The sequence below is a fragment of the Perna viridis genome, chromosome 11, assembly GCF_037379345.1.
Source record: "Perna viridis isolate PV_CMFRI_1.1 ecotype Kerala chromosome 11, ASM3737934v1, whole genome shotgun sequence".
In the NCBI taxonomy this organism is placed as follows: Eukaryota; Metazoa; Mollusca; class Bivalvia; order Mytilida; family Mytilidae; genus Perna; species Perna viridis.
This window is the reverse complement of record NC_142455.1, coordinates 28,562,114-28,706,292: the sequence shown is the minus strand read 5'-3', so window position 1 is coordinate 28,706,292 and position 144,179 is coordinate 28,562,114. Positions and strand designations below refer to the sequence as shown.

General features: G+C 32.3%; 1 protein-coding gene across 3 annotated transcripts; it reads right to left on the bottom strand.

Moving 5' to 3' along the window:
- Positions 1 to 61,441: 61,441 nt before the first annotated feature.
- Positions 61,442 to 137,861, bottom strand: LOC148603614 (5-hydroxytryptamine receptor-like). 3 transcript variants are annotated; one of them, XM_088551742.1, is made up of 4 exons: positions 137,789 to 137,861; positions 112,837 to 112,887; positions 72,338 to 74,147; positions 61,442 to 71,696 (listed from the first exon to the last, which is right to left on the bottom strand). In XM_088551742.1, the coding sequence occupies exons 3-4, from the start codon at positions 73,365 to 73,367 to the stop codon at positions 71,626 to 71,628; spliced, it is 1,101 nt and encodes a 366-aa protein (XP_088407868.1). In that variant the 5' UTR covers positions 73,368 to 74,147; positions 112,837 to 112,887; positions 137,789 to 137,861; the 3' UTR covers positions 61,442 to 71,625. The 3 variants fall into 3 exon arrangements, with proteins under 3 accessions (XP_088407868.1, XP_088407866.1, XP_088407867.1); XM_088551740.1 differs by having other exon boundaries at positions 61,442 to 74,147; XM_088551741.1 differs by lacking the exons at positions 112,837 to 112,887; positions 137,789 to 137,861 and adding an exon at positions 97,601 to 97,711 and having other exon boundaries at positions 61,442 to 74,147.
- Between the last annotated feature and the right edge of the window lie 6,318 nt (positions 137,862 to 144,179).

Below are 144,179 nucleotides of genomic sequence, written 5' to 3'. Positions count from 1 at the left end.
TTTTTGTTGTGTTTGTCTGTTTTCCATGTCTGGTCTTTGTTCTTGGATTACATTCTTTTGATTTTCGCTATAATCTTGATTAACTTAATAACTCTTAAGCACTCGTACCCGTCCTAATAGACCAATATTTGTCCTTATACACTATTTCACACCGCAATGCATTTAAACATTAGTCGACATTTTCACTATTTCTGACCCATCATCGTTATATGTATTGCACAGCCTCAAATGTAATAGAATTGAAGTTATCCATTCCAAATCAGTTTTATGATATTATATCGGACATAATACTCTCTTACGTGAAAGGAACAACATATTGGTCACAAGCCTGTGAAGTTTGTAATAACCAATCAAATCACAGCTTTGAAAATCAATGTAGGGAGTAGTCGTAGAAACAGAATCAATCGTCTTACATTCGGTTAGTGTACCCTTCATCATAAAGTTTGTTCTCACAAGACCGTTTGTTTGGAGACTCGTAAGTAAATAAGGATAACATCATAAGTATATAATCTCCTTGTTAGTATCAATGTTATTTATAGTGAACACTAAAACAGACAATACAAAATAAAGAAAAAAACAAACAAACGAACAAAAAGCCAATATGAAATATTAGTAAACAATAAAACACCAACAAACAAACAAAACGGGGGATTATACTTGACTTTACTATTAGCATTTGTGACTTAGAGTGTTGGATATATTCATTTTTTGTGTGATTTATGTACGTCACATCCGGTAAAATATGCTCATTTCCGGTCCATTACAGTCACGTCTGATTAGCAGACGATTCGCGACAGATTAGCCTCACATCGAAAGAAATAGATATACTTCATACAGACAAGGCTCCCTTAGGAACCTTACTTGCGATAGCTAAAGATTAATATAGACAGTTTAGGTTAGGTTCAGACATTTACATCCGTTTAAGACCGGCTTAATTCTTTATGGTATGACATTTTGTTATCATTGTAGTAAATAATGGTGCCCATTGAGAACGAATTATAGTTTTCTCCCACATTATACGAATTAGAAACGTATAATAGTTGGAGTAATTAGAAATTAAGCAATACTAGAGAAGAAGTATGGATTTTGTGGTCTTGGCTATAAAACTATTTTATTTTACTCAGAATATAATTGTCCAGAAGTCTACCTTGTAACTCTCCATTCTGTGAAAGTCCTAATAATTCTGCCAAAGACTGGAATCCTGGTTCTTTTTTTCCCTTTTCAACATTTCTCCACCTTGTGTCTCATGGTCTTCCTCTTTTCCTCTTTCCTTGAGAGTCCCAGCCGAGCACGATTCTGACATTCCTGGTGTTATCCGTTTTTTTTTTCACATATCGTATCCACCACCACCACATTTTCGTCACCATATAACTTTTTTTTTCTAGTCCTGCTCTTTGTCTTAGTTCAGTATTTGAGATCTTATCTGGCCAATGTATGTTTAAGATACACTTGAGGAGGAAGGTATCTATAAATCTTTTCATCTCCTTTTGTTATCTTTCGATTCCATATCCCAAAAACAGATACGACATTAAATCTGTATAGCTTCATATTTTTGTCCAACTTGGCTATTGTTACATATTGTTAATTTATGGTAGGTTGTTCCTGTATGTCCTAGTCGTCTTCGTATGTTTTAATTCCTACTTAAAACTAATTGCTGCGGTTCAACAGTTTCTACTGCCACACCGTCTATTTCTATATTTTGTGGTTTTTTTATCATTCGCCCCGTTGTTCTTGCATAGTTGTTCAAAGTGTCTCTTATTCTCTACATCTATTCTTTATGATAATCAGATTATAGAAAATCTTGCTTTAATCGAATGCCAGTTTCGTTACTAGAAATTGCTTTTCTCAAAATCCTATCAATTACTACCGTAATATTAACAGAAAGCCAGGCATACTATACCCTCACTTCACTTCAGACCAGACATATTATACCCTAACTTCACTCCAGACCAGACATATTATACCTTTGCTTCACTCCTGACCAGACATTTTATACCCTTGCTTCACTCCTGACTAGACATATTATACCCTTGCTTCACTCCTGACCAGACATGTTATACCCTTGCTTTACTCCAGACCAGACAAATTATACCCTCACTTTACTTCAGACCAGACATATACCCTCACTTCACTCCAGACCAGACATATTATACCCTAACTTCACTCCAGACCAGACATATTATACCTTTGCTTCACTCCTGACCAGACATATTATACCCTTGCTTCACTCCTGACCAGACATTTTATACCCTTGCTTCACTCCTGACTAGACATATTATACCCTTGCTTCACTCCTGACCAGACATGTTATACCCTTGCTTTACTCCAGACCAGACAAATTATACCCTCACTTTACTTCAGACCAGACATATACCCTCACTTCACTCCAGACCAGACATATTATACCCTAACTTCACTCCAGACCAGACATATTATACCTTTGCTTCACTCCTGACCAGACATATTATACCCTTGCTTCACTCCTGACTAGACATGCTATACCCTTGCTTTACTCCAGACCAGACATATTATACCCTCACTTTACTTCAGACCAGACATATACCCTCACTTCACTCCAGACCAGACATATTATACCCTAACTTCACTCCTGACCAGACATATTATACCCTTGCTTCACTCCTGACTAGACATGCTATACCCTTGCTTTACTCCAGACCAGACAAATTATACCCTCACTTTACTCCAGACCAGACATATACCCTCACTTCACTCCAGACCAGACAAACTATATCCTTGATTTACTTCAGATTTGATGGTGAACACAGAAATCTTTTGTTCATAGCTTTCCCTTCTTATCCTTAAAACTATCAGTCTGTTTGGTTTTTCCTTAAGAATGAGTTTTGTAATGTCGTAGCCTCCTTTCAAATTATCGTTATTTGCTGATGTTTCTCCCTCACCTGCCAAGCCATCTAGCCATCATCTCTTGTCTCTCTTCATATTTTTCTTGTGTAAATTTTTGTCAGTATTCCTTTATTCTTCTCTCAACTTTTCCTTCATTCTGTCTGACATTTGATTTCCACAGCTATTTCCACTATCCAATCCTGGGTCTTCTTTGCATGGTCTCAGTACAATTAATGCTGTCTCGTAGCTGTCGGTGAATCCTTCCCATTGTTTCCCCACCTCATTCGTTGTTTCATATTCCGATATTCTAAATCTGTTCCTTAATTCCAGTTTGAAGCGTGGTTACCTGATCTCTGGAATCTTGAGTTTGCATGGTTCATATCTTTTGATGCTAAGGGTTTCTTTCCCTTCTTTGAAGTTTAAGCCTCGTCTTGATTCCTGGTAATAACAAAATTGTTGTTACGTCCAACATCAGCACTTCTAGCGTCGATTAAAAAAACAATTGTGACGTCATAATTTACGATCAATTTCACACTTACGACTTTTTGTGAATTTGACCTGTGTTCTTTGACATTATTAATTGTTCAGATAACGAGGCAAACCTTTATATCATACTTAAGTATATTGTTTTCTCTAAACTATGAAATCAAAGTGAACTTGAGTTGGCCGGAACATTTAACAAATAATAGTACGATTTCCATCCATTTATTGAATTCGTTTATTAAATTCGGTTAAACTATGAACATCGCTCTCCTTATCTGATCAGAATTTGACCTTAAAGTTAAACTAATTTAATTTTAAAATTACCAGTAACGCATTATTAAAGGAGCATTTGATTCCTGAAGTTATAAAATTGACATATCCTATTACGTCGAACGTAAAATGTGTAATAATGCTATATTATCTCAATAATTTGATAAAATTCATATTTTATTGACAAAGAGTTTAATGCTTCGAAATCGCTCTTAATTACGTAATATGCAAGTATGCCCAATCTTTTCAGCTGATTTATATCTTATTAGGTTCAGATATTTGAGTCAAGGGAAGCCATAACGAATCCGCGAAAAGTTAAATTATCATAGATGAAACTTAAAAGAATTTTAACCATGATATTAAATTCCTCTCAAGTATTCTTATCGAAAATGCTTCCGTTCTAATGCAGCTTCTACTTAAAGTTTTTTTCATATGAATTTGATTTCAAATATTTTAATTTTACTTACTGGCTCTGTTAGTTTTGTTTCATATTTGAAGGTTTGTTTATTTTGTTTTGTTTTAAATTTAAATTTAAAATTTAAATATTGCTTTAGTCTAGTCTTGATTTACGTAAACTTTTTATTTGCACCACCTTTTTCAACTTGCCAAATAGTAAGTTAAGTTGTAGTGTTTCAGAATTGTTGAACTATTAATGAATACAAAAAAATGTAATAATTTTACGAATTAAATAAATATAATGACTGTAAGTGTTCGAAACTGAAATTCAACTGTGTGCGCTGTGTTAAAAGTGTTGAGACGTGAGCATTTATGTTTACAAATGTAAATATGTTGAAGTTTTGGGATATTACAGGATAATATCGTTACAACAAAATCTTCTGAGTTTATTTTAAAACCGAATGATAAAAACGCTCTTTTATTTTTTTTTTTTTTAAAGATATTTATACAAAGATAAAGGGAAAAAATAGGCGAAAAAGCGTTCAATTCAATATTGTATAACTACACCATCCAGTCATATATATATATGATATCTATCATATTAATGTAGCAAAAGTGAAAGTTTAAGACTCTCTTATTTCATACGTGGTAAGTTACTGTCAACAGAATCAATAACCACGCATTCTTGAACAATTAGGAAAAAATATGAAACAAGAAATTAAAGATACCATTCTATTCTGTTCATTAAAGATATCGTCAATTGGTCAGTTTTTTTTCTATAAGCTCAGAAAGCATGTGTTTTTATTTTGCATTTCATCATCACATTGTTCTGCCTGTGTGTCACTAAAAGTATAATTCTGTAGCCCTCCTGTAGCTGTATGTGTTTTAGAAATTGAATTGGCATCACTAGTATCATTCTTTAACTCGACTTGAAGATTTCCTTGAGTGATGTTTTTTCTCGATTGTGTCTATCTTTTCTCTTCTTGCATTCCTTCCGCTTTTTGTGTTTATATACTTTCGGAAATTGTCTCTTGTACACACTTTTTAACACAATTAGATCAATCACTTTCCCATTAATTTGGTAGCTTTTCATGTTTCTTTTTTCAAATTTCTGGCATGTGATTCTTGATGACAATGTTGTACTTTTCCCCATTTACTAGAATAGACGAGGTAAGAGCAAAAAGCACCCAAGCTTAGCATTTCTTTCTCTCGGATTTATTTTTTAATCGATTTTCGAAATTTGATTCTTCTTGACCATAAGTCTTTGTGTACGTAACATTTGATCTTGATCCTTATTCTATTGACCACCATTCTAACAACTTCACAACTTCCGGCGCTAAAACAAATTTTTAGCCGCACCGCCCATAAAGTTGTATCTAAAATGGTTATTTTGTGTTGATAAAAAGTTTTTTTTTTGTAGCGATTTTTGCTTATTTTTTGTTATTGTTTTATTGAATGTTGTTCATTTTGCGTTTGTATCGAGTCGCCATTATGTCGAATAATGGTTTTGATAAGCGTACTATGGCAAAATAATATGACGTTCCAAAATTTGGATACATTAGCAACGTACACAAATTGAGTCAACCGGTATCTTTATTTTTCTGTTCTGGTGATAAATTGTTTATTTTTACAGCGAAACCTATGTGAATCAACTCCTGCATTTTACAGTATCCTGTATAATTCGAAACATTGTAACATTACTTAACATTACTTACCATTGCATAATTACATATCCTGTGTATTACAATAATTACCTTATCCCACACACTTTCTACTGGTACACTGTATTTTTCTATCCTTGGAGGTTAGTACAGTAAAATTTTGAAATGCAGATAAAATATTATATAGTAAAAAACAACATATGCCCACAAGTAAAATCGCACTTCCTGCCAAAAAAAAGCTTGTTTTTATTTTTTATAAATATGTTTTAAATATTCAGTTGGAGTCTTTGGTGCGAAGATAAAAAATGAAACGGTCATCAGTCCCCTGTAAATTATATGTATAAGTAAGATATATAGTACTACAAAGGGTGTCTGCAGACGCAGGGTTCATAAGTATTCATGGCTATGTGTCATATTAAACAGGTTATGTTTAGATTTTAACTGCAACTGTTAGTTAAGCACATGTAAAACAATTGACAGAATATCGAAATTCCTTTTACATTTTTTGCACAGGTTATTATTGAAATTTGATCTATTCCGACATTTATTCTCGTTGACAAACTTCATCCCTGCCATGATCGAATAGTCCGAGAAAGAACAATCTGTCATTACGTGTTATGTTTCATGATCAATCGAGGCATACACGACATGCATAATTCAGTGTGTGTTTTATGCTTTTTGCGCTAATAAATCTTTCAAATTGCAATCAACTGCTTTCAGTGCATATTTGCTTTCCTGTTTTCCTATTTTCTTGTCACCAGAGGAAAAATAAATAACATTTTCCATGAAAAACCATTTTGCTTTAAGTACTCGATTATGCAGATCTTTCAATCGCAGCATAAAAAACGTAGAAAAGACCTTGATTTATGGTCGAACGGGCATAAAAATTAGACAATACACCATTTGTAGTATTTCATCCCTGGAAAAGCTAGAAAAATGTCTCCAGTGATACATCATATTCAATATTATGAATTAGTGACACAAATCCAAAGGGAGTTTTATTGAATAATTAAACAATCCTCTGAGTTTATTGTTCTCTGTTTTACGACTTGCTGCAAAATAGTGCCATAAATGTTAAGATTAGGTATATAATGTTCATTTTATCTCTGAGCGCGAATTGTCTAACGGTATTCAGAATGTATCATCATGAGAAAGGTTTTATCGTTAGTAAAAGTCATATAAAATTAGACTGCTATAGATATGTAACATGAGAAATCGTCGGTCAGAGCTATATTATATCACAAAGATAAAACAAAAAGTCACAGCCTTGGTTATCATCTGACGTTCGAAACTGACTCTTCACTCTCCCAAATGACCTTTAAGAAAGTACTTGAAAACTTGAAAAAATCGTGGACAAGCGAATGTCTTAACGCGATTTTCCGATTGCCAGCGACGTTTGGCTTGATTAAATGAAAAGCTGTGCTTGTTTTAAGTTTGACTATGAATTTCAACCAAATAATTAGAAGCCGAATGAATAAAGACACACACACACACACACACACAAAGAACGAACTGAATATTAAGTCCATTCAACGTGAACAAGGTTTCGTGAAATACCAAAAAAATAAAACGATGTGTAAAACAAAGATTTCTATTCTATAATACAAAATATCTGTGTAAATCGAATTAGAAATGTATTGAAACCATTTCAGACAAATCATTTTTTTTATATGAATAAAAAGAATAAAAAACATAGAAGCAGTTCCATCCAGTATGCATACAAGTTCAGATTTCGTCTCCTTCCAAGGCTGAACTTTCAGTAGATATTCAGTTGTTATAACTAACGATTGACAGTGTTAGCAACTGTTTATCATTTTTAATCTTACATGAATATGGAAAATGAAATATTACAGAACGGAGTATATCCGTGTGATGCTCTGAGGGAAAATAGATGTGTCATCATATTTAAACAACTGCAATAAACATTTTTTATTTAAATACATTTTTTTTTTCTCGAAATTGGAAAGTAGATACTGTAAATTATGAGTTTTTCTATGTATTGTTTTGTGTGAATATTCTGTCATCTTCGAGGAACATTACATAACTATTTGAGGAAGACTTGCAACCTTAAAATTGCGTGAAAATTAATTGATCACCGCCAAAAATACGACGGGAATTTTCCCGGTTTACAAAATGAACAATGTACGGTAGTACAAATTAAGTTTATCATGGAGAACAAATCCATAATAACAAATAATTCATATTATTTTAACCTGTAAAATTTGGATCTCAGTTTGATGGAAAATGAATAAAACTCTCCAGCGCATTTAATACAGAAAAATCGAGAATGACAGACCGAAATTCGAAAACCTACGAAATTACACTTGTTACCTGTGCAAATGACTGCGAAATGAAATATAAACTTTTGATAGCAAAATCAAGTGAACAAGGTTTGAAATCAGGTTCATGACGTTTTTTTTCTTCTTTTGCATTGTGATAAAGTAGAAAAGCTTACAACATTCTTCTGGATATTAAATCGCGCTAAAACAGGTTATAGTCTGTCTCATATTATTATCCTCTGAAGGTATCTTGTTTTAAGTTCTTCTGATAAAAATGTCCCTTTTAAGGAGGTAGACTAGGGTAATGGACATAACTTTTGAAATCAGCGATTTTTTTGTATCATTTTCAATTTCACCAAAGCCTATCCAGCTTTCATATGAAACAGAGTGAAATCAATCTAAATTACTTTAATGCTTACATGAAATTGATGTAAAACGCTATATTATACAAACATTCAAATGATTTGTAAGAGTTGTGTCCCTTTCTTTAGGTCTTCCTCCTTAAAAAGTAAAATATGTTTTTAATCATCGCCTGTACATAATGTTAAAAAAATTAAACAGACATTATAACACTGTAAAGATCAAACATTTTATATAACTTGTCTTTTTTTTCTAATTTTCGTTCTTTGCAAAAACAAAAGAAAAAATACAAATAAATGACATGTTTCAACAAGAATAATTTTATAAGTAAAAAAAGGGGAAATGAAGCTCTTTCCTAAAATCACATTATTCGTTGTGATTGAAATGTCAGATTTGATGTTAATCTGGTTTGATAATAAACACAATACATCATACTTTGATAATGCTTTCAAGAATCAGAGAAAAGTTAATGAAAAGGCATGATTACAAAACGTGTATATAAAACGTCGATTGGTTGACCAACACTAGAAATCTAATTTATTTATTTAAAAAAAGCTAACCTAATACATCATTATTTACAATCACACTTGGATATCACGCTATCCACAATAAACACATAAAAAGATTCTTTATAAACAAATTTTAACGAATTCAAAATAATAATGATCTGAATCTGTCAATACGAGCAGGTTTAAATCGTATTCATTCGTGTCTATAGAAAAAATCTCACCACAAACTTTGATGCACTATATTAGATGAGTTTTGCTTTGATTATTTCCCTTTGCAAACTCTAAAACAACTCGTCGATGACTGCGTGTTTTTTTTTTAAACTTAACATTCAAAACGCTAAAAAGGTAATTAATTCTTTCAGCAAGAGTCACTTCCTCAAAAAGAACAATTTGAAAACAAATAAAATGTAGAATGCACTTATGCAAAACTTTATTTTTTCTGGTTAACACTTGACTGCACTCGAAATTTTCATTTTAACAACCTTATAACCAACACTTAAACGTTTGGAACAATTTCAATTGTCAAGAATAATTGCAATTACAAATTTTAAATCGACATATAGCTCCAGGCTGATCTTTAATTAAGTTCTAAACAAGTTTATATCCGTGAAAATTAGATGTTTTCTTCTGGTTCAAATTCTTCTAGATACAGTTGTCTTGAATAATTAGTATTATATTACGAATATCCTGACAGTTTTATTAGGATTTGCAGAAAAGTCGTTTATGTCAAAAGTTACTACAACAGAACTTGGAAAATAGAATGCACGATTCAATATGTGTTTCTAGTCTGTCAATAGGATAATTATACGTATTGGATAATTTCTAAATTTGTAGAATAAATTTTATATCGTACCTCAAGAGAAATATATCACATGGTTTAGTCATAGGTTTAGACTAATCAGCATTAAACGTTTCTTGTATAGGACGATATACATTTAATTTCCACAACTGATAGCACTGATAAACCCTATTATTCTGCTCCCAGTTTTTAGTGAAGTCCGAGTTGCTCATTTGATTTTGTTACTTTGTATGTATGATTTCAGTTACTGTATGTTTTTTGTTGTTTATGTCTGTTTTCCATGTCGGGTCTTTGTCCCTGGATTACATTCTTTTGATTACCGCTAAAACCTTGGTTCCCTTGATTACTCTTTATTTTGATGCATCTGATCTCAACGACGGACATCGATCCAAACATTTGTTAGATACTTATTTCGATGTTATATAATAATAATTTTTAATCTAATTGTTTATTTCTCATCTGGGCAAGATACGTTTTTCATTAGGGCTGTAATATTAAAGGGGTTTCCAGTGAAAACATTTCATTTGTCATCGGTACATCTCTCATTGATCTGAAAATTGTGTAATTTAGATAAAAGTAAGATCAAAATTACCAAACTCGTGATAATAAATCGTGAAGTGAGTTTAACATCTATAATTTGCCGAAATCAATAATAAACTAAAAAAGGCACTACTCCCTTTCATGTTTGGAGTAAACTCCTCAATTGATTCGAGTTTGTGGTTATGGGGTGTGACACAATAGAAATAGGAGATGGAAAATCTGTACATTGTATTACTTAAGCACACATGGATAGTGTACACAATTTCCATCAATCATAAATGTAAACGGTTGTATGCATATATCAAAATATATATTAATTTCGTAACGTGCATTATCAATGTAAATGATGTATGGGACAATGGGCATGTTGAATGAAGCCATGGGGAATGTGACTTCCGGAATGGGACAATCGACATGGGGAACATGACATTGCGGATGAGGTAATAACCATTGGGAATGTGACATTAGGGATTGGGCAATGGGCATTAGCCTTAAGAATGTGACATTGGCCATTGGACAATGGGCATATGGAATGAAGCAAAGGGAATGTGATATTGGGGGTCGGGCAATGGGCATGGGGAATGAAGCAGTGAGAAATGTGACATTGGGGAAGGGGCTATGTGCACGAAGACTGACTGAGGCGATGGGGAACGTGATATTGTGGATGGGGCAACAGGCAGTGAGAATGTGACATTGGACATCAGGCAATGAGCATTGGGAACGTGATATTGGGCAATAGGCATGGGGAACGAAACAATTGTAGATATGACATTGGGCACGGGACAATAGGCACGGGGAATGTCACATTGGGCATTAGGAAAAGAGCATGGACAATGAAGCAATTGGGAATGTGACATTGGTGATGGGGCTATGGGCATGGGGCAAAGGGCAAATGGTTGAATGTGATATTGGGGATGGCAATGTAAATGGGAATGAAAGAATCATCAAGGGGCCAAGGTTATAGCGGTAATCAAAAGAATGTAATCCAGGGACAAAGACCAGACATGGAAAACAGACATACACAACAAAGAATATAAACTAAAATCATACATACAAAGTAACAAATGTAAATGAGCAACTCGGACTCCACTAGAAACTGGGAGCATTGACCAGGTGCACCTGTAGGGTAACAATAGGGATTGTGACATTCAGAATTGGGCTATGACCATGGGGAATGTCACATTGGGGATTGGTCTATAATGTTGATAATGATAATTTTTAAGGAATGACTGCAATATTCAGAAATAACCTCAAACACATGCACATGAAATAACTTTATAATCTAATTTTAATATTTAGCCAGTTGACAAACGAAAAGTTCATGATGTCACAGTCATACAACACAACACAACTTTGTCTACGAGATAATAGATGATTAATAATTAATTTAATCTCATTATGTAGATAGGATGGAATTTGGAATGCAGAGTCCTTAAAATTATTTTAAGTGTGATTTTGATGACAATGTCATAGTGTTCGCTTTTGTATCCTCGACGACATGAAAGAATGTGAGTATAAACAAAATTAATCAAATGAATACAATAGCTGTATTGTATCTATTATTGACAGTCAGCATTTTACACATTTGGTCACGACTTGGCAAGACTTTGTTTTGCACTGATTAAGTTGACAGTATAAGGGGAACCTGTATATTTTCGAAAGCAAATTACGTCAGCATCCTGTTCAATCTGACACTTGATTGCTCTATTTTCGAACACAGTATTTATTAAACACTGAGGACGTAATGAGCGGCATGATATGGCTAGTCAATGTATATTTTTTGTAAAAATTATATTTTCCCATGTTTCAAAAGATAAAGGAAGCAAAAAAAAAAAACAAAAACAAAAACAAAAAAACAAAAAAAAACAAACAAACAAACAAACAAACAAACAAACAAACGAAGAAACAAACAAACAAAGAAGAAAAAAACGATTAAAACTCAATTATACAAAATCGCGCCCGAAAAATCCAATTCAATTAATTCTATTTTTATAGTTTTGTATCATTGACGGGAATAAACATTACCAATTATATAGATTTTGCAGTATTGCAAAAATATGGAACATTTCTGTTTTTTTAACTGTGGTGGATCCATGGATAATGTTCCGGAACCTCTCTTTTGTCGACAAACGTGGTTGGCTCTACAACAAAAAACTGGAAAACTGATCAAATAATAGTCTGGACCCCTTTGTTTAACTTTATGGATCGGACCCCTTTAAAAAAACTGTAGATCAGACCCTAAAATGTGACATGGTTCTTGAAGATGGTGTGCCGGATTACTTGTTTTTACTCGTTTTTAAGAGTAAAAAAAAGTTCAAAACATGAGATAAATTCTCTCTCTCTCTCTCTCTCTCTCTCTCTGTGTGATATTATTATGCTTACTTTTATTTTGGTTGTTTATTTCACAAAGTTTTTATTGATCAGCTTGCAAGTTAGATGTTTTAAAAAATATCAAAGATAATAGTACATATTTTTATTTCACTGTTCTGATGTACTTTTTTTTTTACCTAGTTCCGAAATTCGTATGACTTTCGTTTTCTCTATTACTAACCATTACATACAAGCCTATGGAAATTCTCAAACAATAACGTCGCAGTCTTATTTTTCCCTCGATATTTCAAGTATTCTTTAATTTCTGTGATGTCTGTCTGCAGAATTTACATCGATTTTAGAACGTCAAATGATGTACGTTAAAACGTAGGGAAAAATAACTGTAAGAAACGGCAAGAAGTTTGCTGCCGTCATAAAGTGAGACACAGGTCAATTAGCCTACGTGTATACATAGATGAAAATGATATGTTCCTAGGTTTAACATTGTCGAACACCATAATTATCTTTGTATTAATAATCTCATTACGTGTTGATTAGAGTTTCAGTATGCAACCGGAATGCCTTATAATTCTATCAAAAGCGTTTCATTTGTAAACAAGAAACTTCATTGTGAGTTTAATTTACGCATGTTTACCTCTATTTTGCTGTCTAGAACAGCAAATTGAATTATATCCTTAGCAAACAGCATATTACCAACTTATTCAAAGGAATTATTCGTTATAGAAGTATAAACTTTTGGACTGACATTTGGGTTAACTCCATTATTCTGTTTTACGAAATATCGCAAATTTGAACGATTAATCCATATGTAATTGTGCACAAACTTGGAAATCAAACCTTTCTTCCCTCTTGAATCTTCATACATACATAAACGTCAGTGATTGAATGTAATCAAAAATCATAAATTAACTGTTCGTGTGAATGAGAAAAAAAAGATGTATCAAGGACATTGTTTGTAAACACTATGATATATGAGTAAAATTATCAACAGCATTATCTCTTATCGGCAAGACCCTTTGTCTGAATCAATAAAATGCCACAGAAATAGAAAATTTCATTGTGGAAAAAATTCGATGATTTCATAAATCTAGATAATTGTGATGGTATCTTTTTAAATATACCAAACTTTATATGAAATTATGGTTACCGACTTAATTTTTTCTTAGGAATCGATCAAATTTCGACATATTACGCTCAGTATATTTTGAATAACCAAATTAGTTTGAGAGATTAATCAAGGGAACCAAGGTTATAGCGGTAATCAAAAGAATGTAATCCAGGGACAAAGACCAGACATAGAAAACAGATATATACAAAAAAGAACACAAAGTAACTAAAATCATACACACAAAGCAACAACAGCAAATGAGCAACTCGGACTACACTAAAAACTGGAAGCATGGACCAGATACACCGGTAGGGTAAGCGTCCTCTACTTTTCTAGAAACACCCGTCGAGTTGCTCATAAAAAAAGTCCGGGGTAGACGAAAGAGGAAAGGAAAACCATGACACGTTGAACAAATCAGTTTTCATGGCGCAGATGGATACACTATAACGATCCACGAGTTTATGACTTTTGCAATGATGACTTCAATCTTGTAGCAACATAACCCTATCCCAGAAGCCTATTTGTTAGGATTCTAGCGTGACACAAAAAGTGTGCGTAGTTTCGGCAAGCTCTGGCATAACGTAGGAGTTGTGATATGAACACCCCATACGCAGGTGCTGAAGGAATGTTGCCACAGATGACAGGAAAGTTGACAATTCTGAATAAAAAAAATGATCACGTTTGTCGTTAAGTTTGGTCAATAGTTTTCCTTTACCATCTATTTCGAAGTGTAGGTCAAGATATGAGGCTGACCTAACAGTGTCTGTAGCATACTTTATATCAAGTTCTTTGGGATAGATGCGATGTATCAAATCCCCAAAATTAGGATTGTTTAAAGACAACACGTCATCTCTTTAGCGGAAACTGAGATTAAAGGATCTAACTAAAGGATATTCTTTCTTTCGGAACAGATCAGCTATAAAGTCAGCCTCATAAGAGTGAAGGAATAGGTCAGCAAGTAGAGGAACACAATTTGTTCCCATTGGAATGCCGACTGTTTGTTGAAAAAAGCGTCCACCACACTGGACAAATAGGTTGTCGATTAAAAATTCCAGCATTTTGAAAACATAATTCAAAGTATGAGGAATCTCTAAAAAAGAACTATATATTTGTATCTATGTGTACCATCTTTTTTTTGGAAAAACAACGATGTATAATGTTTTTAAGTCGGGATTTTAACTGTGTACGGGGAATAGATTATATAGTGTTGAACAATCAACGCTTTTTATGTATTCTGTTCTGATATTAGTCTTGAACTGATTGTCACCAAAATATCTTTCGAATTTTTCAGGATCCACATTGAATTAATACCACTACTGGAGTAACAAGTGTTGTGGTTGGACTGCAGACCCTTTTCGACAGCTGTGAGTATAGAAGTTAAAAGTTTTGAAAGAGGTTTGGTGGTGCATTTTACAGATCCAGCTATGTAAAGTTGTATGAATTCGTGTGGAGTTTAGGAATCTTTTAGTTAGACGGTATTCCATTGCTTAGACGGTAAATCGCAATCATCGTCCTTGGTAGAGAGACCAAAAGAGGATAGCACAGATTTATGGTTTTCCATAATCTCGTCTTTGGAGAGTGTGATAGCAGTATAGGTCTTATCACTGCTATTATTTTCTACGTCTACTGATAATAAACATTGGATGTAAAACGTCTTGCAGGCAAAAACCATGTTTATTTTGGGCTTTGTCTGCTGGTACGACAACATGTATAGTAGACAATGTTTTTGCTACATCGGGGTCTTTGAAAACTGATGTAGTATTGGCACTCATTGACCTACTTATAACTTCGCTTATAATTAAAGACCTCACGGCCTTCAACCACTCAGAGAATCAATTTCTTCTTGTTCTCGTTTTTTCCATTTTCTTGCGTAGTCCTCCACTGCATCCATAAGAACTTTAAAGTTATAATTCCAATTTATGGAGCGTGGTTCACGGTACTTGGGACCTTTAGAAAGGATATTACGCAGAGATTCGTTTTCGATGATGGATAAATCTCCCGTAACGACGTGACCAGAAGGACCATATTTGAATGGAGAGTTTTTGCAAGAACAGTCAGGTGGTTTAGCCTTGAAGTCCTCAATCTCGAGGTTCTGTAATAGCCTTTTATAATTGAAAATTCTGGATGCAATGGGTGAAGTATAGAAATATTAAATAATTGGTATGGATTTTTTTTTAAATTGGGGCGGGGGAGGATTGTGTTGCTAATATTTTGTGATGGAGGATGTTAGTTAGTTAAATTAATTGCATCTATACATTTGTTGACAAATGGTAGTGGAAGATATGATCGTTTTTCTTCATCTTGACTTTTCACACAAACTGGTTTACGGAGTCTGTGGAAACCAATATCCAAACCGATGGCAACAAGTCTATAATGATGAGGTAAGGTCAGAAACAGGAGTGTCAAGACTTGTTTTGTAAAGGGAGCGTAGAAGAGTGAGAGGTATAGAATAGAGTTTGGTTTTAATGTGATGAAAGAGGTATTTGTATGAAAGAAAGGAGACCATCTATGGAGATATCATGTAACTTAGATGACGTATAGTGGCGATGGCCATGACTTCTTTCCCGTCTTGGATTTTTGTCAAATTTCATCACATTTATGCTATTGCTATATTGGTTTGAACGGTTTCCTATACTTTTGATGTTGTCATTGCATCCGTAAGGTATTGCAGTACCTAGTCTGCGTATCCAGTACTCCTGTCATTCCCAAAGATAGTTTTTACTTAGAACTGGACTGTTCGTAGGATGGTAAATTTTTCTAAAATACGAACTTTCGTAGAGAATATTAAATGGTCTTGTTGATTAAAATGTTGATAAACTGTCGGAAATTTGGTGGTATTTATTCCTGAACGATGACCGCACATTATTTTGTTTAATCGTTCTTGTGTTTCACCCACATATACTAAACCGCATAAGTTGCATTCTAATCCATATAGTAAGTTTGTTGATTTGCAACTTAAGTCATCTTGACTTCTTGTATGGAAGATTTTGTTTGTAAGGGAACTAGAGAAGTAAGGGTCGGTTATAAGAATGTTGCATGTTTTGCAATTTTTAATACCACATTTTGATATGGTACAAACTGAACGTGTGATTGGGTATTTTTTATTGGAATGATCGGAGCACTATCCATACCAGATGTGAGCGTGCTAAGATTCTTATCTGGGGACACCACAGTCTTACAAGACAACAGTGTGTCCGATCTGCTCTCAGATTCGCACCTTTTTATACTGGGCGACGTCCGAGCTAGTTGTGCAAATACATGATGCAGATAATTTGGAAAATTTTAACAGTATTATCATATATGAATGTGTAGCAAACGACACGTTCAAAAGTAATTTAAACAAAACCCTTCATATACATATCCTCTATTACCAAAACTTTCATTTTCAGTGCAAAACTGATATATATTTAAAGAAAGCTCAGAAGATTTTACAATTTTCAAAAAAGACAAATGATTGCACTTTGAAAAATAAATAGAGCTAAAACTTTCCGATTTACTTTATCATTAATTTCCTATTTTAATGTAAAGTCAAGCAAGTCCTTACCGATATATATCATTTTCAGTGTATTTCATTCAAGGTATTTCTCGTTTGGACAGGAAGATACACTACTTTTAAACCTGTGTTACTTCATTATTTAGGCAAACACAGTAAAGTACAGATAAAGCCTTTTTCTTGTAGAACTATAATTGGAAATTTCCATCTCTTTAAAAAAGCATTCAACACATCTTACAAAACCCCAACAAAACGACGATGGTGAAGAATGATTCAATCGTTTGGCAAAAGATTGAAACGTACTTGAAAATTTACCCGTCTTTCTTATTTCTAATTTCACCAGTTAATAGTTACCTGCCTTCACTTCGCTTCTTAACACTATTGTGTCAAAAATATTACCTTCATATGTTGAACACATACCCAAATACTTACACCGATTGTCACTAGATTCTAAAAACTATATCATTATCAAAGAAAGTTATTCGTGTTCAATAAATCAATCTTTGAAGTCAGATGTTTGATTAATTTTGCACTGTTACATTCATGACTCATAATAATAAGATCTTTCTAAAGTAAGATGTTCAGTGATTAGTTTGATAGAATCTATTACAAAATAAAAATCATAAATGTAGTTATTAAAGGATTATTTGCTGGAAATGGAAATATGAACATTCATCTTCGATTGAGGTCATTCAGAACAGTACGAATTGTTTAACTATGATAAATCATTAGACATGTATACTAGACACCATTGTATCAGATCAAGTAAGATTGATTGATTAATTGAATGATTGTGAATAAACATCTATTGTCTCTATACAATGCATTCAGAGCAAAAATATCGAGTTGATTCTGATTTGTACCAATTAAATACTCTAATCCTGGTCAATTTGCGTGCACACAGAAGTAATAACACTCAGGGACGTTGCTTTTTTATGACGTTTTGTTTTTATATATTTAAGACTCGACTCAGATGCATGTCCGGTTCCACAATGATGTCCGATCTCATAAGCAGGTCTGTTCATATTGTGACGTCAATTTATATTTTGAATAGTAATCAAGGGAACCAATGTTATAGCGGTAATCCAAAGAATGTAATCTAGGGACAAAGACCAGACATGGAAAACAGATATACACAACAAAGGGAATTGTAAAACAACTTCCATTATTCTATGACACCGTCAATCTCCTAAACTTGTATCACAAATTTGTCACATTTACAAAACATCAAACAAAGCCGCTTTTGTTCGTATTATGAATTTGCCGAAGCTTAGAGAGAAGATGTTTTCTTGATAAAAAATGCATGATTCATATTCATGATTCATGTTTGTACGAGCGCAATATTTTCTGATGTTGTTGCCTACCCCAGTTGTAATTTAAGAGTTTAAAGGAGAAAATATGTTTTATCATTGGAGTAGATTCAAATTATGTGTTGTATATATATATATATATATATATATATATATATATATATATATATATATATATATATATATATATATATATATATATATATATATATGTTGTAGTGTGTCAAAAACTTAAATATTGTACTCACTTGCACGAGGTGAACTGAGGTCAACGTGCAGCGGTCGTACCATGCTGCGCTTCGTGAAATATAGTTTAAAGACAGACACCAACAAACATACGTACACAGAACTATTTTAAATCGTTAAAACATACAGAAAACATGAACGATAACAAGGAGATGATCATAAAATAAAAAAATATATATATAACATATATAGGTAAATTTTACACTAAACTTATTTGTTTGTTGGGGCATGTCCGGGGCAAAGGTTCTGTAAACGGCCAGACATCACAGTTTGTATCCTCACAAGTTTTTTCCCCACAAAACTTCCACAGTTAATGCACTTACATACTTGTGGATACTAGTGAATGATTTGAAATTACTTGATTTTTATGTTTGTTTGTTGGTTGGTTAACGCGTTTAGACAGCATCCAGGACGGGTTACTGCCTAAAATACTTTGCCCTCTCTCATTTTATTAAAAAAAATTCTCTATAATCCAGAGACAACCAATGAACCATAATTGATAAACAAACAAAAACAAGCAAAAAAAAAAAAAAAAAAAATAATAATAATAATAATGAACAAACATAAAATACAATCACACAATACTGCTCAGTCTGGCTTTTGTTGGTATAATCGCTTAACCCTTAATCCGAACTCATTAAGATGGTGGAATGTTAATCGCATCGCGGCATCGCTGAACTTTGTACCATCGTCATTGATTGTGGTAATGTAACATATTAACGGACACGTTTGTGAAATTGTACACGTTTATGCAATCGGGCATGTTTGGGGAACCGGACACGTTTGTGAGTTCTACATATATAGATGTATTCAGATATTACTCTTATTCTTGTATGTCATATAAGTAGGAACAAGCAGTAGCATTAAATCAACAATATTTTCGGTTGACTCGGTCATGGGTCTAATAAACAAAACTCACTGACCTATTCCTTCACTCTTATGAGGCCGACTTTACAGCTGAACTAATCCAAAAGGAATAAATATATATATATATATATATATGACGCATTATCGTTAAACAATCCAATTTTCAGGGATTGTATACATCACATATATCTAAAGAACTTGAAATAAAGGATACCACATACATTGTGAAGTCAGCCTCATATCTTGACCTAAACTCAGTGATCGACGGTAAAGGAAAATTATTGACTTTACTATACGACAAACGCGGTGACTAACGGAATGTATTGTCAACTTCCCTTTCTTCTGTGGCAATATCCCTTTAGCATTACAGAAGTTTATGGTCGTCATGTTCTCGTTATGGTGTATTCATCTGCAGCATAAGAACTGATTTGTTCAACAAGTCATAGTTTTCCTTACCTCTTTTGTCTACTCCGGACTTGAATTTATTTGAGCAACTCGGTGGGTGTTTCTAGAAAGGCAGAGAACGCGTGCCCTACAGGTGCACTTGGTCCATGCTCCAAGTTATTAGCGGAATTTGAGTTGCTCATTTATCTATGTTTTTCTGTATGTACCATTTTTTATTGTTTGTTATTTGTTGTGTGTGTCTGTCTGGTCTCTGTCCCAGGATTACATTCTATTGCTTTCCGATAGAAACTTGGTATTCGTGGTTTTGTTTTGTTTTGTGCTTTGTTTTTATTTTGGGGAGCATATTTCATTTGTCTGTGTTAAATATGATTCATAGCTTTTATTTGTGTGTTAAAAGTTAAAACAATGCATTTTTATGACATCTAGCAAAATGCAAACTATATAGACGAAGGGTAATATCAATATTATTGGACCGATAAATTCTTAAGGTCCTGACTTGGTACAGACATTTTAAAATGAAAAGTAAACTATTTTTTTAGCTTGCTTAATCTTCTGCTTCTATCACATTTCATTATTTCCAGTATACATGTCCAGAGTTTAGACAATCTTCACAATAACATCTTTGAGCATGAGTATGCCCCACCCCCTTCCTCCAAATCTACATTTCTGCAGAGAAGATCCCTATTTTTAGAACTTTTTGGAGCTTTGATATTTCTTTTATAATCTTGGTGATTATTTTTTTTAATGTTTGTTATTTGATTACACTTTATGTCGATAATGAATCACCATAATTTTCAAACAAAATATCAAAAATAAAAATATGTAGGCTTTTTACCTATGAATCCCACTTTGCATGATTCTTAGCTGGAGTTCTACTTAAAAAGTATAGTTGTTCAAAAGGCAAACAATTAATTCATAAGCAAAGTTTATTTACGATTTTTTGACGAGGACTTTGGTTTGTTTTTGCTGAAAAATGTAGTTAATACCTGCAATCTTATTTCAATGTGCAGTGAACGATTTACAGTTCCTATGAGTCACCCCTATGTTCCTGATACAAATCAACAGATCAAAGTTAACAATTATCAGACTTACTATTGTCGCATAAATATATTGTTTATATAGATTTGCAATAAAATAGAGATGGATAATTTCGTAATTGAAATGCCAAAATCTTTCCTAAATGTAAATGGAAATTAATTGGAAATTGATCGTTTATTTGAAATGGAGTTATTAAAACATATTTATGGAAAGTCATTAAGGACATATAAACTTACGTCATAACGGTATCACACTTGGATATGTTTAGTTCAAGAACTTGACGATCCCTGAAGTTTGCCTCTAATCTAAAAACATTATTATCACTAAGACTTTCAATAATAGCAACCACTGACATATAAGAGTCGTTAGGTTCCAAGAACCTTGAAAGGAAAACATTTTCACATTTTTTATACATTAATAAAATTAAGCAATAACATTATTCATGAATTATTATAAATAAATGATGAATGACCATGGTCAAAGAGACACCAATATCTCATATTAAACAAATGGAAATTGCATTGTAATTAAGAAACACCAAGCATTATTCCAGCACGCAGGGCCGGATCCAGACACTTTGAAAAGGAGGGAGGCCAGCCGAAGCTCCTCAGGAAAAGGGAGGGTGCTAGGACATAATTTGCCACTTTTTTTTTCAATTTTACACATGCAAATGACAAATTTTGCAATAAAAATAGCAAAACCTTCTGTACCTCATCTTGATCCGCCACCGCCATGTATCGAAGAGAAGTCTGATGCTTAAAATCCACTCTAGACATTAAAAAACCCTTTAACAATTCCAGCGTCTTAAAATGTCGGGAAACAATGGATGATTTTCAGCGACGTTACCGGATTAGCTTAAAACGACGTAGATTTTAATGACTTCCGTTGTGAGAAACCAAATTAAATGTTTTTTACATCCCCCCAAAATATATTTTGTATTTGATTATTTTCTACGTATATATATATAATGTAAAAATTTATATTCGGGTCAACCGACTTAATGATCAGGAAAATTACTGCCTACTCTAACCCTAGTGTACGTCTCATTTACAGATATATCATATAACTTATTATTCTTTTCTTTTGAAATGATTACTAAATGTTAATCACTTTTATTTATCTATAATAAAGTTACTGAAAGCTTCAACCACACACAGTCAAACACTTCGAAATATCATCTTTTCTCTTGGGTCCGTCTTTCATTTTGATATTACCAAGTATTAAGATGAAAATTTTGTAAAACTAAAGAAAAAGGGTAAATGAACGGTCATTCTACAAATATTTAAACAAAAAACAAAACGGACTAGAGTTTCACATTAATTCCAAATTTGAATCCTTTGAATTTTACTCTTGCGTGTTTTTAAGATAGTACATCAAACACTAGTGTGTATGATTCTTATTGGTTATTTTACCCCGGACTTGACTTTTTTATGAGCAACTCGGTGTATGTTTCTAGAAAAACAGCGGACGCTTACCCTACCGGTGCACCTGGTCCATGCTCCCCGTTTTTAGTGGAGTCCGAGTTGCTCATTTGTTTTTGTTACTTTGTATGTATGATTTTAGTTACTTAATCTTCTTTGTTGTGTATGTATATTTTCCATGGTTGGACTTTGCCCCTGGATTGCTTTCTTTTGATATCCGCTAAAACCTTTGTTCCGTTAATACTCTTTCTAATCTTAACATATTACAATTTTGTATATGTAAAATACAATATGAGAGAACATCATTGAACATCATTGAATTAATGCGTAAGCATTAATGGTAAACATGTGTTTAAATGCATTTATAAAGCCATATCATCCATTTCCATAGACCATACATATGTTTCTATGCACTAACACGAGCCACAGGTCAGGACCTATGTATCTATCTATTTAAACCTGAGTGAGAACATTATTCAATTACCAAAGAGAAAACAAAACTTAAAACTGAAATAGAAACAAAATAAAAATATCAATATCAATTGTTCATTGAATTTTTAATAGTTCACCTTGTCCCGAAGTTCATAAGTGAAATAACTTTTAATACCGTTTTAATATTTGATTTTCTTGACAGTCAAATACTTATATTTTATAATAAACTAAAAATAAAAAAAAAATCCAAAACAAACAAAAGCAAAATATGAGAAAAATCGGAGAAGAAACGCAGTATTTATTTGTATAATGACCTTTTAATGACCTTATACATATATATATATATATCTAAAAGTTCAAGGTTATGACGTATAGATCTTGCTTGAATTTTGATGTCTCGAATAGCTATGTAGGTTTTTCAATATTTCATTTAGTTTTAAATGAGGTTTTGATTAGTTGGTAAGGGTAAAGTTCGACATGATTCAAATATCCGACAAATACAACTTCCTATTAATAGTCTTTTTTGTTTGTTTGATTAATTTGGTCAATTTGGTTTTTCTATGTCTTAAATACATAAATAATAGCAATCTTTTGTAATATTCTTGCATATCCTTGATATTGCAACGTAATGTATTAAATTATGCACTTTATCCTAACTTTTGAAGAATAAATACATTTTCTTCAATAAGTGAAATCGAGTGTTTGACCACGAGATAAATAAATACAAGGTGGGAGGAGGTCAATAATACAATCTTATTGTAATTGTCCTTACTACGTGACTCTTTACTCTGTTTTAATAACGACAACGTACTACATGAAGCACTGGGCATAAGATTACAATAGTTTTCCCTATGTCCCCTTGAATTTTTCTACTGTGTGCCTTTGTCATTGATACATTTTCTATTATGTGAACTTATTGTATTCTTTATTCTAAGTTTTGAACATGTACGTTAATCAATATTAAGGAGGTAGACCTAGGATAAGGGACACAACTCTTCGAACGTTTGTATTCAGCATTTTACATCAATCTCATTTAAGTATCAAAGTAACTTGGATTGATTTCATTTTGTTTCAAATGAAACCTTGATATTGAATATGATACAAACAAATCACTGATTTCAAGAGTTATTTCCCTTACCCTAGGTCTACCTCCTTAAATAACATGTTTATAAATTTAAATAGTATTTCGATAAAAAGCAGCTCTTTCAGTCGGATGAAAGTTTTATCAAAGTGGTGACTATCAATCTCTACAACTACTTTGCACTATTTTTCTTCACGATCATAAGAATGCACCACCTGTTCCGGCGGTTGTTGTTTAAATGAAATAAAACATTTATACATAGTCAGATTCGAGTGAAATGTAAATGCATCAAAGCATCTGCAATGTTCTGTTTTTCATGTGTTTAGGACCACGATAAAAATCTATGAACAAAATATGTAAGGACAAATAAATTTGTACATAAAAAACAATTGAAAAACCTGTAGTAGATACATATCTTTCTTAGGTCCTAAAATATAAAAAAAACAGTATAATTTTCATATGAATTTGATTCAAAGTGTTTCATAAGCACAAAAATATATATTTCATTATTGGTCCTAAACATACGTCTCTACATGTTTTCAAAACATATGAAAGTAAATGTTGCATTTCCCCGTGTAATCATCTGTAGTATTGGCTTCTTTTCTGCATCTGGTGACAGGTTTTCAAAAGAACCTATGGTGCAAGTACTTTAAAAAATAGAATAACAATAAATAAATAAATAAAATAAATAAATAAAATACAGAAGAAAGGGCAATATTATTTTATTCCTTTTCACATTTCCATGCAGATTTACGTCCTATTTTAGTATACAGAAACGGTCTATATACAAATCAGGCAGATTTTATTATATTGGCAGCCAAATGTAAGTTTTATCCAACTATTTCGTTAGTGCAGTGTTTGGTCAGTATATACTCATTATGACGCCAAGAAAAATAAGGAATTTTCCATATCAAAGAGTAACCAAGGGAACCAAGGTTATAGCCGTAATCAAAACAATGCAATCCAGGGACAAAGACCACACATGGAAAACAAACATACACAACAAAAAAAAACATAAAGTAACTAAATCATACATACAAAGTAACAAAATCAAATGAGCAACTCAGATTCCACTAAAAACTGGGAGCATGGACTAGGTGCACTGGTAGGGTAAAAATGGAAAAAAATGGATTACTCAAAATATATGATCAACTAAATTATAAACAGATCAAACAATTATTTCCCTTTTTTCTTAAATTTTGTAGTGCTTTCTTTGCAATGCTTTTCGTTCTTGCCATTTCAGTATACTATAAAGAATCATTCTTTATACGATTTTCAATAATACGAATGACCTAGAATTATTGCACTATGAGGTCAATAATTAAGTCCCAGATTCAAGTTTGTTATACCAAAACCTTGCTCATAATTCTCTCAAATTGACAAATAAAAACCATATTTAAAGACAAAGTGATATTTTCAGAAGTTTTTCAGTATTTATATATCTGACCTGATTAGTGAAGATAATGACGAATACTGATTATGTAAACGGTATGGTTAGGCTTGACGTTTTTGTCTTTAATACATCAAATTTACTCCATTATTTGATATGTGAAATGACATATCAATATATATACAGCGTAAAATTGGATACAAAAGACATGATTGAATGAGAGTAAGCAACAGGAAGTTGAAAATGAGGCCCAGTTTATTTCCATTTGTATTGCTGATTTTATGCCTAACATTACGTCCGTCTAAGTTTGCTGTGACGAATATTTATATCTTCGACAATGCAATTTTTAAACTGAACAGTTGATCTATAACAAGAATGGATATGGTGAATTGGTCAAAGGGACAACAACCCAACCCTGATAACTAAACTACTAATGGGTATTCAATTAACGACAAGAAAGCCTTCACACCATAAGGCTTTCTGTAGCTGTCCCCAGAACAACATTGTACATTTGCACAACGAAATAGTTGCACCTAAAGATACCAGCAACATAAAAGATATCACTATCTGATAGTAAGGACGAAACAAGATATATAGAGGCAATAAATTCCTCACTTTGCACAGGCGTAAATGCGGGGGTGGGGCGGGGTTAGAGTAGTTTTGCGTGATCACAACAATCCTCCCTTTAAGTCTGGCAATTGTGGAAAAAACATACAACACAAATAAACACACCTAAAATCAGTGCAAATAGGTGTGAGTCCCCTTTTAGAGCAGAATTAGAAATCAGAAAAAATACTGATTATAAGTTACAGAATACCAAATAAAGGATTATTAGTAATAAACTGCCATGCCAGCTCCAGACCAGTTTAAACCTTCATAAAAGTTATGTTATCATCGTATGCAATATCAATCACAATTCGTCCAATGCGGAGCTGAGAGCAACGGTACATCATAAGTCATACAAAAAGGACATGCAGAAAACTGTTCTTTAATATAGTGTGTTAATTTCTATGTAAAGACGCTATGAGCAAATCAATGTTCATACAAAAAACTTTAACAATTTGATAACACAACCATTACTATATCTCTTACGTATGAGACCATTCAATGGTTTAGTTAATTATTGAGTGAGTATTGAGCTTTCCGTTATTTGTGAAGAATATACCATACGATATAGGGTGGGAGAAAATCGCACGTATTAAGTGCTTGCAAGTACATCTGTATTTGACAGTTACTTTCTTGTATTGGTTGAAATACATTTTGAATGTTTTAAGGGATTATGATATCGTAAACCTTTATGTAGGAAGTCCTCGGTTATATAAAATTTTTTTCGATAAAATCCGAAACATTGCGACAAAAAGGAAACAAGCAAATCAACCAAATTGTGATATATATAAACACCATATCATGGTGACAAAGGGAGGTCACCACGTATAAACGGATAGTTAATCATAAATTCACAATGTGATTTGTAACAATACACAGGTCTGCAATTGATGATGCACAATTGGCACCAATTGGAATTTCAATAACTTAATAACGATAAGTGGTATGACAAAACCAAACGACAAAGTTGTCTAGCACGTGTAGTGTATATTGTAGAAAATTCAAAACTTTGAACAGTTTGGAAGATCACATATGGGCATGTTATTTATCAAGCACTTCATGCGTGTTTCTAACACACCAAAAATAGTTAATTTCACTATATTCATCAGCTTTATTACAAAGAAAAATAATAAGTATTATATTGTTCATAGTATCGAGCGCAGTATTAGCTAGGAATAAAAATAGAAAGTCTTGATGTAGTGCAATGACTTAAAGAGGAAATACATTTATATTTACAAGGTGTTCTGTTGAACTTGGGAAGCTAGTGTATAGTAGAAAGTTCATGCGTCAAAGTTCACCTTGAATAAGAGGCGGCAACGTAGAATACTTCACATAGTAACAATATATGGCAAAACTATATGACGCCATATTTCCACGATTTATAACTTTACACTTAACTGAACGGACAAAAAAAATATGTGTACTATCAATAGTAAACACATTAATCTCGTTCGAATTCAGATTAAAACAGAAAAATGAAACTTATTCAGATAAATGAGATGATATACCTATGAGCTTTATATTCTTTGTTTCCGTGACATCAGCACTCATAGTCGTTGAATTTTATGACGTCACAAATAGTTCACAGACTTCTGTTTGTGGTGCAAGTGCAGTGTAGATTTCATTATCTTATTGTGACAAAATGATATTGACGTCGTCAGTTTAACATAAGGAGCTAAGTCTATAGATAATCAGACTCACCATAAACGCTATTGACCCCAATCTCAATCATAGTAGACAAATATATCTGCAGATTAGTTCAATCGTATCAATCATATTGACACAACTGTGATTATTTTAGAATATATGATGCACAATTGAGATCAAGATGTTAACCTCAGCTACATGATAGGTTGGTGCTAACCAGTACGCCCTGAAGTCGTTGTATCCATTATGTATATTCAAAATATAAACCATTTCATTCGAACCACAATCCTCTCTTCTCCACCGAAGATGTTTGACATTACTTTATTCCAAAATATTTTGCACATTGAAAAAATGGAAAACAAATATGATAATAAAAGCCTTGGTATGTAAATAATATTAAATATAAAAAAAATACTGACAACAACACAAAAAATGATATTAACAGCTTGTAATATTACATGTACACATTTTCATTTTATATTCATAATATACATGTATGATTGTAAACAAAATTATAGAATTATACCTGAATAAATATCCAAAATTGCATAATGATTAAAGACAACTAATAAAATTGTAAAAATTGTACTTTCCGAACTAAGCTATTCTTCTCCGTAAATTCTAATAGCCCTTCATATAAAAAGATGAAAGGTGTATCAGCTGATTCTCATATGATTAAATTTGGCATAGGACGAATTCTATAGACAATTATCTTTTAATGGTAGTCTTCCTTCCTTCTGGTCTACGTATAATGGTCCCATTGTTGATCAAAAGCCTTTGTTGTGCAGAACTCATCATTTGATAGCTACTTTTTCTAAAGAACAACCGGTGATGCATTCAAACATCAAAGAAAACAAATGCAGGCAATTTTGATTTTCATTCTTTGAACAAATCAACAAATTTGGATATTATGTCCAGAGCTGTAAACACTAAAATGCAATTTAATTAACATTGTAAAATATGCATTTTCCTGTGTTAACATTAAACATCACCAGAAATGACAAGAGGCATGTTTTTTACAATCCCATGTGGTGATACTTTGCAATATTGTTACCCTAGGCTAAATGTCATCTGTTTCTGTAGTTAACAGCATAAAATAGAGAGCGCCCATCCTCATTCTATGGACAATTATTTTGATATCATATGGTGAACCAATGGTGAATATACCGAATTGTATGTAAGCAATTTTACGGATACTACTAGACTTAATTTATCCTTTGGTGCATTTGGTTTATGCTACAGGTTTCAGTATATTGAAGTCCGGGTTACTCTTTTACTCTTAGTTTTCTCTGGGTACAATTTTATTTTGATTCCTTTGTTTTTTGGTATTTTTTATTATTATTATTTTTTTTGTTCGTTTATTTTCAATTTTATCAAGTCACGCACATTCTTTTTTATGCTTAAGTAAGCATTGACACAATTGACTAATGGAGACCACTTATTTAGTGCAGTAAGTTGTCAAAATAACCGACAGTTTGGTAATACGAACATTAATAAATACATATAGTGGCTTTGAGTAATTTGTATAACAAATTCATTTAAAAATTATAGAAGTTCTGTTTTATCACATATAAAAAGGAATATGTTCTAGTTGTTAGGTTTAAATTACCATCAGTGTCACTCATATTCATAGCATCGTACATGAATTTAAAGGTTAGGTCGATTTTCGTCTTTTTTGTATGGTTCCGCTGCATTTATTTTGGGACCTGTGCAGCTTGCTTTATGGTATGAGGTATGTCCATCATTAAAGACCGTGTGGTGACCCGACGAAGTTTAATAGTTTGTTGCAAGACTGTCTCCTATTTTTATACTATCTGAAAATGCTGATTTTGTAAGTTTGAAAGGTCTGGATAAATGTTACATTGCTGTCGACATAACATCAAGTATCATTTATATTGATTCTGGGTTATATTGCTACAAAATTGAAATCATCACTTCATAAGTTTTATGGTCGCCATCATGTTCTCGTGGATCGTTACGGTGTTTCCATTTGCACCATGAAAACTGAATTGTACAACGTGTCATAGTTATCCTGGCCTCTTTTGTCTACCCCGGACTTGACTTTTCATGAGCAACTCAGGTGTTTTTAGAAAGGCAGAGGACGCTTACCCTACCGGTGCACCTGTTCCATGCTCCCAGTCCGAGTTGCTCATTTACTTTTGTTACTTTGTATATATCATTTTGGTTATTTTATGTTCTTTGTTGTGTATGTCTGTATTTTTTTTTATACCTGGTCTTTATCCCTGGATTACATACTTTTCTTCTGGTCCATGCTCCCAGTTTTTAGTGGAGTCCGAGTTACTTTGTATGTATGAATTTAGTTACTTTATGTTCTTTTTTGTGTATGTCGGTTTTCCATGTCTGGTCTTTGTCCCTGATTACATTCTTTTGATTACCGCTATAACATTGGTTCCCTTGATACTCTTTTATTTCCGCTAGAATCTTAGTTCCCCTGATTACTGTTTTGAATTCTGATTGCTAGATATCAAAGGTGTAGTAGAATACCCAATTTGCTGAACTTGTATATCTATTGTGTCGGGAGGGGGTGTCAGAGAGAATTTCTAAGGACTGCTTGTATATGTCTAAAACAATCTTGCAGGTTTGTCTCTTTGACAGATATACCGTATCAACTTTCTGTTTTATATACAATTATCTGAATTTGCTATTATAATCCCTGAAAGCGATTTAAGTTTATGTTCATGGAGCTTGTACTTTATCGTTGTTCTATAAACAATTCTAATCCCGACTTTATAAAGTTAATGACATGTTTGAATCAGAAATTCTAGTAAATATCTCGTTTATAAAACATATTACCCTCTATTCATTTCAAGACTATTATTAGTGCTTATGTAATGACAACTTGCTTGCTTTTATCATATAAATTTGCACATTGATTAGTTGAATATCATATATCTCTGACGCATTATTACGATTATATTGTCAAAGATTGTGAATTGAATCAATGATTTAGTTTTTAACAAGTTCATTCAAAAAGAAGTAATACACTTTCTTCCTTCTTGATAAAACCAGTTCAATGCTTCGAAGATCAAACTCTGACGACTAGATTGTTAAAACTTAACTAAATTGGTCAGTAACTATTTATCAACAGAGGTGAATTTTCCAGTTCTGATATCTCAAAAACGATGACATAGTTTTATAATCTTAGATAAAATAGGTCCAATTGAAAAAAAGTAACATAGTATTAATTTTTCAAATTTAGCTGAAACTGATATACTTAACTGCCAGATAAGAGAACCTCATTAAACACAACAACACCTGGAGCGCCTTGTATTCACCATCTACCCAAACGTTAAACAATCCTTTTCAAATCAAAACAATATTCAAGATTTATTCGTAATGGAAGTAATAAAATAATATCTGATGTAACACAATTAACAATGTAGTATCGAGATGAATGTCAGTCGTTTGTTTCCTGCAATTTCAAACAGTTATACTTGAAATGACAATTTTTGATTTAGCATGTTTCCAATTTTGAGGTTATTGATCTCTTAATATGTTATGAAACTAATTTGTTTGTCTTAGGACAGTGTAAGACAGAAAATGTTTCATTTCTTTCTGAAAGCTATTTATGGTCATTATGAAATTAAAATGGTCAAAGTTGGTATGTTCTACAGGATATAACATGTTTGGAATGTTTGATATTAGTACCTTAACATTTAGTTTAGTTACACTTTTGCGCAAACAAGCATTTGACAGAAACATTTATTTAACCATTACTTAAACTTACCCCAAGTATACCTCCTTAAATTCAAGTAAATTATGCCTACTCAAACCAAACAATTACAAATTGAAGATTGTGTTAATTTATGTTTGGGTGTACAATGGCCCTAAATGAAGATTGTGTTAATTTATATTTGGGTGTACAATGGCTCAAAATGAAGATTGTGTTAATTTATATTTGGGTGTACAATGGCTCCAAATGAAGATTGTGTTCATTTTAGACAGACGTTTTGGTGTACCATGGTACAAAATGCAAAATGGATTAGAATTGTCTTAAAGTAACTTCAGAAGATGTTTTGTTATATCAACATCTCAAATCTAATTAGAAGTGTTCTTTGTATCTATATTTAGTCAGATTTATGATGTATTATTTATTTTACTTCTTTTCTGGTTTGTTGTGTTTCCGTCTTCTTTTGGTGTAAAATTGTTGTCCACGTTTGTTGTTTTATGAAATGATTTCCTCTTCTTTTGCACTTCCAGTATTGTTGAATTGTCTGTATAGTATTTATTAATCAGTAACATATATTCGAAGAATAACCATAACATTTCTTAGACGAATTTAAGATTACAATAAATACTTAAAACTATACCTCTCCAAATGGCGAATCTGTCTGGTCTACACAGTTTCAAATTAATGTGATGATAATAAAAAATGGTTAATTCATGTATTTAGTTTTTTATTTTTGATATTTTATATAACTATGTAAATCTGTTATTGAGATATTTTGTTTTGTCGGTTCAGTTCGGGCAACTGACGCATATTATCGTAACATTGTAGGCTTTCTTGTGTAATTGTTGTAGAACTTTACGAAAAAGGAAAGACGCATCAATCAAACGTGACATCTGATCACTGTACAAATCGTCGAGTTTCTTTTAAAATTATGATTACTAATAAATTGTGACCTTGTGTTAATCGGTTCAAGTCATACTTTTAATACTGGATCAAGGGAACCAAGATTTGAGCAGAAATCAAATTAATATATTTTAAGGATAAAGACCAGACAGAGAAAATAGACACACACAGAAAAAAATAAAAAAAAAATAATAATAATGCATGAAACAACCAAAACACGTACAAAGAAACAAAGGTATATGAGCAACCCGCAATCTGCTTAAAGCTTAGAGCATGGATCAGATTTACCGATGCTTTTCTAAAAGCAATTGCAGAGCAGCTTGTAAAATGTTACAGCAGAGGTGGACAAGAAGTCAAAGAAAAACACTATGCCACAAAGACATTATATAATTAAACATTTGTACGGTCATGTAGTATTCAGTACTGTGCGTTTACTTATCAAGAAGGCATTGCTAAATAGCAATGCTTTGACATTTCAAAGTAATGTTATAAATATACAATAGTTACTAATGCAGTTAAAGACAAATTGACTTTAGAAGTGGCAATGGCTTTAGCATTGATAGTGCCATCAGATAATGATAAACAACTATTGTATAAATATTCCAGTACACAGTGAAGGAGTAAATTATTCTTATATAGATATCAGTGTTTTATCGAAAGTTCCCAGTGAAATACATTTTTCCCGGTACACTGGTTCATGCTCTCAGTTTTTGTGGAGTCCGAGTTGTTCATTTGCTTTTGTTACCTTGTATGTATGATTTCAGTTACTGTATGTTCTTTGTTGTGTATGTCTGTTTTCCATGTTTGGTCTTTGTCCCTGGATTACATTCATTTGATTGCCGCTATAACCTTGGTTCCCTTGATTACTCTTTGATAATTCACACTTTGAAATAAATCCGGTAATTTCACTCTCGCAATTTCTCCCGTCAAAATGTCACAACTGTGATATAAATCCGCCAATCACAGAATTTAAAATTCATGTTGGAAATATCGAGGGATCATGAAGAAACTCTATATAATAAATAGGATAATCAATTGTCTAACGTTAATAACAAAAATAGGTTCACTCGTACCAAAAACGCATGCGGATTTAATTCGTAAGCGGAACAAGTTCCGCACACCTGTTAAATCTAGGCGTTCTTCGGCGCTCGTAATAATATTTAGGTTATTCACTCTTTCCAATTAATTGTCTTATTCTTTAATTTTGAAGACAGAAAAAACATTCTTATAAAATTTCAATAAAACATTGTTCACAACTACAACCTGACTAAGTGTTAGTGTAGTGTTTTTTTTTCGACGTAGTCGTTTCAGCACGGTTTTGACCAATTTAAGTAGAGAGACGCTTCTTCCATTACAACAGCACGCAGATAATACATTCAAGTCTTGTGATCGGATACCATTGAGGAAAATGAATCCTCCTTTTTCAACACGAATGTTATTATATCGGCTAACTGTTCTCGCGACTCATTGTAAAAAAAAAAATTATTTTGTCAATTCTATTGCAAGAGTAATCAAGGGAACAAAGCTTATAGCGGTAATCAAAAGAATGTAATCCAGGCACAAAGACCAGACATGAAAAACAGACATTCACAACAAAGAACACAAAGTAACTAAAATCATATATACAAAGTAACAAAAGTAAATGAGCAAACTTCTTTTAAAATACTATTTTAAACGATATATAGAAGTACAACAATTCTATCTAGATATAATAAATACTGCCGCTGTTTACTGAAAGAATTGGCTTTTTAAACACCTGTATATGTAGGTCAACACACAGTGTCTATGTCAATTAACTGAAACAATTCAAAACTGTGTGTAATTCTATTTATAGATCGTTCGTCATACAATTTAAAGAATTAATTTTGCGCTACACACTATTTCTAATATGAATGCATTAGCAGTAGCAGTACATGATCATTTATTAAAGTGAATAGTTTACTGGGCTTCTTAATTATTAAAGTTTATCATACATCATAAAAATATATAAATATTGATGTCGTCTCCATAAGCATATAAATTTAATCTATCAAATTTGAAATGTTTGTAACAGTTTGGGAATTTTGACTTGCGGATTAATATACACATTCTACCCGCTTTTATGTTTGACTAACACACACATTTCATATTTGCTTGATATTTGTAAAGTGAAAGTGGATCGGAATTGCTACAAATTCATTTCTATTCCGACATTGGTATCCAGCGATTGACCAATAAAAGGAAAATAGTAGTATTTATTTCCCTGCATTAGGTTGACCAATCGTGTACCCTATTCAGATAAAAGGATGTAGAACTTTGAAAGGACAGATTGGTGTACTGACAACGTTTGTAATGATGATTTTTCTCTCTCAGATTCTTAAAGGATTAAAGTTTAAAAAAAACTTTGTTGATTTATTTATCCTTCAAAATGCATAGTTCATGAAATTTTAAAAAGACTGCATATTACAGATGAGTGCGGAACCAAAAAATTGCAAAACTTCCGGTACCTTCAAATTTTGTATGGTGGTTAAAAAAATTGGTCAACCTCTATTCCCATGGTGCTTTTTCGATCTCTGAATGAAAGTTCTACAACAAAATATGGTTTTTGAGTCCTAGTTTTAATTAGAAATTACTGAAAAACTTGAAAAGGTTAGTATTGTCGGCTATGAGAAAATAATTACTTTCGTTTCATCTAAAATGTCATGTTAGAAATTGCAACTTTCGAGTCGCAGCTTTTGATTGCAAGTACGTAATTTAAGTTATTGAAGGTGGTGTGTATATCATATGAAACTAAATGCTTTGTTTGAAGAAGCAAAGCAAAAATTCATAATCGTTTATAGTTTTTTTTCAGTTTTTTTTAAAAATAATTTCCTACTGTATCTTTATTTTTCACACCAACATATATTTAGAAAGATATTTATTCTAAGCTTAAGTAAAATGATAAATTGATCCTAACGAAACAAAGTCACATGTAATTTAAGCAGCTTAATTGGATTTTGTTATTGTAGGTAATTTGATAGAGCACTTTAATTATATATATCAGTCCACGTATAACTCTGACATTACCAAAAGCACAACTTATACAAGGTCCAGAAAAAAAACCCTCTTTCGAGTTAAACATTTTCATTTGACTACTCTATGATAGTTTATGATAAGCGTCTGCTTGATCAAGAAAAAAAACTAGCATAATAAAATGTTTTAAATGTAAAGCATGTGAGTATTCTGAAAAAGTGAAGAAAAAGAAAACTCGTATAATTATTGTGCGACTCCTTAAATGTAACAATAAAAAAGTTAAACTAATACACTATTGATTATGAACATTTATTATTTCTGGGGCAAATGTAGCGTATTTTACTGTTAATAATTAACCGCTAACTCATGATGTTTCCTTCAATATGTTTTTTGAATAGATAGAACTAACGTTTGGGCAGTCGACTATAAATTTTAACTGTAGAATATATACACTAAAATGCATGAGAATTGATCATGCACAGTTTAATTAGCTCATACAACTAAATTGCATGTCGGTTTTATGCAGATGAATTTATCAATTTCTGAAAAAAATATGGTTAATTAAGCATGCATGAGTGTTGAATATAAGAATCAATATAATTCCTATTTCAAACCAATGTGAATCGAGTTTACAATCCATTCAGTCTGCACGTTAGATTATAATATAAATCTAAAACAATTAAAATTCTGCTTTCAACAAAGAATAGCTCACATTACATTTCATATTACAGTCTTTAAATGGAATTGAATTTCCCTTTGTGGTACTATGAACTATATTCGCAATTTTCGTGGTTTAATCAAACCTCGAATTAAAAAACTGAGAACGATAGCTAAAATTTCATTCAAAAACAAGCGAATGATAGCACAATTTAACCGCAAAAAGTACTTTCACATTATATTGCGTTGTAGGATGGGAGTGCGAAACGCAGCAAACGAGATTTGGATGGGAATATTGGCAAATGGGTTATAGGAATCTGGATTCTGAATGAGAAACTGGCATCTTATAAGACGGATGAGGTCTTTTAAAAATGGCGTTATCTTTCAATCATTTATTTTTTGTTTATTTTTCATGTAGGCAAAACATTTCTTTAAATCGTTTATTTTGTTATGTTTTATTGTTACTTAGTAGCCAAAATGGAATATGTTTTTGATTGAATATTGTGTCATGAAGGACAACATTGGGCGTTATTATTGATCCTTTCAATTTGGTTTTAAAATGACAAACAAATAAGTAAAGCCTTTTTTAAACTTTTACTCATTGCCATGTTCTTGATTAAAGCCACTATTGGTAAACATTAGATATATAAAGATTGTGCACATAAAACTACTAAGTACTTCTGTAAATGAAAAAAAAAACAAATGTTTGAACAATACATATTGATTAAATGCAAATATGTCATCAACAATTGTATATTTTGCACTGCTCTGTGCAAAATATGTTATTGTGATGCAATTAAATTTATTGCTTAATAATTATGAACTCACAAATAAAAAAAAAATACAATGATGCATGTATATTAAACTGCATTTTGATTGTGATTAATCAACACCTGTTGCGTCATTGTTCACCTAACTTAATGTATACCGAAAGATTTTTTATAAAACGTTATATAGCATATGTGTTGAACAAGCCTAAATTGGTGAACAAACTTTTTGATAACTTCAGGAAGACAACATACGACTAATAGTTGCTAAGGAAAACACAACAAAACAAAGTAACACGTACAAAAACAAGCAGCACACTCTAAATTAAAATTCACACCCACTGAAAAAAAATAAAGAGATCAGTATGTCTGTTAAAAAACATCAACTCTAAGCAGAAATAATGAAAAAAAATTTAATGAAATTTGGGGAAAAAACTTTCAACATAAACAAAATGACTGGAGAAAAAAGTGTAATAACAAAGTTATATCAACGAGAACTTGTTTATATCAAATAAGTATAATTTGTCGTCGTTCTACTTAAAATTTCGAAAACATTAGTTTTTATTTAAATATATTGGTCTTGATATTATATGAGTATATTTTTTTTAAAAGTAATGAATATCATATACAAACAGTAATCAAAAGAACCAAGGTTTATAGCTGTAATCAAAAGAATGTAATCCAGGGACAAAGACCAGAGATGGAAAACAGACATACAAAACAAAGAACATAGAGTAACTAAAATCATACATACAAAGTAACAAAAAACAAATGAGCAACTCGGACTCACCTAAAAACTGGGAGCATGGACCAGGTGCACCGGTAGGGTAAGCAAAAAAATCATCTTGTTTTTTGGAAAACGAAGAATTGTTTTGATGATTTCGAAATCAGTTGAAATGTAGATAAAAAAAAACATTATACGTCATTGTCACTACGAAAAAAACGGTAAAGTAGAGATACAAATATGTAGTACTTTGGAGGGATTTATCATACTTTGTAAAAAGAATTCCAAATTATCTCCTAAATATATCGTAGATGTTGTCATAATGCTGGCCTTGTTTTATTGACATCATAATTTTAATTTGTGTCCATTGTTGTGGACGCATTTTTCAACAGACTGTCAGCATTCCAATGGGAACTAATTGCTTTTGGACCTAGACGTATTTGAATGATCCCAAAGCTGGTTTTTGCCAAGATTTTCAATGTGTAGATGACTTATGATGATCTTTAAACATCCTTGTTGTTGGGATTTCATACATCGCATCTATTCAAAAGAACTTGACATAAAGGAAACCACTACAGATCTTATGAAGTCAGCCACATATCTTACCCTTCACTTAGAGATCCAAAGAAAAACTCGTGTTCTAATTATATGGTAAACACGATGACTTCTCATTCCATATTGTCAATTTTCATCTGTGGCAATATACTTTCATCACCTGCGTATAGAGTTTTTATATTAATATACCCTATGCCAAAGCTTGCCGTAATAACTTCAACTTTTTGTACAATGATGACTTCGTAGAAGTAGACTCTTGGAACAAGGTGGCAACAAGAATGAAGTCAACAATACAGACGTTCTTATGGTCGCCATAATAATCACTACGCTATATCCATCTCCATCATGAGAAACATTTTGCTTACCATTTCATAATTATCCTTTCTTATTTAATATTTATAAAATGTTGACAATACTTTGCATTTATGAGCAACTCGGTGACGTTTTAGAAAAGCAGAGGACACTTACTCTAACGGTGCACCTGATCCATGTTCCCAATATCAAGCGGAGTCCTGATTGCTCATTTACTTTTGTATCTTTGTATGTGTTATTTTGGCTATGCCGTGTTCTTTGTTGTGTGGTCTGTTTTGCTTGACTAGTGTCCCATCATTTGAATACATATTCATAATTTCAGCTTTCTTGGTTCTCTTCAGTATTTTTTAAATCATTCCGAAGTAAATATTTTCTCTGCATGCATTTTGTCATATACTTTCAAGGGAGTAGTTGTTTTTCATTTTTCACTAAGCAAATTATCTCTGAAATAAGTTGAGTCAAACACTAAGACAAATTCCAAAATAATAATAGAAAATGTATGAATAACATACTTATTTTCGATATTCTATACATAATAAAAATTTAAAGAGACGCTTGGATATGTTCTTATGAATGGTAATATCATCGCTAGATATCTTACTTTTCATGTTTATGCCAGAATGATTAGTCGTACAATATTGATACTGTAATCTGTATATGACAATACAAACTTTCCTGAAAGTAAACATCTACTGCTTTACCCCTAATAACTGCTTGTTTATCCACGTTTAGCTAAGAGAAAACTAATACATTATTCATAATGTATAATAAAAAGGAATTTGCGTGTCTGTAAAATGTGGCTTTTAATTAGTGACAACACAAACGACCTAACAATGACCATAAAAATGTTCTTAATATAGTGAAGGCATTTAACTCCACTTGTATTTAATACATGGATTTCAAAAGTAGGCTAATTAGTAGATATAAAACATGTTTATTTGCAATTACCTCAGAAATTGAAATATATCGGTATCAGGATAAATAATAAATGATAAGAGCTTACTTTGATTTAAAAACAAAAGTTAACTGCGCTCTTTCAAATCAAAACACATTTTACATTTTTCAATTAAAACCTTTTGTTAACATTTTATATATATATATAAACTAATTTTGGACCAGTACATGGACAGAAAAAAAGCACGTGGTCTTTAATACCTTTGTGCTATTTTCAACATACAAAAAAAACTGAAAATAAAATGTTACCTATAAATAACCGATAAACAGAAAATTAGGCAATTGGTTTTTGATTCTGGCTTTCTTACGGGAATATCATGCTCGCCATAACAAGCTCGACCTGAGATACCCGTGATAAAACCAGTATCCATACCGAATTGCCTTATTTTCTGTCTATCTTTTGTCAATGTGGTGCGCCTAATGATATGTTTTGCATTACATGTACCACATATAATCAAATAAAACTTGATATTATATATAATTTTATAATTTTGATTGTTTTGTCGGCAAATAAAGTGCAAATAAACTATACACTCAATACGCAGAAACTTAAGCAATGTTGTCTTGAGAAATGGGAAATTGATTATTATGCAAATCTTCACGAGATATTATGGTTTTGACCATAAAGATCAGTTATATGGTTCTTCCTCCATTGATCTCGAATTATGGGCCAAGATATTAGGCAGACCCCACAGTGTCTGACGTGACTTTTTCTCGGGTTTTCTAGGATTGATGCTTTATTAATGAATTTCCACATCTTGATGAATGACAATGACATAAAGGTTGTTTTCATTACAAGTCGAGTGGGCCTTATTTTTATTTTTATATATCGATATACTACGTATTATTATGTGTATTTTTATTTAAAAAAAAATACACAAGTGCGTTACATGTAAACTATCATTTAACTATCAAAAACCTAAAAAAATAGTATCCATCAGTTAAAATGTTAGGCGTTTATTCCCTGTTTTTTTAAGCAACACTATTTACAATTGAAACCCAACTTCTCCAAACATCGTGAAGCTGAACAAACTGTTTTGGTGGTATCAGTTTAAACCAGACCATTTTTCTACCAAGAAAAGAAAACCTGATATATGATATGACCAGTATTTAAACAATGGGTCGAGAGATGGATAAGTTTGCTTGAAATCAGAGAATAATTACCTACCGGACAATTTTCCGTATTTGGTCTAACAATCATCTGTTCATGTATCACTAAATGTTTCCGCAAGTTTTCATTTTTTTGACCTAACAAAGTATTTGCTGACAGATTATAAATTACAAATATTTTCAAGATGAAAAATTGATTGTTTATTGATCTAATTTTAAACGGTTCTAATTGTCATTTAGTCCACCGGAATATATATAAAGTTTGATCGCACACACAAATACAAATTTTCTAAGGATAATCGATGCTGTGTATCAACGTGTAACACATTATTCTCCGATGATTTATCACACACTACTTACAAACAGAGGGTCATACAACGTGTCCTATATTCATTGTAATTATCTGTTAAAAATAAGGTAATTCTTTTCCCATACTATACAAACGGGTATGATTATCAATGAGTTGCTACACATTGTGGTATTTGTCAAACATGCATGGGTTGGTGTTTGTTTAGTGCTGTAAGGCAGTATAACTATTGATAATCAGTAACTAGCCGATCTGATTATTTCAAACAAATACGTCTGTGTAGTCCAACATTTTGTGACATATTTGCGTTTGCTTTACAAGTGACTCCTTAGATTGTCATTTATATACTAGAATATAAATTAATAAAACCAAAATATAAATTACACTCACACAACTTGTACTGGGCCGTTTAGTATTAGCTAGAATTACACATCTTTATTATGTTTTGATACGCATTTTTAATTTAAGAGAATAATTTTCCCCTATCATGTGTTTGTTCTATTTGTGAATAGCTACTGTAACAATGAAAATACTTTGTCTGATCATGATGAAAATCGTCAATTTTATTTGGTAAAAGAGAAAGAAAATAACGTCGATGACCCAATCTGCTTCTTTACCACACGTGTTTAGTTGGTAAACTCATGATATACATACATCATTATTATTATTTTGTTTTGTTACGAATTTATTCCTAAACTTGTTCTATTAAAGTGTGTACGAGGGATGTAAACTCAGTTTATTGAAAGATTATCCATGGAATACAACGTTTAAAAAGTATTCGGCTATTTCAGTAATATAATTTAATATCAGTTTAATGTTATATAGTTTGTTATGGCCATTGCCACTATAAGTCACCTAATATGCATCATGTCTCCATAGATGGTCTTCTTCCTTTCATACAAAAACATCTTTGACTTTATCACATTCGAACTAAACTCTATTCTATACCCCCCACTCTACTACACTTCCTTTACAAAACAATTCTGGACACTCCTGTTTCTGAACCTATCTCATCATTATACAGACTTGTTGCCATCATTTTGGATTTGAACATTGGTATACAGAGACTCTTTAACCCAGTTTGTGTAAAAGGTCAAGATGATGAAAAACGATCATTTCTTCCACTACCGTTTGTCAACAAATGTATAGATGCAATTAATTTCGCTACCATCCTCCATCACAAAAACGTAATCAACAAAACTTCCCCATATTTCAAGGACAAATCAATACCAAGTATATCATATTCCTATACTTTACCTATTGCATCAAATATTTTCAGTTATAAAAGGCTATTGCAGAACCTCGAGATTAAGGCTAAACCACATGACAGTTCTTGCAAACACTCTCCATTCAAACATGGTCATTCCAGTCACGTCGTTACGGAAGATTTAAGCATCACCGAAAACGTATCTCAACGTGAGGTCCTTGTAAAGGTACCAAATACAGTGAACCACAATCCATGAATTGGAATTATAACTTTAAATTTCTTATGAATGCTGTGGAAGACTACGCAAGAATATGGTGAAACAAGAACAAGAAGTCATTGATTCTCTGTCAAAGTGGATAAAGACCGTGAGGTCTTGAATTTCGAATCAAATGAAAGTTTTAAGTAGATCAATGAGTGTCAATGCTACATAGGTTTTTTTTAAAGACCCTGATGTAACAAAAACATTGTCTACTATACATGACAAATATGTTGTCGTACCAGCAGACAAAACCCAAAACAACATTCTGTTTTGTCTGCAAAACGTATTACATCCAATTTGTATTATCAGTGGTAGACGTAGCAAATAATAGCAGTGATAAGACCTATACTGCCACAACACTCTCCAAGACGAGATAGTGGATAATCATCAATCTTTGCTATCCTCTGTTGGTCTCTTTACCAAAGACGAGGATTGTGATTTATCGTCTATGTACTGGATTCCTAAACTCCAGAAGAATCCATACAAACAATGTTATATAGCTGGATCTGCAAAATGTACCACCGAACCTCTTTAAAAGTTTTTAACTTCTATACTCACATCTGTCAAAGAGGGTCTCCAGTCTTACCACAACACTTGTTACTCCCGTAGTGGTATTAATTCAATGTGGATCTTGAAAAATTCGAATGTTCTTTTGGAGACTTCAATTGACGATTATTGTCAGAATATATAAAATGAATTTTAAAACCTATGATTTTTCAACAATGTATACTTCTATTCCCCTTACTCAGTTAAAATCTCGACTCAAAAACATTATACATCGTTGTTTCTAAAAAATGGTACAACTAGATACAAATATATAGTTCTAGGTAGAGATTTCTCATACTTTGTAAAATATAATCCCAAATCGTCTTCCAAATATAACGAAGAAGATGTTTACACAATGCTGGAATTTTTTATCGATAACATATTTGTCCAGTGTGGTGGACTCGTTTTTCAACAAACGGTCTGCATTCAAATGGGAACAAATTGTGTTCCGCTTCTTGCTGACCTATTTCGTCACACTTAAGAGGCTGACTTTATAGTTGATCTGATCCGTAAGAAAGCGAATCGTTTAGCTAGATTCTTTAAAATCAGTTTCCAATATATAGATGACGTGTTACAGTTAAGCAATCCTAGTTTCGGGGATTTGGTACAACGTATCTACCTTAAAGAACTTAAGACAAAGGATACTACAGATACTGTGAAGTCCGCCTTTCATCCTGACATACACTAAAAAATCGATGGTATAGGAAAACTATTGACCAAACTTTACAACAAACGTGCAGACTTTTCATTCAAAATTGTCAACTTTTCTTTCATCTGAGGCAACATCCCTTTAGCACCTGTGTATGGAGTTTCATATCACAACTCATAAGTTATGTCAGAGCTTGCCGTAACTACGCAAACTTTTTGTATCGCACTAGACTTCTTACAGTTAGGCTTTAGAAACAGGTTCTTCTTGCTACAAGATTGAAGTCATTACTACAGAAGTTTTATGGTTGTCATCATGAACTCGTGGATCGTAACGGTGTTTCCATGGAAACTGATTTGTTCAACGTGTCATAATTTCTCTTTCTTCTTTCGTCTACCCCGGACTTGACTTTTTATTAGCAACTCGGCGGGTTTTTTTAGGAAAGCAGAGGACTCTTGTTATACCGATGCACCTGGTCCATGCTACGAGTTTTTAGTGGAGTCCGAGTGGCGTATTTACTGGTGTGTGTGTGTGTGTGTGTGTGTGTGTGTGTGTGTGTGTATTATTTTAGTTACTTTATATTCTATGTTGTGTTTGTCTATTTTCCATGTTCGGTCTTTGTCCCTGGATTACTTCCTATTGATTTCTGCTAGGATTTTAGTTCCCTTGATAACTCTTTTATATTCCACTATGAACGATGCGATTTCATAAGAGATATAAATGATCGCCGTTTTGGTTGGTCGCTGTGTGATTGAGTAGCTTAGTGTTTTAAATATGTTTGGTTTTTTGTTGTTATGACTTAATTACTTCGTAACAGCTAGTAACATTAAAGACAGACAACTGCTACAACTTCTGTCATAAAACTTTGCGTATGCCGATATTTTTTTTTAATTTAGTTTCAACACCGTAGGATTGTTTGTACGATTTTGGAATCATAACATGATTAAATTTAAACAATAGTTGGCCCCCACCATAGCTGATTCAACACAATCTCAAAACAACCAAACACAACTGAAAATTACTGTATAAACCCTTTTCAATCATTTTTAAACAGGTATCTATAACCAAAGAAAGGTTTTCGTCATTTCTATTTTTCTGAGATAATTTGTAACATTGTTTGCCTGGATCTGATGCAATGACGAATACCTGCTATTGACAGTCAACCAATAGTCATTATTATTCATGCTTTGCAGATGACATTTAATAACAGACCAATGTACAAATTACGTGTCATGTCACGTGTTGCTGTACATTCAGTCGGTGAGGGAATAACAGTCTATTGAATATAAGTTACCCGTTAAATAATGTAAATAAACTAGCGCTTCAAAGACAAATCCAAGGATCCAAAATACGAGTGGTACTTAAAAGAATATATCTTAAGGATAAAGACTGTGCAGGGAAAATAGACATACATACACTAAAGAGTAATCAAGGAAACCAAGGTTATAGCGGTGATCAGAAGAATGCAATCCAGGGGCAAAGACCAGACATGGAAAACAGACATACACATCAAAGAACATAAAGTAACTAAAATCATACATACAAGGTAACAAAAATAGATGAGCAACTCGGACTCCACTAAAAACTGGGAGCAAAGACCAGGTGTACGGTAGGGTAAGCGACCTCTGCTTTTCTAGAAACACCCACCGAGTTGCTCATTAAAAGTCAAGTCCGGGGTAGACAAACAAGGAAAGGAAAACTATGAACCGCTGAATAAATCAGTTTTCATGGTGCAGATGGATACACCATAACGATCTACGAGTTCATGATGACGACCATAAAACTTCTGTAGTGATGACTTCAATCTAGCAACATAACCCTGTTCCAGAAGCCTATTTGTGAGAGTTCTAGGGCGATACAAAAAGTCTTCGGCAAGCTCTGGCATAACGTATGAATTGTGATATGAACACTCCATACGCAGGTGCTGAAGGAATGTTGCCACAGATGAAAGGAAAGTTGACAATTTTGAATGAAAAGTCATCACGTTTGTCGTAAAGTTTGGTCAATAGGTTTCCTTTACCATCGATTTCTAAGTGTAGGTCAAGATATGAGGCTGACTTCACAGTGTCTGTAGTATCCTTTATCTCAAGTTCTTTGGGGTAGATGCAATGAATCAAATTCCCGAAATTAGGATTGTTTAAAGATAATACGTCATCTATATAGCGGAAACTGAGACTAAAGAAAATGAAACGACAAAGATAACACATACAAAAAAAAAAGAAACAAAACAATACAAAACAAAACAAAAACAAAAAGACAAACAAAAAACAAAAACAAATAACAAAAGTAAAAGAGAAACCCAGGTTGCTAAAAAAATGTCATGTTACGATTAAACGAAAGCAAAATAAACTGTGACACGTAGAATGAATCATTTATCGTGATGCGGATTGAAGATCATTACAATCCATGAATGCAAGATGACAACCATAAAACTTTCGTAGTAATGACTTTTATCTTGTATCAACATACCTTTGTTCCAGAAGCCTCATTGTAAGAAGTCTATCACGATACAAAAGTTAGTTTCGGATGTTCTTGTATAATGTACGAGTTTTGGTATGAATACTCCATACGCAGTTGCTGAAAGGATGTTGAAACAGAGAAAAGGTAAATTGACAATACGAACCTTTTTTTTCGTTTGTGGTTCAGTTTTGTCTTGAGTTTTCCTTTTTCATTTATCTCTAAAAGTAGGTCAAGATATGAGGCAACCCTTTAATATCTCACGTTCCTTAGGGATAGATCCAATGTGTTAAGTCCAAAAAACTAGATTTTGTAAAGACAACACGTCATCTATATTGCGGAAACTCGGGGCAAAGAATCAGACTAAATGATTTCCTTCTTTTTGACATACGATATAAAAACTGATATTGAAATAAAAACAATTGATAAGTTTTTTTTTTTAATTTAGGAAATTTTATACATTTAATATCTGTACAATACACAGTCAATAAAGTTGCAACTTGTTAAAGTTCGTGAGCTTACGAAATGAATATGAGCCTCAGTTTATGGAGTATATCTAATAATTAATGAAGATATTAAAATCCTCATATGATGACGGCAGCAAAATTTAGATATCTACTTGTCATCTACACATGACTAGATGTGTGAACATTAAAATCCGATCAGGTGTGTGAACGTGGAAAGTAGTGAAAATAGTTGAAAAATATTTTATGAACAAAATCCAAGATAAAATCCACACAAAAAGGAAAAAAACGAGAAATAAAATATGAAAAACTAGAAGAAAAAAACAAATAAACAGCATAAATAACAACATTACAGCCGATTACAATATCAAGCGGTTTGCAAATATTAATAAAACAGCGTGCAAAGTCATTTAAAGACGTTAGGAATGCAATCATTTTTACAAAACCCAAACTGAAATTCCTTATTCAACCGATCAGGTAGTCTGCGATGTCTGTAACTGCACTTATACCGATTCATGCGCACCGTGCTTGCTCCTGCACAGAGGAATATCGCGTGATGAGGAGGAGGAGGGGTAATAATATAGAATTTTGAACTACAACTGTGTCTTGAAATTTGTTATTACGATGACGAAACAATATTCCAAATTCTTCTAGGTTGTGAGCATATATTCATTTTTAATAGCGAGAATTACGAATACTTTGTGCATCTTTGCCACTCGTATGTTGCACAATATATAGCAGAGTTTACCCAATCGACACAACTGATTCTCTAGCAATGCACGACTAGTCATCAGCATACCAATTGAGTGTACTTTTTATAATCTCCCTTGCATATAGGTCAACATGATACTGCATTTTATTTTATCTTATTTTATTTTTTTTAGTATGCGTGATATATATATTTCATATGTAGATGTCATCATTATGTTTTTTTCTTCTTCTTCTTTTCTTCACTATAGTGTAACTCTAATATAATTATTTCATTGCATAACCTCATTTATGAGGAAATAAATATATGAATGAATGTACATATGACTAGATGCACGGGCATTTCTTTATCTTATTAATTTACTCTGCAGAAGATGTTTAACGTGTCTGAGTTGTTCTTGGTATGCATAAAAGTGAGCGAAATTTTTAATCTACAACCGATCATGTATATGAATGTGAAAAGTAGTGAAAATAACTGAAAAATGTTTTATGTACTTAATCCAAGGCAAAATCCAAGCAAACAGGAAAAGAAGAAAAAGAAAAAATGAAAAACTAGAAAAAATAAATCAAACACCAAAAATAACAACGGAAAGGGGGGAATATGTAATACACAAGAAGTTTGAAGAAACCGACAGCGTTATGACCACTTTCTTGTGAATTCATTTTACTATTTTACGTTCATATTGTCGTCGGTTTCTTCAAACTTCTTGTCCGTGTTTCGGGTTCGGAGATTGTTGGAGTATGGGGGGAATTCTTGTTTTTCTCACGTTTTGATGCCTGTTAGCAAAACGTTAGAAATTCAAAAAAAGGTTGATTACTATATTTTACTATAATGCATTTATTTCCACCCGTCTTCAAAAACCGTCCTAGTTTGTGTTAAAATATTTAAAGAACAAGAAAATGTACGTATGACCACGTTAATATGCATACAAGATGTCCAAGCTTGACTTTCATATGACCCTTAATTTACTGGCGATACAGCTTAAATTTGTTTAAGAACCACAAGCTTTTTTGTATGGCTTAGATACTTTTCTATTCAATAAACCTCATTTTTCAAAATGAAACACAAATAACCAAAGATATGATATATTAATACATTCTAGAACCGAATTTTAAGTTATCGTAATCTGTAAACTGAAAAAAAATCACATGTAAATGGTTCATTAGTGGTGACGTTATAAATTAAAGATATGTTTTTTTTTACTGATTAAGTCTTTGAAGTCAATTTTGAAAATGAATATTAATTGAACAAAAGTCAGCTGTACTCATCCTGTTTCACTTTAATTTGTTTAAATTAGTTCAATTGCGACAAATAAAGCATTTTTAAATTAACTTAGATTAAATTTTATTGAGGAACAATTACAGAAGATGCACTTCGTAAGGTGTCTCATTTATTTAGCTAACTGAATTTGGTTTTAAATTGAATTAGGTCCTTAATTTCAAAACCCATTAATACTACAAATACTACAAATACGTTTAATAGGACAAAAAAAGGAAAATAAAAACCTAACAAAACATAAGAACAAAAACAAAACAGATCACAAAGACAAAAGGCGTCACAGAAATGGGATATTGAGAGTGCAAAGAAGAACTTATATATTTTATGATTTAATGGAAAAATGTTCTTACAATGTATTCAAAATATCGATTCTTCAAAGAAGCTGAATAGAAAACTCAATTACACTTTTTAAGGACTGAAATTAGTAGTCACGCTTTCTCCATCAAGCATGCGGCACATCATAGATACAGCAATTTTCTCGTAGTCAGAATACTATGTCCAAGAAGTTTGAAATGCTTTCCTTTGGCTTTTCCTCCTGTAAGCTAGCACAACATAAGTCTAGTCCAATGTGTCCAAGTAATACAATTCTGGATCTGTTCAATTGGCCAAATATGTTTTCCTAAAATGCATGAATATCTACCAAAGTGCCTTAAACCATATTCATAAAATTAATTGTGACGGATATGGCTTCTTATTATGATATTTTTGGTTTTGAGTACTTCTTATATACAGTAAATTTATTTGACTCTAATGCTGCTGATGAGAGGTTACTCCTTACAAGCACATATACAGCATATCTAAATTTGCAATATTGCTCCATCGGATCAAATTGATACAGAGAAAATAACATAAACATAGAAGGAACTGAAAATTTCACAACGATGTAAGAACTCAAATTTGCAAAGCAAATTGTTGGTCATTCCCTCGGCAGGACTCGAACTTATACTGCTGTGACATCCATGGTAACACCTCTTACACAAAGTCCAGCGCCCAGCCCTACACAACTCGGGCAGCTGGGCTATATAGCTTATATGTACGACCAAATATTTGCTTTGCACAGTTCACATTATTGGATTTTTTTGTACTGATTACCCAATCGATCCGAAATAAGGAGGAATGACAATTTTTTTTCTAACATTCCCGATAGGAAGGCTAAATAACATCCATTCAAATACCTTCATTCGGTCTGATAAATTTCATACCTTTATCGAAATGTAATTTATTTGCAATAAGAACTCTTGTTTTGTTTTAAGTAGAAGTCTTAGTAAGAATCATGTTTATTCTGCAATATGTAATACACCCCCAAAAAGAAGACTACATATTTTTATTTTTGTTAATAAGTAGCTTCATAGGTCTATATGATGAAATATATAATTATTTTTTTCCGATCCGTCTGCTCTTAGGAGATGATTTACATTGAAAATCCAACAGTTTCTATTTAGTGTCTTTTACAGAGTTATCTTCCTTAATTTTGAATTCTACAGTACATTCTATATAATTTTTATCTCCTAAGAACAAAGGTTCCATTAAAAGCCACATGTTAATTTCTATTTACTATAACATTTTAAATAAAATCAAAAATAAGAATATATAAGCTTTCCAACTATGAATCACTCCTTGCATGATTCCTAGATGGATTGCTACTTAATTAGGTGTTTGTTCCTCTGAATTTCAATATTTGACACCATCTAGGACAATATTTATTGATGAAATGACCATATGGAAATGAAATATGAACAAAGTAATGAGTATTCATCATTAAGACTATTTCCTTTCAATATTGGTCTCTAATTGTTTGATGTGACTTTTTTGTTTTTATATTGTTTGTGTTTGTATGTTTGTTTGTTTTGTTTTGCTTTTTAGTTTTCACTGCTTTTATCAAATTACGAAAACTACAAATAAAATACAGTCGTACTTGAAAAAACAATTTTGTGATTTTATATTTTTTATGAGGGGATCACAAGCAAAAGATAAACAGATAAGTTATTATTTGAAAAACCTACTAAGCATGGTGGAATAATAACATAAAAGCTTTTTCGCTCCTTTGAAAATCAAATTACCAATTTAAAAAACAGGAATTTTGAAGAGTTGTATCAACAACATGAGTTGAATAAACCGAGAAAGATAACATAATAACATTGTTTTAGTTTTGAATTATGACGTTATAAAACTGTCACTAATTATCTTGAACAAATAACAAAAAAGAAACATAAATAAAAACATCAGTCAATTTGTATATCCCGTGTAAAATTCCATATTCAATTTGAATATTTGTTGAACTGTTCAAATAAAACAGGGGTAAATTAATTGTTTTAATTGATTCATTGCACGGAAATTAACGGTTATAATTGAAATTTTCAGCAACATTGTATTTATTTTGTTAATTTCGCTTTAGTAAATAAATGTGCCGTTACAAAAAGTGACAAATATGAATCACCAAGGAATGGAATACCATATGGTTGACACTAGGTTTTCCCAATAATTGTATCTTAATAAGCGTTGACTTCTTGTTAGCGTCCATGTAGAATGAACAACATGTCTATTGAATTTCAAACGCGAATAATTCCTCTTATATATATGTATAGAAAGGTCTGAAAAATTCCCAACGATGTTAGAACTGTCAAATTTGCGATGCTAATTTTTGGTCGTTCCCTCCGCGGGACTCCAACTCGTACCGGTGTGACATCTGTGGCAACACCGCCTGCACAAAGTCCAGCGCCCTAGACCACTCGGCCAGCTAGGCTATATATAAATATAGCTTTCGCTGGCCGGGTCATTCCTCCTTGTAGGATTAATCTAGGGCTGTAACTTAGTGCACGATATATGGTAATACGGGACAGTTCATTTAGATGTCAAATTTGACAGTTCTAACATCGTTGGGAATTTTTCACACCTTTCTATACGTTTACATATCTTCCCTGTATCAATTTGATCCGATGGAGCAGTGTAGTGAAGAGAGTCGTCACATTCTGAGACGTTTGTATAATATTGATTTGTTGTGACATGCATCATTAATTTGATCCTCTATCCTACATAATAACATCTAAATGAACTGTCCCTTACTACCATACATCGTGTACTACAGTCCTAGATTAATCCTACAAGGAGGAATGATCCGGACAGCGAAAGCTATATTTATATAAAGCCTAGCTGGCCGAGTGGTCTAGGGCGCTGGACTTTGTGCAGGCGGTGTTGCCACAGATGTCACAGCGGTACAAGTTCGAGTCCCGCGGAGGGAACGACGAAAAATTAGCATCGCAAATTTGACAGTTCTAACATCGTTGGCAATATTTCAGACCTATATAAACAGATTTGGCTCAGATCTAACACATAATGTTTTTCATTTATTTGATATTTTACCCTACCGGTGCACCTAGTTCATGCTCCCAGTTTTTAGTGGAGTCCGAGTTGCTTATTTGCTTTTGTTACTTTGTATGTATGATTTTAGTTACTTTATGTTCTTTGTTGTGTATGTCTGTTTTCCATGTCTGGTCTTTGTCCCTGGATTACATTCTTTTGATTGCCGCTATAACCTTGGTTCCCTTGATTACTCCTTCTACGAAATTCTGACAACAGATTTAAATCATTTAACTGAAAATAAAGACATGTTCGTGTCGTCTCTTTGTCACATCTATCGTATTCAATCTACTTCTGAGGAATCATAATTTCGACATATCGTTAGTTATGTAGTGTTTATATGTCGAGGGTCTGAAATATATAAGCATAAAACATTCTGTCGGAAATGGCGTACGTTATTCGGAAATGATGTTCTTATTTTTTTAACGCAGCTGTATAGCGGGTGTGCTAGGAAGTCTCTCATATTCACTTTGATAGAGACATCACCAATAAGAACATTGTGATACCTCATCCAGAAAGTAGCTTTTCTAGTACAAATACCTCTGCCTCTCATAGACAAAGCCTAAAACAATATAATTTGTGGTCACCAATGAAAATGTCAGCGGTAGTAAAATTTCTACTTCATACGAATCTCAACAAATAGTAACCAAAATATATGATTTATCGAAAAATCGATCTTGCAAAAGATTTTGATATTAAAAAACACCCTCTGTTTTGGTAGTTTATCGTTATTTAAATTTTTGATTTAAATTGGTGTTCGTTTTATAGAACTTCAATTGATATGCTAAATAATGAAGTATACTTAGGCATACAAATACTATGCCGCTTCTTATTGTTGAAGTTTGTTGCCATTTCTCTGATCATAAAGTTAGCATAAACACACCTTAATCTCACAAAATACAAAAATGAGAAAAATAAATGACTTCAAGGCTAAACCTCTAGACTATTTTTGCAAACACTCTCCATGATCCTTCCGGTTACGTCATTACGGCAGATTTAAATATCATTGAAAACGAATCTTTTCTAATGGTCCAAATACCGTGAAAGACGCAATATGAATAGGAATCATAACATTAAAGTCCTTATGGATGACGTTGAGGACTACGCAAGAAAATATATAAAGCGAGAACAAGAAGACATTGATTCTCCGTCAGAGTGAGTAAAGATTATGAGGTCTTCAATTTTGAAACGTATGAGTTTTAGGTCAATATGTGTCATTGCCACATCAGTTTTCAAAGATCCCGATTTAGCAAAAACGTCGTCTACTATACATGACAAATATATTGTCGTAAGAGTAGACAAAGCCCAAAAGAACATTGTTCCTGTCTGTAAAACGTATTGCATCAAATGTTTATTACCAGAGGTAGACATAGAAAATAATACCAGTAGTAAGACCTACAAGACCTAAACTGCTACCAGACTCTCCACAGAAGAAATACATGTAGTGGAAAACAATAAATCTTTGCTATCCTTTGTTAGTCTCTCTACCAACAGAGGATGATTGTGATCTACCGTCTATGTACTGGATTCATAAACTCTACAAGCATCCATACAAACAACGTTTCATAGCTGGATCTGCAAAATGTACCACCAAACCTCTTTCAAATTTTTTAACCCCTATTCTTACAGCTGTAAAAGAGGAACCCCAGCCATACCACAACACGTGTTACTCCCGTAGTGGTATTAATTCAATGTGGATCCTGAAAACTTCGAAACATTTCTTCAAACAACCCTAAATTCAAGATTATTATGAGAATTAAAACCTATGATTTTTCAACTCTTTATACTTCTATTCAACATACTCAGTTAAAATCCCGACTCAAAAACACTATACTTCGTTGTTACTCAAAAATCGATGATATACCTAGATACAAATATGTAGTTCTTGGTAGGTTTTCCTCATACTTTGTAAAACATAATTCCAAATCATCTTTCATATATACCGAACAAGATGTTTTCAAAATCCTGAAAGTTTTAATCACAAGATTGTGTACATTAATATGCAGACTGAAGGAAAAACGTCTAATTTCCCAAACTGTTACAAAAATATTGAACTTGATAGATTACATATGTTTAAGCAGACGTCTTCAATATTTGTATAACTTTTATATGGTGTGTAATAACATTAACAAGGCGGTCCAGACAACTGTTCGGTTTAATAAATGATCATGCATTGCATGAAAAGCATTGATATTAAAAATAGTTTGAGGTGCAAAATAATTTTTAAACTGCTTAACGAACGATCTATATATAGAAATACACGCAGTTTTGTCTTGTCTGGGTCAATTGATTTCGACACTCTGTGTTGACCTATATATATAGCAGGTGTTTCAAATACCGATATGTTTTCAGCCAACAGCAGTATTTACTACCTACCTTTTGTATGTAGTGGTCAAAATGAATTGTTTTTAAAAGCGAAGTGCGAATACACTTTGCTGGTACAAACACATTTGCGTTAAATAAAGAAGAGAAGGATTTCCTATATATCCCTTTCTTCAATGTTATCCATCACATGGCTTGAATTTATTATGTTCGTGCTGTTGCCATGGAAAAGGAGTCTCTACTTAAATAGGTCAAAAGCAAGCTTATACGACTACGTCAAAATACAGTACTACACTAACATTTTGTCAGTTGATAATAGAGCGTTGTCTACACGTCTGGTACGAAATCATTTGGTAGGTTGGACCTGGATAGTATATGATAGACTCCTTGACTAAAGGTGTTTGTCTTTGACCTATATAATACAGCTCAGATATCATTGCTAATCATTTTATCAACACTTGGTTACTTAAACGTTCAATAAACGCAAAGAGTTACTGACGGTTTAAGTACGACATATGGATTTCAAGTATAGAAAAATAGAAACACTGTCTTACATAACATAATCTTATATAAGAAAAATGAATAAAGAAAATAAATGAAATAACAGTATACAATACTTCATGTACAAAAAAAACTATTGTACCATAACAGTATACAATACTTCATGTACACAAAAAAAACTAAAGTACCATAACAGTATACAATACTTCATGTACGCAAAACACTATTGTACCAAAACAAAGCACTACATAGCTTTAAAAAAGCTTGTGTTTAATCTTAACTTGCTTTTGCTGTGTACATTTTATCAATTGTGCAGAGAGTGTCAAAATAAACTAAGTTTACTTAATGTTTTGATACATTCCCAATGTTTATAAGTGACCTATATTCAAATTGACATGCTAGTCCAAATAAGGACAATGGGCACCTTTACCCGATAGATGATATAAACTGTGTATATGAGTGGACCGAATCAAGTGAAATTCATGTGTTTATTTTTTTAATCTTCTGCAGAATCGATAAAAACAGCTCAACAAGGTCAGGCCAGTGTTTGATTTAATTATATATAGAATTAATTTTACTTTCTCAAATCTATACATGGTACGCCTCCATTTGTGTTTAGATACACAGGTTTGCATGTAGTCAGAGAAACATTTGTGTTGAAATTGTGCCCTTATTTATCTAGAGGTACACAGACAAAATTATTTCACATGATTTTCACACGAATTTCATATGATTTTCACCTGAATTGAGAAAATAAACTAAGTGACAGAGTTCACGTGAAATTCGGGTGAATGAAGCCATCACGTGAAATTCACACGAAATATTCACATGAAATTCGTGTTTAGTGAATTTCATATGAAAATCATGTTAACTTCATGTGAATTTTGCATGAATTTCACGTGAAGCTCGATTGACATGAATTTCACGTGAAAAATATTTGCCTGTGTAATGATAAACCTTAAGAGTTTTACCAGTTGCATTAGGAATTCGTTTTTATTTTGTTGAAGATTGTTAATGGTAAACATGACCTTGACATTTAACACAAATAGCGACAATATCGACCAATTAAATGTCAAGAACCTTATATACACTTTTGTAGTGTGAAATAGAAGTACATTATAGAATACACAGCATTATCACAACAATAATGACACACATATGTGATAATTAACTTATTAAGGTTGACTCGTAAAACACCTGCTTGTAAACGAATAAACGACCTCCCCATAATCGGAATCGGGTTGGCATTTGACAATATCTGCTGGAAATGCCAATTATTTGTAACAGATACTTCCATTTTTGTACTATTTCTTTCAAAAGAAATGTGTTTTACCAATACAAACGGCCATGTACAGTACTTGTATGGGAAAACTTGTCATTCTATAGTATATAAGGGGATTTAGAATAAATGAGGTATATGATAAAAGAAACGTCCAATCAGCTTTTTTTATTGTAAGTAAACGTTCGTTTTATAAGACATAGACTACAATCGAACAAATATTGAACACATGCTGAGGTTTGTTTATTTTGGTACTGGTGTATCTTGAATCATAACGTAAACTTTTCTGTTTTTCAAAACTGTTATACAATATACGTATTGTACATTGTTATTTTAGAAACTTTATGTAATATTCAAAGTGATGTGGCATGGAATCATTTGAAATGTATCATTCTACGGATCTAAACTGACTCCTTACACATTTGACCAATTTTGTCAAGATATTTATTCCCCCGATTGTAGCAAAACCAAACATCAAACGTCAAAAACATAAGTTGGTTTTCTGTATTTTGTGTCGCTATGTCTAATAGATTTTATAGAAACTACGAGCTATAAACAGCATATTATGTAAATCTTAAATGGAGTTAACAGTCAATATTTATACTTATTAACGTGTGTTTGGGATTGGCGATTGGTTACTAAAGATATTCCGAAACAAACAGAACGATAATGTTTGAGCGGTGTGTAGGTATTTATTAAAATAGACACCAAACATATTCAAATTTGAATATTGCAACTTTTGCTTTTCATCTACTCTAAGGAGTAAAATCACATCAACAGGATAGGTACCAAATACTTTAGAAGTTCTATGTCCAAAAATATAAAATTGTATGTAAAATGGACTTAGGACCATAAAGTTCTTATATAGCTATCTCAATAAAAATCAGACTGAAGGTGATTTATACATTTCAAAATCCCACCAAAACTACTGTTACTTCTTATTCAGACATACAGCTATGGTTGTTGCACTCTAAGATAAAAATTGTATAGATTATATATGAAATTTGCTACTTTGCATAAGTATATTTTGATTTGGTTGATTAATGAGGGAGATGTATGAACAGTTTTCTCTTAAATACAGGTCTGTGTGCAGAAAAGAGTAGATTAATGTAAATATATGGCGTATGTAGATCGAAAAAGGCATCGTTTGGGTTTTTCTTCACCATAAATCACCTCTTCAATTGGCAGTGTCTGAATCTTATATGGATAAGTACTTTAATTATATTGTCTTTTTCATTTTTATTTCTTAGATTTAAAATTTTTATCTTGTAAAATATGTTAATAATTTCAATTCATTTTGTGGTCATATATTGTTTATGTAATATATGATTTGGAATATCCTATATTTATACATGTGGCAGTGTGTTCATTGTTGTGTGAGAGGCAGTGATCGTATAGTGATATAATTGTTAATCATGGCAATCCATGGCAGAAAACACAAGACATCAAATATTGTATTAGCAGCTACCTACATGTATCAAATTTTCAACTTTCCATAAGCTAAAATCAATCTAGATCTGATCTTCGGAGCATATGAGCTACCCAAATACACATCACATAACATTTATACCCTGCACGTGTTTAGACCAGGAAGTATTCTATGTCTATAATGTATATAACCAATGGTCAATATTCGAACTGGAATTGACCTGATTAACAAATTGTGCTTATTATTACACAACCATTTCTTATATGTACATGTACAGGGTAAAAGTGTAATATAAGGATGGTTTGATGAAGGAGGGAATGAAGAACGGTAGAATCGGAGAGTTGATTTGTTTTGTTATTAGGATTTGATTTTTTACCTATATTTGAGTTTAATTAAAAACTGTTTCAAACAGGTTTAAGATTTTTTAACAACACACTAAGATAAACCTTGTCAGTTAGAAAAGTCTGATGTAGCAATATTCTTCGGTACAGTACACTTAATACGAATGTGTATAGAAACGTGGAATTTGTATTTATAACATGCAAATTTTCAAACTGTCTGAGCTTCACATTCTATCGTGTATTTGAGGGTAGAAAATGGGGGTTTGAATAGGATGGTTTATTAGTAGATCAGGGGTGGGGTGAATTTGGAATGGTACATGTCTATCATAGGCTAGGCGAGGAGCATGCAAGAAAGTGTTTTATGGAAAAGGTGTAGCGTAAATGGGGAATATAAAATAGTTAATTTATAGTCAGGGGATAGGGATTGGAAATGACATTTTTGAGGATAGGTAATTGGGAATGAGAATACAATATTGAAAGCTATGGAATATAGGTAATAATGTATTGAATGATAGGGAATGGTGATAAAGAATGAAGTATTCGAGGACATGGAATCTGGATAGGGAATATCATATTGGAGGATAAGAAACTGGAATATGGAATTGAGTATTGGAAGATAGGAAATGGGGATAGGGAATCGTGCATTGGCGTATAGAGAATGTGAATATGGAATTGTGGGTAATATAGGATAGGGAGAAGTGCATTGGAGAAAAGGGAATGATGATACAGAATGGTGTGTTGGAGGATAGAGAATGGATATAGTGAGTAGTGTATTGGAAAAGTAGGGAATTGTGATAAGGAATAATGTATTTGAGGATAGGGTATTGGGGTATGGAATAGTGCTTTAAAGGATGAGGAATAGTATATTTAAGGAAGGGAATTAGGGAAAAGGGATATTAAATTGTAAATTGAAGTATCGGGAATAGTGTATTTGAGGATTAGATAATTGCGGATAGGGCATTGTGTATTGGAGGATAGAAACTCGGAATTGTGTATTGGAGGATAGAAAATTGGGATAGGGAATAGTGTTTTTGATGGTTATTAATGGGATATGAAGAATGTTTAGTTTGTATACTCCAAAAACCTATTCCCTATCCCCATTAATAATCCTCCAAAACATTATTCACTATCCCCATTCCCAATCCCCCAATACACTATTCCCTATACCAATTCCCTATCCACCAATACACCATCCCCCATCCCCATTCCATATCCCGATTCCCCATCCTCCAATATACCATTCCCTATCCCCATTAATAACGTTATCAATGGGGGTAGGGAATGGTCTATTGGAGGATGGGGAATCGGGATATGGGATGGGGTTGGGGAATGGTGTATTGGTGGACAGGAAACTGGTATAGGGAATAGTGTATTGGGGGATAGGAAATAGTGTATTGGAGGATAAGGAATGGGGAAAGGGACATTTATTGAAAGGTAAACAACTGCAATAGTGTATAGAACATTGAATTCAAGGAAACTGGAAAACAGATTATTGTTATCAAGGGAACCAAGGTTCGCCTGATAATCATAAGAATATATTCCAAGCATAAAGACTAGATAGGGTAAATAGACACACAAGACAAAGAACGTGAAATAACCAAAATAACATGTACAAAGAAACAAGTTAATGAGCTACCAGGACTCCATTTAAAACTGGGAGCATGGACCAGGTGCACCGGTAAAATATGTCACGTCCGGGGTAGACGAGGGAAAACTATGACAAGGTGGAAAAATAGGTTTCCATGGTGCAAATGGATACACAATAACGATCAATAAGTGATAACGACGATAAATCGTCTGTAGTGAAGACTTTAGTCTTGTAGCAACATAACCATGTTCCAGAAGGCTACTTGTAAAACGTCTGGCATAGAACAAAGAGATAAGTAATAGTTTATTGTCTGCATGTATTATCTGAAATATACATAGAGTAATGGGAATAACTTTTATAATACAGCTAATAACGAACAATTGTAAGAAATGTTAACAATGAGATTACTTTAGAAAAGTAAATCTGAACTTAACTTTAAGAAGTTTAATCTCCCACTTCACTTGATTGCAAATTTCTAATAGAAGGGTCATCATTATGCTTCACTATTAAAGTGCTCCTAATAATGGCAATAACATTCTGTTTCCAAGTAAAATAATTACATACATGTAGAATAACATATTAAGTGATTACTCATTGTATTTAATTATATTGTCAACAAATTTGATATATTAAGCCACTAGAGTCTCCAATGGAATTGTATGCGTTGGTGGATAGCAATAACGTGATCAATTATTATATCTTCATTACATTAACGCTCCAACAACCGGTTGATAGAATGCATAATAAGAACTTGTAAATAACTTGATCTTTTTATGTCCGATTGATTGGCAAATATTGTGATAGACAATGACTGGTAGACAAATACATACGGTACCTTTCCTGTATTTTATTACGATACCTTCAACGGAATTCTATAGAATTATTTTAACAATATACAGTTGCAAAGTTTCAATTAAGAACTTAGCGTTTCACTTTTTATGCTTCTTCTGCGAGTAAAAGCGATAACCCGGTCGCACAATATGGACATTAAGCGCTAGCGCCTTTCATTGAAAATGTGCAACGTTCAAAGGTTTTACATACTGATCAATATCCAAAATGAAATATTCAATAGGATTATTATAATTGTGATTATCTATGAGAGATTAATCTCATCGACCAACCATATTTGTTTTAGTTAAATGATAAGAATAAGTATTTTCTGACATTTGAGAAGATAATATAACTATGAAAAAATACCATCCTAGATGAAAGACAAATGTAAACTATTTACAGCTTGTATCTTATGTTTAATCAATACCACATATATTAAAGGTTAGAAACTGTTATATTTATTAATTTTGCACTTTCTGCTCTTGTCTTTCGTGGAGTAATGCTTTTACAGTAAGACATTAATTTTACCAATACTTTTATGTCCTGATACTTGTTTAAAATGCTTAGTTTATTCCCATTGGAGATGTGTATTCTTTCTTCAAGATTATGTGTTAAGTCATATAATTTTATTAAGTTTTTAATGTGTCCGAAAGTATATGATATATTCATCTTTGTTGTGTATGTCTGTTTTCCATGTCTGGTCTTTGTCCCTGGATTACATTCTTTTGATATCCGCTAGAACCTTGATTCCCATGATTACCGCTAGAACCTTGATTCCCATGATTACCGCCAGAACCTTGATTCCCATGATTACTCTTTAATACAGCTATACTGGGAATTCGTTCTTTCGAATTTGAAAATGTCTATATTCGGTTTCAAACTGTATACCTTTTTTTTTCGTTTTCGATTAAGAAAAAAATATCCAATTCGATTTATCATACTTACACGTTCGTTCCATATGCTAAGTGTTTTCTATGATAAAATCTGAGTAATTCAAACTTACCTCTAAGAAATAAATGCACTTTCTAGATCTATATCTCTATCAATGAGATATATCATGCTTTCATTGATCAAAAACAGAAAAAGTTCATGAGGGCTATTTCATCATTTTAACTTAACATCTTTACTCAAAATATTCGTGTATAATACTTGTTTTATTTTAGTGTGACTCTTATCGATGCATAATTATCAGTGTTAACAAATGTCCGTCTGTCTGTCGGTCTGCATGTCTACACATCTTGCTTAGTACCATGTGATCTAAGTGTTTTCGTGTAACCCGGCCCAGTTGCTTTTATTTCTCGCTAAAGTGAGAAAATTCTACTATTTATTATTAAATGCTGTCTTTCTGCATGAATTTAAGCAGTTCGTTTCTAAGTTTTTGTTTTTGTTTTTTGTTTTTTTGTTTTGTTTTTGTTTTTGTTTTTTTGTTTTTGTTTTATCAATTATTCTTTTAACTCTGTCCTGGTGTATGAGTTAATGTTATTTCCATTTTATTAGTGTTTTGTTTTGTTTGTTCGTGTTCTTTGTTTTTGTTTTTTTTTTTTTTGTTTTGTTCTGTTTTTTGTTCTTTTTTGGGGGGGAGTGGGGGATGGGAAGAGAGGTTGTGTCTCAATTTTGTTTGGTGATATTTAGTACATATATTTTTTTTCTATTCTGTCATTGGTTCTTTCTTCTATAATAAGATAATAAATATGAGTCTGTCATAAAAAAAGACAAAGTCAGTTAATATTGGAAGTCTGTTTATTGACAAAACATCAGAATAATACAATGATGGTGTGTCATACAGCATTTCTCGGTAAAAACTTGTCATTAAATTGAACCCAAAATGAAAACTAGAATCCGGTACAAATGAATGTGTTAATTACTCTTACTTTATCCGTACTCATTCCACTTTACCACATGTATTATCTACACAAACATCACGTTTTTTTTAAATCGTCAAAACTAAAACAAAACAAAACAAATGGCGGGAAATAAGAGTTTCGTTCTTGGGATATAATGCTCCGTTACCAACATTGTGGATACTTTTATCCTTCTTTTATCAGTAAAAAGCTGATAACTGAAGCCATATCCAAACGGACCTAATTTGTTTCAACATCAATTGTTCAAGTACTTATTCTTCTTTTGTTACTACATGCAAAGCACGCAGAGTGGTTCCATCTTTTGGAGATAATAAAATATAACAATACGAGAATAACATCTTCTCTATTAAAACATACACTACTTTAACTGGTGTTTACAAATTTTACGGCGATCAACATTTGCCTTAAGTATTTAATTTAAGTAGTTAACAGACTGACAAGTGCTTACCGGTGCCAATAGCGCAAACATGACACACACATTTAAAATGCAACAAAGCATGTACGTGTTAATGCATTGTATATAAAAATAAAACGATTTTTGCATTGAACAATTAAATATGCAACAATAATTTGTGGAATAATTAATGTCAGTGTTCAATATTACATATGTATGACAAAATGCTTGAACTTATGAACTCGGAACTAAAATACCTAATTGTTATAAACAAACAGCGCGGATTTATGAGTTCGTGGAAGAATGAAACGTTTTTGATGAAGGGGTTTTTTCGGTACCCCGGAATTTGTTTAATGTATTTCGATTGAAGAAGGGCAACACACATAAGCTTTTCATGTCAAAAATAGAAAGAAGCAATTAACTCAAAAGAAAAATCGGGACAGATATAGATAACAAAGGGTGTAGCCTTGACCTAAGAAAAGAAAAAAATTTCGAAATGCGTACATCAGTACGTAAGTATAGCAAAACATAACATGACAAAATTAATATAGATTGGGAAATCGTCAAAAACTTATTAATATCTCATAAAATTATGTAACAACTAATATTCGACAACAATCATTCGATTACTTGCCCTCAAAAGACACATAATTAGATTCAATTGATTAATTATTACTTTATTAATTATAAATTATTGCTTAATTAGTGCTTTGCGTTGTTGCTAAGTGAGTTAACAAAATGATCAAAGCGAGAGGAGGATCTTTAACATGCAACTTTAGACCTAATTTATAATTGTGGGTTTCTTAGTACGAGTTATTATTTTTTTCATCAACATGCACGTAGTGTATGAGGTAGTTGACTTAGAGCGAAAGTGTTAAATCAGACTTAAGTTATTTCAACGCGTTGTCAGAAAATCCAGTATGCGACCTTCCAATCTTCGTGTTTCCTATTCCTTTGAAAAGAAACGTTTGCGCGTGCTTAAACTAATTGTGCTGCTCGACGTCCTCCTGTAATAAACGACGATGAATTTCAACGTAATAATAAATGTTGCATGTAACTTTCGCTTTTAGAAATATTTTATACGGCGAAGCGGTTTTTAATAAGTGTAAACTGGCCCAGACAAGGTTATTTTGTACATCCAATTCAAAAATTAGAACAATTTCATTTCTAATGTATGACAAACCGAGTGTAAAGAACTGAATCGTTATCAATACGTGATTTCGTTTGGTATTTTTTGAATCGCGGAGTGTGGACAAATCAACAACAATGACGTCATAGTAACAAGCAAGGTTCTTTAAAATAACCTGGTTTGCTCAAAGGGAACCTGCCAATCAGAAAGCTTGTTACCAAATAAATTAAATTATTTAGTATTGTAATTATGCTATACTTCAGGAAGTTACATTGTAAATGTAATTTACTTTATTGCGACACTCCTTGGTCCCATTATTTGCTATTAATAGGATCATTAATCACAATATTTTCTGAATTTTACTCTCAATAACACGAATGGTACATTTTTTGCAAATCATTTATTGAGTTTTGAATTAAATCAAATTTGGACTGATCGTCAACGAAGCCAGTGGGAGATAAAGGAGTGAAAACATTTTTTTTCTTTGAGGTTTCAAGTTATACATTATATGCCATACTGCAAACGAATTCAAAAAAAAAAAAAAAAACAAACAAATATCGGAAAAATACACTGGGTGTTGACCTTGTCAATCTGTCATAGGACAGAGTGTGTTTCTATACATTAGGTCTTTACAAAAAGACAACGCTTCTGGTTTGTTATTTTAGACAAAATCAGTTAATGCAAGAAAAGGATTTAACTTCCAGTATATACGTTATTCATATTAAGTACCACTCTGTGTAAGAGTCAAGCGATGAGTGGCACATCATTTTTTCTCAGTTTAGTCTTTATTGCCTCATACAAATTCAATTAATCTAGAAAAAACACCTGAAAAACTATTTTAATGTATCCTGATATATCAGTGACTTAGATATTTTTGACTGCTTATATATAGGGAAAATGTGCAGGAAAATTTTCCCGCCATTTTTTCCACAGTGCATTTCAACTAAATTGGACCTACATGTATCCACATCTTGAAAAGACAAACCTTACAAATACTTTGATAGTAATTTCTAGAGGTTACGAGGTATAAATACATGGATAATGAATTAAAATCTCTGCGTTTTTTCTTCATGTGCCACATCTTATACATATTTTCCCTGATTCTTAGACAGAGAAGTACTTACTAGTCATGCAGCACTATACAAAACGCAATGACGAACCCGATCACCTTATCTTGTCTCAGTACTGAATCGATGATAGATAGTGGGATTATAAGTCAGACTATCTACCATGGGATTGTAGTATTATTAGTTCATGCATTGTAACGTTCTCGCTAAAATACCTAAGGGTTATGTAAATAGTAAATATCATTACTGTAGCTAAATAGTATAGATATTTGTTTTACTTATACAATCGTGTTGTTTTCTTTGTTTGGGAAAATGTTTTGGCGTTGTAAAATGTAAATTTGTTATTGTTATATATCATGGTATTGTAGCTTGTTAATTTTCTAATGCATTTGCACTCTCGATTTCTCCCTGTAAATTGATATTAATGATATTCAAGATCAAATATTTGGAATGTTCATATCGAAAACATATGCTGTAGGTAAGTGAGTGTTAACTTAAGTTCACGAGAGAGAGAGAGAGAGAGAGAGAGAGAGAGTTTAAGTTTAATACAATGTGTCAGAGTAAACATGCTAAATGAAAATTCGTGCCCCAGGCTTAAGATTTACTATAAATACGGGCAAATTCAATGTTTGGCACAATATATATATATATAAGCCAAACAGAAAACATAAATGAAAATTTAACAGTAAGATATCGGGCAACGGATAATGGATAAGTACTGTAATTTATAGAACCTGGCTGGTAACTATATTATCCGATAACTCTTACCGTTCAAAAGGAGAAAAAAGTTTTAAAACGCAACATCACGATCAATAGATTAACTTTCATACAAACTCATAGGGACATTCACTCTCAGACACTCAAATACTAACGTTATATATACACGAAATAAGCTCATCTGTTTATAATGGAATAGCCTTTTGAAATAAAATACGATTTGACATTGTGTGTACTAATTAAATGGTTTTCTGCAAACTCCAGTAGCACAAAATTGTGGCATTAAAACAGGTTTTAGCAACTAGATTAACAGTGTCATTTACATTTGGTTACATACGTGTACCTTGAAATCAAAGGAAATGAAAAATTTGATTACACAATCTGAAAATTTATGATGGAAGAGATCTCATTAGGAATCACAAGTTGATAACAATGGAGAAGTAAGTTTAGAACCGAAAAATATGAAACACTACTTGAAACATACAGAATACTGAATACCAGAGTTGTTTCACCGAGAACAAATAGTAGTCTTAAAGAGGTGGAACCAATGCAAAGTGTTTGATGAATTTAACAAGGGATCCAACAAAAAAGTAGGACAGATTCTGGTGCGCCCCCTCCCCACACACACATCATAACATTCGAGTGCGCGGTGTGGCTAGCACGCCCCCATCTAAACATTCGAAGTACAATGGTAGCCCCTTCCTTAATGCGAATTCTAGAGCATTTTAGAATAATGTTCATATAAAGTGTTAACCGCGAAGTAAAATCATGTGTATTGTCGCATATTGAACTAATTCAATGTCGACCATACAACAGTGTATGTTTGTCAATAAGAACATAAAACTAAGCTCTTTCGAAATTAAATGCAAGCAACTTTGGAATTCTGATTATTTTTGGGGTCCTTAAATCATTGGTCTTTGTTAAATCGTAAAATCGTTTGATCTTTAAGAAGAAGTGGAGTCACTGTTTTTCCAGGATTGTTTGCCGTACTTTTATTTTACACTCAATGATATACTGGTTATAATATATAGCTCAATATTGATATTGTCATTATGAACACCCTTGTTGTTTGATTTCAATTTTCATCCCTTTAAATGAATTATCCTCTCAACCCCCTCCCTCCAAACCGCGCTCGATAATCACAAGTCATAGTATGCCGTGAACTTAATAGGGAAAGCACACTGATTATAGAGAACTGCTTATTGTATTTTTACACCTATCGTATACAGCAATTGATTTTCAAGGAATTTGATGAAAAACCTGTCGCACCTAATACAAATACTACCGCTCCGATCATTTTTCACACCTTACCAAATGGTTTACTCTTAGAGTGAATTGATACAGCGACAGGTTTCGTTAAATAGACTGGGCATAAAATATATAATATAACATATAATCGATAGAAATACATGTATAAGTGTACATGTACAATGTAAGTACGATGTTATATCTTTACATGATTTTATCAAGTCTATATGGATGTGTTGTCATATTTGTAAGTTGAATGTATATTGTATCCGAATTCGTTTTTTTAAGATAAAAATTCCGAAAAAAAAAAGTATAACTCAATTTTGATTTTTGTAAGTACGTGTAACTCAATTATAAATTATTATCAATTATAAATTTTAAACTTGACTTCTCACTGGTGGATTCAGAACATTATAAAAATAGTGGGATCCGTTCCAGAAATCTATAAAATGGTAGTGCCATATCGGCAATATTAACCAAATTTTCAAAATAAAGTCGGCCATTGTTTCTGGTCATGTCAAAAGAATAATTTGAAAACACAATATACATGTACAAATCAATACCGATAATCTGGCCTTATTATTGGACGCTGCTTAATTAATTAATCGTGTTATCTTCTGATTCATTTAATGATATCTATAATTGAACTTTAAGATTTTCTAATTAGAGGTACAGAATCGCACAAATAATAATTTAATCATTCATGAAGCCCATAAGATATTCATTTGTAATGACAGATGGGGTTAGTCAATGCTTTTGATGCTCCTGTTGATCTTGGCAAGTTGTCGATTTCAAAGGTCTCGCCGAACATACGGAGGTCAGAGTGAAGACTTCATTGTATAAAAATTTCAATTGATAAAGTCTTATATTTTCCGGCTTTCATTTTACTCTTTTATTTTAAACAAAAGACACAGGCAACCATATGGGATTAAGTAGAGGTCCTCACACTGGTAATCAATACGAATTTAATCTTTGACCTGAGAAGCATCGAGAGCCTGATTTCAGTCTGACTGGAGTTTAAAATCAACCTGAACATTCAACCTAGTAACTTTAATATGTGATGAAATCCCGATCTACAACCATTAATACGGAGTGAGGATCTTACTAGTTTGGTATCTTTAACCAAAAAAAAAGCAAAGAAAGAAAATATTGTTTATAGCTAAAAGTTCATAAAGTTATGAAGAAATATAAATCCTAATTGCTGTAGAAATCATTGTTATTCTTTAAAATGTTAATATTTTTAACTTCATCCTCATACAGATTACCTGTGCCCGTGCATTATATTATTTAACACAAAATGGGACAGCCGTCTTGGCCAATGTACGGCTTTTGCAAGTTCTATGGTTCAGGATTTAAATATTCATGATGTCCACTTGAACAGGGACCGATTGACCAAGTGCTGAATTCACCCTTACATCATATGAGGAAATGTGGCTAAAATACATTATAAAATGGGTGTAATAATTTATTCTTTTCATCAGAAAGAACCTTAAAAATCTTGCACTTTCCTAAACCCGACAATTAAATAAGAGACAACTACTTTAACCTACTAATTATTTGTTAAAAAAAGTTCCCTCTGTATGTTTTATAAACCCCACCCTTATTAAATACATCACAAAAGTGAATTTTTAATTTTTGAAGTGTATATCTACTTTCCATTGAACAATCAGAGTATTTGTTTCAACTCCTCGGAAATTCCTCTTCTTGAAACAAGGAGGATCAATTGACTTTATTCAACCTACACATTGTCATTTAATTTTTTTTTGGAAATTCCTCTACTTGAAACAAGGAAGGTAATTGACCTTTTTTCAATCTACGTAGTGTCATAAAGCATAAACAACATCTGATCAACAAATGGTTGTATACATGTACATGTATAACGTGTCACACTAAAATTGTTTGGTACGTTTTGCTTGGTTACATGGATATGCCATCAAAACAAATGGTACATGTATACTCCAACATGTATTCACTTAACTTGTCCATTGTACAGCCTCCAAAAACAAAAGAGGATTTTTTTACCATTTTTTTCCCTTTTTTCCATCGTTATAACTAATCATCATTTATTCCCGTAACCAAACTCTAAGCTGCGTATTTATGATGTCAACATGTTATTATTAGTTGCATTATAATAATGTACATGTCGTGTACAAATCATGGCCATCTTACATGCATATGTAGCGTCCTGTCCTCTAAAAGTAGTGTCGCACTTATTGATTATAAATTCATCAATTCGGAGCAATGATAATATAGTTATAGGGAGAGATTAAAAGATCTACCACAGGGATTTTTACAAATCGATCACGTTCGACATACGCCCACATCAGAAAGAAAATATGTCCAGTGCTTTCAAAATTATGTAATAACTGCTTCAAATTATAGACTATTGTCCCGGGTACAGTTATCAGATTGTACTTGTAGTTGTTTTAATTTTAACCGATGTCAAGTTTGGTTTAATAAGAAAATTTCTTTAGTAACAGTGCAGTAATTATCGAGACCTTGTCATTTGATGACCTATATAAACCATGATTACTGTCTGAATATGCTTAAAATCATTCTGAAGTCATGTTGGTGCCACGAACAGCTTGATCTTTCTAAGCACAAGTGAACAACTGACCCTTTACGAATAAAGATAAGCGATTGGTTTTTCTGTCTTTAAAAGTGAGCAGTTTTTGTCAGTTTCTAAGCAGGCCAAATAAAATTTAACATCCTTCATATACTAGTAAAAGATACTGTAATTCAAGATATTTAAGCTTTGTTTAGACAAAAGAAGTATGTTTTTTCTAGTGTGTACTTATTTGACATAGTGCGATAATTAATGGTTATCAATGCGCCTATTTTGGACTTAAGTAGCTGTCTTTGTAAGAATCATGCAAAATCTGAAAAATGTGATACACCCCAAAAAAGGCTACACATTTCTATTTTTGTAATTAAGTTGTTTTATGGGTCTATACTATGAAATAAGTAATTATTCATTCAAACCTGCCTGCTCTTAGGAGATAATCAACATTGAAAATCCAGTAGATTCTATTGTATTTGAGCGTCATTTACAGAGTTATCTCCCCTAATTTTTAAATCTACAGTGCATTCTATATAATTTTTATCTCCTAAGAGCACGGGTAATATGAAAAACCACATGTTATTTTCTGTTTACCATAAAATTTCAAACAAAATATCAAAAATTGAAATATGTAGGCTTTTTACCCATGAATCACATTTTGCATTATCCTTAGCTGGAGTGCTACTTAACACCTTTTGCGTTTTTCGAAAGACCTCAGTATTTAAGAGTAATCAAGGGAACCAAGGTTATAGCGGTAATCAAAAGAATGTAATCCAGGGACAAAGACCAGACATGGAAAACAGACATACACAGCAAAACATTAAGTAACTAAAATCGTACATACAAAGTAACAAAAGTAAATGAGCAATCCGGACTCCACTAAAAACTGGGAGCATGGACCAGGTGCACCGGTAGGGTAAGCGTCCTCTGCTTTTCTAGAAACTTTAATTATGTTTACGTCAAGGGTGTCGCATGTAGACCTACACGTGGACCTATAAGTGGACTTGCGTGTTCATGTCAAGCTAAGGTGTGAAGAATCAACCATAGGTCGACTCGACACGAGGCCTCGTCTAGGTAAAAACGTCTCGATTTTATTCATGAACACTACAGTCCATATAAAGAAAAGCATTGTGTTTTAGAAAAAGTCAATTTTAGTCAACCAACATTATACTTTTGCAAATGAGTTGTTAGATATGAAAAGCCGACCTGTGAATCAAGCAAAACTATCAAATTTCCGAGGATTTACGTCTTGTATACTTTATATAGTATTATTTTTTTAAATAACTGAAAGTGATAGTGCCTGGCTTACATCATATGATCAATGTACAGTTACATTCCGTGTAAATTACATGCTTTCACTCTCCATTTTAGACGGTTGTCTCCTACAATGATATGTACAAGATATCAGATTCAATGATACTAGTTCAATCTGAATCACTTACCTACAAAAAAAAAACGTCTTAGATACACCATAACTTAAGTGCGAGAATGTTTAAACTGAACCCTGAAGTGTCAGTCTGCCTTATTTAAACAAACTCCTAACACACGTAAGCAAGCCAAAATACCTTTACAAAAACGAGTGCATGTCTTACGCAAAACCCTTAACCACCTCCTTAACAATATTTCTTATATCTGGATACCGTTAATATGTCTTCGGATCCTGTCTAAACTGAAAAACTATTCAGTTTAATAGATTTTAATAGATTACTGATTTTACAAATAAAACAGAAAAAAGGAAAGAAAGAAATAAAAAAAAGTATGAAAGAATTATGTCATACCAACTGCAAATTTAAATGTGAAATGTATTGTGATATATAAAAGGTTTTACACCCTTGACTACACGCTTTTAATTTTTATTGCTTGAACGATGATTCAACAGGACAGGCGTAGAAATATACGGGAGAATACAACGTTATCTTTTTAGTGAAACAGTAAACGATACTATAGGGTGCATCGGATACATTAAAGGAGTTACAAGAAATCGAGTACTAGAAGTCGGAATACTGCGTGGAAAGATTAATCTTAACCTTGAGTAGTGTCTGACGTCCGTAATTCTTACACAATTTAATAAAAGTTTGCCCTTGAAAAGGCAGATTTCTAAATCGACATTTTATCCCGAACATTTACCAATTGTCAGGCAATCAACGACGCTTTTCGAAATCCCCAAAATGACCCATATGTAGCCTTAGTCGTTTATGAGGACACGAACGCCTATTGTTACACCTGTATATATCCATGGTTGTTTAAAAAAAAATAGTAAACATATTGGATCGCTAAGCTTCACAAATAGCTTATTTTGTAATAGGAAAATTGTATGCAAAAATGAACTTCCCCTTTGTTTTACCGCGTGGATCAGGAATTAAGGACAAAGAGTCCACAAAAAAGGGAGTTAAAAGTTATCAATTGCTCAATTTGTCTAACTTTTGTACAAAATTAACAAATCCAACAAAATAGAGGTTCCGAATTTGCGACTAGTTTAACATATGAGGGAAAAAACATGAACAAAAGAGCAACTTTACCTAGGAAACAGTATGTAACAGTTTTGTTATTATATTACGTCAATACCAACTACCTTTTTACATATACAATCAACTAAGGGTTCATTTAAATAGTCCATGCATACTTTTAGTATTATTCTCTAGCTGTTAAACTCGATGCTATTAGAATTTAGAAAATAACAAAAGCTTTGAGCGAGTTAATTATGTATGCCTGTAAAGTATGATTCTAATTGAATCATTATATATCTAAATATTCTACATTATATTATACATTATAATATAACATATATTATTATTGAAAGCGATTCTTGTAAGTTGTTCATAAATATTACCTATGAATTGTCGTAGAAAAAGAGAGTTTGCTCTTATGCATATCTTACGTCATAGAAACGAGTAGCTATTCAACGCGTTACAATCAAGCTCATCTTATTTCACCACTGCGTCGAGTTTGCCAAAGTAAAGACAGAATTCACAGTCGGTTCAGTACTATTGTATGACCATGCTAGAATGAACATAAGAATTTTAAATATATGATCATAGAACGAAAATCTAATTGACGAACAGATGTTGTAGAGGAAAAGGATGAAGTCAAAACAAAAAAGGACCGAGTTTTTAATCGCTGCCAACAGAACGAAAACATGTAATGCTCTTCTACCCCATTTCTCTATTTTTTCAATAATTAGAAACATACTGTACCATGAATTACTTTATAAATGAAAGCGCATGGAAGCCTGATGAGTACTTGAAAATTAAAGTTCGTGATTGTTCATATGTTAAGGTCCAAGTTAGAACTCTAGTTAAAAATGATTTACATTCTTTTACAAAAAAGATGAAATTCAGTAGTGAGTCAAGATATTCTTTTCACTGTACATAAGTACTCAACTGTAAAACAAAATACAAACGTAAATATATATATGTAATATTACCGTCGCATTCGTCCTTTTCTGTACTTTCCAAACAAAATTTTCTGAAAAGCATTTCTAAATTCAGGACTAAAAATTGTATATATAATAGGATTCAACAAAGAATTAAAATATCCCAACCAAAGGGTAATGGCATCAAGAATCATCGGAATTTCCACGTTCCCTAAAGGTTTGATTAAAGCTATAATGAAAAACGGCAACCAACACACTATATATGCACCTGTTATGATTCCAAGTGTTCTTGCCGCTTTTCTTTCTCTCTTCATTTCAAGTTTTTCTTTTGCTCGTTTTGCTTTAGTCGCTATTGAGTCACCTTTTATTGTCGTTATTGGATCATCTTGAATTGGAACTTTCGTGGAGTTATCGTTCTTATCTGAACTTCCGTTCATCATCCCGTTTGAGGAGGATTCATTCAAAATCGTCACTTCCATTGTACACGAATGCCCGTTTATAGGCGATGGCGGTGATTTTAATAAGCTACTTTTAGCTAAATCGTCAACGTTTTTATTTTTTGCATATAGTTCTTTATTGAAGTGTTTCCGTCTTATTCGCGAGCGAGCCACTTGATAAATTTTAGCATATATTATTAGCATTATAATTGTTGGCAAGTAAAAGGCACCCATAGTTGAAAACAACGTATAACTAAATACCTGACTTATCATACAAATTCCCGTCAGTTCGGGTCTGTTTTCATCTTTTTTCCACCCGAAGAGTGGTGGAATTGAGATGAACATACCAACGGTCCACGCAATGGCGATCATCAGCAGTATTCGTTTCGCACTCCGGTTCCGAATGTAGTCTATATTAGTCACTGCCCAATACCGATCAACAGATATAGCAACTAAGTGTAAAATAGAAGCAGTACAGCAGAGAACATCGAAAGATACCCACATATCACAAACCTCTGAACCAAGAAACCACACTTTGCTCACCTCCTGAACTATACTGAGTGGCATGACTAACGTGGCAACCATCAAATCCGCCACTGCCAACGACAAAATTAAATAGTTTGCCACGCTGTGTAGATTTTTTTCCAACAGTATAGCGGCAATAACAAACACATTACCAATTATGGTCGCGAGTATCATTAATCCTAATGCGACGGAAGTTCCGACTAAATGTTCCATGCTTTTGATTTGTAAAGTGAATACTGTTTGCGTTGTCACAGACATATTAGCCCCATCAGTTGTGTAATGTGTTTCTGATTCCATATTTTTTTGTTGATTCAGAGATGAGAAATTTTTGTCCATTTCCAGCAGTTATTACAAAACACTTATTCCGTCTTTAATATATTTTTGTATTATTTTTCACACTTTGTATTTAACCTTTATTGCATAGAATTGCTATATCCAATGTAATAATTTCGACGATTTCATTTTATGGCATTTTCTTGAATTGCATAGCAAAATTTGAGATGTTTTGACGAAATCCCATCTTAATATAGCCACAGTTGATCATTTTCATTTTAAATAATCATTAGTAAATAACGTTGATGTCTAGCAATAATATTTACATTTGTTTCAGAAAATAGCATTGGATAAAACTCTTATCCAATCATTCGCAACGTAACATGACTACACTGTTGATCACTGGCTGCCTCTAATCCATTCAATGTGGGAATCTAATGACTGATCGATAACACCCGAGAGCCTCTATTCACATGCCATGAAAAACAACAAAGCAGTGTTTATATGCCAATTATTGACAGTTTGTCCTTTTTATGATAGAAAATAACGACTACACTTGTTTGATTAAATGCGAGTTGTAATCCGGAAACAAATATGATTGCACCAGCATGACTTTGTGTTTTATAAAAAGGATTCTAATAAACGGCGTGATATCGGACATTTCCGATGTCAATCAAGCGGTATATTATCCATCTTTACATTCTGCTGAGCAAAAAGCTAAGGTTGTTTTGACATTTATAGCTTTCTGTATTAAAGTTGTTTCCATTTGCCCGTGTCATTTAGTGGAAGCTTTTAACTTTCTTCCTGATGCTTTTCATCACAGAATCACGCTGGGTAATTTTGCTGTAAATAAAAAAGAGATACGTTATAGAAACAAAACTCAACGCCGTCAGCCAACAGCTGGTCTTTGAAGTGTAACAACTGAGATTGAAAACCTTAAAACTTTCATTATATTCGGTTTTATTCACACCAATCCTGATGCTAATGGCCAATCAATTCATGCTGACACTAAAAAGATTAAAAAGGCAAAAAGTATCAACATTAAACGAATGTTCGCTTTATCCCAAGATTGAAAGTCGTCAGTCGTCATATGGCAAATAAAATAACAATAAACATGAAACAATAAAATACTAGAGCGGTCTGGAGAGGGAAAAGCGATAAATCAAAAATAAAATATTTAAAAAGGGAACACTTTGTAAAACAGCCATGGCGTACACACTGAAAGGCTGTCTATAAACCTGGGTAAACCAGAAACCTATTTAAACCAACCTCAGTCAATGTCATTTATGTCTAATCAAAACCCTGAGCTAACCACATTTGTCTTATAGAAACCTTATAAATGTAGTTAACTCACGATTTGTTTCAGACATATATGCGGTTAACACAGGGTTTGTTCCAGACATATATGTGGTTAACTCAAGGTTTATAATAGACATAACCACATACAATTTATCCACTACAAAACCCAAGATAACACATATAATTTATCCACTACAAAATCCAAGATAACCACATATAATTTATCCACTACAAAACCCAAGATAACCACATATTTTTTTCCGCTACAAAAACCGAGATATCCACATTTATGTCCGATAGAAAACCTGGTTCAACAATTAATAATTAATTAACCCTTGTTTAACTGACAGTTTGCCTGAAACAAACCCTGCTTATACTGATAGCCTGTTTAAAATAAACACCTAAAAAACTAACTGTCTGCAACAAAATTTAATGAGCTGACTAACTGTCCTAAAAACTATTTAACGGGCCAACTGTCTGAAACAAACATTTGTTAACTGACTACGCTTGTTTTCTGACTACCCTTGTTTACTGACTACCCTAGTTTACTGACTACCCTTGTTAACTGACTACCTGTCTAAAGCAAATTCGTTCAAATTGCATGTCTGTCTCAGATTCCCTTCTTCACTGCCTGCCTCCCTTAAACAAACAAAATCTGAAGCAGACGACATGTCTTAAACAAACACTTTAAACACCCGGTATTTTTGCGCCTGTACCAAGTCAGGATTTTCTGGCCTCTGTACTTTTATGTTGCTGGAGTATATAGGGGTAACTTTTTACCTGTACCAATGTATAATATTGTTTAGGGCCAGCTGCACTATGCCATGTGGTGTGAGGGTTTCCTCGTCACTAACTGAAGACCCATATGGGCCTTGAGCTGACATTGTAAATCCCAGCGTGGTTATCTCTTTGACATATTCACCATTTCCATTCTCGTTAGGTTGACTATCAGTTTAATACAAGCCCTGTTTTAAATGACTAAATGTCTAAACAAAAGCGTTTGAAACAGGTAACCTGTCTCAAACAAAACCGTTCTAACCGAGTATGCAATATATCGGGATAGATTAAATTCCGAATACACCCGGTACAGTACTTATCTTTTTAACAAGCATGTAAAGTGGTTACCTGCCTAAAACAAACTCTTTGTAAACCTGATCTTAGCCTGAATCAAATCATAACTAACCAGAATCCTGTTTAAAGAAAACCTTTGTTTTACCAATAACCTGTTTAAACAAATTTATATTAATTCGGAAACGTGTCTTAATCAAACCATAAGTGATGCAACTGTCTTAAAAAGTGTATACATGATACCTCGTTTAAAAAAAACCGATATGATAAATATAATACCTGTCAGATTAACCATATTAGCTTTACAATTAAAATGTTTTTTTCTGCACACATATATATGCCACTAAAAATCTAAACCAATATTTAAGAAAGAGTGACATAAATGCGTTGTGGCCTTTTGCCAAAGAAGTCAGAGAGCTTTAATACTTTTCGGAGGACTAATTACATGTACGCACAAGCTTTGGTCTAAAGGCATAAAATTAGGTTGATTCTATCTGCGCCCGCAGATGTTACGGACGTTTATTATCATAAAATTATAATAATCGAAGTGTAAATACGTTTGAGGACAAAGGTTGATCCAAAAGGGGGAGGGTGTACGGCCCCTTCATGCTTAAAAAGTTTAGTTGATTATATTTAGACAAAATAGGCCAGTTGTCGACCCCTTCTTGATCTTTAAATTTGCAATGGTGCTTTATGAACAAATGTCAAATTTACTACATGTACTTATGAAGTACATTTACTTCTATCAAAAATCGCGTACTTTTGCAAAACCTATGTTTAGTTTAAGCTTTTATCCGTTCCTAATACATGTAATTAAAATTCCGTCTGATACTAACCCCTAAAGATTTAATGCAATCAGAAAATATTTATTTCTAATTCATGGTACAACAGAAAGTACTTCAAGTTCAGCAGAAAACATGACATGCCCTACTCTCATATACTTTTTATTGATTGTAGATAGTAGCATCATTTAAACAAATGAAGGAAACATCGATATTTCTTTCAACATCCCAGATGTTCAATATTTTGAATATAAATTTGAGTTAGCCCGTCTAGCCGATTATTTTAAGCGAAGGTCAAATAAATTATGGACAAGGCTAACGCGGACACAGAAACTACTGGATAACCCCGCTCGCATGTGCTTATTACGAAGAACTAATTGTACTTGGAGGGATTCCCATTTGTTTATTTTTATCCGTGTTATGTCCCCTGAATGGGCAGACGTTAAAAGGTCAATTAGTCTGTCTTCTCGACTTTATGAGAAAGTTTCAGCGAAAATATAAAGAATTGCAATTCTTGAAAAAAATTCGATTGGCATCTCGTCTGAAATTGCAAGAATTTTGATACATTTAGAAATCGGGTACAGATGTACTTAAAAGCAAGAACACTAAATTTGAGCCTCTTTTATACATTATAAATAATAATGCATAATGTTAGCGTCACCATTTGTAGCATCATTTAAATCATCAATAACCTTAAACTGTTTGTCCTTGTAAATATAGACTAAGTGATGTATTCAAACAATATATTAACATTAACGACTTATCATATAGAAAGCAGTAATTTATTGAATGCTCACTGTGTAGTTAATTTCGATTTCGCGGACTTTCTCCCGCCAAAACATCACAACTTGGATTTCAATCCACCGATCACAAATTGTAACATTAAGGTTGAAAATGGCAATGGATTATTGAGAAAATTTATTTTATAAATAGGATTAATATGAATAAGGCAGAGCCAACAACCGGCTATCGCACTTACGTTTTCCGTTATTTTTAGTCAATATTTGGACAACACTTGAACACCAACAGTTGCTGGCCTATTGAGCAATAATTTTTTTAATTATTTTTTTTTAATTAAACTGGTCTTTTTGTTTTTTACATTTTTCTTGTGCTTAATTACCGGACCTAGATACATAGAAAATTCGTATTGAATTTTCTTTGTTTAAGAATTGCATATTACTTTGATTTTAATCTTAATTCAACGGTTACTTTCACTTTAAATTAAATGTAAGTTCCCTGACCCATTTCTGCGAACCTGTCTGATAGAATGTTCCGGCCACGTGGTTCCGGCCCGTCTTACTGTTGACCTAGCATGCATTGCTCTGGATCGATTGGTTATTTTGAATAGCCAAAATAAAATTATTGGTGCCTATAGGAAACACGTGCGCTGAAATAAAATTTGGGGTTCTTTGGCAACCGTGATCTTCTTTTAGTTATTCAATTTTTCCAATTAATTATCCAATTATTATCCGATATTAAGTGTATCGTAATAGAATTTTCTGGTTCTTATGTACCCATTTCCTTTCATTCAATTATTTGAAGTTATAAGACATGTACTGAATGATCAGCATTTTGTGACGATCCTCAAAAACCGATTTTTTACTCTTCATTAACTATACATTTTAGTTGTGATTATGATATAACAACTGCTTCAGATATTTCGCTTTGAATAGTGTTACGGTATTACTTTAAAGAGAATACTGTAAATAATAGATAAAACTGTTAAAAACAGTTCCAACTCGTTAGTTAATGGTATTGTTAATATTTTTATGCATTGTTTACATAGTAGCTAGGATTGGTATGCACAGATGTAGGATGAAAGTTTGCTTAGTGACTAGGATTGGTAAGCCATATTATCTTAAATTTGGAGAAATGTTCACCTCATTCCCACGTGTTTGATTACGACTTCAATTTTGATTATGCCTAAAATAAAACAATGTTTCTTTATACTAATGTATGCAACACAGTCAAACATCCATTTGAAACAACCGTGGCAATGTGACGCTTTTCAGGTTAATAATAAATTATGAAAAAAACTAAACGTTCACGTTACATCAGGCAAGGGATTAGAAAGATACCATCCATCTGGTTTGTTCATTTGCATAATAGCTTTGCATCTTTTTGCATATTTCTTGATATTTTCACACCAGTGATGTGGGAGATAATGTAACTCATGGTGTGATGAAAAACATGTTTATTATACACCAACAAAATTACCTGGGAAACGGTTAAGTTGACTTGCATACTGTTTTCTTATTTTTATGTCAAATGCTCGGTGGAAGTTGTCAAGATTTTTTGCTAAGAACACTTTGGTAAATTCATTATGATATAATTTCACATCATGAAGCAGGATGTTTATTTTTGTTAAATATCATAAGACAAAGTCATAGTGATATATATATCCACGTTGATTTTTGATTTGCACCTTTGACAAGCAATACTCATGTGAAACCTAAAGCCAATAAAACGTACAAACGATCTTGTAAAAGAAGGGTGGTCTACACGTGAAGCCTGTAGAACTGCCTATAAATCACATTGTCACCATACAAACAATATTATGAAAGAGGGGGGATTTACTTGTCAGGCTAGCGTAGTCTGCGGTACGGTCGAATATGTTTTTTAGACTTTGCCTCTGAGACACGGGGCCATTCGTACTCAAATTTCATTTGACTTCGTTGGTAATGCACCGCTTAGCAATGTTTCATCTTGTGGGAATATGTGAGACTTCCTATAACACACACTGTGCATATGCGCTAGACTGTTGTAGTCCGTGGTAGAGTCTATAAATTTCAACAATCTTGTAAAAATGATGCGGTCAACTGGTTAGAACTGCGTCGCCCGTTGTATGGTCAACGATTTTCAACCTACACACGATTCTGTAAAAGACGGGCGGTCTACTGGTCAGACATGCGTAGCCCGCGGTATAGCCTACTATTTCAACATACACACGATCTTGTCAGTCCAGTGAAACTGGTGTACTGGTCAGACTAGCGTATTGTGTGGTGTAGTGTATAAATCTCAACATACAAACGGTCGTATAAAAGAAAGGGCGGTCTTCTTGTTAGACTGTCGTAGCCAGCTTTGCGGTCTATATCATTCCAATAATAAAAACAATTTCACAAAAAGGGTGTATGTCTACTGCTCACAACAGCGCAGCAGCTATATAGATACATGTATAGTACAACTGCAACTGATTCTAGTTTTTAGTATATTTGTTTGTTGTTTGTTGGGGTTTAACGTCCGAGCTGCAAAAATTCAGCTATATTCAGACGGAGTTTTTAGTATAACATGAATGGATATGATGAAAACAATCAGGAGCGGATCCAGGATTTTAGATTGGGGGGGGGGGGGGTGGGGCGCACAGTTATATATGATGAATACGTTAAAGAGACAAATAGCATATATATAAATTAGGGGATATATCGGATGCATAGGATACAAAATGTCGGATATTAAAACAACCCCGAGAAATATTAACGAAAAATTATTCACCAACTACCGAAAATACGTTAAAATATGTTAAATACTGACCAATTGATATGAATTCAAACCGGGCATCTATACGGGGCCAATATGAATCAAACCAGGGCCAATACGGCATCATAACTTCCGGTCGTTTGACACCGCCGTTTTAAGTTAGAATTGGATTTCATGAACTTTGATCATCAGATCTAAAAGCTTCATCAAGGATATTTAAGTCTGATTAATGCAAATAAACCTACATGTAGTTGGTAAAACACGAAAACAACTGTTCTACAAATCATCTAGCTGAGTTGGTTAATAAAATTGTCAATAAATATGTAATTTCATATTGGTCCTGTTATATGTTTCGGTCAATTATATTGGCCTCGACAGTCGTATTGACCCTCGGCGATGCCTCGACCAATATGAAAGACCTCAAACCTATAACAGGGCCAATATGAAATTACATATTTATTAACATATATTATTTCCCTGCCGAAAAACATATTAAAAATAACCCTACCACAATAACCTGAAATTCGTTATACAAATGTACATATGGATAATGTATATACATTTAATAGCATTGTGTTTTGAGGATACCTGATAAGACAGGTTACCGTAATATACAAGCTGACAACATTATCAGTGTCAGTTTATAGGGGAACGTATACAATTAGACAGTTTAAACTTAGTATACAATAAAATGCCTCTAAAATACCATCAGTCGGACCACATAATTTGTGTACCCGCTAGTGTTACTTGCTTACAGAATAAGGAGCGGGTGACTACATTTTTTTTACGGAAAACTTCACATTTTCCCTTCTGCTTAATTTCCCAAACCGCATTTTCATTGTACATTCCCCTTTCCAGTTTTTCCCACCCCGTGTATCGTTTCCTTTCCCCGGATGTATCGCGTTACTTTCCCCATTCATTTTTATCTCGTTGCAACCGTAATGATAACGAAATATGTTACAAATTTTATTATGATTATCATTACTTTATTGAATACTATATCTAATATAAATAAATAAAGCAAAGCTCTGTCTAGACAAACAATGTACTCTAAACCTGAAAACTATTTTATTGTAAAATAAAGCATGTCAAAAAATTTGGCAAAAGTCTTCCTCCATTTACACAACTAACACAATGACATTGCTGAACTTCTAACATTCAGGACTGCAATATTTTCTAAACTATCATAACATAGTAACGTACTAATTGTAATTATGATTTACTAAATGTTTTCGTCAATTGCCCAGCATTGAGGCCCATCTACTGAACCTTTTTTGTATCTATGCAGAATGAATTTATGCGCTGATTTTAATATGAACATTCCCTTTTGTGAGAAATCTATATATCTGGAATCAATTCTAGTTCAAAATGTATGTATCTAATCTACTCCGATTACCCTTTTTCCTTGACCCAAACTTAATGTTCACTACCCCATAACCTATTTCAGTACTGTTCTAAAGTTACACCCATTAACATTGAAAGCCCATCATCTACATTTCTATGCTATATTTCCTCATCGATTCTGAATTCACAGTTGGTCTCCAATGGCACGATATCATAAAAAAAAACACAACGTCCGGAAAGATGGACACAAATCTACTCATATATTAGACTATAAAATACACACTTCTGAATTAAGTTTCAGTTTTGTAAGAATCAGGCAGTTGATGAAACATGTTATGGAAAAAAAACCGTCATTGTAATTTAGTTTAGTTTAAACATATTTTATTTCGAAGAATACATCAATATATGATAAGACAATGTCATAATTATAGTGTAATTTGACTATTTGAACCATCAGAATCAAGGAAAAAAATATTTTCCATATCATGTTGGTGCATTGAGTTATAATTTCTTGGAAATACAGTGAAAATGACCATTTTGTAACATTCTATTGAAAAACTTCTGTGCAAAGCTATTGATGCAGATACCAAATAAGTAGAGAAATCATCCTTCAGTGATATAACATTGTCAGATCGGTGGGTTTTTGTCATGCATGTTTCTTATTTTCCCCATTTTACCTGATTCTTACAAATAATTACACTTAATTGATATATTTATAACTCAATTAAATACATCTGTTACCTATACCTCACCAACTAAATTTGATTGATTATGTATTATTCAAACAATAATTTTTTATCGACATTGAAATTTGATAGTGATTTTAATTGTCGTCAATGTCTTTATTTGCAATATCTATTGTTCATATCCTGTACCGATCATTATATGCTTACATTACAAAAATAAAATATGTATATTTGTATATACACATAAAACCTCCCATAGAATGTACGCTATCAATCTGTTACACGTTACATGTATACTTCCAAATAAAAAGTTTGTTTTATAATCGTTTTAGTCACAAGTCAAGATATCTGGCGAGACATTGCACGAAGTATTGTAGAAATCAGAGTTATCGATCTTTATCAATGAAATTGCTACAGTTGGTAATTTGTCCAAGGATCCATTTCACAATGTAATTTTATTTCCAATGCATTAGGGTGCTATTTCTAACATATACTAAGCCTTCCTCTACCGGCAGAACTGGGAAATTTAACCGACAATTTTTCTTATGTTACGGGTTCTGCAAGTGGATTAGCTTTACATTGGCCGTGTCTATATTGATGCTTGTAAGCTATACAAAAAGCTTTCTCGATTAGTACATATTCAGAATTAGCAACACTTTTAATCATACTTAAAAATTAACTGACAATTATCGTTAAATGTTTTTGAAAAAAAATGATGGAAATACAGAAGAATAATTATATTTCCCACCCAACAAAGGTAGTACTACAAAGCTGGGTCACTCAAGTTCATTGCTGTTTAATTAAATCCGTCAGAAAAAAATATTACGTTTATCCTAGATAAAGAAAATATTTTTCTAAATCATTAAATTGTGGAGATTCAATATAGCTTTACCTGCGTTGCTTTATATATTGTCAATACGAACAATCTGGTAGCATATTGAGAAAACGAATATTACAAATGTATTTAGTGTTTCAGTATAAATTTGAGTATAATACATTTCCGTAACTTAATGCAAATAAAATTTTTTATCAAATACCAGGCACTAGGAAACTTAAACTGGAAGAAAAAATACTATTGTGTTGTAAACGGACAAAAGTATAATACCTATTTGCAAGTTCTCTTCTTGAGTTCCTGCAATATTAGTTGCCTTACACATCAGCTAGCTACTGAAGAGAGAACCCAATACGACAGGGGAATAAACGGTCTGGATACATGTAGCTTTAAACATTCAAATAATATTTTTGCAATCACATACTTAATACTAAATATTACATCTATCTATATAAAGTGCTATAACAAAACAAATTTATGTAGGAAATCTACAGCTGCCAACTTGCCTGTAGCACGAAAAATGAATATGGAGAAAGAATACTGTTGCCAAAAGATTTTAGTTTTTAGCTTTTTTTGTTATTCAATGCATGTCACATTTAGAATTTCTTTCAATCGCATTTGATAGCACAAAATACGACAGAAGCGCTAATGTATAAAAACAAATATCTCAAAGGCGAAATAAGATCTCTAATATCTCTGTAAAAGGCTATATTACATATGCTATCTTGAAGTACACATATGTTAAACGTGAAGAACAATATTGCTGTGTACACAACTGAATTGTCATTCTTAATATTATGTGCGGGTTAACGTTCGTTTTGGTTACAGTAGTAGATGCAATGGGTCGAATCGTCTCTCTCCCGAAAAATGTACACCGACCACATGTACGGCATACATGCACCGAACGCACCTTATAAGTGACCGATAAACAACCGTATCGGCATATACTTTGGCGTAAGTGTTTATCCCAAAAGCGACCATGAAATGAAAACGGCGCGGTAATGTTTACACCAGTTGTACACCGGAGTGGAAGCGATTGAATTCCCGAATAAACCGCGGTGCATTCGACGTACATCGCCTCCAGAAACGATCTGCCCCAATAATAAAACCGTAAATTTGCGGTAGTAGTTTAATAATATACAAAAAACGCATTAATTGAAATATGATTCTAGGATACCAAGTTCAAACAATTAAACTGAGAAAATTAAGTTAAAATTAAGTCAATATATATTTTATGTTTAGTAAAACTAAATCATTTGAAGATTGTACGATCTGTTACAGTAAAATGATCCATCTTAATTGAATTCATTAAAAATGTTCTTTCATTGTATGACGGGTTAAATCACACTGTCATTACCCATTCAGCGTCAAATGTTCCAAATCGAGTCAATTTATTTTCCGATAATGGATTAAGCGAACAAACAAAAAACAAAACAAAACGAAATAAAGAGCAAAAGAAAAATACATTGGTAGTATTTAAGATATGTCAATTTTATCAATGTTATACTTCAAGAAAAATATATATTTTGCATTGATTTGAACGAATGACTTGTCATAAAATGACTTTGCTCCACATCTTCACGGATTTTAATTTAGTTTTTGCCAGATATCTCACGTCAATCGCATTTTATATAATAATTTTATGAAGGATTCCAGGCGTTATTAATATAAGACTTCAGACTCAGACATTTAAAATGTCCTCTGAAATAATTATCATCAGTGCTTTGACAATCAAAATTAGTTGTTAACAAAAGTTATTCAGTTTTGAAGGAATTATTGTTTGATCAATATGGGTGTTATTGATAGGTTACCATGCCAATGCGACCTTCAAAAGAAAATACAACGGACAATTTACAGGATGGAATTTAATATTGGGTGCTAAGATACACCAAAGTTCATATTTTGAACTTTCTGAGAATTTATGGAATAAAATAAATGCTGTTCACAAAGTGTTGTTGACTCACAGAAATGTTCATCGAGTTTTTTGTTTTTTGTTTGTAAGGGAATGCTTCAACTCATGCTATGTAACATTTTTCTTCTACTATGTAAGATACATGATTGTTCTAGATCCGAAAGGCAATTCAAAGACATTAAACTCCCCATTTCAGCATGTATTGATTTTTATAATTTTGGTTTTGAGTACTTCTTTCAGGCTAAAAACCACTAATTCAACTTCCCATAGGCTTCTATGCTAATTTCACAATATTCAATGGCTTCTCTGGACTTTACCTTAACTTTAACCTGCAGATGACTATATATCAGCATGATTCTACATATGTCAGCTCACAATCCTCAGAATGGCATGTGGGGTTAGCAGACTTGCAGTGCAGTACTGGTCACCGGAAGTGAAGGGTCTATAAATAGCATGGGAAATCCCAGTGTTTTCACAAGATAGGGGTATATTTAAAATTCATTATGGAGATTAGGCTTCACATCACAAGAAGCAAAATGCACCTATAAAATGTACAGAAATGTTTTTCCTTTCAGAAACTGTTTAAATTTTTTAAATAAGATGAGAACTTTTTTCACAGCACTATGAGGAACAGGGGTAATTTCTGCGTAGGACTATTTTTGCGTACGTTCCAAATGCTCATTGGTTGAATTGGTGGTCTGTAACCTAAAGAGTCACTTTTTGTCTTAGAAAAAATTAATAACTATACAGGTATCTTCCTACACACATACTGAATGCATCTGCAAAGTTTCAGTGAAATGTGACAAGCACTTTTTTAAATATTTGATTTTTAAATATAGGGTAACCAAGTTGTGCGAGCAAAAAAGTGACAATATTCTACCATACTGAAATGCATTAAATATTTGCAAAGAACTTTTTCTGACTTTTCAAATAAAAAATATCAACCACAACTTGTTTTTTAACAATATTAATGAAGAAATAGTTTTAAAAGTAATCATTTTCTGAGAAATTGGTCTATTTTTAAAAATTTATTTCTGACATGCCTCCCCCTTTTTCTTGATCACATGTCAAAAACCCTAAATCTTTAAATTTTCACAAAAGGTGATATATTTGGCTTTAAATTTGTAAATACAGTGTTTTCACATTAAAACATGACCAGTAAAGGGCACCTAAAGCAAAAAAAGTGCTCAATAATGGATTTTCCATGTTGCCATAGGGGAATGCTTATATGGCCTTAACCGCAGTAATGAAAGTGAGTTTTTCCTCATTTCTAACCTAATTTTTGCTCAAATCTACACAAAACTTGATTTCAAGTGCTTATTACTACCATATTTAGGTAAATATAGCCCTCAAAGTTTAATATTTGATATTTTTACTAAATTTTCTACACTTTTTACAAGATAGGACATAAAAATCAGCCAAAAAGACCAATTTTCCATAATTTGGACCTATAACTTAAAAAAATGCATATTTTGAAGGATTTTTGTAGTGTATTCCTGTCATGGCAAAGTTAACAAGATCTTCAAGTAGTTTAAAGCTATTTCAAGAAACTTTTCATTTTGCCATGGCTTCAACTTAAGGCTAAAAACCACTAATTCAACTTCCCATAGGCTTCTATGCTAATTTCACAATATTCAATGGCTTCTCTGGACTTTACCTTAACTTTAACCTGCAGATGACTATATATCAGCATGATTCTACATATGTCAGCTCACAATCCTCAGAATGGCATGTGGGGTTAGCAGACTTGCAGTGCAGTACTGGTCACCGGAAGTGAAGGGTCTATAAATAGCATGGGAAATCCCAGTGTTTTCACAAGATAGGGGTATATTTAAAATTCATTATGGAGATTAGGCTTCACATCACAAGAAGCAAAATGCACCTATAAAATGTACAGAAATGTTTTTCCTTTCAGAAACTGTTTAAATTTTTTAAATAAGATGAGAACTTTTTTCACAGCACTATGAGGAACAGGGGTAATTTCTGCGTAGGACTATTTTTGCGTACGTTCCAAATGCTCATTGGTTGAATTGGTGGTCTGTAACCTAAATTTCATACAATTAACTTTGGTTTAAGTACTTCCTTTATAATGCTGCTGATGAACGATTACTTCTTCAACTACAAGTACAGCATATCGAAATTTACAATATATGTGGTTGGTATTTTTTGTGTTTCATAGACAAAACTTTGAAATCTAAGGAAATAAAAATTCTACTTACAAAATAGACATCTATCTACTGGGCGTGGTTCAAAATGCAAGTAACACAGATTTGATTTTTAGCATGTCTTGAACTTTCAGAATGGGTATTATTTAACGTTGTTACCTTGTAGCTACATGTATGTACGAGCCACCGTTTTATCATTGAAGAACTTAAAACCTTCGATTTTGCGGCTTAAAATAATTTTTTGAGTCTTATATATCGAAAGATGAAAAGAAAGAAATCATTTGGAATTAACCTAGCCATATCTAATCATTTGATATTGACGAGGGTTTAATAATTTATAGCCATAGGGTAACCTATGATGATGGCCGAGACATTCCGATTACTTGTGATAGATAATAATGGCTTCTTGCCCAAATAATTTATGCACGATAATGGAATTTTCGTGTTTTGAAAGACGTACTAACAGTTTAAGAAAGCTGATATATATGTTTGTGAAATGTTTTATTGACTCGTTCTACCATTTGTCTGACACTTATCGTCAAATTTCGTCTACTAAGCGCAATAATCTAAAATGCTTGAATAAAAAGGTTTTAAGAGTGGGTTTAGACACAGAGTTGTATATATTATGCAATCCAGTAGATATCCAATTAAAGTTTTAACCCTTTAATCAGCTTGAGAATGTTTAAGATTATACTTTTACCAATTAGATACAATTTATTTCTACTGTCAGAATTGTTTCAAATTGTGTGCCTCTATAGATTCAAGCGAAATAGCAATTCTACAGACGACAAGACGCAAATATTCTAAAATATATAAATTATTTCACTCAATTCATTCTTTTATTGTAAATCAATGAGAACAAAATCCTTATAAGGTTATCGATACGTTAGGGGTATCTGGACTAAGTTTGCCCGAAATTTTCGAATAGTTGTGAATGAGACAAAAAAACTGCCACGTACATGTAGATTAAGCTAGTTTCATATATAACTGCATCATTTAAGGTCAAAACTGCCTCACATCATAAAGGAAGACATTTTTACACGAATTTCTTCCCTTGACTAGAGTATGTCTTTTGTTTAAGCAAAGGATTTCATTTTCATAGTAATCACGACAACTTTGATATTAAGATAGTTAACTCTCCTTTCATTTGTATGAATATTGCAGCTGCAAGGGCATAACGTAATCATCTCTCAACTCATACGCTTTGCTAGATATCAAATGTTTAACTCCAAATACAGTAGTATTTCGATTAAAACACCGCTCCCTTACATTTCACCTTCTATCCACAACAACAAGAATTAGGTTATTTTGTTTTATTATTATTATTTTATAGAAATCCTTATCGAAAAGTGCTATTTTTAACACAATAATATTAAACTGCTAAGGAGATCTATTTGCAGTTGGTTGCTTTAATGTTAATTACATGTACATGTTAAATGTACTTTTGATGCCAAGAGCTTTCGGAAAAACCCAATCAACATGTACTTTAAGATATCTATCGAACCCCTTAGGTTGCTTTTTATTGAGTTATCAGAACATACATATAAGTATGGATGGTATTGCTTAGCACTCATTATTAAAGGACAATGTGTAATAAGTACTCGCTACATTGTTGAACATAAAGTAACATGTAACATTAGACCAGGATATTGAAGATCAACTTCAATCTTCAATCAGTATTTAAAAGACGCTGGTATCAACAATCTTTAAGTCGATATTTTAATTGCCCTGAACATGGAACATCACTTAAGGAATTAAATTTCCCCAAAATCCTAACTGTCAGGAAGATAACATAAAATATTTAACGAATGGTTTAACATGTCACTAGCACATAGATCATTGCCTTATTTTTTTTATTATTCTTTATCAATTCCCAAAAGAAAGTCTACCTCAATATAACATCACAAGAATAGTTTACAATTTTAAATTTAACTGATCGTTCCAAACCTTCATGGAAGTATGCCTTTGTCTGAAATCAATGACAACCACGATGAGGGTGGAGCTTACAGTAAAATAGGGAATAACTAAAACAGATACAAAATCAACCTTCGTGACCTTTAAGAGTTTCGTAAAAACCTCAGTATTTTATGGAAATAACGAAGAGATCTTGATGTATTTTCTTGTTTCGGAAAAGCTTATTCTCTGGGTCACCTGCCAACCTTTAGACAAAAGATTGTGATAAAAAAATAAGTTTCATTTTTTGCCAAATGAATGACTGAAATATAAAGCCTATGCATCGACCACTCATTTTTTGCGGTTGACATCATTTTTGGTCCGCTGTAAACTTGTTCTGTCATGATCGTCTTCATCGCCTAGCAACATCTAATTTGTATAATTTCTTTTTGATTTTCTTCGAGAAAAAACATAGACCAATCAAATCGACTCCGCCAAGATCGGAAAATTTCTAAAAGTATTTGTTTTTTTCAAAATAATTGCTCCTGCATGATTAAATTATATTCATAATTTGTTGTAAAAATAGCCATTCACGATTGATTTAACTAGACATGAAATATATTGCACTTTCTTTTTTGCAGTCCAAAAAAGAAAAAAACAACTTATTGTGTACATTTTGTAGATGTAGTTTGTCTGTGGAAAGCCTTCATATTTTTATTTTTGATATTTTGTTTCATAAAATCAGATAGTGACTATGCTGAGGTGTTTCATGGTGAAGAAAACCCCAAAGAAAAAAACTACTTATTTGATCAATGGTTACTGTTCTTATAACTATATATTTTGAAGATATTTTTCTTTGCTTGTAGCAATCGGAACTACTCGGCCATTTCCGCTACACTAAAAAATATCCTTGGATGCAGAGAGAATTTCTTCTTGAAAAAATTGCCGGAATAATTATAGTCATACACGAATCAAAGTAGTTCTATCCACTAGGTGTCGCTAAAAATTTTAGTTGGATAGCACTAGAAATTAAAAAAAAAACTCTTCTGAGAATTTCGGCCCAAAGCGAGGAGCTAAAAAAAAGCAATGGTAAAAAATTCAACCAGTTAAATATAATTTAGAATTGCATTGGTCAAATTCCTGACAGATCCACCCCCTAGTGCCTCCGAGGTTTTTCTTTTGCGTAACTAGAAAGGCAGAGGTGTTCTAATTGTGCTCGTAGACCAAAAGTTTACCAACAGAAGACGTGTTGAACTGCAACTCAATGGAAAACCTGAATGTGGTATATGATAATACTATATGTGCCTATACTTATAACTGGTTATACATGGCCTTATTACTTGTAGCATGTGCTAGTCGACGTATTGTGTTTTCTTTGTACCATGATCTTTTCTGTTTTCTCTCTATTCAAAGTATTTCAATATGCAGTAGTTTTTTTGTTTTTTTTTTAAATTTTAGTTGGATTAATCATTTAAGGCGTTAAAGGAGCTTTACTGTTAAAAATACACACTAAAATTAGATGTGTGATATGAAGTTATAGTATGGAAGATACTTTAATTAAATTTTGAAATATACATAAGGAGTATTTACATGTAGGTGCAGCCCACTTAATGCCTTACAGAGTGCATTTGTAGACACCCAATTTCTGTTGAATATTAGGTTTAAGTAACTGTGTGGAATTTTACAAAGTTGACAAAGGTTCAGATGACTTTTTAAAAAAACTCGGTCCTTGAGTTTTCAAAAATTCAGTCAATGACACAGGATGCATGATGAATCAGACCATGACAAAATCAGCCCAAGGCGGAATCGGACCAATATATTTAATTTTTATGCTACTCATTATCTAAGGATACATGATTGGAAAAGGATTTTTTGGTTTGAAATTACAAAATGAAAATAGATTTATGTGAGTGATTTTCTACAGGGAGTGTATATATGGGTGATATAAAGTCCCCGTTTTCTAGTAGCATATTCTGTCTTATTTAAAACCAACTGAATGAAGGGTATTTTAACATGCTTGACTTTTAAAAATTTTAAATTAGCCCTTTTAACGGAAGAATATTAATACTTTCTGATCAGGGACTCCCACTAATATAAACTCCCTTTTTCTTCAATCCTCAAGCATTTCAGAGACATACATAATATGTAATTGAACAAGTGCTACTACCCTGTTAATATTGAATTTCACTCTTTATTGTTTAATTTACATTGTTATTGCAGGATTTCTATTTGTAGTATAAAATGTCATTAGAACATTCACACGTACATTTTTTTTTTAAATATTTATGGTCCAATTTTGTAATGGACCATTTTCGTTTTGGTCCGAATCATCCTGTCACCACTTAAATAAAAATTAAGAACAAAAATATATAGGTATTACATGTATGAAACTTAAAGATCATAAAATAAAATTGATGGTACTATTAGAGCTTGGATTATTTGAACCCATGATTGCAAGTTAAAAGCTGTGACCTGTGAAATATTATTCAGATTATATGATATGATTTCAACAATGATGTGTATCTTAGTAAATGACTGGGTACAAAGAAGCATTTATATCATGTAACATCTAGTAAGTACTAGTGATAATGTTGTGTTAATGTTAAATTTGAATGATACATGTAACTGTAGTATTATTTGAATGTAATAAAGGATGGTGATCAACAACAAATGAGTTTTCAGAACTATACAAAAATTCATGTAATATCATTAATTTCTTAACAAATATTAAATATGTGAAAAGGGAAGTGAAAAGTTCTGTTAGAAATTGTCACAATTGTGAACGAACAGAAGAGTGACAACAAACGCAAGAAAATGGTAAGGAATTTAATCAGCCTGACAATTTTCTTTATTTAAAATTCCCTCCCCCTTTTCTGGTTTTAAAGAAAAAGACGGTCTTGTACAAAATCTTTTCTTTTAAGTTTATAGTTGTTCGAAAACAGTCAAAAGTTTTGGGGGACGACCAATTTTATGCATTTCATGAATAGATTCATGTTGTGTAAAAGAAAAAAAAGTTTTTGATTCTTACAAAATCACATTTTTGACACATTTTTGACACGTGAACCTGCACATGTATACTAAGATTGTAGGTACATGTGTCTAAAACGTCAACATACTCAAAAGTACAAATTTTCCCAAAATTAACACGTAGATTGTCCATTAGGCATTTCTGGAGAAATTTATAACAACATATAAATGGAAAAAAATAAACATCAGTGGTAAAGCAGTAGTACTATTCTTAGAAATATAAACACTCATATCTGACTAAAATCTTTGGGTATTCCACATCTATTGAGACCGTTCTGGATATGAACACAAGCAAGAAACTCGTGAAATAGTATGAGCAATGAAAAAAGTAAAAAAAAAAAACTATTTTAAGTATTAAGCAAGAAAGTCTTAACGAATGACATAATTTGGTAGCACTGTATGCGATAGAAAATTTGATCTTTTCATCTCGTGTTAGAAAACATCAAATGAGACTACTTCGTTTGATTGATGACTATAACACTGCAATAAAGTCATATTATCTGTCTGTGAAAAGGCGATAAAATTATATTAAATCATATTTACTGTAAAGACACAGTAAAGTCTATAATAAAATGGTCATAATGGAGTTTAAGAGGATGTAATGTTTCATCTGCGTGCATCAAATGCGTGTACTAGTAAATTCGTCTTTTTCTAGTAGTCTACTATGAAAGGAAACACAGATCAGTTTTATATATGTTTTATTTCATGGCATGTTCGTGATTTGAGCTTTTCGAAAATGTCAGAGTCTACTATCAATTATATTATGAAGTGAATATACATCGTTTAATAAATAATTAAAATGAAAAAGGCACTGCTCAAATCTCTTCATTTGAAAAAAAAAATATTTTGTAGGTATCCTCAGCATGTTTTTTTTTTGTGTGAATAAAATGTAACTTTTCACTGACAAAAAACCAACACGACGTGTTATCTCATCTTTTATTTTAATTACAAGTCATTTGAGTGGGCATATCTTGATTTTATTTCGAACTTTTGTTTATGTATTTTATACTTATTAGCTGTTCTTTTATACCCGTAAATCAATCATTAAATAGATAATAGAAACACAATTAATACTAGATACCAGAAGAAGAAACTGAAGTATTCAGACCTGATGACAGACTGCACGGAGAAGAGATGGAAGGCAATGCTACTTCCTGTAGAAATCGGAAGCTGTGGCTTCCTGACATAGTCAGCGTGAAAGCTTTTTCAGACAGTGGGAATTATGTCATCGTCGAGGAGAGCAGCATTACGACAACTAGGAACTAGGTAGTAGAAAAGGCATCGTGTTAGGTATTGAGATGACAGAAGGAGCCAACAATCTGGAAACCTGGAACCAATGAAAGGTGGTTTGGCCACCACTGCTGACCCGTCAACTTGAGGATGTTTTGGTTTAGGTTCGAGTCATCCAGAGACAGTACAGATTCGTACAAAGACATTGGAAACATGTAGAGGTTGTGGCGGACTCATCGCGGACTCGTGGATCGTTATGGTGTATCCATCTGCACTATGAACACTGATTTAATCAACGAGTCATAGTTTTCTTTTCCTCGTTTGTCTACCCCGGACTTGACTTTTTATGAGCAACTCGGTGGGTGTTTCTATAAAAACAGAAGACGCTTACTCTACCGGTGCACCTAGTCCATGTTTCCAGTTTTTAGTGGAGTCCGAGTTGCTCATTTGCTTTTGTTACTTTGTATGTATGATTTTAGTTACTTTGTGTTCTTTGTTGTGCATGTCTGTTTTCCATGTCTGGTGTTTGTCCCTGGATTACATTCTTTTGATTACCGCTAAAACCTTGGTTCCCTTGATTACTCTCTCGTACAAAGACAGATGTTAGGGCTTCATAGCAAATGGACATCATCCTTTCATTTCATATTACACATACAATATAGCTAGTGATCTCGAAAGTCTTTACAAGAAATGGGGTAGTTGTTTAAGAAATAGTTTTATACCGTTGAAAAAGGCTCATGCAACGTGTCTTCCGATGGCAACCTTTTTGTTCACCAATACAAAAAGTTAAAATCTTTATTTTGTAAAGAAGAACGGTTCGAAGAATAAAATGTAGTATTTACCGTTTGAACAAGTTGTGTTATTGACAAGATCCTAGTACTGGTACAGTTGGTCACTTTGAAATAATTTAAAATGTATAACCATAATTTATATCGACATATCTAGATTACAAATCAAAGTTAATTTCCGTTTCTTATTCATGTATACCTTTTATTTCTTAACCCCTAAACCCACTTATTCGCGGTTAAAGGGATTAATATACTTTCGCTCAATCTTAAACTGTTTTTATTGTTTTTTCGCGACTTAGGTCTTACTACCGAAGTAAAACTGGACTGGTTTTACCGTGTATGTTTCAATGGTCGAAACTCTTTTATGAAATTGCAAGGTACACATGTACCTAAAATCTGTCGATTGTTTATAGTAACAGAAATCGATTCAGTTACAATAATTTAAGGACAAATCCAGTGGTTCTATAGGAAACCATCAAAGATGTGTTCCGTTGTGTTCTCAAAGTAAAAAGTTATATATGTTAATATGATGCTAACTCATCCTGTTATTATACAATTAAACTGAAGCATATTTAGCTGTAATATTAATAATATTATTTAAGAAGCTTTGTGTTTACTAATGATTAGGAGATAAAAACAAAAAAATGTTCGAGGCTAAAGTTTGTTCTTCATACAATAATCATGAATGTATTTTAAAAACGGTTTATGTGCATAAAAATTAAGAGGAAACTTCAACAAATTACTTAGATTTTTGTTTAAAATTAATGGGACAATAAACTATATACGTTTCATGAAAATGATCAAAGCAGGAAGGGAATGTTTCTAGTTTAACAATGCAAAATGCATTTTAAAAAATTTACGAGGCAAACAAAGCGGAATAAATAATGGACTATTCGGAGGAGTTTTGCCAAGTAACTGTTCTAAATGCATTTTAAATGTGCACATCTAGTTAAACTTATGATGTATTACATCTTTATGAATAATATGTTTTAACATTGTTCATTTTAATGAATTTTGTTCATTAAATGATAACAATTGCTCAAAACATTGCATTGATGTCAGGTAAATAAACTGACATGAACTAGAATTACAGGGATATAAAAATGAGACAGAGAACAAGTACACCATTGAAGATTTATTAAATTTTGACAGCGACAAACTATCAAATTTTGAAAATAAAACAAAATTATACCACGGAACTCTTCTTTCAAATAAGATTGGTTTAATCATTTAAAAACACGGTCTTTCTCGGACAGAAATCATCATATACCTTAATGAAATTGATGTACACCTTTTGAATGGTATAATCTTCCCTTTAAATTTATATGCCAAGCCAACCGCCATTCCCATAGCGTTTACAACATCAACAACAATTTGTATTTTAAATTCTTATATTTCTTCCTTTCTTTCAATCAAATCCCATCTTCCTCAACCAAAATCCCCTTTCCACATTCTCACCATTCGCAATGCATACGCCAAATTCTCATCCTCAATATGCATGTAACATATAATTGGAAGATAAGCCATTGTACTGTATTACTTTAAATAATATTGAGACATTAAAAATCTTTCACATGTACGAGTGCAAGGAAAGGAAATCTCAGACATCCGAGGGTAAGACAATCGTTTTCTATATATTGCTAACGAGGGTCTGCCGAGTCGGAGAATTATTACATCTTACCCAATGGTGTCTGAGATTACATAAACTTGCATGAGTAAAAGCGGTTGGTTGATTCTTTTTCTCACTTCGATTAAGTTTTATGATTTTAAAAGATGATATAAGTTTTTATATATATATGCTTGTGTTTGACTTTTGTTTGCCCTTGACTGTATTGCACACAAAGTTTGTGTCAAATTGATTTGCATTAAAAATAACCTTCATTTAACAACAATTCAGGCCAGTGATACGTTGGTCTCGACCAGTGGTAAAATATAGGTCATTTCAAAACAGTAGAAACAATTTACAAGAAATAATCAATCACTGGTTGTTCTCGAGAGATTTATTATTTTAAAATAATTTTCAAACACAAATTGGTTAGATATGATCTTTTATTAATTCTTTATTCAATTACGGAAAAGCGCAGGTTTTCTGTCTCAACCCGTGGGTGAGATAAGGAAACTTCGTACTGCTAAAATATTAATATTCTTATTTCTTTATTGAGAAAATTGTTTCATTTGATATAATTGTTAAAATTTACAAAATTATCAGTTACATATATATTGGAAATGTCGGTATATACGTGTTTTAAAGAGTAACCTCTCATCAGTTGCATTTAAACTAATTACATAAAAAGTTAAAGATACAAAAAAAATCAAATGCACTTATAAGAAAAACAAAAAAAAAGGTGGAAATAAAAAAGCCAAATCCAGCTCGAAAAAATTACTGAAGTATGCCAAACAGCTACATTAATACATGTACGAATTTTAGAAATAGTCAAATCGCAAATACAAATGAATTTGATGTTTCCCGGTAATGTACAAGTAATGGGTCATCCTGCAAATGTATCATATAGTGAAAAATCTTAAATATTTGCAGATGAAGCACGACGTATTTTAAAGAAGCAATGCTGTTAAATTTATAATGTCATTTGTTGTATAACCATACCATCCTTATATGAAATACTGGTGAAAACATATAAATACCAAATAAGTTTTATTGAATTGCTTTTCACGAAAGAATTTGTGAGTCAGAAACATATATTTTTTATATGTTTTTCAGGTTGTTTCAAAACATATGGAAGACATATGTTGCATTTTTTCATGTGCAGTTTAAAGGTCAGTTGGCTCCAATTCCATTGTTTTGCACTATTACCATGGTTTCCCTTTACCAAAACGCAATTAAGGAAAGGTCCCTAATAGCCATTCAACGTTTAACAAGTTATTGTTATTCATGCGACAACCCTACCCCATAAACAAACAAAGCATCATGACAGACTGAAAGTATTCAAAGTATTCAACAAGAGCAAAGATGAAAAGACGACTCATAACCAAAGTATACTCTACAAAAACCGGAAATGACATTAGGTGCTCCAAAAGGTTAAGCATATTCAGTTCCACCACTGACGTTTCTTTTATTGCAAGTGACCATTGCCAATTCGGACAAATGTATAATCAAGAAGAAAATATTGTGATGATTTGTGAGAGAGAAACTTCATATTGTTTGATCAAATTGTGATGACGACAAAACACCTATACTACGATTATAAAATGATGAAAATAACAAGTGATAAACATATGCTTGTCTTAGAAACCCAGTTCAAAATATGCTAGCTCTACTAATAAATCTGTGTGAACATCACTTTACCCACATTTTTATTGAAAGTCATTCCCCGAACATCTATTTTAACTTTTTGCTACTACATTCAGACAAAAGGTAGAAAGCCACAGGATAAAAACTTATAAAAGCAGAAAATGATGTAATTGCTGTGAAAACAACAAGCAGAAAGACAGTTTATGTCTCAAATTATCGTTTAGCTTGTTTTAAATTGCCTAGAAACGCGGAAATATTGTAACGCCTCCAATATATATATATATATATATATTTAGCATATTGCCAGGAAAACTAGATAAATCAATGGAAAAAAAACACATATTTTGACATTGACTGTATTTTATAGGAAACCATATGCACTTACTTTAAGGTGATTCTCAAGCACAGTTGAACTAACCTCTTCTGGTTTATAAAACCTCAAAGTGACACTTGATTCTTCCTGATCGTTTTAATAAAAATAAGTGTGTAATATCCAACAAAAAGATACCGGGCTTTTTCAATTTTGAGCTATTAAGTGCATACCTTACTAGGCCCTGTGTTGTTTCGAGTTTTATAAATTCCACTTTATCTAGTGATTCATTTATTATTGTCTGATTCTGGAATTCTCCATAGACTAATTTGTCCTTGATTTCACGTTCTCTGAATTCTGTCATACTAGATAAAAATCAAAAAGTAAATGAAAACCGGACATTGAGATTATATACTGAATCAATTCTAAGTAGGCTATTAAATGAATGCTATAGATTATATTTATTGTCGTTTCAGAGTGTCCCTTGCTACAGTCAATATCATGAGATATATGATTGAAATGAACACTTATTCGATTAAATGACTCAAATTTTAGAATAATCGGAAAAACATGTAATACCCGCGATCTTGTCCTTGAATATACTGCGCCATTAAGATCTGATGATCAATTGTTAGGTGTTATTAAATATCGTTGTTGAATATATTTGATCAATGACTTAACCCATCGTTGTATATGTTGTAAACTAACAGATGGTGTCACAGAGTTGCTAGTTGTATCGGTGGCCCCTATCCTAATTAACGTGCAACGTTTCCGTTAGTGACATGAAAGGGTCATCAAGAACGTAAGAAAACACTCAGTTATGTGAAAAACATGAATATTAGTTTATGTCCTGAAAAAGATACAGCTTACATGAACATCGACTGATTAAAGAAATAATATATAACCTGAGAATAACCTATCTATGAAAGGCACTCATATTCGTTTTTTATTTTGCATAATTTTCGTAATTATTCACCAAATTTACAAAATGTTCAAAAGAAATCAAATATTTATACATTAATAATGAGTTACTTTAGAATACTTCAAACCTTGCCCTTGAATAATCAAACTGCTCAATTAATAAGATATTAATCACAACAAGTTTAACGTTCATCATGACGTAAAAAAAAATTGCAGGAGTTAACTAGTAAAATTGATACAGTTCCACTGTAACAGTTTGTAAGTAAGTATGCCACACTAGTCGGACGTATTGTAAACAATCATCACTTATTTACTGATTAGCATCATTTTTGGGTGAAAACAACGACTACTAGTTTCAAAAATCTAAACAATGCCATCCCGCATTCGAGGCAAGTACGCTGCATTGTAACCACCGAGGCTTACAAGTCGAATAGAAATCTCTGCTATGAACTGAAAAACGGCGCAAATGCAAAAAAGGTAAGTTTGTGAGTGGGATAAGCTTATACACAATATCAGAGGTAAACCTGGTAACTAAGATTTTAATGCCTTGTTGTTTTCCAAATGACAAGTAAGTTTGGGACAATAGCCTTTGGTTTCATGTACTATAGTACAACATAATTACAATCAATTCGTGGGTAAAAAATACAAATACATATTGTATGCAGAAATCCAAAGTATGCCATTAAAACTATGTAAAAATGTCTCCGTCTATGATAAAAGTACGTATCACTGATCAGTGTAAAAAGACAAAGACCATAAATGTTTCCTTTCTCATAATTCTTAATACATTGCATAACCTTCAGACTATAACTTTCCTGAACTTATTTTAGTAGAATCGGTAACAAAATATCTTTTTAGGACATAGACATAGAAGCGCCTAGGGCCTGTTTTGATGTAGGGATTAATTTTTTCCAATTTATGGAATCGAAAATTCTCTAGACCATGTGATTAAAATCCTTACAAAGCAAAAGGATCTTTGAAACAGCAAGGTTGCTTATCGAATATAATCAGGAAAATCCGAATGTAGGTTTCCCACAGATACAAAATGCAATACATATATTGAAGAATATAACAGATGAAGTAAATGAGGGTAACAACAAAATTACCGAACACTAATCCGTTCCATAATCAAGTCAAGTCCAAAATAAATCTGACAAAGTAGATATTACACCATTAGAGTAGCCAGTTCTGCAATGGTCCTGACTGGGTACAGGCACTTCAAACAAAATGGTGGGTTAAATCTAGGTTTTACAGCGCGCTAAACCTCCCTCTTCTATTGCGGTGTGCCTATACCAGTGGTGATTAAAAAGCATTTGCATGCCATTTTTATAATCGTTAAAACAGCAGTCACATCAGCACAAAGAACAATTTAAAGAAGCAATCATTACTTATTATTTTAGAAGAAACTTAGTATTTTTCATCCAAGGACTGATATCTAAAAGAGAATTCGGTAAGAGACCTTTAAAGACGCATTTCCTCATACCCTTGATTCAGGAGCCTGTTATGCAGATATTTATGGTGTTTAAGGAAATCAGAGTAGTTAGTACTTGCTCTAGAGTAGCCAATCAATTCCGAAATATAAAAACCATGTGCAGGAGATGAAGGGATATTGCTTCACAGGTATGGAAAATTTATGATATTAAAATTAAAGTCATCTCTTTTATCATAAATCTCAGTGCTAAGATGACCACTATTGTCAATTCGAAATGTAGGTCCAAAAATTGACGCAGAACATGCTGTTTCTGTAGTCTCCTTTGTTTGGAGCTCTGGTGAATATATTGACGGTAACCATTTACCAAAAAGGAGGGTTGTTGATAGACAATACATCATCAATACATCTGTATGTAAAGTTAAAGGATTTAGCATCTTTTAAATTTTTATTTTTTACGAGGTTCTGGAAAAAATTCCATCTCGTATAAATAAAAAAACAAATCAGCTAGGAGAAAAACACAGTGCCTATCGGAATGTCAAATATAGATATGCATAATAAATTGAATATACGATTGAATAATAAAAAGTATACATCATTTTTATTATAAACTTATTATGAATGTACCTGCAATATTTATAAATATAAAATATATGAAAAAATGGTGGAAATACTGCAAGTGACAAACAAGAACAAACAATTGGATTAATCAGCGAAAAAAAGACAAAGAAAATCAACCAGTCCCGTCCCCTACAAAACCATGTGGACAATATATTGATTTATCAATAAGACAACAGACAGAGTACAAGTCACCAGACACCATCCAATCCCACCCCTAAACAACAACAACAACAACAGCAAAAATAGTAGCAAATAAAGCTAAAAGAAAACGAAAATAAACACAGAAACGATTCACTCAAACCCTATCGGTAACCATGGTTGCTGACTCAGATTAAGCATCAATGTGGTTTTTTTTTTTTTTTTTTTTTTTTTTACGAAGACAATGTCACATAGCTATAAAGTTTATATATGTTTCTGGTTTTTTTTATATTGCAATACATTCTTTGTAATGTTGTACTCAGTAAAGGTTCATGAAAGGTTTATTCAATAGTTAAGTCAATGTCTACCACAACTCACATGGTTCATCCGTTCTGTTTATCAAATAAATTTAATTAATTTTGCTGCGGATAAATTAACTATGGCATGCAGCTTAAATTATCAAAAGGTTGAAGAATATCGGTAAATGTCATACTTTAATGTTATTCAGATAATTTACATATAATATAACGAAATATACAGCGGAAACGGTCTTATTCGACATTTTAATTCCTGTAATTTAAAACTGCTTACTGTCCGGACAATACCCAAATCAGTCTCCTTTTCCTTTTTATTTTAATATTTTATTCAGGAAATTTCTTTAAAAAAAACTGTTCCATGTCAGGACCAGATTACAACTTTCCGGATTTTGCCTTGACACTGTCATTTTCACATGGTCATTCTGTTTTAACTGTTCCTTTTGATTATTGCAATCAGTTTGATAATTAAGCTCTTTCCTTAGATGGGAGAAAGACCTTATTGTTTTTCGTGTGTCTTTTTTTTCTTCCGACATTTCCAAAATTTACTTTGACATTGTCTCTCCTATTCATCTTCAAGATATCATTACCAAATTTAGACCATCGATTTAGTACTCTCACAGGAGAACCCTATGAAGAATTTCATCTTCCATTCTAGGAGTTATCTCCCCTTTATTGGCCTTTTTTTCAACATGGTCCCACGAACTCATTTTTCAGGATGTCATGATCATACTTAATGAACATGTAGATGTCATCATGTTCTATTAGAAAATGACCCTCCTAAGGCTTTCATTATCATCTTTAATGCTTATGTTCCTTTAAAACATATTCTTTCAATCGCTCATATATTCAAAAACCATAATAGATAGAGTCAATCAAAAAACTGTTTCATGTACACAAAAAGAAGACCTAATGAATAAACATAAACATGTACTTTATTATCAAACCATACAGGAGTTATATCCCTTAAAATATCATACTTCAGTTTTGAAAATCTATATTTCGAGAACGGAAGTTGTAGAGACATGGGACCTTCATCAATGTTCTTTGGTCTATGTGACCTTTCATTTGCACCCAAGGTCAAAGGTCAAAGAGTGCTAGTTTTTTTCCAACTTTAACTTTGACACAGCCCTGTTTCATCATCTATCAAGATATCATTTCCAAATTTGGACCATCGATAGACCTCATTAAGGACTCCTTTAGGATGACCCTGTGAAGAATTTCATAATCCATTGTAGAAGTAACCTCCCGTTTATTAGCGTTTTTTCAACATGATCAACATGTTCCCGCGATGTCATTTTTCAGGATATCATGATCATACTTGGTGAACATGTAGATGTCAACATGTTCTATATAAAGTGATCCTGTTAATGATTTTATTATCATCTTTAAGAGTTATGTCCCCTTAAAATAATTTCTTTCGATCGCTCATATCTTGAAAACAAATAATGATTGTGCTCTGCAATTGCCCAAATTGTTTTGTATTTGTTGCATATATTCTGTAAATTATCATACTGTTTTAAGATTTGAGATATCTTGTCTTGAAATCTTGAAAATACGCAATAGACACACAAATAATGATCATTACGCAGAATGAAAGATCTGCTCAAGTACAACTGTTTGACAAAATACGAAGGACTAATATAAAAAAAAACAACGATATTACAACAACTTAAAATTTTCATATTTTCCAGTGGTTGTGTATATCTTATCAATACCTATTAGATTTTTTCAACTTCGTCGAAGGATCCCCGTGCAGGTCCGGGTGTTAAAAGAATAGGCCTGCAGCAGTGCTAAGCTTGTCGTAAAAGGAAACTAAATACCATTGTAAAGGTCTAAATGAGCACATTTCAAAAATCAGAGTTTCAACCTCGATAAGTCATACATAGTCGAAGAGTAGAGTCATTCAGTGCAAAACTTTAAAGTTCTTAGAGGGTAAGGTTCTTGCATATCAAATGAAAGGTCTAAAAGCGTACATCCGAAATATCGATGATTTGTCCTGAAAAAAAAATGAGTTGAATGAGGTCAATATGTGCAAAACTTAAGTATTTTATATAGTTAGGTTGTTATATATGAAATTAAAGGTAATAACATGTACATCACAAATATCAATTGTTTATACGGAAAAAGAACCAAGTTGGGGTTAATAAGTGTAAAATGCTTAAGTTAACAGAAAGTAGGATTCGTGTGTATCTAATGAAAAGTCGTCTAGTTTACATTACAAAAATCATGATGGAAACATCGACATTTGCATTTGGCTAGGTTACCAAGTGCAACAAAAACAAACTTTCGTAGAAGATAGCATGTCTTTCCATGTATATTACAAAAGATAGTTTTCAAGGGAAAGACCTTTCAATTGTTTAACAAACAATTGACAAGCTAGTCTTGTTATTACTGTTTATTTATATGAATGCGTTTTTTAACAGAATATTTTTCAGATCCTTAATGTTCTGACACAGGAGGTTATACATTATGATTCTAAAATTGAATGTTTTCTGCTGTCAGCTTAAAATACTTGCTTTGAATGAGAAAAAATAACAATGTTCACACACACACACACACACACACACACACACACACACACACACACACACACACACACACAGACAGACACACACACACACACACACACACACACACATCATTTCAAGCTTAACTTTTTACATGACTCTTTATGTGACAATAAAAAATTCCCTTTAAAATTACTTTTCTTTTGGTTTTCTAGATTATTTGATCAGATTTCAGTCATACTCTTCCAAATATAAATATTTTCCGGTTGCCATGTACAACTATTTGCGAGCTGATAAATAATAAGACAAAATATTGAAATAAAAATTAACACTTCACCTTAATATAGTGTTTCGTCATGTATTCATATAATGGATCATTTATATGGTGTGTCTGATGCTCTCAGCATCAATTTGTTTTGTCCTGTGAACAATACGGAAAGTGAAATCACTCTACGTGTCCTTTATTGAACTCGTTAACACGATCATATCAACCTATATATTAACTATCTATGTTTCAATTATTAAATTATGGGAAGGCTACTGACACTTATTTACAATTAAATGATGACAAACAGATCTAGCATACACACAAATGTTCCACAATTACCTAATAAGGGTCACATTTTGCCAAAATAAAATCGCCTGGTTTTTTTTTGTTTTTTTTCCAAAGAATACATACATATTTCACGATTGGATTCTTTGAAAAGTTTTGGATGATATAGCATGCAATGAAAAAGAAACAATTTGCGGAAAAGGTAAAGAACAGTGGAATTGTGTAAGTTGTACTTGTACACGAAATAAACAGTATGTTAAATTGGTACTAAATCAATTTATTTGTCACTTTGAAATCTTGTTTAGCCTTAACAAAACCTCAACTTTTGGATGTTATTTAAAAACTCCACTTATTTCTGTGATTTAAATCACGAAATTCTTCATCCTTTACTTAGTGTATATCATTTGCAGATATTTTCCGTAAACCCGGATCGGACCGGGAGTGAGGCACATCATTATAATATATAAACGATGAATACGTCGACATTTATATCAAAGGACGGATTACTTGATACTTACTTAGGCCACGATTATTGAACTATTTTGGAGACATATTTTAAGTGTCAGTCTGTGTAAGAATCAGGCAGCTGGAACACATGGTATGAAAAAAACCCATATTTTGAAATTTAATTTGACTTTTTGCACAATCAGAATCAAACAAAAAAGACATGATGTTCCAAATCATTTTGCAAAATGGAGTCATTTCATCTGTGGAATTTTAGACTGATAGTTTGCAGTTATTACATTAGTACATTTAATACCTATATAAGTAAACAAGACAAGATATCGTGTATTATAATCTGACACGGCCAACTAAAGATTATGCACACTGGTACAAAAGTTACTGTCTTATATCAAAGATATACAGTGCATTTGAGAACATTCAGCTTGCAATCTGAATTAATATAATATTAATATAATATTTAATTATTTTTAATTTTGAATGTAATTTAGCTTGTTGCCTATATATCAAAGTAAAGTCTTCGTTGCATTACCAGCAATGCTGTTGTTTGTAGGGTGTTTCTTGTTTATGTATCATGGCTAGATATAAATTACACTGTACCCAAAGCAGCGTATATCGCAGGCCGAAGTGATCTTGTATAGATTTTATTTGTTTCAATCACTTTAGCATTACATTATTGATCATATCGTGTTTTCGACTAACAAAGCAAACTATTGTCTTTTGTCGCAGACAGTCTTCCGTTTTCAAATTATGCAAACGAAATTGTCTAATATGCATCTCTCTTTTATTTCTGGCAGTAATGGCTAATATATGTATCAAAATAATCTCAGGGTATTAGACAAACAAAGGGCGCAATCAAAAAGCAATTAATTTGCAATGTATGCAATGATGAATAAAACGATTCTACAGAGTTTATTCTGATCCTTTTCTCACGACTTCAGGGATGAGAAATAATGATAATGCTGTTATTATGCAACCTCTGCAGATAGTTGGCGGGAATTTGTTCTAAACATGAACTGAGAACATTTCAAACGAGAAAAAAGGTTTGTTGATTCCCAATTTTCTTTTGAAATACGAACACATGTCAACAAAAGAAGACATGTGAAAGACCTTAACAGCCGTATTATTAGACTATGATATTTGGGTCTGAAATTTAGAATTTCAAAAGAAGTTTTGAAAGGTACAATCAACTTTCTGAATTGCCTTTGTCTTAATTTTTATTCAACCTCATCACTGTTGTCGTATAAGTCATAAACACAACCGACTCGCTTACCAAGACGGCAACATTACCTAAAAAAGCGATACACTTTAACCTTGCATTATTTCATTTCAGTTCTAGTGACCAATCGAACGAAAGAGTTATAGGATATTTGTCAATAATCCCACATGATTATATGGCAATCAAACGCTATTTTAACGTCCTTGCGAAATAACAAATATATATTTAAACGAAATGATATAATGGTAAGACATTCTAAAATCAAATGTATATGTTGCTTGAAGTTTTGGGTAAAAATTTTAAGGGCGATCGTATTTCAGTGATGAGAAAGATGTTAAGTTTACTGTGTGCACTTAAATTTATAGGAGCAATGTATGATACTTTGGGTACTGAACACACAATGATAGTTGAAAATTAAAAAAAGTTCATGTCTTAATAAATATAACGTATTCTCTAATTTTGCTTCAATTTTCATACCGCTTGACCAGTTTGGAGAGAAATGTTCTCATCACTAGTGACTTGTTTGTTCTCAGAGTACGATTGGCTTAGAAATCGATTATCTTGGACTCAATCTTGAATCGCCTCGATTGCCATTGTAGTTATATTTCAGTTAAATGCGATAATTTAGGTGTTTTCTTAATTTAAATAAGAATTATTAAGAGATTTGGGAAGATTTGAAGTGAAAAAACCTTTGAAATCGTCTGGTTTCTTTTGTTTGGAATGTTTGTGTGGCGTCAGCATGTTTCCTACGAATCGGAATCATAACGTTACGCGCGCTTTTTCATTTTAGTGTATTTTTGACTTTTTTAGGGCATTAGAGAAACAGAATCTACACTCAAAGCTTGTTGATTATGAATTTCTCTTATCTCGTGAAATACATTTTAAAATTTGAATAGCTCGGCAAGCCTCGATCAAAACTATTAAATTTATTTCACTCGATGTGAGAAATTCCATAATTAAATCGTTATCGTTGTAGATTCTACACATTACAAATACCATGATAAGACTATAAAAATGAAAACAATACAATTTACTATTTTGACTTTGATAACATCTAGCACTTCTCAATATTTATTTCGGATATTAACTAGTTGTAAGACAAATACGTGCCTTTAAAGAAGTAAACAAATGAAATATAAATTAGCCGCAAAACAGTTCATATAAAGTAGTAATAAAAATATCGATAGTGGTTTAAAGAAAGAACTATAGTTGAAACAGTTGACATTGAAGACAGTATTGTTCCCATGGCAAATCATACTGACATTCGTTAAATTTAAGTGTTTCAAGACACATACATCGGTGAATGCGACGTGTATCGTGAATAAATATACTCGTATATCGATATCGAGTCAAGTGTTTGACAGAAATCTTTTCAATGAATATTTATAAGAAAAATAATGTAAGTGGATTCTAGAGAGAAATTTTCTGAATAATTAAACATCATGGCAGACAAGAGCTTATTCCATGATTCGATATGTGTAAACAGTTACTGGTCTCTTGTATTATCAAGATTGAGACCGATACAGCATGACATCATGTTTTATTTTATTGAAGCATACTATACCACTGTCTTTAATTGGAGGCATTGGGGGTAAACTGCTGTCCATCCGTCTTTTCTACCACAAGACGTTCAAATCATTTTGGCTTTTTGCTAATTTCAAGAAAAAAGAAACTTGTGTCCGTTTTTCTATGAATAACAAATTTCCGTTTCACTAATAACCTCTAAAAATATTGTACATGAATGTGTTGTTCTTTTTTAAGTAATGGTTAAAACTTTCATACTGCGAGTTTTAATTATCTCACTACATCCCTTTGGGATTTTTGGTTTGGCAATATGAAATTAATAATAATAAAAATGATGATATCCAGTGACTGAAACATTATTTGTAGTTTATTTGTTACAATTTGAAGGTTTAATTTTTTTTAAAAGTTGTCATCAATTGTAATTACTTCAATTAAGTGGCGAAAAATAGTTAAACGGTATGAGAAATTAACTGATGACAACAATGTTTCTCATACTTTGCAAAAATCGATTCCAAATCATCTTCTAGATATGCCGAAGAAGATATTTTTCAGAGTGCTGAAATTTTCGATCGCCTTAATATGTATCCAATGTGGTGGACTTGTTTTTCAACAAACGGTCGACATTATTGTGGGAACAAATTGTGCTCCTCTACCTGCTGACCTATTCCTTCACTCTTATGAGGCTGACCTTATAGCTGATCCGAACCGAAAGAAGGAAAATCATTCAGCAAGATCTTTTAAACTCAGTTTCCGATATAAAGATAACGTTTTATCGTTAAACAATCCTAGTTTCGGGGATTTTATACATCGCATCTGCCCCAAAGCACTTTGGATAAAAGACACTACAGACGCTATGAAATCAGCCTCATATCTTGACCTACACTTAGAGATCGATGTTAAAAGAAAACTATTGACTAAACTACACAACAAACGCGACAACTTTTCATTCCGTAATGCCAACTGGCCTTTCATCTGTAGCAACATCCCTTCAGCACCTGCGAATGGAGTTTTCATATTGCAAGTCATGAGTTATACCAGAGCGTTTTATCTGTACAGAAATTTTATGGTCGTAATTATGAATTCGTGGATCAATACGGTGTATCTATCTTCACCATGAAAACTGATTTTTTCAATGTCATCGTTTCCCGTTTCTTTTCCGTCTACCCTGGACTTATCTTTATATGAGCAACTCGGCGGGTGTTTCAAGAAAAGAAGATGACGCTTCCTCCTACCGATGTACTTGGTCAATTCTCCCAGTTTTTAGTGGCGTCCGAGTTCCTCATTTAAATTTATTATATTACTTTGTATGTATTTTTCTGGTTGTTTCATGTTCTTTGTTTTGTGTGTCTGTTTTGCGTGGTCTTTGTCCCAGGATTACATTCTTTTGATTTCCGCAAGAAATTTAATTACTTTGATTACTTTTTGACGTATTTCGACTTTTTTTAATGTTGCACAAATATCTACATCATACGGTTGAATTTTTTTTAATGGAGAATAGTGATGGATTATGAACTGGTATTGGAAAAGTAGGGAAATTGGAATTTCAAAGATGTAGGATATCTTTCAATGGTGCATTCGTCAAAAGGCATATATTTAGTCATCCGAAAACAAATATATATATTTTAAAATATGACCGGTACATGTAATGAAACAACTGCATATATAACGAAGAATGGTGTATGGGGTAAATGGAAATTTAAAGTTTTTTTTTAAGGTAAACCATCAAAAAATTAGGTCAACATTAGTTGCCACAGGACAATTCCATCAAGAGAAACATTGAATTGCCGTTACAGGTTTCAAATCAGTAATCATAAATCAGAGGATAAAACAAATGAGAAATTCGATTTTTTTTTCAGTAACAACTAAATATAATTCACTGATCATATTAATTTCAGATGTAAATTACTGTGAATGTAGGTTGTGAAATTTGTCGAGTCACCATAAATATTAAAACATAAAAAATTCATAAAATGAATGGAGAATTGCACTTAATGAAATATAAGAATAATTATTGCTTTGAAATTCTATTAGTTGAATAAACACTTTCCATATTTATTTTTCTCATTGTTCTTTTCATTTGTTTTCGTTGGTGATTTTTTTGTGTTAATTTTCCGTACAAATGAGATTATTCGATTGTCAAAGCCAGATTATGATTTACCCAGAATGATAGAATTACTGTACTTAGTATGTGTACAAAAGGTGATACAGTTTGCAATATGTTTTTTGTTAAGAAACTTGATTTCTGACATTTTTTTACATTTTGTTTGTTACTTGCACTTTTGTCTCATGTTTATTTCTTTTCGCGTGTTAAAAAAAGAAAACAAACAAAATATTACTTTTTTACAGCCACATATCGACCCATGATTTGTTAAAGCTGCTTTTCGGTTATTTCTGTGTTCTCGCGCTCTTTAGACATGCTTAACTATAAAAATCGTTAAGAGCTAAAGCAAATTCTTCCAATATTCAATTTGACAAAAGACAGGAGTCAATAAGTTGCATAATCCAATCACAAGGGGCCAAGACTTGAAATTAGAAAAATTGATCTTAAAGGCTCCATATGCATTTTTCAGTTCAATTTAATTGGTAAATTCTTTCCAATCCTGCAAAATAGATTGACTTTCGTCTAATTATTTGCATGCAATTTGTTTCACTGAGAGCGTTCGGTAAACAGGTTTAGCAATTCTTAATGAACTCATAGATTAAATGATTGACTGATCGGTTCAATGCAATGGCTTATGAGTTATTTTAAATTGATTTATTTCCATTTAGAACTAAACGGATTTATAATATTTTAAGGCTTTAAAGTTGATTCTGTAACATGCAGTTGGTAAAAGATCGATACATGTAGGTCTTAATGATTTTTTTTATCCAAGAAGGAATCTAATAAAAATCAGACAGAAGGTGATTCATGCATGTTAAAAACCCACCAAATTCAGTTTTATTTCTTGTTCAGAAACCATTATAGATCATATAACCAGTCTTAGTTTTTCATCCGGAGTTTTCTCTTTAGAGAGAAAACTTACATAGATTGTACATGAAACTACCACTTTGCATGAGTTATCGTTCTTGATTTGGATTGATTTGGTTAATTGTAGTGGGAGGTCAAATTGTAGATTTCTCAAAAGTACAGATCTAAATACAGAAAGGGCTATTTTAACATAACAATACACCATGTATAGATACAAAAGCATTGTCTGATCCATGGTTTTTTCTACACCATGAATCACCTTACCATAGACAGCGTCTGGATTTAATTATGAACATTTTCCATACGGTACAAACTTTTTCAGTAATCATTTGACTGATTTTTTAAACAACTTGCACTAGTTTTGATACCATTTTGAAAACTTTACAGCTGAAGCATTGTTCATCATCATAAATAATATAGATCAGTTGCTTATTGTCGAAAAATAAGATTATTTCTAACGATTGCAGTAATGCAGCAACAACGGAATCAAACTTGGATGTGTTTAATACATACACATGATCATATTTACTACAACACATACAAGTGCCGGTATTATTATATATTATAATGTGGCTTATAGGGAATATTCGTTGTGTTTGTATTTAATATCTAAGCATATTGTTGTCGAAAAAATTGAATAAAAACAAATTAACATAGTATTAACCATTCAATCATTACTTCCAATCACTACAGTTTAAATTGATAACCGACCATAATTCAAGTCGGTCATCAAAACTGGTATCGATAAATGATCGAAAATTGATCGAGTTTCATCCATACACACATTCTGAATGATGTTTAAGTGACAAAACATTTCTCCAAAACGAGAAAAGCTATGCTTAATCGAGTAATTGCATGTTTGGACAATTACTACATGTCATGACACTTTTGTTATCAAAGACAACATCAACGCAATGTGAACTTTGCAAGAAAAAAAAATCTATAAAAGTACGTTGGTTCCTTCGTCGTGTAAAATTTTATAAATAACAGTTGCGTGATTAAACCAATAATTGAAGAGTTGGTGGCGCTTTCGAACACGACACTAACCAAAAATGTCAGATTTCAAATATGGCTTGACATTTTGAAAGGAATTAATATAATTTCAGACGCCGTGTATTGTTTAAAATAGAAAAGGTACATTAGTTAAAACACTGAAAAATGACAATGGATTTCAAAACAGCTTCCCAAATAACATATTAATGTGTGTTAAATGAAATCAAGACAAGAAAAAAATAAAACCTATTAAGAAAAAGCGATGAAAAATGTAGATAAATCTTTTTACCGCTAAAAATTCAAATACATATATCTAAAAAAACGTGCACGCTGACCCATCTATTTTGACTTTGTAATCCAGGGACAAAGACCAGGTATGGAAAGCAGAGATACATAACAAAGAACATGGAGTAACTATAATCATACAAGCAAAGTTTCAAAAGCAAATGAGCAACTCGGACTCCACTAAAAACTGGGAGCATAGACCAGGTGCACCGGTAGGGTAAACAGCGTCCTCTGCTTTTCTAGAAACACCCACCGAGTTGCTCATATAAGTCAAATCCGGGGTAGACGAATAGGAAAGGAAAACTATGACACGTTGAATAAATCAGTTTCCATGGTGCAGATGGATACATCGTAACGATCCACCAGTTCATGATGACGAACATAAAATTTCTGTAGTGATGCACGTAACAACGATATCAGTTATATTAATATGTAAACCAATTTGCCACACCATGCACATGGTGACATTTGATTTGCAAGTCAGAAGTTATAACTACACTGTAGTGATAAGAAATTCTGAAACAAATGCGTTTGAAAACATATAACCGGCAAAGACAAACAACAAACAAGACGACAAATTAAAATACACGGACCTAACAAACCCCTTTCAAAATACCTTGGTACATTCGGGCGCCCCGGAAGGACTAGCAATTCATAATTCTTGCTAAAATCACATAAAAATGCATTAGCACGAGGATAGTTGGTTTAGTTTAAAAAAAACATTACAATCTTACTTTCCACTGGTGTTGTATTTCAAGCAATCTGGTGGTGAGGTATCCTCTTTGATTAATTTTGTCTCACCTACTAGCAGACTTTTTTTCTACTTGAACATTACTTAAACTAAACAACATTTTTAATTATTATTGTTAGACTGAATATTTTCAGCTAAACATTTTAGTTGTTGTATATTGAAAACATTTATTGTCCAGATCAAATATGGAAATAATATTATTATTACACTTTAACAATTGAAATCGCTAAGAACACATTATTTATTTTTTTAAGTGGTAAAACACTTGCTTTGGTTACAAAATTCAAGCGCAAGCTATTGAATTATCCATCAGTAGTCATTTTAGTGAGATCAAAGGGCCGAGCTTACATATTTGGCGTAAACAATATTTCGTTCAAAGCATCTACACAGCAAAATATGCAAATTGATAACTATTTGTCAATTTTAAAAAAATAAGTACAACGTATATGCATCGGAAAATGAAAAATAATAGTTTTACGGAAATTTTTCATCAGGATAAGAAGATAAGAGTCATTGAGTCATATTCTGGCAAAGTTCCACGGAAATGCAAACTAGGCTTCAACAACTAGGAAAACTTTTGTTGCATTAAATCCTGTTAAAACAAACTCTACCGCCAAAACATTATATTCTTGCCTCGCTCCGTTCGGCCTGAACGACTTTGCAGGCTGCTCTCAGCCGGTAAATAAACCAATAAAATATAGTTTTTTTTCGTTTTATTAAAATAGTTATGCACATAATACTGTATGCTTTAAAAATATGGTTTGATTTAAAATGTTCTTACCTTCTATAATATATCTGTTTCCTGGGTAAATTCCACTACGGATGGTAAACTCTGAAACAACAGAACAATACAATATTTACAACAATCTAGAAATTAATCAATGACAATCTGAGCCAATATGAAAGTCCTATATCTTCAAAAACACATTGGCTATGTCAAGCAATAATGCTGATCAGTGTATAATAATGGATAACAGTGGCCTTAAAACGATGAATTCGAAAACGGAAAAAAAGATACAACGTATCTGAGTTATACAAATACTGTACAAAGTACACACAGCAAATTAGATAGAGCAATCTTTGTTGAACTTAAACAATGATGGATGCCATTGTCCTAATACACTGGCTAATGTGAAATTAAATCGACAACCATGTTGACAGGAAAAAAACATATGAATCATTGTACTTACTTAACGCTGCAGAACTGTTAGAAGTGTACCCCTAATTACTGACACGGTAAAGAAGAATTCTTAATGTGTCATGCCGTTTGACACATAACATTTTAAGAAAGCGCTGTAAATCTTGACTCTTCCATATAATGCAATCAAACTGTGCATCACATGTCCGTATATCAAGAAATGATGTGTACATCTGCCGATTAATTTTCCAAATAAACTTTTCCATGACAATAGTCGATTAAAAACACAAAGTCCGAAATATGATTCTGTTTTTATAAGGCCATCATTAGTGATGTATTCTCGAAGACTGGACACAGTTTAAATATTGAAAATATACTGTACAGTTACGATTAAAAAGTTAAATTATATACGTACAAGTACATTTAGCGATTTAAAAATTGCAATCCGTCGTTACACAATTCGTATCAAGCATGGTTCATGTACCTTATTGTGTACAACTCATTTATCGGTTTCGGAATTTCAGTTTTGTTTTTGCAGGACCCAAATGTAAGAGGAAACATTGAATACCTTATTGTTTTTTCTATATAGTGATCAAATTTGCAAATAAGAAAATCTACAGTCAACTATACATTGTTATTTTCAATTTTTCTGAAACATACCCTCATGTCATCAGTGAGTTTGTTTACTCATTTTTCGGTTTTTAGATTGATTTGGTAATGTCGCGCGTGATTCTTTTAATTTGCTAAATCTCCTTTAAGCAGGATTTCTTCATGTTTTCCGTGAGAAAGACATAAAAAGTAATTGAATTTTTAAGGTTTGACAGCTAGATATGGAATTTGTGAGCTTTATTCTATCAGAAAAGTTGCAATAAAACTGAATTGAAGCTATAAACATATCAAACGTTAATTCAAAAAGAAGAAAGTTCGTTGATATTTATTTAGGCCTCTTATGTAATGAATAATTCTGAAATATGTATTTTTCTGGATTTATATTTATGAAGATGTTGAACATGATACTGCAATTTTTTAATGAAAAAGACAATTATAATTACTTTTTATGAGAATATGAGAAATATGGCCGACTTTGCAGAGTCTGTAGTATCCTTTATCTCTTGTTCTTTAGGGTAAATGCGTTGTATCAAACCAGAATTGTTTAACGATGATATTAGCACAATGTGCTCTTATTAGAATGCCGGCCGTTTATTGACAAAAGTGTCCACCACACTGGACAATTATATTGTTGATAAAAAATTAAAAACATGTTCTTCGGTATATTTGGAAAATGATTTGGAGTTATTTTTACAAAGTATATGACGATTCTCTATCAAGAACTGCATATTTGTATCTAGATGTGCTTTTTTTATAATTATGATGTAATGAACATAAGATTTGGACCATAGTTTTTCCCATATATCTCCAAAACCATTGGGTTTAGCCAAATTCTGACATGTGGTAAAATCATTCAGCATGATGAGATCTATCTGTGGTCAAATTTGATTTTAATCCATTCCATTAAGTCTTGTTGGAGTTGCTGCCCTTTTTGATTTTTTTGCTATTCCTTATGTTATTGCGTTCAAAAATCTTCTCTGACACTACGGATGTTGGGATTTTTTATCTGTTGGAAAACATGGCCCCATTAATAAAAATAGGACACAGGGGACATACAGTAGTTTTTCGCATATATATATGCTGAAATGATCCTTATCATAAGGCCTACAAAAATCTCCCGGATGAAAGTTGTCAGACGACCTCTTATAAGAGTTATTGCCCTTGATTGGGAAAAAATGACATTTTTTATGCATGTTTAAGCCAATATCTTGAAAACTATGATAGATTGAAAGAAACTTTCAATTAGTGAAATGATCCTTATGATAAGTCCTTCCAAAGTCTTGATTCAAAATTTTTGGACACTTTCTTGTTAACTTTATTGCCCTTGAAAGGCAAAATTCAATCAGGTGAGCGATTAAGGCTCCTGGGAGCCTCTTGTTCAGATCCACATTGAATTAATACCACTACGGGAGTAACAAGTGTCGTAGTAGGACTGGAGATCCTTTTTGACAGATGTGAGTATAGAATTTCGCGGTTTTGAAAGATGTTTGGTGGTATATTTTGCAGATCCGTCTACATGTATCGTTTTTGTATGGATTCTTGTAGAGTTTAGGAATCCAGTACATAGACGGTAGATCACAATCATTGTCTTTGGTGGATATACCAAAAGAGGATAGCACAAATTTATGGTTTTCCACAATCTCTTCTTTGGAGGGTGTAGGGGCAGTATAGGTCCTATCACTGCTATTATTTTCTTTGTCTGATAATAAACATTGGATACAATAAATTATGCAGACAAAAACAATGTTGTTTTGGGCATTGTCTGCTGGCAAGACAATATATTTGTCATGTATACAAGACATTGTTTTTGTTAGATCGGGGTATTTGATAACTGATTTAGCATTGATACTTATTGACCTACTAGAAACATTCATACATTTCAAAATTAAAGACCTCACAGCCTGTACCCACGCTGACAGAGAATCAATGTCTTCTTGATCTCGTTTTATCCATTTGTTGCGTAGTCCTCCATGACATCCATAATAACTTTAAAGGTAGAATTCAAATTTATGGAGCATGGTTCAGGGTACCTGTGACCTTTAGAAAGGACCTTACTGAGAGATTCGTTTTCGGAGATGTTTTAATCTCCCGTAATTACGTGACTAGAAGGACCATATTTGAATGCTGATTTGCAACTTTAATCATCGTGAATTCGTTTGTGTAAGATTTGTTCGTAAGAGTACTAGTGTTTTGCAATTTTTAATTACACATTTTATTATAATACAATGTGGTTCGTCATCATTGTAGTCAAATACATTATTTAAAGTGATAGAACATGGTTTGATTACTTTCAAAATTGTCATTTTTTTTGTACTGGAAAAGATGGTCAGCATAATAAACGTGTGATTGGGTAGACTTTGTTGGAATTATGGAGGCACTATCCATGATAGATATGATATGAGTGTGCTAGGATTCCCATCTGGGAACATCACAGTCTTACAAGACAACAGTGTGTCCGGTCTGTTATCAGGTTTGGACCTTTTTAGACTGGGCGACGTCTGTCTAAACGTTCATACATTCTTGTTAAAACCATGAATTATATCACTGAGCTGATGATACCTTCAAAGACCAGACATTGAAAACACACTAAAGAACATAAAATAGCCAAAATAATACATTCAAAATAACAAAAGTAAATTAATTCTTCACAAATTTTGATACATTGTTCTAAACTTCAACTTGAAAATGGAATTATTGATACGTTTTACATTAAATCTTAAATTTCCAAAGGAAATGAATTAAAAACAAAAGGAACGGAGCTTTAGTTCTGATACGGAAGCAAATATAAGGATACAACTATCATTAACATTGTCTCCTCAAGCCTCTCCGGGGATGTCATTTAGTTATATTACAGCTAAGAGTTTTAAGATAAGCCGTGTTTTATTATTAAACCGTTGGCCCTTTGTTGTCAGCAATAAGAATGTCAGTCACTCTGAAATAACAGCATGCATTTACCAACATCTAGCATTTGATAAAGTTTTCAACTTTGAATCAAAGTTTGTATGGGTCTAATATTTTAGACTTTTTACGTTAAAGTAGCAAGTTTCCAAATTCAGAACTGAAAAAAAACTTTCAATGTCTTGCAATTCTATGGAACATATATTTACAATTAAAACACAGTCACTGATTTTGTTTAGATGTGACGTCATAAAAAAATTGGATATAAGATTCCAGTCTGTTCAAATCTATAATTATTCTCGTCCGTCCCGCATTGTCTCGGGATTTCAAATTTATACATACTTAAAAGTTATGCCAAGTATGTAAAGCCTTACTGTCTTTTTCTGTTTTTCAATATCTTAATTTTTATGAAATGTGAAACAACAATTGTTTTCTTAAGTTTATTTTACAAAGAATTTATATTAGAGAAAAGAAGCAAAGCTAAACCACTAATCAGATGGATGTTATGATTATGTACAATGATAAGCTTACAAACTAATTTATCTACTAATATTTCATGCTGAAAACTCAAACCAGAAATACTAATTTCATTATCAAATCAGAACTGCACAAGTGAAAATCAGACAACTTAGTTGATTCACCGAAGTAAGTCAACAGTATTTGCTTATCAATATTATTACTTACACTATCAGTACATAGATTCAAACCTTGAAATGATCACATTTGATTAGTTAGAATAAGACGTAATACTCCTATATCGTTGGAAATAAATTGAATATAAAATGTAAGGTTGGAAGGGTTAAGAGAAAATCTATAAAGTGTCAGGACGAATTCGTACCAAGCAAGTAAAATTTCATATCGAGTTATGACTAGATATTAGGTAAGGTCAATCAAAACACCGTAAGTCATTTTTCCTCGCGTTAGTATTCAGGAAACAAACACTCGACTGACGTAAAATCGATGTCTCACAGACGCTTGTACTTCATTTTCTGTGTCCCCATTGTTTCTAATGGAAAACATATGAAATGATGGAAATGATAAGAGCCCACTTTAAATTCAACATGACATTCGATTTCTGCACATTTACCGTATGTTTTAAACTTGACTTGCGCTTAACGTGCTATATTTCTCATATATCATGATTGTACCTTCTTATCTAACCAAAATTTATCAAAACTTTATATCTTTACAGCAATGATGCTGTCAGTATTACTAGATTTTGAAAGGTTTTCCAACTTTGTGTAAAATATCCAAACTTCATAATTTGAAAGCCAATCAAATAATTAAGCGAAGCGGGAGGTGATATTTTAGTAATTTTCCACGGGTGGAGTGTGAGGCCATTTGGTGTAACGTTAATATTGTTTAATGTCTTCAAGGACGGGTGAGTAGGACGATAAATATTATACTTTAAAATACGTAGTACTCTTTTTGTCTCCTTACATAATCTTTTTTTTTTTTATTTTCCTGTTTATATCCAGATTTAATACTACAATGGTCAAAAGTCAAAATATTCATTCATGCATCACAAAATCGGAGATGCAATATTTACTCCATTTACAACAAATAAAAATTTCTAAGCAGCGTAAATGGAAAGAATTATTGCAAACTAGACAATCTAATCGCTAGAGACATCGATGAACGTTATACTAATACATCTCATTAGGATAAAACAAAGCGATATTGAGGGCTTTATATATTTTATTATAGTCCTCAATCCCCGTTTATAATTAAATCTACAGATTGTATAGTGTCCAATTAAGCTATATTGTAATAGTTATTGATCGGTTTCATATGAAAATTGTCTGAAAGTTCAACAGGTTATTCTTGTAAAGTCAGAATGAATGCCACAGTGATAGCGCTCTTATCATATAGGGAATAGTTGTGTTAAAATAATATATTGAATAAAATTGTTACAACCAATATTCATTTCGAATTGCAATAATAATACCTATATCTACACAATTATAGATCAAACTTTGCTACATATAAATCATTCTTTTCAAATGCTATATAATCTTAAAATATTCTGAGGAAACCAACGGTTAGAAATTAAAGATATATTGTTTGAATACTTTTTATTATGCTGAATGAAACAATGACATATTTTCAATACCCCATGACATAAAAAAACCCAGATGTCAAACAGACAAATAAGCATAAACATTCATAACAAAGGAAAACAAAAGAATTTTCTGTGTCATGATACATGTACTTTGGTTTTGTATCCATTTTGGGTTAATACATTTACAGACAGACTTCTTTAAAACATGTTAACATCATTTCAAATCGTAGAACGATAGCTTCAAAATTATATACTACCATTGATTGCAGGTCCTCAATTTATATCTTAGGTGATGTTTGACGCTTCAAATTACTGTGGGGAAGGACAAGCTGTATTATTCATATTGGGAAAATAGATCGTGTAGTCCAATAGTGTTAGCTTCATTGTCTACCATAGTGTTAAAGTTAATTATTTTATTGGACAAGAAACAGACGAATGACAAAGCATGCAGACATATTTATCGAGTATAACACATAAAACCAAAACTTAAAAAAGGTAACCCTGAAAATCCACAGCTGGACATAAAAATCCGCCGTATTTTTTTTTTACTGTATCAAGGCAGGAATTTCTGCCTTCTGTGTGTCTTGTTTCGTTCTCACTTTTTGTTTATTTTTTATGTTCATTGAGTATGTAGGGTCAGCCCTTCTGCTGTATCTATGTATAATAGTGTGTGAGGCCAACTGCAGCCTGCCCTGTTGTATTAGGGTTTCCTCGTTGTTCAGTGAAGACAAATGGATAGTCTTGTGTGGATGTTTTTATCCCGGTGGGGTTGTTGTCTCTTTGACATATTCATCATACCTATTCTCGTTATTCTGAGTAAACAAAATCTGCTTTTGAAAAAAATCTGACAGATCTATTTAGAACAACCTAGCCTAACATAAATTAAAATACAATATGATTGAATTGTATCACCGTATTACACTATACAACTCTGATCGGTTTAAGGAGATAAATGAAAGTACAGATTTTTTATTTGCTTACTTTTTGTGTGTTTGTCTGTTTGTTTTGATTTGTTTGTTTGGTGACATTATGATTTGTTTTGTTTGTTAGTTTTGTGTGTGTGTGTTTTTTGTTTGTTTGTTTATTTTGTTTTGCTTTCATTTTTTTTTGTTTCTTGTTTGTTTGTTTGCTTGTTTGTTTGGTTTTTTTTATATTTTTTTTTATGTTTTTGTTTTTTTGGGTTTTTTTTATGTTTTTTTTTATGTTTTTTTGTTTTTTTTATGTTTTATTTTTATGTTGTTTTTTTTTAATATGCAAATGGAAAAACAATTTGGTGACACAGATGATTTTTGATGTTTACTACGACTTTTATACTTAATTATTGTCTTTTTATTGCAATATACTTTGGCTTCGGGATATATATTTCTTCATGGCCCTGTCAAATTTTCAAGATAATAAACTAATACTTCTATTGGGATTTACGAGAAATCTTCTGAAGCATCAAATCTACTTCTTGGACACCAAAACACATTGTGTTATAATTACTTCCACAAATCAGATGTCTTCAGTGAACGACAAACTCAAATGAGAAAAAAATAGTATTCCTATACTTAATACGGCAATTCTAAAATTGTCAAGGGTCTTAAGTAGCATCGGATGACAGGGTTTTATCACGCTTAATATTGATCTTAGCACTGACTGCATCCATTAGTGTTTGATTGACTGAACCTTTTTACTCAGAAGTCATAGGTTATTGGCATGTGTGACTTTCTTTGGGCTAAATCGTTTTTAGTACGGAATTCAAACTTTTTCAAGATGTATATATTTCGCACAATTCGATATATATATAAGATAAATCTTGGCACATCCTGATGACTTAATATCTATCTTATACTAAAAGCTAAACAGGAAATGCCATTGTAAAACTGCATTCTATAATGAATCATTTCCCAATGTCGTAAAGGGAAAGTTATAACTTAATTTTCAGTCGAAAAAAATTTTGAAAGAATTGAATGACTTTTACTTTTACTTTTGAAACTATTCAACTCTAAAAATAAAGAATAGCAATGAGTTAAGCTTGTTTTTAAACAAATACGAAAGTAAAATTGAAAATTTAACAGTCTTTGTAGTCAAGTCAAAACACGAATTCAACTGTGTATCACATTTTAAAATTCCGGTTGAAAACATTACTTCTATTCAGTTACTCAAAACACACGAAAACATATTTGACAAGCCACGTATTTGATACCAACAAACATATGTACTTTTACTGTAATCAACCACTCAATATATGGAAACTTTGCATAGATTAAGCGATACACGAAGAAAAAGGAATATATATCGAATCAATTGGAAGACTTCGAAGCCAATAACTATTGCATGAGTCGTGATGTGGCTGTCATAAAAAAGTTCTGTTACGACAATCATCAGGGAAATTGTTCACTTTTTAGAAGTAATTTAAGTTCAGATAACAATTTTAGCAATAAAATCCGTCCCTTTTTATAGTGAAACTCCATACTGTTCGAAAAAATGATAATAATTAAGTTTATTTCGGTTATTGCAAAACAAAAGTATGTCTTTGAATACAAAAGATTAAAATAGAGACCTAGAAAATACTAATTAGATATAACTCAATCTATGCTAATTCACTAAACAAACAGGCTGGGTGAACTTATAGACTATAACATACGACATCAATGCATATATTGGTATACATATTTGATATTATGTCATAGAATACTACTCAGCTGCAACTATAGTACATCCTGACAAAATCAGTTAAATCGACAGGAATGTCATCGAAATCGTTTTAGAATAACAACAAAAACCGTTAGAGAAACACTTGGGCACAATAGACAGTTAACTAGTAATCAGAGTGTTTACAGACATCTCGAGAAAGACATTTATGTGTATATAGTTCTTCCATAACTTTTTTTTATGTTCTTTGTTGTGTGTATCTGGTTTTCTCTGCCACTAGTCTTTATCTCTGGATTGCATCCTTTTGTTTTCCACTAGAATCTTGGTTCCATTGAGTTCTCTCCAAAGAGTATATAGCTAACCCAAACTCATGAACGTCAAAACTTGCTTGGGAATGTAGTCTACTTCATTGGACAATGTTCATTTTCTTTTTTTTTTCATAAAGAATCTATTTATCCATCCCGAGGTTTCTGGAATGTTCTCTTGTTGCCTGCAGAAAGTTGTCTGTTACTGTTCGGTTGAGATGTCATAATCTGGGATATTCGTGTCGTTTAGTAACCATTCTGATTTACATTTCTGATTTCTGAGATTACATTCTTTAACCACTTATACAGAGATGACTTTGAAATGAACAGCTAATATTTCTAATCAGTTCAGATTTAGGATCGCGTTGTTCCTCGTGCATTTAATCCTTGGCCGTAATTATCTACCAATATAGCTCTTGAAATTAATGTTTAAGATAAACTGTAATAGGGGTCATAGTAATGTTTATAAAAGTTCGGAATGTAAGATTTGTTTTGCCAATGATACCAATTGCTATTAGTCCTTTATATCGTAAAAAAAGAGGGTAACAATAGAAACAGTTTGCGGCCGCTTTCGGGTGTGTCTTCAGAGAAATGAAACAATTTACTTCATAAATAATACATGTTTTGCAAATATATTGTACCTTCCATTTAACAGAATATTCTGATCCATTTTATCTTTTACTTTATAGAGGTTTTATTACTGTCGTGAAAAGAAGTGCAGGACTTGGTAATGTACAAATTGTCTGTAATGCCAATTTTACGGGTGACAAGTTTCCTAAACACATTACTGATATTTGTAACAATCATATCATGAAAGACAACACGTACAAATACTGAAATAAAATGGCGTCCCATAGGAAGTATGAAAAGGGAGACAATTACAACAGCGATAAATCTAACCGGTGGGATTCTGTGTCATATTCAATGCCTTTTGTTATGTTTTGAATAAAACTACTCTTCCACACAAGTAAATCATGTTTATGACTTGTCAATATATATTGAATGTTGATTTGTTATTGTCATGCACAGAGTTTGCTCCGGTTATTTCTAATAAGAATTGTTTCCTTTATTAGATCCATTCCGAACTTGAATCGATTATTTTTATCAAATTTCAACGCTTTACTCAATCTTGAAAACACTCTGAAACAATCATATTACTCATTGGTTTAGAAGAACGTGAGTACTAATAATGTATTTCTAAGCAAAGACTGTTATCTAAAAATGAGTTTGGTAAAAGACTTTTTAAGAGGCATTTCCCCATACCCCTGAATCCGGAGTCTGTTACGCAGATATTTATGGCGCTCACGGAAATCAAAGTAGTTAGTACTTGCTCTAGCGTAGCAAATCATAACTTTTGAGTATCTGAGGAGAGTTTGTGCACTTCAAAATCAACCCCGCAAAATGGTTATTTTTTTGTTTTATTTCGAACTATCTATGAATTTTTCTTTTGTTCTTCTATGTTTAAGAGACTCTTCTAATAAATACTTGGTAGATCATTTAATGTACACCCGCAAATATTTTTCACGTGAAACTCATGTTAATCAAGCTTCACGTGAAATCCATGTGAAATTCACATGAAATTCACATGATTTTCATGCACAATTCACATGATTTTCATGTGAAATTCACAAAACACGAATTTTGTGTGAACATTTTGTGTGAATTTCACGTGAAGGCTCCATTCACCCGAATTTCACGTGAACTCTCACTTAATTTATTTGCTCAACTCAGGTGAAAATCATGTGAAACTCTTGTGAAAATCATATGAAATGATTTTGCCTGTGTAGGCAGCTTATATTAGATTTAATCTCATTGAATGGGTAATCCATGAACACTCCCTTAAATTTTAATATCTTGCACCGTAACATAGACTTAAACTGTGCGAATAATAACTGAGAGCAGAATTCGGGAATATTTTATTGTTTCAACCATTGCCTGATAGTTTACAAGACTTTGCACTCAAGGGTTGCGGCTAGACTAGATTTCACCGAATTATAATAATCATTTAACGATATGTATTTGACATTATGTGAAATATGTATTAATCAGCAGAAGGGAAGTTACAAGCATGACGACGGTTATTCTATTTGATATATATATATTCAGAAACAAAACCAAAGTTTCCTTGAGAACGTTGACCCCCCTTTACATACTTCACATTTATTAGTTATTTTGTTTTATATTTATAGTAAACTATGAAAGACACAAACATCCATTGTTTGCATACCGCTTTTAAGAGACAAAAACGAGTTATTCTTAAGTTATCTATTAAGTATGTTATCATTTGTTCGAAACAAAAACTGGTAAGGACGCGCCTAGTCTGTTTTTGGGAAAATATAAAAATGTTTTTCGTTTTTACATAACCTGCTCTTGCTTGTGTAAACAAGACATAACTGACTAAAGGATTTAAGTTGTGTTTTATTAAATTAAGGATAAGCTGTTAGCGTGAACATATCTAAAAGAACTTTTTTTTTTCATTTTCACGACTTTGACTTCGTTTTTTTTTTTTTTTTAATTTTAAAGCAAAGGACGTAACCCTCGAAACAGACATATTGGTTTACTGGCTAATTTGAGCAATGGACAGTAGTATACTTCAAATTCAAATATTTGATTGATAAGAGATTTTATACATTTGAAAACATTTTATAAAACTATTTAGGTACTTACCGGAGTGAAAATAGTTAAATTTGCTAAGATAAATGTTTAGTGTTTCCCAAAGGACACCGTCAACTAGGTTGCTAAGACCAGACTTGGAAAACAGACATACACAACAAAGAACATAACGTAACTAAAATCATACATACAAAGTAAAAAAAGTAAATGAGCAACTCGGACTCCATTAAAAACTGGGAGCATGGACCAGGTACACCGGTAGGTAACCGTCCTCTTTTTATCTAGAAACACCCGCCGAGTTGCTCATAAAAAGTCAGGTCAGTGGTAGACGAAAGAGGAAAGGAAAAAGGCTTGCATTTCTTAAATTTCTGCATTTCTGATTCTTTAGCTAAGAAACAAATGAGAATCTAAAAAAAATGTGGATATGAAATACCTTCAATTATATTAAAATTATTACATACTGGTACAAATAGAAAAGTGATAGTTTTGAAGTCGACATGGAAATTATCCACTTGAAACCGATAAGGCGGGATGTGACGTGCTGTTGAGACGTTCAAACTGCCGATATTGCTTTTCGTCGACGTCAAAGTCGATTTGAAGTACTGTTTTCATTCGAAATATCCAATACTTTTTATTCTTCATGTTTTGGTGGTTTTATTTAATTCTTGGATATTTAGCCGTTGTGATTGGTTGTTGTGTGGTTGGGTATTATTTTTTACAAAACATGACTGGTCCAAAGTGACGTTATAACTTTTTATGCTGTTCCCCAGTTACAATTGGGGACTTCGTAGACCCACGATTGCTACAAATTCCGCCATGACAGATGCCGAATATTACGCGGCAAAATATTTAAAAAGAATCGTAAAGAAAAATGTTTCATAACTCGTGCAAAATATCCACTCGCGTTATCCCATCTAAACATCATAATAAGCTCGCCGAGGTTTGTTTATGTGATGTTGATCAACTTAACTTGATATTTTGCTAAATTCAGCTTTCACTGATTATGAAACCTATAACCAAAATACTGAGCTCAGTCACTAAAATAACATGGATAAGTGACTTACTTGTCGATGAATTTTAATTTGATTAATAAAATTTGGACTTCTAATGATTTATTCATAATGATTGATATTTCTTATTAAAACACACTCCTACAATAAATATATATTATAGTACCCGAAAGCAATATAGATGAAGTTATGTTTGATCGTGCTGATTATTGATGAATAATATTAATCTCAAATTACTAGTATTAGTAAATTACTGCTTTGAAGGATATATAAACATGCAATTTGAATACCATACAGACACGCAGCATTTAATTGGACTATAAATTAATGCATTCTGAATAAGTCCTTTGTAAATTCTAGATTTCATTGTGTATTTGATAATGTCTCTTGTTTACATAGACAAGAACGTTAAGTATATCCCTATCCTTCTAATAGATATCTATTGATATAATATAAACCAATCCACCAGATATATGATCTCTATCTAATTACAAATCTCTGAAAGACTTTGACAAAGGGTAAAACATGGTCAGAAAAAAAAAACATTTTTGCCACCATAATTAAGAAATAAAGACCAGAAGTCAATTATGAGTTAAGTAGACAATTGACCGTAAGTAATGCCTTCAAATATAACGAAGAATGTATATGGGGAATTTGTCAAATATGTCGAATATGGCAACAAACCCACAGGAATGAAAAACGCCACTTAACGCCACTCGTGTACTTTCAATGAATGACGAGGTAACCTTCAGACAACAGGCAGGATGCAGCTGGCATCAAAACAACATTATACATAGGCGCAGAAGTTTGTCGGTTTCTGTAATCCTATTAATTTTTGCGGTTGCTTATTTTTGCAGATTCTGTCAAGTGACCATGTTCCCGGATTCTGTCAAGTGACCATGTTCTCGGATTCTGTCAAGTGACCATGTTCTCAGATTCTGTCGAGTGACCGTGTTCCAGATTTTGTCAAGTGACCATGTTCTCGGCTCTAAACTTTTGCAATTCGAAAAACTTATTAGCGATACATCGTATATAAAATCGATTCCAAGGTTACTATTTTTTGTACTTTTCAGCCCACCGCAAAAACAGCGAAAATTAATACGTTTTCAGTATATAAAGATTTCTTTCGATTAAACCAAAACATTGTTACAAATACGAGCAAATCGAACTAAATGTGATATATAAACAGAATATGAAGATGACAACGGAAGGTCACCATCTCAAAACGGATAGTTATGAATTAAGAATAAAAAAGCTTCCTATTTATCGTTAATTTTAGTGTTAAGTTTACCGTTATTGATATGAAAACTAAGATAAAAACATGGACATTCCTTTTTACTTGGGTCCATTTTGAAGAAATGGTATATCCTCTCAGTTATAACAACATTCAGTTACCTGTTATAACATTGGAGCTAGTACTGTGACCACAAATATATTTTGAGTTACTGCAATTGCAGAACTAATATTGATGTATTTTCCTTAATGTTCACATCGCACTATTCACTACAAACACAAAATTACAGCTTGTTTTTCATCTTCTCGTAAATATAACAAATAGAATAGAGTTCACTACTATAAACAGGGATAGTTACCTTAACTGTATAATCATTAAAAATACCACCAAGTTGATAAAATCGAAACCTTTTGTAACATATTTAATTTATTGAAAATGATTTTTGTGATTTGCTGGAGGATCAATTTTGGGCTAAGCTTGAAATATCAAATATAACAAATAGAATAGAGTTCACTACTATAAACAGGGATAGTTACCTTAACTGTATAATCATTAAAAATACCACCAAGGTAATAAAATCGAAACCTTTTGTAACATATTTAATTTATTGAAAATGATTTTTGTGATTTTCTGGAGGATCAATTTTGGGCTAAGCTTGAAATATCAGTAGGCAATAATAATTTGAACAGTTACATTCTTTTGACCCGGACTGTTAATCTGATTTGTTAACACTCCTGTAAAATATTGTGTAATTTGGCGACTGAAATTGAACGTAGTCTGGTTGAGAGTTAATGATGGCCACTGTTTTTAGAAATTGTAATCACATTTGAAACCGTAATATAGTTGTTTCGATGTTTCTCTTTATTGCAATTTAATCTGCATTCATGGGACCTGTTGTTTCCCATTGGTGTATAAACTATTTCGAAAATGTAAACTACATCATGTGAGCATTGTAACAAGCCATTAATTATACATTGATGAATATTTATGTAAGAAATTGACTTTGGATTTCCCATGGCGATATGATAAGAGGTGCTATATTTTCAGCTAATTGGTAGTCAGTAAGTATTAATTAAATGCCCTGGTACATTTGGTTGTTGTTGGATCCTTTAAACATGTCTGATATTTCATTTTTCGTTTATTGCCTTATTCTTGAATGAGCTTTTAGTAAATATAGTGCTTCATTGTTTGATGTATTTTTTTGAAAACGAGGATTGCACGGTAAGTGGCATTAGCAATATCTTGAATCCCTTGAAATGTAACTCGTATACCATTGTTTTAGTTCTTCGTTGTGTAACTTTTTTTTTACTAAGGCCAATGCCTCAAACTCGTTTACAAGATTTGCTGAACAGTTGAAGTAAATGATTAACATGAAAGAAGATTGACATGTAAAGCTTTCCTCAGCAGTTTTGATTATGGAATTCTACTGTATTTAAGAAACACTCTTTGTCAGAATCATGCAAAATCTGAAAAATGTGATATACTCCAAAAAAGATTACACATGAAGATTTTTTATTTTGTTATTGAGTTGTTTTATAGGTATATATGATGAAATGTGTAATTATTCATTCCAATCTGTCTGCTCTTAGAGGATAATCAACATCCCACAGTTTCTATTTTATTTTGGTGTCATTTACAGAGTTATCTCCCTTAATTTTTAATTTCACAGTGCACTCTATATAATTTTTATCTCCTAAAAACACGGGTTATATGAAAAATCAAATGTTAATTCCTGTTTACTATGGTAACTCAAACAATTCTTAGCTGGAGTGCAACTTAAGACGAAACAAAAACCTGGACAATTGCAGAATATTTATTCTACATCTGTGTCATAACGGGTTAAGTTTTTTTTCCACCGAAATAACTATAGAGTGAATATTATCGATTCGTATAGGCCAACCTAAAACCACTTTAAGACGAAGTAATGTCAAAGCTATAAACGAGATTAAATCTATTGGTAAGATAATATCAAGAAAACCAAAAGACATTATATGAAAAATTAATCGAAAAACACAAAAAAGAACTAAACATTACACACACGTCAGCATAGAAAGCTAATACCACAAACGTCTGTGGTAGCGCTAATTTTTTGCAGTGGACTTTCAAAGAAACGCTGTAAGGGTTTAATCAATTTATTGATCAAGTTCCATAATAAAAAGGGGCACTCACATAAGGTGCAAGTTTTCCTACATCATAAACATCATAAGTTGGATATTGGAGTCACATGACCATGAAATACCTGACTCGAAACTATCTAAAAAAATGTGATGTCCAAAATAATGCAATTAAAGGTTTGATGTGAACTCTACGACAACATGAGAACCAGTACCCAAAATTAAATTGCATGAGGAGAATAAACCGCCAAAAAGTAGAAGCCAATCACAATATCAAGACAGTGCGACCAACTCAACCATGAGACGGAGATATCCAAAGTACACGGAAAAAGTCGAAAGTATGGAAATCCAACAGCGTCGTACGTTGTCGTCACCTATATCGTCCATGTTCAAAATTCTATGGTTAACTACCATGTGTTATTAACGATATAAGCCGCTAAAATTAGAATACACAATGAAAAATTACAATTATTACATAAATATATATATACATATATTCAATATATATATATATATATATATATACGTCTCAGAATGTGACGACTCTATTTGCTACACTGCTCCCTCGGATCAAATTGATACAGGGAAGATATATAAACGTGTAGAAAGGTCTGAAAAATTCCCAACGATGCTAGATTTGTCAAATTTGCGATGCAAATTTTATTCGTTCCCTCCGCGGGACTCGAACTCGTACTGCTGTGACATCTATGGCAACACCGCTTGCGCAAAGTCCAGCGCCCTAGGCCACTCGGCCAGCTAGGCTATATAAAAACATAGCTTTCGCTGGCCGGGTCATTCCTCCTCGTAGGATTAATCTAGGGCTGTAACTTAGTACACGATGTATGATAGTACGGGACAGTTCATTTAGATGTTAATGTGTAGGGTAGAGGATCAAATTAATGATGCATGTCACAACAAATCAATATTATACAAACGTCTCAAAATCCCCTATCCTACATATTAACTTCTAAATGAACTGTCCCGTACTACCATACATCGTGTACTAAGTTACAGCCCTAGATTAATCCTACGAGGAGGAATGACCCGGTCAGCGAAAGCCATATTTTTAAATGGCCTAGCTGGCCGATTGGTCTAGGGCGCTGGAATTTGTGCAGGCGGTGTTGCCATAGATGTCACAGCAGTACGAGTTCGAGTCCCGGGGAGGGAACGACCACAATTTGCATCGCAAATTAGACAGTTCTAACATAGTTGGGAATTTTTCAGACCTATATATATATGTATATATACAAAGAGAGAGAGAGAGAGGGGGGGGAGAGCAATCTAATAATACACAATAACAAAATAAAACACACTATCACACTTCGTAAAACTGTACAACACTATATGCAAGGAATTATTTTTTCTAACGTCCACTTATGGATTAAAATGATTCACATGATATTTTCCCAATTATAGATAGCTATAGGAATGTGAACGATTAAGTATTGCCTAAAGCAGGTAAATGCACAATCAAGAGAATCACTGACTTGAAATGCATTTTTCTTTTCTCTCGGAGAGAACTACTACTTAATATTAAGGTTATATGTTGATGCATTTATTGCGTTTTTTTTCTTTCCATTCTAACATTTAATTCACCTTAAAAAACGGCTAGACAGATAAGCTTGCTTGCAATCCATATTTCTGTTCTTGGTTTATCGAAATTATTCCCATTTCAAATATTTTCGATGTAACACGCGATAGTCATTAAAAATCGAAAGGTCAACTGCGCTGATATACCCAGTAAAGATTAACGAGATAAAAATAATCCTTCGAATGTAATTACAGTGTCAATCACTGGTGAATACATTTAAAGAATACATTTATCTGATAGGATTTCTTCCTGCTATAAGAGCGTATTGTGGCGTTTAAGAAAATCTAATTAGTCTAATGGCCTATCTACCAGATAAAAGATGGGTTATTTAATGGTAGATTTTTACAGCTATATACTTAAATAGTTTGCGAAATCTCACAAAGCGTGAAGGTTGTAGCTTCTGTTGACGAGAACATATTTTATTTGTTTCATTTTGAAATCGAAAATTGTTAATTTTATAGCGTTAATATTCGACATGTGTTAATCTAACTATATCTCTCATTGACAAAAACATTAAATTGTTATGGTGTTGAATCGTACTTGATTTGATATGATTTATAATCAAGTTTTCCCAATAGTCTCTTGATAAATCACCAACAAAAATTAAGAAAAACACTGATTTATATACATGTTTTAATTTCTTTGAAGTTTAAAAACTAATTGCTAATGTTTATCAATTTTAGCGGTTTAAATACAATGGTAGAAAGTGCAACATGTATCTTTAACGTAAACCGAGTGTGGAATCACAAATTTAAGTGAAAGCTTAATAACTCATGTTATTTAGTTTAAACATCATAACAAATGAGAATCAGGTATTTAAAATTTCACGAGTAATAAAACCTTTTTTCTTCGACGATCCCTTTGAAATATTGGCCGCTTGACTTTCAGTATCTGTCGTGGTGGGAATTGAAGCGATCTTCAGTTTCGTCAATGTTTGTCCCCTAATGTTACGGGAGAACAACGTAAGAAACGTCACTTTCAATCAATATGGTTTTATAAACAATGCAATAGAATCGTGACCCTACAGCCGATTGCAACGGTGATGTTTTATATGAATATTTCGTATCACATCGTCCACGGTGTGATATTACAAAATAGAGCTGTCTCAAAAGTAGATAAAAACGATAAAGTATCGACATGATTCCCACATATTTTTTTCACAAGCATACGGTAATCATATGTTACCAGGCAAATATTACCTGATAAGAACAATATGATCATCGTACAAATCGAGGAAACTGTACAAGGAAGAACTCAATGAAAACAAAAGAAATATGAAAGAAACATTCATCAAAGTGAACCAATTAACGATTATCATTTTCACATCAATTGCATTGAGATGGTAGTGTTATGTACATAACAAAATGATAATGTAAAGGAAGGGTAATTTGTGGACAACTTCACCCCAAATAAAGAGACCACAGACCCAAAACGAGTCATACATGCAACATACAGACCAGAAGAAACAGTATATGGAGCCCCTACTAAAATCCGGGGACGAAGTGTTACTTGATATTGGCAAGCTTTGTTATTTCTAGCAGATGAAAACATATATTGGTATGAAAACCAGTGATCTGTGCAGAGGAAGTCGAAATAACAAACTACAGACTGTTGCCATGGTGAAGTTTTTAATACCTTACTCTCCTTGTAACTACGACAGCACCAAATTCAAATCATTGACCTCTAGTGAATGTGTGAATCCTGATGTAGTAAACAAGTCACTAAACACTCCTCATCTACTATTACTGACATTTGGCTGTCTGGGTAGAATTGCCCTCAGTGATACAATTACCAATAAACATATGTTAAGGGTTAAAACAAAAGCTAATTGACTTTGATCTTTGATAAATTGAAGCAGAGAATGTTTCTTACATTGATTAATGATCTATCCCTTCTACGAAAAGAATGTGATATATATCTACGTTTAAATTGGGCTTTTCATCTCGCCTTTTCAAAGTCTTTTTTATTAAACTTATACCTTTTCTCCATTTCTTATTGTGTAGTGTTTGAGCTGATGTTTTGTTTTCTATATATCAAACTTTATCAAAGAGTTTCTGTATTGATGCCATTTACCTATGTCAAAATGTTCAAAATATTGATAGTATCATTCTCTTAACCACTTGACCAACTTCCAAAATTTTTATGACAAATATATCAAGCTACATTACATCAATTGAAATATGCAAATCCCCTACTAATAACAAATCCTGTTCTTTTAACTTGAAATCCTTTAAAAAATTCCAATACCTGAAAAGCTACATGTTTCATCTTCAATCTATTCCTTTGACGATCAATGCTTTTATTTCACTTTTAATCAATTTAAGCAAAACATGAACACTGTGACTGCAATGCAAATAATTTAAGGAAAACAATTGGAAACATTATCATTCCGAAAAAAACTTTTTTGACAAAAGTGCAAGCCGTAACTTCTACACCGAGATAACAGTTTCATAAAAAAAACAAAGCGGATTTATAAGGTAGATTTAATATGAAAAAAAATGTTTCTGTTTACATATTCTAAACATTGAAACATGAGGAATTTTTTTTTTTTTTTTTTTTAATTTGGAAACTGCAATTAAGGAATCAATACGTTAAGCATAAATATGTTCTCTCCAAGTATAATACCACAAAAGAGAAATAAATAAAATTATCTCGACATTCAAACACCAACTGCCACAGTATTGATTAACTTTGCTACATTGTAAAACATAAATTTGATAAATGGCCTTTGTCTGACCTTTAGATCTCAACTCTTTCTATCATCAAAATCACATCCTGCATTTAAGCAGGAGTAAGTAAACATATGTCAGTGAGAATAAACATGAGGAAATAGTCTTACAGAATATGACATGATGCAGATGAACATGAATTTTAGTGCTGCTTCATGCTCCCGATTTTCAGTTGAGTCCAAAATGCTATTTTACTTTTATTCATTTGTAAATTCATGTTCTTTGTTGAGTGTGTCTGTATTCCCTGTTTAGTCTGTGTCCCTTGATGATATTGTTTTGATTTCGGCTGGAGACTTGGTTCCATTGTTTACTTTTTAAACCATTACGTCAATTGTAAATTCAATAAGGTCGTCAGATCACAAAGAAAACATACTATTATGTCAATCATTTCTGAGAATTTTCAGTGATATGTTGTGCATCCTCTTTAATTTCATCAAAATCTATCGAACATTTATCATACAAAATGTACAGTTTCCTTAAAGTAAATTACGAAATACGTTTGATTTAAACCAAAATTAAAGAAAAAAATTAAAAGTTACAAGCGTAGAAAATTAAATACGAAATTAAGTTTACTTGAAAATTAAGTGTCTTGACGACTATTCAGGGTCCATCGGACAGAAGAAATATACAAAACACTGTGATTGAAGATTCATAAAAATGGAAATGCATGCATGCTTTTCAATCATGGAGAACTATAAGACAAAGCATTGTGCCTTAATAACTTAATTATTTAAAATATTTGAAATTGACCCCGGCAATAATGATCTTCATGATGATGTTGCCATTTAAAATATACGAGGCAAGTTGAGAAATAGGTAGTATGTTAAGAAAGGCCGTGTTTAGGTTGTAAGCGTGAAATGCTGTAGTCTTGACTATAATTAATTACATCTCCAAAATGAAAAATCACTTTTGCTTAATCACCATATGTTGTTTTACCCTAGCAGTAATCAACCTCAACAGACGATTTGTTATATGAACCAATTAAAACATGAACGGCATCACAAACTCAACAAATTACCGCGGTATCGTCGGATTGGGCTTATTATATTTTATAACAAGGAAGTTTCGAACTTATATTGACAGGCATGCCAATGAAAGTGTACATGGTTTCACATTAAAATGCAAGGGGTTTTTATATTATAAAATATTTGTTGTAAAATTGTAATGAAAGTTCAATATGCACAAATTACCGATTAAAAGACGATCAATAGCGTCTTGCATTCGTGAAGCAAATATGATACGTAAATATATTCAAAAATAGGCGAGCAAGACGGTCATGTAGTTTCATACAGCAAAAATTGTGGTCTTTATATCATTGCGAGTAGAATAATAATATTCCATATTTAGAAGATCTTTTAACGTGAGCAATTTAAAAACATATATTTCGAGAATAGAAAACTATGTATTTTTCCAAATTGATTAACAAAAGTTGAAAGTATTTACAGGAATATTATTTTAATGCATTGATCACACTGTTATTTTGTTATTATTACCTTCATGAAAGACAATACTATAGTGATGACAATGTCAGATTTACTTCTATCGAAATGTACTTTTTGTAACGCATGGACGTTACATTAAATTATATTTTATTTAATGTTCATCATATTTCATCATTTAAAATTCATAAAATGCTGTTCTTAGGTTTTCAATATCGAAGAGAGCATGTTTCTGTAAACATTAACATAGTAATATATACAGCGTTTCACACTAATATCGGACATTTTCGCGGATATTTTATTTATATCTTTAATTGTCGATAATAAATTTTTTTCGAAACGTTAAAATTGTCAAATTGTAAGAACCATCGCAATCTCAAAACAGTGCGAAAGTTGATTGATTGTCACATCCTAAAAATTTCCCATGTCACAGAAGTACATATTTTGTTTATAAATGTATCTACCAGTATTGTATATGAAACATCCCTTTTGTAAATTAATGTAATTTGGTAAAAGGCATGTAATAACCTCTGATTCCATTAGATGGTGTTTCAAAAATCATTTGGCAATTCATCATTCTGAGTGAGTCCCAACTCATTTAAATGAACCAGAGAACATTAGAACACTGTCTGGAAAAGAGGTTTCTGAATGCAAGGAATTCAGGTCTTATTACTGAGAGATAGTTTTTCTATAAAAACATCCCTAATGCTCCTGAATGTAACAACAGAATAAATCTATGTTTCGTAATGAATAAAATTTACATACCATTGAGGAATGTATACTACTGATATTGTATCAATGATCTTGTGTCTCCAGTCTTATAATACTTTGATGGTTGACGGTAAAATGAATAAGAATTTACATGCAAGTCGGTCTTCAAAGGATGAATTATTGTCATAATGAAAAAGGGAATAAACAGGCCGGACTGTGAAAGTTAGTTCATGGTATGTTTGTCGCAAACGGTAATCGTTGCAGTTTTCCTGAACATTTTTTATGGATGAAGATAATTTTAACCACATTTTTGGAAGTGAGCATAATGTTCCTTATAAAGAGTTCAATCTTTTTGAGAATATAAAAATGAAATAGAAATCATATTAATCTATTTTTTTCTGATTGCAAAAATTGTTTTAATATGATGTGATACCGTGTCTCTTTTTTAAATAAAATGCGTTTTGCTCCTGTCGTGTTACGCTTAAACGGTTCGCATACGGTCAATGTAGAATGTTTTACATTTCAAGAGGTATATATATTCAAGCAATTTGCTCTTTATGAGTTAACGTTTTTAAACAATATCAACAAGAAATAACATAAACTTCAAATAGGCAAAAAAATTCTGATACGATTTTGTAGGTGCTGGTTGTTTTGGTATCTGTTTATTGACAAAGCCAAAACAATGACAATTACAGGGGTAAATTATGATAATGATAATGATTGATTAATATAAAACAAATATATCTAATACGATATCATGAAATGTTATGGGATAAAAAAAATATTTGGCTCTTTCCACGTATTGTGGCATGTCTTTTTTATCTAAGTACTTCAACAGACTAATGGAGAAAACTGTATGTGATCTTGAAATGCACGCAATTGTACTTTGTTTCATGATAGAGTAATCAAGGTAATCTAGCGAATATCAAATTAATGTGATCCAAGGACAATGGCAAGACATGGAAAACAGACACACACAACAAAAAACATGAAATAACCGAAATAATACATAAAAAACAACAAAAGGACATCACTAAAGCCTGGAAGCTTTGGCAAGGGGTGAAAAGAGTGAAAGGCATGAAGTTTCGAATCAGCAATTCCCATGGATCTTGGCGAATCCATTTCCGGAACAGTAAGTCTGTGAAATATACTTTTCATGAGAACCCTTTTTGTAAAAAAAGATTTAAATCATTTCAAACGCTATTTTTATTAAGACTTAAACACATATCCATGTATATAGGTAGAAGAGGTTAAATCTTGACAGTTTTTGGACGAGTGAAATCTAAACAGTACTAAGTTAGTACGCCAATTTGAACTCTGAAAAAAAACTTCTATCATATTAGATTACGAAAACCTTCTGTTTTCGCGGGAAATAACAATAGTTTATCGCCTTGCCTATACTCATTTCTAGCAATAAATTACATCGTAACTCCCATCATATCCCGACCGTTATTGCTTTTCAATACTGAACAGGCGATCAACATTCGTCATGATAGAATAACGGAATTATATCGCAACGCATTACTGAGAAAAATGCATTCGTTGTCCAATAAAAGGTTAATACATTAAATAACGTATTATTAACTTTAGATGGAGGCTTGTTTTGTTATCATCGTTCTACAAGTACATATAGTAATTTTATCATATCCAACGCCTGATTATTCCACCATCCTTTATAAACTTTTATGTCCGTCGGTCTTTACTTTTGCGCTATTTTTATATAAAAAAAAGTGTATTCTTACCACATTATTCTGACTCTATGGTGCTTGGGTGAGAAAGATCTCACAATAAACCTGTATTGGTAGCAAATCTTGCATAAAATGGAATATTTTACAAATCTTAAAGTTTTCAAATTCAATCTATTGTAATTTTTATGTAATAAATGGTGAGTAGAATAAACATGTCTTTAAGGTCACCGTGAAGTATATTTTGTTTTATTTGGCAGTTCTGAATTGAGTGGCTTTAATAATTACTGCTGCCCGTATTGAAAGTTTGACTTGCATTGTTGTATTTTTCAATTAAAAATGAAATCATTGTTTAATGGGCATTTCCCCATTTCATTGCTTAAAGAATATATATACACTGCACTATAGAGCAGGAAGTTTAACAATTCAAGTACTGTGCTTGTAAGTTTTAAAAAATCGCTAAGAATATAGCCATGGATTTCAAGTCAGTCCAGAAACAGTTCTAATTTCGATAATGGCGATATTCTTTGTCATTTGAGTCGTTTGTTAATGTTTATTAGAGTAATTGTTATTTTTAATTTAAAATTGTACAATTGTTAAATCATTCAAACTCATAAATGCTTTTTTCTTCAAAAATATTAAGTATGTCTTTAACAGTTATTATTTTAACCTCTCGCATTTTGAACAAATAAGAACTTATCATGTCAAAGATTAACATAAGAAATACATATTTTATACTTTTAAGATGTGTTTCCTGCAAACATATACCCATTTCAGTAAATGAATTCCAATTTATGACATTGAATCCGATAAGCAAGAACGGTTGATGTAGAACGAAAAATATAAGTGGAAATTTCAAAAGATAGCATAAGTTATGAAGAAAGTCATTTTTGTTTTAATTTTTGTTTGTAAATGATAAAAAAATATCAAAAGTCATTTAATATCAAAACATACTCACATTCACAGTATTTATATCCAGATAATTCGGTTGATTAATAACTTTCAAAGCGTAAAACCTCCCTGTAAGAAATAGAAATCAAAGTTTATTTTCTCTAGATACAAAACAATCGTTTACGATAACGCAGTCTTACATTATGTCATAGTTGCTGGTATAATAATCAGATCGAATCTGGTATCGACATTATTTTCCGTTCAGACGTTGGCACTATCTTAATTACTACTGTTTTCTTACGTGAGACGCTTGTATTTACTACTTTTCCTACCTTTGATTAAACATGTGAAAAAAGAGTCTTTGTAATCATAAATAGCCCTTCTAACGGTTAACCATTTACATCTATTGTTACCCTAGAAATAATGTAAATACTTAAATCAATATACAAAAAGACAAAAGTCATAACAAAATGAATGGTAGTGATATCATAAAGACGAGTATGACAGTACTGACTTCGTATTGTGGTGTTTAGAACGTGTATGACGCAATTTGTCATTGGCATTTATAGATATTTTGTAAAATTATGATTGAAAATCTAATGTGGTTGACATAAATGAAAAAGAATGTAACTATAAAAACAAATAAAAGTTACTGATTCGTTGCATGCTAGTCATCGGCATCTGTTTACAATTTCATTTCATATATAAAGAATACTGACATTGAATGGGAATGACGAAAATATTCATATTGTGTATAATTCATTTTACTGCTTGAATATGAAAAGCATTCTTGAATTTGTAATGAGGCATTTTGAGTAATATAAGAAATTTGCGCTTAAAAAAGGCGCATCACTTTTCTTAAAGTAAGAAAAGATAACATTGAACGACGGGATCGAACAATAGGAAAATACCGAAATAGTTGCACTTGATAAAATTGGTATGTGTTCCAGCTGAACATTGGGCAAGAATTGCAATGATAAAAACGTTTGTACATGTAAAGATACTAAATGAATATTATTTCAATGTTTTAGAGACTCATTAAATATTTTATTCCATTCCTTTTATAGCAACCCGTATTTTTCTGTCATTTTTTGAAATGTCATTTTAAGATTGAGATTCACTTTCATTTACGATTTGTTCAAATTTCAATTTTCATTAACAACATTCATTTGTGGAAACGGTTTTATGTGTAATAACACCTAGATGAACTGTCCCGTACTACCATACATCGTGTACTAAGTTACAGCCCTAGATTAATCCTACGAGGAGGAATGACCCGGCCAGGGAAAGCTATATTTTAATATAGCTTAGCTGGTCGAGTGGTCTAGGGCGCTGGACTTAGTGCAGGCGGTGTTGCCATAGATGTCACAGCGGTACGAGTCCGAGTCCCGCGGAGGGAACGACCAAAAATTTGCGAAGCAAATTTGACAGTTCTAACATCGTTGGGAAATTTTCAGACCCTTCTATAAGTTAACGTTATCTTCCCTTTATCAATTTGATCCGATGGAGCAGTGTAGCGAATAGAGTCGTCACATTCTTAGACGTTATATATATATATATATATATATTATTATTATTACAAAGCTCTTTTGGCATTGATATCGTTCAATAACATCAACTGTCAAAGATTATCTCGATGCACAATCATCCCATCAGTTACATGTCCGATCATCCCTGTTGAAATTTTGTAATTAGGGCATGATTTCCTTCCTAATTTGTCAATTTCACCGAGCCTGCAAACACACATACTGTAATCCTTATTTAAATATCATAACCACTTGGATATTTATTTTACAACGGAGTTCTATGTTAAAAGCATGAAATAAATAAGACAAAAAATATTTGGATTTTACTCTTTATTAACTTGTACAGCTAATTTTGAAAAAAAAATTCCAATGTGAAGTAATATAGAACAAATGATGCTTTAATATAAATCTATAATCCTTACATCTACATATGCCATACTGTCGTCCCAGTATTAATTTGCTAACCCAGTATGTAGTATATAGGTTAATAAGCGGATTTAGGGCCTGCAGACATATTAATCAAAATGCGATCCTATTTAGGCGTTTATTGGTCTTGTGAGGAATGAACATACCAGGATCGTAGATTTAAGGAGTTCATAGTACCTAGAATCAGCTTCAGACATAGTTCCTTAAATTGGAATATAATGTATAAAATTTTGATATATTTTCAATGTTATAAAGTTAATATACTCAAATCTATGTCTGCCTTTTTCACACATCTTGTTTAAAACACGTTTGAATGAAAATATGATCTTTATTTAACTTATAGTTTGAGTAATTGTATGGTTTTATTAAATGTACAACTTTGGCAAAATAAATATCATGATCAAAATTGCTATGTATTATTTTTATCATTTATTTGCAATTCTTCTAGTCAAAAATTTTGTTATATGGTTATTTTACCCTTCAATCATATTGCCAAAAATTAAACAACGTTTCGAGGAAAGATCATAGGAATGTAATCAAAGGATAAAAACAAGACAGGCAAAAAGGAACACACAACAAATAACATGAAATAACTTAAATTACACGTCATTGAAACATAAGTAAATGAGCAACGCGGACTCTGTTAAATTATCAGTAACACATTGTCTTCAAAGTAAATTACATTATCCTATTGTTGGCGACAGAACGCTTCAATGGTTAAAACTGTTTGCATTGCCTTGAAAAGATTATATTAAGTACCATACAGTCTGCGCGAAATACTGTCCTTTGTCTTGAATTAAAAAGCCATTTATTTGGTGACTAAATTTGAATGCTTTTGCTTTAAAAATTTAAAATAATAAAACACGATTACATAGATGTATCCAAGCTCCATGCAGGGTAGACGTCCGTTCCGTCTCTTACTAACCGCTGCCTTTCGAAATTATCGAACACTCGTCAAATAAAACGTTGTATGACTATCGGATAACGTCTCGTAAAATCCCCGACTTCGCAAGATTTTATGATTTTCTAGAGGGCTGGCTGCAACGTCAAGAGTGATTTTCGAACGTTAGACGATAGTTCGGAACTTGCGATATAGCATGCCTTGAAAACTGGAAAAAATCTCAAATAATAACTACGTTGTACAGATATTTAGATATGTTGCATCATATACGCAACCTTGTATGCCAATTGCTCCACTTGATAACAAATCTTTCTGAAACTAGTCTTCAATTTCAAATTAAGCTGCCATTCCTTAGGAAATCCAATGCTTTATTGGTATGAATAATATCCAACTGGTTTTTATAATGCATGGATACATTTTGATAGATGGTATGGAATGTCAATAAACAAATTAGATCACATCATTAAACACTGTAATTGGCAAAAAACATAAACATGATCATTTGATCATGGTTAGTTTACAAATGTTGAATGGGACGAACGATGGCAAATAATTTTCTCCATTTGCAATCACCTTATCTTCAATCCCATATCACCCTCTTTCAAAATACCTCATTTTCTTAATCTTTTTCCTAATTGCAAAATTACTGACTCCAATTGAGTTTTACAATATTTCAAAACTGCAATAATCATGAAATAAAACAAACGCTACTTTATGAAATGTTATATCCGATACAAAGTGTATTAAGTTCATTCCCTAATATTTTATCAATTTACCAGAGACAAAGAAACAAATTGTAACTAGGTACTTATGTTCGTAGTGTTCATATGGAAACAAAATTTAAGCATTCTATTCCCAAATTACTCAAAGGAATTGCTTTTTAAATTAACCATAATTTTCTATGTACAGTCTACAATGTGTCCACTAAAGAATGAAATAGTTTTAATATACATTTGTACAATGGATTTTATCAGTGAAAATAAAGAACGGAGTTTTTGTTATAGGATATGAAGATACATGTAGCAATAATATTTTCACTTCTCGTCCTTATGTGTCTTTCATTTATATATTTCGTTTTGTTTGCTTTGTGTGTCCTCAATTTATATGCTCCCGATTTTTTTATGCATCGATATCTATTGGTGTTCCTTTTATTTGTGCTGCAGTATTTTTGCTTTGTTTCTGTTTTCAGTAAACCATGAGACAAAATGAAAGTACTTTTATTGATGTGAAAAGATGCATTAGTAATGTCATGAGTTATCAGCGACACATTGTCTTCAATGTTAATTGCGTTGTCATTTGGTTGGAGACTTCACGCTTCGCTGGTTAAAAGTGTTTGTTAAAGTCATATCAAACATTATGCAGTACGAGCGACAACATGTCCTCTGTCTTGAATTAAAAAACAATTGATTTGGAGACAAAACTCCGTAACATAAAAACTGAATGCATTTGTTTCGTAAATTGAATAAATTGACTCTGATTGATGATCTGAAAATGTCAGGGTAGTCATATGGTACCGTGAATCACTATACACGGAATCAATTATTATGAAAGTGTCCAATCTCAAATTATTACCTATAAACGCAACGCAAATGGACAAAATCTAAATCAAACTGGGATTGAAACAGTTTCAAAGTCTTACATATTTTTTGTTATCCATGCAATATGCTCATACATAAAAGTTTATTTCCTATAATAGATATATCTACTAATTACCTTAACATTATTTAATGTGACTTCTCTGTACCTAAGAGCTGTTCCACTTTCTATACCTTCCTAAGTGATATAGTACTCAGAAAATTATTATGATTATACAAAGAATTGAGACAGCAGCTGATATGACACCGATTTTATCGCCGATGTTACGTAATATCAAAGAAAACTGAAAAAAGGTATGTGTTCTTTTTTGTAGAAAATTGATTAACTGAGATGATTTATCACAAAATAGGACATATTTTTTTACGAATTGAGCGTGTAATCCCTTGTGCTGAATATGAATCGTCTTTCCTATGGAAGAAATCCATTTGTTAAGTAATCTCTACTTCCTGACAAAGACGGGGAAGGAAAATTAGTGTACATTTAATGACTTCACCAATATAGGAACTGATTTACCGTGTATTCATGACATTGAAATGTAAAAAAATATTGAATTTTCATAAAAACTTCAAATTATGTTTTAAATACTGTAAAATTGGACCGATTTTTTAACACCCACATGTGTTTTGAAAAAGCATAAATAAAGACTTAGAATTATGCTTAACACAGAAAGTTGACGAAAATTGGGTAATATCTTTTTGTACCTAAGAGCTGTTCCACTTTCTATACCTTCCTAAGTGATATAGTACTCAGAAAATTATTATGATTATACAAAGAATTGAGACAGCAGCTGATATGACACCGATTTTATCGCCGATGTTACGTAATATCAAAGAAAACTGAAAAAAGGTATGTGTTCTTTGTGTAGAAAATTGATTAACTGAGATGATTTATCACGAAATAGGGCATAGTTTTTACGAATTGTGCGTGTTATTAGAATAAATCATGTCGTTCAGTTAGTCAAAGAGATCATAAACAGACATCCGGGTCTGAAGAAACAGAAAAAGAGGACAACATTCATAACGGATTTTTTTATTTCATGTCAACTTATACATCAATGCTTGTTTTGGGTATACTGTGAAAAAGGAAGAGTGACACGAACACTGCATTTCAGTCAATTGTCTTCTCGGAGAACAGTAAAAACAGAAACAAACATCTTTAACAACTAGATGCAAGGGAAATCATTTGTCAAAATGAAAGTCACCACTATTTTCCTCTTAATCAGCGCTCTCTGTCGCTTCCGGTTGTATGAATAATTCCAATATGGACGTCAAGCGTATTGTTATATTCTTTGATTGAAACATATTGATGCGAATTAAAAGACTGTATAAGTAATCAAGCAAACAATAATCCCTTGTGCTGAATATGAATCGTCTTTCCTATGGAAGAAATCCATTTGTTAAGTAATCTCTACTTCCTGACAAAGACGGGGAAGGAAAATTAGTGTACATTTAATGACTTCACCAATATAGGAACTGATTTACCGTGTTTTCATGACATTGAAATGTAAAAAAGTATTGAATTTTCATAAAAGCTTCAAATTATGCTTTAAATACTGTAAATTTTGGCCGATTTTGAACACCCACATGTGTTTTGAAAAAGCATAAATAAAGACTTAGAATTATGCTTAACACAGAAAGTTGACGAAAATTGGGTAATATATTTTTGGACAGTGCTTTGATTACGCAGACTTTTGATATCATCTTGAAAAGAGAAGTTGTGTTAATGGCAAATGGTTTGTTTAGGAGTGGAGTTGTTGTTTTTATGATTATTGTTTTAGGACAAAAACTAAAAATTACAGGCACATGCATACATGAATTACACTTCAAGTGTTTTAACACTTTATGTTGACAGTAATAGAGAAAAGAAATTGTGATAACGCAATTCGTTTAACAGTTGACGTTTTGATTTAGTATCAACAGTAATTGAAACTAGTTATGTTTTCAAATTATTTCGAAATAATCATTGTAATATGCATAGTTACAATACTTAGTATTGTTTATTAAAAACTG

Excerpts from the sequence above, each read along its gene's own strand:
- LOC148603614 (XM_088551740.1), bottom strand. The coding sequence starts at position 73,367 with ATGGACAAAAATTTCTCATCTCTGAATCAACAAAAAAATATGGAATCA.